Below are 142,670 nucleotides of genomic sequence, written 5' to 3' on the forward strand. Positions count from 1 at the left end.
AACATATTTGTATTGCCTTTTTATTTTCTCAAATAAATAAAGGGCCTTCATGTTGCCTATGCCATTCCATTTTCAAATACCAAAAGACTCCTCTATGATGGACGGGGAGAAGAGCCATTTTGCCATCCATAGTTGTTCCTAAATAGATCACATTTTAAGAGCCTGTGAGATTGGCTGAGGACAAACGCAGACACACTTTGCTGTGGTCCTCCATTCATACCATCCTATCCACTTGCAGCAGTTCTCAGAGGACACTCATGAGAATGATCATTGCTGAAGACTCCGGCTCGCAGGTCTCTCTGTGTGACCTTGAGCACCCCACAAAAGCCCACTGCTGATGGAGGCCTACAATGTCAAGATTTCAGCCTCTGTCACAAAAACTCCTGGACCATTTGTTTTCACCGGGAACACGAGTCTTCTGATCAAAGTTTGACACACAAGAAGTCAAACTTTGATTAGAAGGCGATTCTGTCTCGTCCCCTCAGGAAACCAGTCACTGATCTAAAACTCGCATCAGAAAGATTACCAACAACAGGAAGCAAAAGAAAGAGTATGCTTAGGACAAGAAGAGACCTTGTTCTCACAGCCTCTTGTTCCTCCATCCAGCTGACATTCATTTCTTAAGTCTCTTTTCAGAATCAAAAGGAGCTTTATTTCCAAGTAGTGTTTTACATATACAAGGAATTTGCTGTGGTGATAAGGTGCTACATGCAGACATACATACAGTCGACTAAATAAATGTAGAAATATATAAATATGGAATAGAAGAACAACGTTGCAGATATATACATGAGCGTTATTCTGGGTCTGTGCCGTGCAGAAGTAACGCAACAGAAGAGAATATTGTGTACATATAAATATATAAACTGACAACATAAAAATATACAACAACAAAGATGTGCGACATGCCAGGTCACGAGATGAAACAGTATTTACATGTGCAGAGACATTTGTATCATTTGCAAGGGGGGAGTGTCAGTAGGGGACCTGGGCCTTGTTAATGAGGCTAGTTGCAGAAGGAAGAAACTGTTTTTGTGGCAAGAGGTTTTGGTCCTGATGGACCGCAGCCTCCTGCCAGAGAGGAGAGTCTGAAACAGTTTGTGTCTGGGTTGGGAGGAGTCAGCTGCAATCTGTCCTGCTCGCCTCAGAGTCGTCGAAGTGTACAGGTCCAGAAGAGAAGGAAGATTGCAGCCAATCACCTTCTCTGTAGAGCGAATGATACGCTGCAGCCTGCCCTTGTCCCTGGCAGTGGCAGCAGCGTACCAGATGGTGATGGAGGAGGTGAGGATGGACTCGATGGCGGTGTAGAAGTGCACCATCATTGTCTTTGGCAGGCTGAACTTCAGCTGCCACAGGAAGTAAATCCTCTGCCGGGCCTTCATGGTGAGGGAGGTGATGTTCAGCTCCCACTTGAGGCCCTGGGAGATGATGGTGCCCAGGAAACGGAAGGAGTCCACAGTGGTGACGGGGGAGTCACTCAGGATGATGGGGGAGGGTGGGGCTGTGCTCTTTCTGAAGTCCACGACCATCTCCACTGTCTTCAGAGCGTTGAGCTCCAGACTGTTCTGGCTGCACCAGGTCACCAGATGGTCGATCTCCCACCTGTAGGCGGACTCATCCCCACCTGATATGAGCCCAATGAGGGTGGTGTCATCCGCAAACTTCAGGAGCTTGACAGACTGGTGACTGGAGGTGCAGCTGTTGGTGTACAGGGAGAAGAGAAGGGGGGAAAGAACGCATCCTTGAGGGGAACCGGACCTGATGGTCCTGGAGTCAGAGACATGTTTTCCCAGCTTCACCTGCTGCTTCCGGTCCGTCAGGAAGTCTGTGATCCACCTGCAGGTGGAGTCAGGCACGTTCAGCTGAGAGAGCTTGTCCTGCAGCAGGGCCGGGATGATGGTGTTAAAAGCAGAGATGAAATCCACAAACAGGATCCTGGCGTAGGTTCCTGGGGAGTCCAGGTGCTGGAGGATGTAGTGAAGGGCCATGTTTACTGCATCATCTATAGACCTGTTGGCTCTGTAGGCGAACTGCAGGGGGTCCAGGAGTGGGTCTGTAATGGATTTTAGGTGGGACAACACAAGGCGTTTAAAGGACTTTCAGGTCAGGGCGACGGGTCTGTAGTGGTTTAGTCCTGTGGTCCTTGGTTTCTTGGGACAGGGATGACAGTGGAGGTTTTGAAGCAGGCTGGCAGTGAGGTGTAAAAAATGTCTGTGAACACTGTTAGGAAAGTAGACAAGCTTACATTTTCTGCTACTGTCTGTGCAGTGTTTTTCAATTTGACTCATGCATTAGATTTAACACCATATAACTGTGAATGATGACTTTATATATTTTGATGTGTAGAGACTCCTAGAGATGTCCCTTTTTTGTTGCATTTGAAACTGGTCATTTTGTTCTTAAAAATGTCATTTGTTTGCTATTTTACTTTCTTGGAAAAGACCGATAAAAAGACATTGATAGGGGCAGCTGTGCTCTGCCTGTCAGCATGATATGTTGATTGGTTGAAGTATGTACAAAAAGAAAAAAATGTGTTCACCAAAATGGTGGGAAAATGGTATAGGTGCAAATGAAGGTGGCCTATACACTATAGCACTTTTTAACAGAGAGTTATGAAAAGCACAGAAAGTTGTGAACATTTGTGATACATCGGGGGAAATAAGGTAACCCCAGGAGGAAACCAGGAGAGGGCAACGAAAAACGCGGAGGAGGACTGGCAAGTATGCTGCGGACTCACCTTATAACCCAGGGCTGGACTGGGACAAAAAAATCAGCCCTGGCATTTTTGGCCCAGGCGGCCCACCAAAATCGGTTGGTCACCCCTCACCAATACACCATCCTTCCATTTAAGGGCTCAGATTAAGGGTGTGACGAAACACTTGAGATGTAACATTACACAAGATTGGTGCCATGACAACAAGACAAGAATATATTTTAATAGGCCTGCTATTTAGAAGGAAAATAATTTTTGATGAAATAGTTGATAGGGGGGGGGGGGGTCTGGGTGTCCTCCCCCAGAAGATTTTGAGCATTAAACACTTAATTTCCTGCATTCTGGGGAAATTTTCTGAAGAAGAACAAAATTCAGGTGGCAGGTGAAAAATATAATACAATATAATGCAATAATGGGTAGCTTACTATTGCTTTTTTTGGTCAATGCAGAGGTTTCTTCTACATTTACATTACATTGTAGGCTCATTGTGCAAATAAACCTTTCTCATAGCATTTTTATTTGTTAATTAACATTTCTTGGAGCAAGCTATTTTTAAGAATGGTTTTAATAAATGCTTTCAAAAAGTGGTTGCTACATGTCCCCAATGTCAGTGACCCTCCCTTCATGTGTAATGCATGAAACAGAGAGCTGAGGGGGTGGGGGCTGGTAAGAGATGTGATTGGGCCGGCCCAGTGTGGGCCCAATGGGCCCGCTTTATGGGCCGATCATTGGCCCATGTTTTTAAAACAGTTATATAAATAAATAACTAAAAGGTGTTTGCGATTCTGAAATTATTTCAGAAAAAGCTTGGCTTCAAGTCCAAATTCTTTCATCACTTTAATCTCTTAAGTCATCTGCATCTGGTCTTCTCCTCTGAAAATGTCAAATGTCGCTTTTTTCATGACATGCTTGGATCCTGATCATTGCTGCTTGCAGCTATATTCTTTTTTATTCCCACACATGCTGCTGGGAGTCAGTCAGCGTCTCTCCCTCTCCTCACCCACTGTGCGCGTACAGGCAGGAGTTGGCAACTTGGCAACAATACAGAAGGAGAACAGCAAGGTAGACAACACAAGAGGAGAACCAGGTAGGGTGGTAGAGAACATCGTCATAGTTGCTGCTACTTTGTAGTTTGTACACCCACCATTAATGTACCGATTAATTAACGACCAACTCCATCCACGAGCTGGGAGATGTTTATTTTGTATGATGGTATTTCAAAAACCATGTCTGCTGACTAACCAGGCTGAGCCCTTTGGCAGGTTCACCACTGTCAGTATCCCTTCCAAAGTCATCTCGGTCCTGCTGTTGCTTGTCCCTTTTCTCTTGGAACTCAAGTCGAAACTGCTGTTGCATACTTTACTACCACCTGTTTCGCCATCATCTGCAACTTCATTAAAATACCCCCAAAATACATTTAGTTCTGCTGCAGATTTCAGAACATGACTGGTGTTTAAGGGAGCGAGGGGCACAGTTTGTCACAAGTGATGTCACTGCATTATTCTGTACAGTTTTACAATATAGGCTATATTTATCAGTAGCCGAGAATGGTGCGAGATTAGATTTGCTGTCATTTAGGATCACGTATTGACCTTGAGTGTGAGTGCAGGTACCGGCAGATGCAGATTATCAAAATGGCAGGTGGACAAAACCACTTAGATTGGACCACAGCGATATGACATAATAAATATTTACATAATGCCAACACTGTCAGAAAGGGCCGAGTGCAGCAGCAGAGGAACAGAGGTGTGGGCCCAAGTTGCAGACACCGACGAGGAGGTTGCAGTTCAAATAAAGATTTATTTAGTCCAAATAAAACAGGCTTACTACTTCTCTCAAGGCAAGAGTCCAAACAAAAGGGTAATTCCAACAAGGTTAGTACAAGATCCAGACACAAGTTAAATCCTACAAAAGGCAAGGTAATCCAAAAATCCAAGGAAACAGAGTACACAGCAGAACACTCCATATATGACAATGACACCACGAGGACTAAACAGAACTGAGGGCAATATATACACACAGGCAGACAGGGCATTTAACACAGGTGAGACACATAAGCAATCAAGCAGACAGGAAACAAAGCTAGACAAAAAAAAACACATGAAACTGATCACTACAAAATAAAACAGGAAGTAAAGCTAGCGATAATACACAAGGACCTGTGAAACCAAATGCAACAGAGAACAAGGAGGCAATGATCAACTAACCAAACCTAAACAAAAAAACAGAGGCAAAGAGTAAAAACAGGAATGGACATTATCAAAATAACAGAAAAATACCACACAAAAACCCAAGAGCATGACAAACATTAAAAAATAGAACATAGAAAATGTAATATTTACATAATAACATAGCATATGTAACACTCAGCACTGTTTATGCTTCTCCTCCCCCCTCATCCTAATGGTTTGCTGCTGGAGCTCCTAAGCAGCTGCTTGGGCCTGCCCATAGGCTGTGTATAAAAAGGGCCTTCCCCAATCTTTTGCATCTGCCTCCTGCTGAAGAGACAACCAGGAAGAGGCGATTACTGCCACTGTTTGAATTACTGTAATAACAGGAAACAAAGCTAGAAACGGACACCAGACAAAAATGTTAACAAAATAAAACAGGAAACAGGCAGACTACAACCAAACCGTGACACCATCCTATCTTTTTTTCTCCCAGTCTCCTTTCTGGTCTCTTTCTGTCTCCTTTTCTCTCTTTTCTCTGGATCCCCTTTGTCTCTCTTTTCAACCAGGAACAAGATAATAACCTAACATAACATATTATATTGAAGGCTAATATATAACCAGTATTTTTCATCATCAGAGCCTCAACTGGCCTTCAACACACTGACACACACTCTCTCTCACACACACAAAAAAAGCATTTGAATAGCAAAATAAAAAATTTGAATGTGTAGTGTCAAAACTTTCCAGACATCTCATATTTCTACCTCCGATTTGACAATAGCTTATGACTCACATAATCCTATATTGTCATTGGCTAGACAAAGAAGTGGAAAGCTAGCTATGATATGCATTCATATTAGTGCAGTCTCTCATTAAAGTCACTTTCATTGAGTAATTAAACATGTAAATTTTAATGTATACATGTGAAAATTGATGCGTATAGGCTACTCTTAAAAATGTATAAATTGCGTCCACTTATTCTTGGATTGCGATTGTCAAGTGGAAACTCTGCGAATAGTCCGGAAAGTGCAACGACTCGGTTCTGCTATTTGGCTTCAACGCCTATTTAAATACTGACAGGCTTTTGTCACACTTGCTACAGTGCTACAAAAAACCATACCTGTATTTTCATAGCGATAAAAATTACTTGCCCTTTTTGAGGCTGACTGATGTTCTGGATTCTGCCTTAGCACATCAATTAATTTGGGGTGCGGTGCTTCTGAAGGAGAACTGAAAGGAGGAGCGTATTTGTTTGGCTGATAATTCAAATATCAACAATCTTTCCCCAGAATCACTGACCTTCCCTGCCTGTGGGTAACTGTAACATCACCACTTGAATGAAATATCATACTGGATGGTGGAAAAGAAACAGTATTTTAATATGTCCAACCCAAGTTCCTATACCTTTCCCAACTAATACGTTATTCTCCCTATTGGGAGATCAGTTTGCTAATATAAATCACTGGTGGAAAAACTGACTGGTTCTTGGTTGGCTAGCTGGTGGACTAAAACAATGACTAATTGACTTGTTTGTCTGCCAGCTGACTGAATGGCTAAATGACTGTTTTGCTGGGTAATATTTTGACTTGTTTGCTGGCTGGTTGGTTGATTGCCTGAATGACCAAATCATTGACTAAATGGCTCTCTGGGTGAAAGACTTGACTGTTTCATGGGCTGACTGGTTTGCTAAATTGCCGCTAGACTGACCGACTGACTGAATGTAATGATAGCTAATATAATTAGCTACTGTAACTACAGTATCTGACTGACTGGTTCTTGGTTCACTGGATGATCTTTTGCTTGACTAGTTTGTTGGCTGGTTGACTGATGTGGTTTGTTGATTGACTCCATGACTGGCTTTTTTGTTAGCTGCCGGCTGGCTGAATGTTGCTGGATAAATGGCCAAATGACTGGTTTGCTGGCTGGCTTGTTCGCTGGTGGATGAACTAAAAGAGTGATTGACTGACTTAATGTATTGTTTGTTACTTGCTTGATTAGCTGGCTGAATGACTAGTTAGCTGGTGGCTAAATGGTTCAATGACTAGTTTACTGGCTGCCTTGTTGGCTAACTGACTGGTCTGTCGGCGATGGGATTACTGTCACTGTGTAATCCTATATGACTGAGTTACACACACACACACACACAAACACACACACACAGTGTTTATTAGCCACAGAAAGCGCCACAGGCAGATGAGCTGATGATGTCATGCTTTGCTCTGATTGGTTGGTCCTAACTTCCTCCTCCCCCTCTCTCTCCATCTCTGCATCTCTGTCTCTCCGCCCTGCCTTCTTCTCTCTGTCAATCCTCGTTCACCCCATCTCTATTCGAAACCGCCCATCTCTTGCTCTCTCTGTCTTCCTCCTTCCGTCTCTCTACCTCTCCTCTGCGCTCCACTCTGCTCCTGCCAGGCAGATGATGATGGTGGTGATGATGATGATGTGACACTGTGGCCAGCCAATGATCACACAAGGAGAGAGAGGAAGGGGCGTGTCCTGAGGCTGAGCTGGGAGCTGATCGATGCTGAGAAGACTGAGGAGGAAGAAGGGGAAGAGAGGGATGTAGAGGAGGGTGGGGGGGAGCTTGTCCAAGCTAAAGAACGCACACAGTTGGCTAAATAAAGGAGGGGAAGAGGAGGAGGAAGAGGAGGAGGGAGGGAGGAAGCTGTCGCCTGTTGGAGGGAGATCAACCTGTGCTGTCATGGACAAATATCGACCAAAGAGACCAACCACCCTGGCTCTGTTTCCCCAGCTGCCACAAGCCGGCACCCAGGTAGGGAAGCTGGGAGGATCCCCTGTTTTTAAAATGAGCTGGGAAAATTGGTTACAGTGTGTGTGAGTGTGTGTATAATCATGGGTGGATCCTGTGTTTAGAATGAGGCAGCAGTGGCATCAAGATGAATAAATGGTCTACTGTGTGTGTGTGTGTGTGTGTGTGTGTGTGTGTGTGTGTGTATTTCCTGGGAGGATCCTGTCTTCAGGATGAGACAGCATTAGGTAGCTTTGTATCTGTGTTTGTGTATGCTGTGTGTGTGTGTGTGCGTGTGCTGGCGGTGGGTCAGTTCTGAAAATGGTTCAGCTGTAGCTGTAAGTTGTTGTGCTTCAGTAAAGAGGCTCCTGTTTCGTCTACCTACTGTTTGCAGTATTCTTGGAAAATTACCTATATTTTGAATAGCAATAATTAAGCAAATAAGTCAATCTATATCATGTAGCTGTTTTCTTTTGCTCAAGGACACTGACAGAACACTGGCTGTTGTGAGGACTGACCCTGATTGCGCTGTTAAAAACGAGAGCCTCCAAGCTGTTCTGCCTTCTTGTGAAATATATCCATGTATATTTAAAATGGGTCAGCTGTAGCAGCATCTTCTAGTAAGAGAATAGAGGAAGAGGCTAATATAATACCAAGTCAAAAGAGAAATATTTCCATAAAATAAGTCTAGATGATAGTAATGAGTTCTCTCTGCAGGGAGCCAGCAGTAGTAGTATTGTGGTGTATCCCTTTAAAGTAATGGCATCCTGTTTATTGTGTCTGTGCCGATCAGAGCGGAGTCATTTCTCCCTAACCTGGGTTTCCCTTCAGCATCAACATCCGAATGACGTTCCTTACAGTTCCATTGAAATTGATTTCACTGTTGTTATGACTGCTTTTGTCTATTATGGCCCAAATAATAATATAATAGAAATAATACAATAGAAATACAGTGTAGATGGTCAGATGTGGTCAGATATTATTTAACAAACAATTTTATAGGCTCGTGTTGGGGTTCAAATCCAGTATCAAATCGCTTAACAAATCTAGCTATGTTTAGCTTTCAACAGTTGCATTTGTTAATTAGCTACAGTTGATAGAACATGCCATTGATGATGTTTGTCAGTTTCACTAGTGAAAGCAATAGTCGGAGAAAAAAGGTTTGATAAGAGATTCGCTGGATTCACAACCTAGTAAATGCAGAACTATCCAAAACTAACCCTAGAAGGCAAAAATTACCCTTCTCTCTTCCTGTCTTTCCTGTATTTCATCTATCTGTGAGGATGACATTTTTTCAAGATTGTGGCCTAATTCATTTCAAAAACTTGACTTGGATTTGTTCTGGGGATTAACACATGCTTGTCCTGCTGGATTTCAGAAAAGTTAGCACAGCTAACTCAATTCTGTTAGCACTCAGGCGAACATTTAGTTAGCTTGTTTTATTTATTATTGGTAGTTTCAGATTAATTGCAAACGCATGAGTCAGCAGATATGTACTAAAACACCAGCTGGGGCCAATACCTTTTATCAAAGTTCTGACCTCACGTCTGGCCTGCTCCTCTAGCTTGTGACTCCATTGAGGTTTCTTTCATCTGCGTTTCTGAAAAATGTATATGTCTGCATTCTTGCCCTCCCTCTTACAGCATGCACTCTTGAAACCCTTGGTAATTTCAACAAAGTTAAACAACAATTAATTTGTTAGCGTTCAAAAACCTACAGATTCCATTAGGTTCTACCAGCAGAGTGCGTAATATGTCACTGTTACACATGCTCTCTTGCAACATTTTAGCTATATAACATCTGCACCGTTTGGACCTAACCTGATAATTTTACATTTTAATTTTGTTTGAACTAGACACGTAAATAAATGTTCATGTGGAAAAGTATAGGGGCGACCCCGAATAGTCGAAGATTCGATAGGAGGAGCCTGATTCGACTCCTAATCTCACCGTCAAATCTTCACAGAGACATTATGAAACAAGGATCATACCATTTTGGCTATATGGGGGTGCTCAATGTCTGTTTTTACACAGAACTGCTGTTTTTCTCCCAATAAGTTAATATGCAGCATATTGTGACATAAATATCAACATAGAGTGCTGTAAATAAACGTGAGAAAAAAGAAGCTTTTAATAAATCTTTATAAAGTGTGTGAATAAAGTTAAAACTGTAACCCTAACCCTTAAGGTAGGAGGCGTCAGTGCGCATGTGTGGCGTAGCGTGTGTGTGTGTGTGTGTGTGTGTGTGTGTATGGTAGAAGAGGGGGAGAGAGACAGAGCACCAGCAGCACCGGTGACGTGCAGAGTTTTCGATTCATTTATCACCATTGATGAACCACACAATGAGTATTAAATGGTTTTTACAGTACTTGGAATAGACCTGCGAGTAAACTGCGACGTGCATGCAATGCACACAACTCTGCACGAGACCCTCGGCAGCCGAGCAGAGCCGAGATAAAAAGGTCAACAATAAGCCTCAGTTTAGCTGTAAATGTACAGTGTGAGTTACACTGACTAATGAATAGAGATTGCAGCTCTGCAGCTTCCCCCCGACACACACACACACAGATTCAACTATCAGTCGACTATAGGTAATCCTTGACAATTCTGATTCAACTATGTAAATTGTTAGTCAGGGACACCCTTAGAAAAAAGTGAAATGCACAACATACTGTTGAGCATGGTTATATTCCACTGCTGGAATGAAGGCTAATCACCTTTGACACCTAACACATTTGCACACAAACATTCTTGTCAGATACTGGATAAAATGGCCATTGGACAAACTCAACTACTTTTATAGAATCATTCTTTTAAAGAGATGTATAGTATAACGTAACCAGCTAAATCACGGGTACATCAAGTTCCAGGTGTGGAATGCAATTCATTCTCTGTGAAGAGGACATCTTTAGTGGTTTGGCTGCTCCTCACAGGTTAACTGTAATGTGACGTTATCAGTAATGATCTTACTGTAACAGATCATTCCACAGTAAATGATCCACTGTAACCTGACATAGAGTAGGAAGATGATCTGCTGACAGGCAGATATACAGTAGAAAGGTTATTGTGTCATCAGTTCAGTCTCTTCCTTAAGCTGCTTGCTAAGAATGTCTGCTGCCTTTAATGCAGCAGTAAGTAAAGACCTGGTCTCAGGGGATAAAACATGAATGAAAATGAGGAACAAATGAGGAACTAATTGCTAGAAATTACTGCAGAACGAATCAGGAACTTCCCTAATAATACCAAATGGAGGACTATATTGATGACTGACTGGAGAACAGACTGGCCTATAACTAGTAGCCTATGTCCTATAACATAAGGGTGGTGATGGTGCAGTGGATAAGACACATGCCTTTGGTGTGAGAGACCTGGGTTCGAATCCACTGTGAGACACCAATGTGTCCCTGAGCAAGACATGTAACCCATAGCAGAGTGTGACCTCTGACATATACAGTATAGCAATTGTAAGTCACTTTGGATAAAAGAATCAGCTAAATGAATAAATGTAAGTAGTTATGTTACTCATTATGTTATTACATTACTTACTTATTACCCCCCAAAAAACAAAGCAGTCTTGAATATCATATTCATAACAGCAGCAAGGAGTATGGTTTTATGTATAAGAGCAGTATTAAGTATTTTTACAAATCATAAAACTCTCTCCCAACGAGTACATGCATCACTGACAGTCGCCGCCAGAGTTTCTTTCTGTAAGTTTCATGTTGCTGTGCTTCTTTAGCAGATGCTTCAATAAATTAAATGTAGAATTGTTTGCGGTTGAAAGCATTTTGCTGGTCACACAGAGTTTCCAACAAACCACAATGTTCTTCGCATCTTAGACTCTGACCCAATAATGTCAGTAGCAACTTCCAGCTGTGGAAAGAACACCTCTCTCTCTCGTTCTCCATTCTTCCTTTGGCTTTTTGGCTAAAAGCTGACGCCACACATTCATGCAGTCACATCAAGCATGGGGTGCTCAGTAATGCAGCGTTATTTTGTTTAGTAACTGTAATAATATTACTGTCCCTTACACTACTAAATAAATACAAATATAACAGACTATCATGCAGTGCAGCTCTCAGTCATTCTGTGCTGCTTTCAGATCTGTTTCTCCTGTAGATCAACTTTTCTCATGTAATATCATCCCTGCTGAGGCACCATGATTTAGTTTTCCCTCCTCTTTTGTGTCTTTGTTTGGGGAAGTAACCTCTTTAAATGTGCATGTGGCACCTTTTCACCTCAATGATAAATGAATACATTTTAATTCAGTTAGAAACTCCTGGACTTTAATAGCTCCTGTGTTTCAGCAGGTTTTCTGCTCATGTTCACAACTTTCTGCACATTCAGAATCTGCAAAGAAGTTGTAATATTAAGAGAAGAATAATAATAAATAATAATAATAATAAATTTAGGCGTCAAGGGGTTAAGTCTACCTGCCTTATACTCTGCTGTGCATTATGTTATTGCTCCACTGGTAGTAGGGTAGCCACTGGTGTACCAGTGGTGGTATATCATAACTTAAAACCTGTTTTCAGGAAAGTATTAAGATTGATACTAATGGATATTTTAATAAGCAATTGAAATCAGTGTGAACAGATGAACCCACTCTCTCTTTATCACAACTCAACAGACTAGTGGTCATATTGTCGTAGCTATGACAATAATAAACATAGGCCTACAATGACAGTGAGACCACAAAAAAATAGGTTTTTAGAGGAACTTGTGAAATGTGAACTGTATACAAATCAACATGCCCATATCTTATTAACTATAAATAGGCTAAAACAAATGCTTTGATTTGATTCAATTTGAAAGACTTTTTTTTTCCATGAACATCATGAACATCAGTGGACCAGAAGTAGTAGGTCTTGTGTGCCGTAGTGGAGCATGTTAGGCCTGCTTCCTTTTATAAATATTTTCTTGTCAGAAGTACACTACTCGTGCAGCACTGACTAGCTGTTTGTCTTTCAAAAGCTACAGTAAAACTATGAACAGGACTGCTCAAAGTTCAGAGTGATGAAGAGCTCCCTCCTAATGAGCTCCACAGAGCACCTGTTCTTGCTGTCACTTTGTTGGTCATTCTGGAAAATATCCTTTCCACATAACCAGTGGATGCTGCCATGCTTATAATGTGGCTGTTGATGGACAGGATGAGAAATTGCAAATGAACTTAAGTAAAGGGTGGTGTGAACACAGACATCTACAAACATTTAATATATCACCGTTTTTATGATTGGTCAGTAAATATATTTATGTATTTATTTTTTCAGTTTTTGTTTAGCCTATTGTTAATTCTATAGTATTGAAGGATGCAGTTCTATAGATTGGTTAAGCTTAGCACATGGTTGCTTATTTTCTTCACATAGGCACTATGTTTTGATAATTAAATGTGTATTAAATAGCCTCACTCTCGTTGTCGTCTGCTTTCGTTTCAGAGGGGACGTGGGGTGTTTCTCGAGCTGCCGCCGTTATTTCAACTCGACTCCTCGACAAGAAACCCACCCTTATCTGACTCTGATTGGCTCTGAACTGGTATTAATCAAACCAACAATAGCAGCGAGTATTACACAATCTGGGTTAGAAAAGGACAAGTATTCACAGAATGCGGGTGGGATGATTTGCAAGGGATGCTGCATTAAAAACAACTCGGAAAAACGAGACAAACCGCATCCCGTATTGATTCAAAATGGGACGCGCTATTCAGTTTTCAAATACGGGACAATTCTGTATTTTAAGGGACGGGTGGCAACCCTAACTGATAGTATCCCCTTCAGACCGTTTGGAAACCAAAACCAACTAACAACACTTGAAATCTCACCACAAATCCACACGCAAACTTCAGCACCTTCGCAAACAGAGCAAGTTTGTGCTTCAGTTTTTCGATGTTGATATTGCAAAACTCGGCCACAACTGTCTTGATTCACAGTGCATGTGTGTTGCATCAGCTAGGTGGAGTTGATGGCTTTGCGAGGCGACGTCATCAGTTATGTTGTGTATATTATTTTTTGTGTGAAATCATTGCGTGAGTCTCATCACTTTTTATTCTCACAAGTTCTTGTGGCATGAGATCTTGTCACACCACTTCTAGGTCATTTGGATAGATCTTCTGGGGACCATCAATGTGTGTACAACATTTCATGAAAATCCATCCAGTATATGTTGAGATAGTTCAGGCATGGCTTAAAAAAGAATGTCCATTTTCTCACAAGTCAAGCTAAACGTAAATCTTTAACATTATGGAAAACAAAGTCTCTTTTTCTCCACTTTTTCTAATCCCTGGAACTTAATAAATCTTTTTCTTCCTTTAAAGAGCTTTCAATCATTATGTGTCATTAGGCACTCTCTCCCTCTTGCCCTGTTTACACCTGCCATTGACTTTCCCACTGATATTCAATTTACTTTCTAGTTCAACAAGACGTGCTCCTAGGTGTTGCTGTCTGGAGCCTGCTCTGCATGTTAGCTTCACAGCAGCAGCTGTAGCGACTGTATGCCAACCCACAGCTTAGGCAACGTTGGTTACATTACTTGGTGTGTCGTTGTTCGCTCTATATCATGGTATTTCTCATTGTGTTGCATTCTCCAGAATCGCTTAATCCACCTTTACGTTGAGCCTTTCTCAACTTTTAGTAGTGTTGCTGGGCACCTTTGGAGTCTCTGTAGCTCAGCAGGTGGTATTGTCATGAATAGCAGCATGTTCATCATTTGAAAGAAACTAATGCACACACTCACACACCACAAACTACAAAGACATCAGTAGCCTTCAAGATACTGAACTTGCCCAAGGCAAATTCCTTGAAGCAAGATATTTGCCACTTCGACACGCAGAGTGGGTCGCCGATCTTGCTGTTAGTGGGCTCTACCTCATGAGCCAAGCGTTTGCCCTGCTCACATAACAAGAGAACTTAACAACTCTGCTGATGTCATGAGAAGTTTGGGAGGAAGACATGTTTTTCTGCACAAGTTTGGAAAGTTTGCGTCAATAGTTTTAACAAGCAAATGAACCAACAGGCCAATATTTTCCTTTTATACTCCCGCAACTGCATTCTTACATTATCACAGCTATTATTGGGTATCAGACAGAAAATTATAGCTGGCCTTGACTAGACTGTTGTTAAGAATAAAACTGGCTCCATTAGATTTTGTCTGCACATTAAAAATCACCACAGACTGTTGTAACGTCAGGCTGTCATCATAGAGATGTGCTTTACACAGAGAGAGATACTCTGATTCTCCCTGGGTGCGTTCAAATCACCTAGTAGTTCCATTCTGAGTGGACTGCACAGGCTATTCTGCCATTTTAAAGATTCAAACTATAGGGAGCAAGACATGCTCAGTTCTGTTCAGAACTGTACAGCTGTTCATCAGTTTGCCAGAGGTAAGCCCTGTATGACATTCACAATTTGATTTACATGAAATTTTTACGCTGTGGTCCACGCTTGATGTACTGAGAGATAACGCATAATTAGCGGGCGTTCTCTAGCGCCACATAGGGGACACAGGAGGTAATGTTTCACTCCTTTATGCAGCATCCCAAGCGTGTAAAAATTCAGAGCTGCGTCGACCTACCACTGGCGACTGAGCCGCGGCACCAATTCATAACAGAGGTCATATATTGCATTCTTCATATAGAGCAAGTTTACACTGTACTTTGTAATATGAACAATTATTATTTTATTATTACTTTGTTGATGCATTCCAACAATTTCTTCTTTTTTAAAGATATTCTTTGGGCATTTTGTGCATTTATTTGAAAGAACAGTGGATAGAATGAGGAAAGAGGGAGAAAGATAAGGAGCCTTTTTCATGGAGTGCGCACTCTACCAGCTGAGCTAAACGCGCCCCACATCCACACAATTTCTGAAGTGGGCAACTAAAAACATAAAATACATTTAAAAAATTTTTTTAAATGTTCATTAAATGTGCCAGTTTAGTATTTTTATTTCATTAGTCTGGCTTTAAATCAATTTGGAATATTAGTGTCTGTGAGTGACCTGACTTGAGTTTTTAGATTTGGAATATTGGCATTTGGTTTTTAAATTTCTACATTGAGTATTCTGGAATGATTATATTTCTTTATGTGTGTGTGTGTGTTGGTTTTTTCTCTCACACTGCTGCTCTGTCTCATTTACTATCTCCAGGACTCCATTAACAACAACTCTTTAGGCAAGAAGGACAGCTGGAAGGACTCCCGCTCTTCCTCCCCACACATAACAGGTATGGACAGTAAAATAAGTCTGAAAAAAACAAACTAACATAAAATAGAAATTAATAAAGAAATAGATAATTAGTTTGAAATAACAAAATGGATACAAATGTCATCTCTGTGCTTCAAAAGACTTCAGCAACAAAGCTGTGTTAAGACACAAGAAAACCCTGACACTCACGTTCATAGAGATGAGTTCCCCCACTTCCACGTATTTCTTGTCAAAAAATGTTTGTTAGTTTTTCTAGCTTAAGTACAGTAGTTGCAGGAGGGGTGCGAGTCCCTGTGCAAACTTTGCATGGGGGGCCCTGATCACTGACATGGATCCACACAAACCACAGTGCAACGCACATAAACACTGTAGTTCGAGTTCATATGTGCAGCACAATTTGAAAGAAATGCATTGGTTTACATGGAGATAACCATTGCAACGAAACAGGTAAACATTTATGGACAGCTATAGGAATATGTGTGTGTGTTTTCTTTACTTGTTAAGTTGCGTCCCAACAGTATTGTTTTCACCTTAAACAGCAAGCACATTCAACCAGCAAAATTATCCATGGCTTTTAAATAATCTTGGAAGATTATGTATTATTTGGCGTGATTTGGCGCCCCTACTGTTTCAGAGTGTACTTCACCGCTGTCATAAACAAAGACAGCTGTACACGTGCATTTGTAATCATTACATTACTTCGTACGATCAAAAGTCGACAACTTTGCTAACACAGCCAAACATCAAGCAAGTGCAACAACACAAGACATAGCAATATTACTGACTAGTCCAACAAAAAGAAGGCCAGCTCAGCATCTGTCTCACAGCCTTTTATTTAACAAAGCTCTTGGCAACATCATCAGCCTCTTGCTTGGTCACTCTCTCTTTATCTCTTCTTAGCTTCCTCTGCCAACGTCCTCTTCGTGCTCTTTACCTCTGCCATTAGCTAAAGTTATGTCCGTAGAGCTCGCTGAGCCCGGTTATTTTGCCCGTCCGACTCCAGCATGACACCACTCTCGACCAGCAGTGGCATAATGTTCCTTGAACCTTGGGTGGCATGCTAGCCAACAAAGCTAGACAGCAATTGACGCCGGAGTATTTAAAGTAACGTTACCAGTGTTCGAGTATGTTATCTAGTAAGTTTGCTAACATAATCTCGAGATTTATAGCTAGCTAAACCTCTGTCCGTGAAACATCTGGCTGATTTTGCTCAAGCAAGTGCAACAACGCAAGACACAGCAAGCCAGCAAACAAGTTATTAGTGACTAGTCCAACAGCAAGAAGGCCAGCTCGGCATCTGTCCTGCATCCTTTCAGCTCTATTTAGCTCACGCCAATGAGTAAAACCCAGTCGCATTTACTCTTGTCTGGTTTCTTGCTCAGTCACTCTGTCTTTTTCTCTTCCTCCAACGTCTTCTTTGGTCTCTTAACAGCCTCTGCCATGAAATCCGTACTGGGAATAACGAGCTAGCATCTTCCAAAGAACTTACATTGTACATTTTATACTTTTTGATTGCTGTAGAGTTGCATTGGTGCCGTAAAGCATCATGCAGTTCTCACGCTAGATTTCCTGCACGGATTCCAGTATTACACAGTGCAATAACAGACGCCATTCACCCTATTACAAGACAGTGTATCATCAAAAGGATTTTAAGCTGTTTTTTAAAGATAAAATTACTACATAATGTTACTTTAAAGCTGCAGTTGGAACATACACAACCTTCCACGTCTCTCTCTGCTGCTCAAATCACTCCGCTAAGCCCCTCCCACCAAACCCACCAAGGAGCCAATTGACTCTTTGCCAAGCCACCCCCTGAATACACAGCTGGCCAATAACAGCGCAGTATAGGACTTGCTCCAACTGAGGTCCCACACTTTCATGGATGCGCATTGACTCTAATGCAAAAAGAGTCATTTTCTAGCTTTTCCTGGAGCATCTTGTAATAGTTACAGTCATTACCAGAGAGGTTGAAAGGAAAAGTACGACTTATTCTCCTTCCAAAACCTAAAATAAATCCGGCTGTGGATCGTTCCTAATGTAATGTTAGTTAGCTAACGCTAGCTAGCTTACTACTGAATGTAACGTTATAAAATCCAACTGTTCTGCTTTTTAATGATTGTAATAATGAATAGAGGCCTACCCTGCTTTACAGGAACAGTGTTGATCATTCATATCGTTGTCTTTTGTCTCAATCGTCGTGGCCGTTCCGCGGGGCTTAGCGAACGGTCAATTGCCCTTCAAAACATTAATGATAGCTCTGTTCCAGCAATTACTGCAGTCAAAATGTCTGAGCTGCGTCCAAAAATCCCACCCTATTTTCCATATTGTGCACTATATTTAACCCCTGCCATTTAATTAAGTGTGGAATTTAAGCACTTTACTAGTGCCCTGAAAAAAAGTGTCCATTCATTATATTTGTACAACTTTTTGCAAACAATCCCACAATGCAATGTTTCACATTTTATAGAAAATTGCAGTTGTGTGTGTCTACACCTAATCTAATCTAATGGCGGTTCGTATGTTTTAATGGGTTTTAATTGGGATATTTTTGTCCATATTTGATCTACACAGTGTGTGTTATACCTATTCTGCAACATGGGATCAAAATTTTTAACCTTGAAAAACCTATCTGCCTTTTCATGTGTGTATGATAACAAACAAAAGGAACTTTCAAATAATTGTGTGGTAGGACACTTTCAGAAATGTCCAGTGCATTCAGGCCATTGTAAATGGTTGACCATTACAGGCAAACATAGTTAAATACATGTTTTGGAATTAAAAAGTATAGGAGGCAAATGCGTAACAGTGACAACAACACTCAAGGAAGAATGTTCTTGAAATATTTGAAATGTGTGGATTTTTCCTCTGTTCCTGTAACTCATATCCTGGATCAACTGCTTACTGTAGGCTAATCTGATAATCCCTCTGCATACATCTGGTTGCCTAATACATAGTCTGATACTTTTGTTTGTTTTCGTGTGTGTGTTAAGGGGATCTTACACCACCGGGTGTCAAACCAAAGGCGGAGGACAAGGTCCAACACAGCACGCGCCGCCCCGCCCTAAAATCTCCCAAAACCAATGGAGCCAACAGCAGAGCCAACATTCAGGCTGCTGCCACCACCGCAGACATACGTGCTCGACCGCGGGAAAGGCCGGTGTCCAGGGCCACATACACACAGTCCTCCAGCACACCGAGGAGTCAAAGGAGAGGACGAGTAGCAGGAGGAAGAGGGGTAGGAAGAGGAGTGACAGCAATGAGAGAAAGAAACCTGGGGGACATCAGAGGAAAAGATGGAGTGTCAGCAGGGAAGGAAGATAGAAGAGGAGGAAGACTGTGTGAGGAGTCCAAGGGGAAGGAGAAAGAGAGGAATGGACATCAGAGGCCAAGAGAAGCAAATGGACTGAAAAGCCAGGGGGCTGATGGGAAAGGAAAAGTAGTTGCTAAAGGGGGTAACAGAGGAGGGGGACTGAAGCCAAATAACATACTGTCTGACCAGGAAGTTGTACTGACAGCGATGGTGGTCCCACGCACACCTGTAGCGCCAAGAAACCAGGACAAGACCCAAGATCAAGGTAATGAACCCGTTTTTAGAGCGCAGGGTGGTGGGTATTGGGTGGGTGCCAAAGGGCGGGTAGTCTCTAGCAACAAGGACATTTTCACTGGCTTATACACTTGCACCTTTATTCTGCGTAATAAGAGTGAATCATTTCATTTCAATACAGAACAGGGAAATGGTGCAGTTGTTGAGTAAATTAATTTGATTGAAAGAATTTCTAAAAACCAAAAGCCACAAAAAACCCCTAATATTGATCAATGTAGTCCCAAGGAATTATGCATTTAATTGGAAATACATCTACTCTGTAGATTACACTAGCAATTCAATAGAAGAAACCAACTGAATGCTGCCTTCAATTCCCCTGTTATTATAACCATATTAACTGTACTTTCCAGGAGCCTTCCTCTGAAATTACACTTACAAATGAGTTTGGTTCTAGGAAATTCCAAAGAAACTATGCAACCCGGAAAAATAACTTAAAAAACGTAGTGTATTTAGTACAGTGTCTTATGGTATAAGTCATGTAAGTTTTCCCAAACTGTTTACTAATGAAAGGGTCAGGACAACTGTGGATGACTTGAGGGTCGGGAGATTCATCTGAAAATGTAAAGCTGTGCACGATGAGGGCCACAAGAGGGCCTCTTGGGAATGAGCATTTCTAAAGATTTAACACTATGTACTGATCTGTAATTTCATTTAAAACTGAAAACTGTTTTTCATTTTCATTTTTTGGCACCTTGAGGGCAGAAGATAAAGCTGCCTGCTGCTGGTATCGTGGTTGATGAAAGAGTCAAGTTGCGGGCCAGAAAACTTAGAGTTGTAGGGAACTGCAAAGTTGGTGATAATTCTCTATGGTTTTGCCACTACTAGAAACCCCTTTACACACACAAAGTTATCTGATCCATTGTCCTATGAAGAAAAACATTTATTGGTGCAGATTTATAGTATACAAAAAAGTCTGTACCACTCCAATCTACGATTACTGGCCATTAAGCATGTGTAATGGAACCTGAGCCTTGCTTAAGGGAAAAATATAAACCTGTGTGTAGTAGCTGTGTAGTGCTTTTTTCCTGCTAAATACTACAAATACTACATATATGTAGTATTTGAGGTGTTCACAAATCCATCCAACCACAGTCCATATTTTATTCCCAAACACATTTTTTTCTATTGCTCCTTAAGTCTACCCACTGTCCATATTTTGTGTTCTTAGGCCAAAACCATGACAGGACTCAGGACAACCCCTCTGTCCTCTCTCGGTCCAGCAGTGAGGGGGGGTCAAACAGAATGTCCCTCAGCTCAGACACAGAGGGCCCCCCACCAGGGCCCCTGCATCCTTCTCTATCCCACCGAATTAACCCTGACATCAGTGAAGAAGAGGGGGAGGGAGATCCAACTGCCTGTGTTAACACCCAGAATGGTCCAACCCTCTGCCTTGCAGGTAATGGAAACACAGAGATGGACTGTACCAAATCAGAGGTGGAAGCAGGGGGAAGAAAAGATGACAATAATACTAAGGTGGATGGCACCAACTCTGTCACTGAAGGAAACTGTGTGGCTGCTCATACTCTACCAAAGAGTGAAGGTAAAGCAGGGTTAAATTTTCACACTGCTAAATACACTCTGGTGGTCGATGAACACGCTCAATTGGAGCTGGTCAGCATCAAGGACTGCTTGCATGGTTTCGAGCACAATGATGACAGCGATACAGAGACGGTCTATCAGTCAGCCAATGAGGAGGAAGACCCAGAGTATGAGGAGGAGAGGAAGAGGACAGAGGAAGCAAGGAAGCAAGGTAATGATACATATTCATTTTTAGCATGGCTGAGCACATTTCTGTCACAAATCAGTGAAGTTACATGAGTTGGTACAACAGTGGCTAAAAGTAGATTGCTTTTTTGCTAGTTTGTTGTAGGGCTTATATATGTACAATGCCAGAAATAGGTTGTGGCAATGAGCCGCTTGACCGAAGGTGAAATCAAACCTATGCCATCTGGTTGCATGGTTGCCAGTTTAACCTTCTCTTGTTTTGTGCTCTAAGACAGGAGGAAAGAGGAGGAAAAGATAAGAAAGGAGGAGGAGACGAAGAAGAGGAGGGAAGAGGATGTGAAGAGGAAGAGGGAGGAGGAGGTGAAGAGGAGGAGGGAAGTTGTGGCAAGGATCTCTAAGCAGTCCAAGGTAACGTCAACCACAACTTCAGAGGAAGACGAGTCCAGCCGAGGAAGGGTCGGAGCTTCCAGAAGCAGGAAGTTCCTCAACCTATTTGCCAACAACAGCAGCCATTACAGTGCCACTGGTTTGTATATTCTCCAAATATTTAAATGGTAAATGAACTTGTTCTGGTCTATCAAGCACTTTACAACACATTCACTCATTTACACACATTCATACACAAGGTGTCAACTGCTAAGCGATTTAATTAAAATAAAATAATGATTTGTTTCTAAACATTACTATTTAGGTGATACATGTCTAATTAATGTTCGGGCTCCTATGACATATGTTCATGACATCAGGTTCAAACTGTACAATATCAGCTCTGTCTCTGGTTGGGTCAGGAAAGACAATGGCCATCGGGTGCGACAATCAATTGTTTTATCCCGCGTAGTGTGTCATAGTGGACTCAACCGACGCCGCATCTGGGACGACTCACGACGTCACAACGTCATGAGGAAATGACTGTTAGAATGTTTTTTGCCTTCAACAAAGTGTTCGGTCACGTCCATGACGTTGACCAACAGGAGTGCAACACACCTAGCATGTTGTTCATGCCACTAGGCGGAACTGTGAAACACACCGCCTCAGACACCATTGTTTGTTTACATTTTTGATAAAAATGCTCCGTATCTGTATAGCGCCTTTCTAGTCTTCTCGACCACTCAAAGTGCTTTTACACTACATCCACATTACCTAACATTCACGCATACACAAGCAATGATTGGTTGGGGACCAACGAATGGTCAATCATGTCTCTACGCAAAGTCCACACAAGAACTTATGTCTCTATAAAAAGCAAATCTTACACAATGAGCATCTTAACACATGAAAATATTGTGTAGCCTGAACACAACACTAGTAGAGCTAACCAATTAAAGTTGCTTTTGTCCATCAAATAAGACTGTATGCATCATAGTTCAGTTCTGCAAATTTATATTGTACAGACAGTGAAGACAGAGAGGGAATATGATCTGAGGTTATCAGTATATGCATTAATACCAAAATACCAAAAATGATTTAGTCTTGACAGGACTGAAATACAGTATACATGTTGAAAGTTGGCTATATTCATCACCTCTATATGTGTCTTTGCATACAACCTTTTTATTTTAGTTGGTAATTGAGTATGTTGAGGCTTCAGTTGTCAACTTCGACATGTTCGAGGGCTGAAATGTAAAGAAATGTACCATGCTGTGGGATAAATATACAAAAAAAATTCAAAACTACCTACAAAAAAGACATTGGAAGTAGTGAAATTAGTTACTGAGACCAGATTGTAAAGTGAAAAAAAACTAGACATTAGAGACGATATAGGTCTTCATGGAGCCGGTGATGAGCCACCATCTGGTGTAGCCTGATAATCCGACTGAATTTCTATTTGTCATTTGTTTGTCACTATTTTCCATGAATTCAGCTCACTAGAGATGACATCCCCTGTAGCACAGTGACTAGAGAATAGGCATAGTGTGGATACATCTCTTGCTATTGTCTGTTGTCAGTAATTCGCGTTTGAATGCGGCATAAATCTCTAGAGAGCTGGAATAATCTATCTGTAAGGCAGTAACATGCGACTAACAGCCACTATGAGCCATCATACTGTAGTTTTAAGTAGCTACTGAGAAGATGTCAAGCACATCATGTCATTGCCACAAGCTCCAAAAACTCTCACAAGTCGTTTTTGTAGTTACAATGCTACATCCCTATTTTAATCCTGCCTACAATAATCTGACCAGTGAAATGTTTCTCCAACTGCTGAGAGCAACACCAGGCATTTTTGAATTGAACTAATCTGAGATCAGAGGTCTGGGACTAAGCTACATCTAGTGGCCAATAGTGATACTAATGTGTTCACTTTAAATAATTAGGTGTTGAATTTGCATGATATTATAACATATTTCAAATCATTCTGATGGCATTTATTTTTGTTTGGAGAACATTTAAACAAAACATTGGCATAGTAGGCTATGTGTTTCTTTCAGCCCATTTATTCTCAGGGTCCCCAAGTTAAAGGGGTGGAACTTCAGTAACGGTGTGCATTAATGTCACCCCCAGTATCCTTTTTCATACTAACACCAGGAGTCGGAAAAGTAAAAATGTTCCAAATCTCACACACGGGGGCTCCAACAGATAACTTGTATATGTCCGTCAAAATTGGATCACTTGAGTTTGTGTTTTTTCACTACAGGATGAATAAGAAAGCAAAACCAAACTGTAAGCTGCTGATTGTGTGTATAACATCATTGCTGTTATTATTCAGGTGCTGGGTCATTTGGTGTGTTCTCCTGTGTTTTGGATGGAGTGGAGAGACAGCAGAGCCACAGAGCTGTCTACAGGTTAACACATATGAATATACACAAACTAATTGTGACACATCCAAATAAACATTACACTGAAATCTGTATATTTTTATGCCTGTTTTTAGGTTTGTCCCTCGGCATGCAGATGAACTGAAGCTAGAGACAGATGACCCAGTATTAATGCTGAACCAGTCTGAGGACCTGTGGTGTCAGGGTTACAACATGAGGACTGGAGCTACCGGTATATTCCCTGCCTTCTACGCTGTCAGCGTGGCCAAAGATATTAACCAAGGTACAAGATCTGGACTGTAAAAACACCACCATCATCAACAACATTTGATCATTAAAGATTCTTTGTTCTCCTTTCTTCTCGCAGTCCAGAAAGATGGTTGGATAGAGCAGTTCCTAGTGCGATTCCTGGGTTCAGTTCAGGTCCCCATCCACAAAGGCAACGACGTGCTGTGTGCTGCTATGCAGAAGGTACAGAAACTCAGGCATTGTACAACAGAACCACACAATGAAATCTCATTATCGGTGATATGGTGGCAAGTAAAGACAACAACCAAAGCTAATAGCTGCAAAGTACAACTGCTTTTTAAAAAGAGCCTGTCCTTTTTGTCCAATTTACCTAAGTATAGCATGATCAGATTAGACTTGCTCTTTTGTCTTTACATTATATATATATACAATACAACTTTTATGTTATGGAAGTAAGTAACTAAGCATTGACCTACCAAAAGCACAGGCTACTTTTTCTGATTTATATTTTATTTGTTACATTCATCCCTTTTCTCCTTTCTAAATGAGTAATAACAACAGGGGAAAAGGAGCCAGGGTTTACACCCACTTTCTAGCTCTCTTTTTCATGCTTGTCACAACAATTTCTGTCCCCCTTTAACTTGGGGACCCTGAGAATAAATGGGCTGAAAGAAACACATAGCCTATGCCAATGTTTTTGTCTAAATTTTCTCCAAACAAAATTAAATGCCATCAGAATGATTTGTAATATGTTATAATCTCATACAAATCCAACACATGATTACTTTAAGTTAACACTTTAGTGTCACTAATGGCCACATGATGTAGCTTAGTCCCAGACCTCTAATCTCAGATGTGTTCAATTCAAAAATGCCTGGTGATGCTCTCAGCAGTTGGAGAAACATTCCACTGTTCAGATTATTGTAGGCAGGATTAAAATAGGGAAGCAGCATTGTAACTAGAACCTGGTGCAACACTAGGCATGTCTTCTAGCAGAAGCTGTCTGGAAATGTGCACTATTCCCGTATTTAAACAATATTGAGTCTCAACTTCTCTATACTTTGGATTAAGCACAGGCCAGGCCAGTTTAAAATATATTTTTCAAAACCAGCCCTGGTGCTGATAGTCAGAGCTCCACAGGAATGTTTATTGACTGATTTACTGATTATTTGTGCTAAAAGGTGGCGTGTAACAGGCGGCTGGCTGGTCAGCCTCCCTCAGCCTGTGTGCTGGAGGTCAGTGTGAAGGGTGTGAAGATCAGCGTCCAGGACCAGTGTCACTCTGCTCACAGGGTACGTATACCTACCTACCCACCTACCTGTCACACTTTTAAATCCAGCTAATGGTTAACATGCAGCAGGTACTTGTGAACCCAGAACCTAAACTTGTAACACAGTCAAAGCCAGCCAAATAAAAACATGGTGCTGGAGGAATAGAGAGAGCCCTTGGACTGGGTTGGGACATAACATTAGTTTATTTGAGGATTTTTATTCAGGATTTAAAGTGCATCATAGCACAGAGAATGACAAATTACCTCCTAATTGCATCAGACAAAAGACTTGTTTCTATTAGAAGGTAGAAGGTCAATTTATCCATCACATTACAACAGTTTTTACAAATGAGATCCAGTTTGTCTTGTTAGATATTAGCACTGCATTTGGCACCTCTGACCATCACATCCACTTACAGAGAGTATCTATCAGATCGATCTCAGTTTGTACATGTAGTGACGAATCCTCCATCTACTCCAATGTTAGTCATGGAGCTCCACATGGTTATGTGTTTGGACCAAACCTATTCACCTTATGCTTCCATTGGACAATTTTATGAACTTTGATGATGACCCAACTATATCTATTGATCAAGCCAGATGAAAACAGGGAAAATCAGTTAGCTGTAAAAACCTGGATGAGCTGCAATTTTCTGATGTTGAACTCAGACAAAACTGAAGTTATTGAACTGGGGCCCAAACACCTCTGAGACTTATTATCAACATATAATTACTCTGGATGGCATCACCCTGGCCTCCAGCAACACTGTGAGTTATCTTTGATCAGGACATGTCATTTAACTCTAACATATAACAAATTTCAAGGACTGCCTTTTTTCACCAGCGCAGCATTGCAAAAATCAGGAACATCCTGTCTCAGAATGATGCAGAAAAACAAGGCCATTTGTTACTTCTAGGCTGGATTATTCTAATTCCTTAATATCAGGCTGCCCGAATAAGTCCCTTAAGAATCTCCAGTTGGTCCAGAATGCTACAGCACGTGTTCTGACAAGAAACAGGAAATAAGACCTTGTTTGTCCCATACTAGCTTCTCTGCACTGGCTCCCTGTAAAATCCAGAATAGAATTTAAAATCATTCTTCTTACCTACAAAGCTCTTAATGGTCAGGCACCATCTTATCTTAAAGAGCTCATAGTACCTTACTACCCCACCAGAGCACTGCGCTCCCAGAATGCAGGGTTACTTGTGGTTCCTAGAGTCTCCAAAAGTAGACTAGGAGCCAGAGCGTTCAGCTATCAAGCTCCTCTCCTGTGGAACCAGGTTCCAGTTTGGGTTCAGGAGGCAGACACCATCTCCACATTTAAGAGTAGGCTTAAGACTTTCCTCTTTGATAAAGCTTATAGTTAGGGCTGGCTCAGGTAGTCCTGAACCATCCCTTAGTTATGCTGCTATAGGCCTAGACTGCCGGGGGATTTCCCATGATGCACTGAGCTCTTCTCTTCTCCTCTCCCTCTCATCTGTATACATCCTTATTCCACTAATGCACGTTACTAACTTGACTTCTTCTGTCAAGCTGTTTTTCCCATCAGCAAATCACTAAGTGGCACTACTACAAAAGCTTCTGTAGTGTCCCAGCAGACAGATCTTTTCTTTCACCAGACAAACTGTACCCTGCCTGACACCCGACCCAAGTATGTGACCATCGCCAATGTGAACTCACACTTGGCGAGGCTGACGTGAGATGCCCCTCAGCCAAACGGCTGAACAGAGCCCAGATGCGCTCCAAATGAGAGTACACCCCTGTACATACTTCCACATCCCCCAAAACTTTGGTTATAGGCCTCTGAAATGTTGGCGGGGCATTATGCAACTTGAAATGGACTCCTCATGAGTCCATCTTATTTGGCGTTATAACATCTACCTCACTTACAAATATTTATGGTTTTCAGGGTTAACTATAGAATCTCCGCCAGACTGGCGGAGCATCTCCAGCATCTACAGTATTGATGTATGTATAAGTACTGTGTATACATATGCAGAGCAGCTTTTCCCCCCAAGCTATCAGAGTTTTAAACTCAAATTCATCCTCAGCACTGCTCCACTGAATACATTTTTATAATTCTTTTTATATTCATGTATACTGTCTGCTATGTAGCAGAAGATGAGTTTAGATAAATCTGCCTGCTTTGACTCCAGTAAACGATTACCCGTCTTCCATCGCAGCTGCCACAGACACTCCCCCTACTGAACGTGCCAGGTGCGTGTTCTACGGAGGAGACTGGGACAGATCTAGCAGAAAGTAATATGGTTTTAACACATTCCCGTGCAGGGAACATTGGTGGGGGCATCTTTATTCAGACAGGGCCAAAAGAAAAGCCATAGTGCCTGATCATATGTTTTCCTGACACCCCAGTTTTCAGAGTTCATCGTGAGCCAATTTCAACACAGACTCCCTGAATTTTACTACTTGGATAATCTGTTACCATGAGGCACCCATTTTCTTACCAACAGTGCATAATAATAACCCAGAGAGAGTTATTTTGTACCTCCTCCTCAACTGGCAGTCACTGAAAGAGATCGGATTGCAGCATAAAATTGTGCAGTGGGGTCTGCAAAATGTTCATGCCCATTCCCAAAACAAGAACAGAGCACCCCCTGTCACCTTCCTCTGAAAATGGTAACTGAAGCCTGGATGAAGGAATCAAGAGCAGCAGTGTCATCCAGGATAATAAATGGCCGCTTTCACCTCACTTCCCAAACCAAACCATCTGAAACAAAAGGCAAAAAACAATCAAGTTCACCAGGCAAAGCTTTTTCCTGCATCCAGTCATTTATTACGTGAACCGCAAACACATAGACACAGCCAGGCCCGCACCTGTACCACAGCCCTATTCTGTCAAGACTCAGCCTTAAGAGCATAATGATCACCTTTCCAATACCCTTTTTAAGACAACAGTTAGAGAATACACACCACCTGCATTGGTACTCCCCTCAAAACAGTGAATGTGTAATTCCCCAAAGTTGCGCTTGTGCATTAAAACATAGTCATCTGCCATTCTGATCACTGATATGGTATGGGATTTTCTGTCTGCTGGAAAGACAGTTTTGCCTGTTCAGTCTGATAATGCATTTTTTCCAACGCCAAGTGCTTTTAATCTCTGCTTTTTTCTTCATTTTGTCATACTCCTTCTGTTACATAATCAACTTGTTAATTTATTTGCTGCTCAAATGTTAAACTCCCGGTTGCCAAAAAAAACGACTGAGACAATCCCTGCAAAAACAGCCAAAACAAGTCAAATCCCCTCTACCTAATCTGCCTCACAAAACACAACCAATCATTCAACTTATCTTTAACCCACTACTGTCCCCTGTAGCGCACAGCCTTCTAAAAGAACCCATTCAAGATGACGTCAGCTCATTCACAAGCCAGTTTAATGCCTTACCGATTGCGTAACGGACTGGCCCCCCCCCCCCCCCCCCGATTTGTCATAACCTGGCTTGTGACAGAAACGAAATTGGCCATGACAGAAAACTAACTTTAAACTGGAAGGTGTACAAGTTTATTACTTAACACAATACAATAACACAAAAACATTACATACTGCAGTTATCGGGTGTGCTAATCAGTGTTCTCAGATGATGGATGAAGGTGTTGTATGATGTAGAACCCGGCCAAAGCCAACCAAACAAAAAAGTAATAATATTCCAGGTTCTATTCAGGTTTAGCTCTACTTAGCAGCCTTGCACACACACACCAAGACATACGTATTTAACTCATTCACATTATTTCTCTCTCTCTGTGTCAGGGGGACCAGTGTTTCCATTTCTTCCAGTTAAAGAACATCTCATTCTGTGGCTGTCATCCAAAACACAGCAAGTGAGTCAAACTGCTTTACAGGATTATTTGATCTAATCCCAGTCCCACAAGGCCCACACTTGCATGATAAATGTATTAAACTATATTAAATTGTACCTTTTCTCACAGTCTGTTAAGTGACATTTCATTTTGATGCCAATGATGTAACGCTCACACATTTAAGCTTAGTGCTTGGTCTACTACAGCAGGTTGGCATCAATACATATTTGTAAATAAACCTCTAAACTGTAGATTTCCTGACTAATGCTGATTATTGCACTGCAGGTATTTTGGTTTCATCACCAAACACCCCGACCAACAGCGCTTTGCCTGTCACGTGATGATGTCAGAGACAACACTACATCCTCTGGCTGAGTCTGTAGGGTAAGAGCTATTATATCATATTCTATTCTGATTAATTTTCTGTTCTATGTTCTATACACATTTTTTGAATTGCCCCTAGTGGTATCTGTCCAAAATAGGGACTATTTTCTCAGTAGAAAGTAGTTCCAGTGAAAACAGTTGACAGTGTGTTCTGTGCATTATCCAGAGAAACTGGAAACTGCTGTTTTTAGAAGACACATTTTTCAGTGCTCTCAGCACTTCAAACTAACTTCCTTTCACCTCTAGCATATTGAGATGGAGGCACAAATCTCACAGATATCTCAAAACCTTCTCTCTAAAAAAGAAAGGGTTCATGAATCAACTTAAAAATATGTATTTTCATGGTAATATACCCATATTCAGACCAGAAACAGCAGAGCATTCTGGAAAATTATCACGGCTGCAACTATTTTATCTTTAGTTGTGACAATCGCAAAGTAAACTGTGATACACCATTCACAATACAGAGTAATCCACCAGTATCGAGAGCTTGCATGCATTTGATTGGCCAGCAAGCTGCCTTAGATTTTGATAGTTCTTGTCTAAACTGTGTGGGGAAAGTTTGAGCTGACGGTTGTGCTGGTAGAAAGGTCAGTCACCAGAGTCACTGGATATATCTGCTCAGGACCAGTGGTGGAAAGTAACTAATTAAAAAGTAAAATTAAAAAGTAAAATTTTGAGGTACTTGACCTTTATTTGAGTATCTCAGTTTTTTGCTACTTTATACTTGTACTCCATTACAGTTACAAGGGGAATACTGTATTTTTTTACTCCGTTTTCCTGTGATAACAGGATCATTTTCTCATGATGTCAAGATAACAAGCCATAGCTCAATACATGGGTGAGCAGGTGTGTTTCTTTAGGATAATTTCATTAATGGTTAGCTTAGTTGGTAGAGCACAGGCTCATAACCCAAGGATTGTGTGTTCAGCTCCTGTTCTCAGTGTGTGTGTTTTTAATTCTCCTCTTTAGCAAAGTTGTTATGAAGAGATTCAGGGGAATCCAATCACACATTTACCAACAGCTATTTCAAAGGTTCTGAAATAGCTGTCAGGAAGTGTGTAAACGAATTTCCTCTGCTTGGGAATGATGGGGAAATGAAAAGTCCATAGGTTGATGGATGTGGACCAATCGTTGGGATGCACACAGTCCATCATGTGCTTTATTGTGAGCATGTGAGAACTTTGTTGAAGAGGATTATGAAAAAAATAAATAGAAAAAAAGTTGGTGTTCAGTAAGGATCAAAAACGCAACCATAAGACTGTGAGTCTTGCCAACTAAGCAAACCAGTGACACTATTAGCCTCACCGAATTACCATTAAGAAACGTTCCTGCCGACCCCTGTGTTAAATTACTGTTTTGTTATCTCGAGATCATGAGAAAATGATCCTGTTATCACGGAAATACAACATTCGTTATCTCGAGATCTCCAGATAATTATCCCTTATCACAGGAAAACGGAGTAAAGATTATTTTGAATCGATAGCTGCTTAGGGCTTCCGTACTCCACAATGCTTTCCTCCACTATATTTATCATATATAATACTACAAAACAGATGTGTGCTGTCGTCTCTTGTGTTTTGTTATTACCTGTTTTCTAATCAAATGTATTAATACTCTTCTCTGGTGTCCCACAGGAGGGCATTCCAGCAGTATTACAAGGAACACATTGGCTACTCCTGTCCCACTGAAGACATCTTCATTGAATAACACCTCTCCTCCATCCACACTATGTACTGAATACTCACTATGTGCATGTAAGCCTGGTCTTACACCACAAACTGGACCACAGATATACATTCGTCAGAATACTTGCATGGTGGATTTCTTTTCATAGCTGCATCTAGTGATACAGCGAGCTTTTCCTTCCATTGGCCATGTCACGATATAAATACCTCTAAGGATGGATAGGATCACATGAGATGTCCCATACAGTGAGAACAAATGTAACATAGACCTCCCAAAACTCAAACACAAATATCTGATATTGATATATTTTATGGGCTAAAATTACTCATATGTAACTACATGTAAATATTGGATTATCGTATAGACAGCCTACAGGACTATGGAGTTAATTTACTGACAGAATGTTTATATAATCAATGTGAACCATTTGAGTCATGTATTAAAAAAACAAGTCATCAACATTGTTAGCAGCTATGTGAGGCTGTATTTAAGCACACCGGTGCTACTGCAAATGCTAATGTCAGCATGCTAACATGTGCATGAATACAATGTTCAGCAGGTAATGCTTGCCATGTCAGCAGCTAGCATTTGCTAATTAGCACTAAACACAGTACAGCTGAGGCCCATGGGAATGTCATTAGTTATGCAGGTCATGAACCAAACTGGATTAAAAGTCTGGGGCGGTTGAGACATCTCGTCTCAACATGGGGGTTCACTAAAGTTATTAAGATTCCTTCTTTGGTGGCCATAAATGTCAACAATATTTCATCACAGTTTATCCAATTTGTCAAGATATTTTAGTCTGTAAAAAATGTTGGACCAACTGACACACCGCTAATGGGGCAAATTAAAAGACCAAACATTTGATGGTCACAGCTTCTAAAATTAGAGGATTTGCTGCTTTGCTCTTTCATGTCATTGTGAATTGAATGTGTTTTTAGATTTTCGGTCAGACAAGATAAGCAATTTGAAGATCACCTTGGGCTCTGGCAACTGTTTTTGGCATCCCTTAAGCCCACGATCAGGTAGTAAAATATAAAACTGCTTCCAACAATACTTAAATCTTTAATTTGTAGTCACATTTTATGTCACGGTATGATGAACGCACTTCAGAGAAAAGGAGCATAGCCCATAGCCCATTTTTTATTGCTAGTGACTGATGGTTGACATGTGGTTAAACGTAAAGGACACTAAGTGCATTCTAAAAAGTTCTGAACCTTTAATTCCAGTTTGCAAACTTTTCTATTTAAAGGTGTGACAAGTATGTTGACTAAAATAAAAAAAAAAGATTGCACATTTAAAATCAAAGTATGCATGAATTTAACTAGTAGGAAAATTAGCGAAATGTAGTTGCTTATGTAAGATTTGTATGCGATAGATCTATTCCTGTCTAAATTATGTGTGGGAGTGCAATGGAGTTACTTCCGTTGACCAAAATGACATTCTAATGGAGAGTAGATGCATAGATCAGCCATATTGGTGGTCATGAACAGTGTGTTCACTTGGGTAAACAAGTGTAGCTACTGGGTCCAGTTCCAGATATTTCTCTGAGAATTAAGTGTTGTACGTCAAACCAGTTTCAGTTGAGACAAGCGTTTCATTTTTACATACGTATGTTGCAGAATACATTGGCCTGGAATCAAACCCATTTCACCTGCTTGGTAGGCAGATCTGCTAACCATAAACACGCACTTAAGCTATGAGAATCTAAAAACAAAGCTACACTGCATGTTTTTGAAAAGGAGGTAAATCTTCTGTCTTTAAATTAGCTTCATCCTTGACTTTACAATAAAGAAGGGCTTCTTATTTACAACAGTTTTCCCCTGCAGTTTAAAAGGCCGTGCTTTGAAGGAATATACAACAAAAAAATGGACTTGCTTGTTTCTTTGCACAGAAGACAGATAGATGTTTCCAAAAAATATACAAGTATAATTCTGAATCCTGTATCCCCCAGACTTGACAATCTACTGTTGAAGACCTTTGGAGTTGCTTTTAAGGTGCCTCATTTCTCTTTTTGCTGCTTGATGTTCCTTTTCTTCCAAATGTTGTTCCAAGTACAAATTCTTCATACAGAGTTTCTCTGGTTGAGCAATGACATACTTCCTTTAACTCTGTCAAGGCCCAGATGACACCGTGCAATTTACTGTGTGTGCAACACAACCGACTGGTGGGATGGTGGATCACTGTGCAGTCATGTCAGTCACTTTCAGCTCACACTTTTTTCACATTGCCTGCTCAAATCTGGGACCAAGATTAGGGTCATATTTACTCCTCTTGAGATTCAGTTTTTTAGCTGAGATATTTTTAAAACTAAATTCTAACATTTGAATACTTATCTTCACAAACTGATCCACGCACTGCTCTCGTTGTGTACAGACAGAGAATAAATTTTCTGATGTAGTTCCTCCCTGTTTTTACAGCCATTAGAAGCTGAGCTCCAGACTTAAAGCTGCAGCAATCTCCATTTTGAACAACAATGGATCAAATTTCTGTGTGCAATGTGAAATGAGTCACTCACAGGGACGAAACCACTCCTGGTGATAACTATTACCTCCAGATTTCTAGCCTCTTTTAGCTCATTGTTTTGGTTTTCCAGCACACAAACAACGCTCTTGTCAACCTTATTGTTTCTTGCAACAGCTTGGCAGCTATTTTCAGCTAAACGAGCTCAGATAAACCCACAGTCCGCTTCCTGCCCAGCACCAAACAGCAGACAGACAAAGCGAGCGACTATCAGATGAACATAGCGGAGCATTTAGCAGCTAAAAAGCAATTTTTCTTAGGAATTGGTGGAGACCAGAGCTAAAACAAAAGTGAGTAATGGATTTGTTTTTATCAACGTCATCCTGTGTCTGCTGAATGTGTAAAGAGACAAATATTTGCTAACCCATAAGATATGCTTTTATAATGTAATGTGTTTTCAGTTTGTCCTATTGCACCAAAATGTCCAAAATATCAGTTAAAGCTGCTTTAAGAATCAGAATTCCAGCCAATCAGATTCTGCTTGTGAAGATGTAGCACAAGCAGTTTAACTATGATATAGATTTGAGCAGGTAAAGTGAACGGAAATGAAGCCTGAAATGTTGAAATGTTTTGTGTTCAAAAAACAGTGCCTATTTTTTTCTGGTGTAGTGATGACCGTCCTCGGTATTAACTGCTGTCACACCATTCAGTCTTTTAGTTTAGCACCGGGGACCAGGAGAAACACAATTTCATTCCTCTATGTACTGTACTGCGCTGTATACAGATGAATGACAATAAAGTCTCTCTTATGACAATAAAGTCTCTACTGTCTACTACTCTTATGAGTAGTCAATCATCGCTGGATATGACTTGGTACACCCAAGATGGCTGCTATGGAATGTTAAGGTGTGTCACTGGGTATATGCAGCTGGTATTGTTCTTCAGTCAGTGGTCCAATGCCGTTTGATTGATTACATATTTACTATAGAACTGGCCAACATTACACCAGTTTTCTGTGGATTGTAATGCAACATCTTGGTGAGATTTTCACTGTGAGTAGAAGTCATTATTAGGATTATGGCAGCATTAGTCCTTGCAGTATTCATATTCTTAAAAGATTTTTCTGTCCCATGATCTCGCTGCTTTCGTAGCCACGGAGCATAAAATGCTTAATATGTTCACATTTTCACATGAAAATGGTTAAAGGTACTGAATATCTATCTATAAAAAGCACGTAGCTTCTGTCTGAAAATAGTGGTATTAGTCTCCAAAACCTGTATCACCCTTTACACAGGGCAAACCTTTTACTGACTAAAAATACCATTTCTTGCCTTCCAGACAGCCATCATCCTCCATTAATTTCAGAGCAGTTTCAAAACAATTCCCTCAACAATTTACACTGGCAAAATATAGAGACGATTAGTTCACTATGATGGATTGCAAAACAAGTTCAAGTCTCTGTTTGATATTCATACAGGGGTACATTAAAGTGAATGTCAGTGGCAACGTGGAAGAGAGGAGAACTCCTCATGGAGCGTAATGTCCACATGTTCTTTTCCATTCTTGTCATCTGAGGTCTGCCACAGGAAGTGGCTCTGATCCACCAGAAAGTGTCCTTTCTATGTATTTCTTTTGTGATTTTGACACCATGGGGATCTACTGTACATGACTCAAATCAATATAGGTGTATCCTGTATAGAGACTGTATGTATGTTTGTATAGGACTTATTATTGTATGCTGTTGGTTTGACCAAAACCTGGGTGTAACACCGCATGATATCAATGTTGTAAAACGGAGACGCACAGAAGATGCACAGACTGATGGTGATGATGTTGGTTCTTGTCAATAAATCATGTTTACAACTGCACTTAGAATACATGTTCTTAGTTTGGACCAAATGACCTTTCTTTATAGAAGGTAGTCAGTTTCCTACATTTTTATGATTTAAAGTTTGCTACTTTCAGGCCTACTGCTTTGTATGGATATGTTGGAAGACTAAACTTTGGCAGTTGTAAGAACCCTAGTTTTTTGTTTTTCAAAGATTCAAATGTTTATTTGTCACATACTCATATTTTAAATGTGTGCAGTGAAATGCAGAAGTGGCATACTCTAGAAGATGTGAGCAGTACAAAAATAAGGATTAGAAAACAAATATAAAGGCTAAAATCTCAAAGATATACAATTGTAAATAAATGTAATATGAGTATTAAAATGTGCAGATTACACAGTCTGGAGAAAAGTCATCATCCTCATGATCTGAGGAAAGAAACATGTTCTAATATGAAAGAATTTCATTACCAAAGACTCATGCTTCACTGTATATGCTGTGCATTTGACAAATACTAAACTTAAATAAATAAATTAGCACTATAAATACAGTTGATGCTTGAGCTGTTCACTGTGCAAATTGTGACCAGGCAGGAATTATTCCTTTAAAACTTCCTGTCATTGTGTTCAGAGTGCCTGTTCTTCAACTTGCTCAACACAACAGACTGAGAAACTGAGAACATTTGCCTGCCGCTGCGATCAATGCTGGACGTTTTATCATACTTTTTACTTTCTTCAGGAAACTTGGTAAGCTATAAGTAAGGTTGGTTTGCTACTCATCAAGCATTTACAATCATTCCACATCAAACCCGGCAGGTTCCTATCTTTTATTCCTGTCTCTGTTAAACCACCAATGAAATCTGTAGCCACAATTTTACAGTTCCTACAACAACTTTATTAGTTAAGTTTTGGGGAGTTTTGGCATTTCATGTTGTTCAGTTGCCTCTCCAACATGACAACAGAATTACAGGGAAGATTGTATTGAGTATTAACTCTACTATATAATACTAATTGAGTGTTATTGCTGATACTAAACTCAGTTATATATTTATTACCAGCTACAGAAAAAAGATTACTGCCAACCAATACTGATGGGAACACAAACATTGTTTGGAGAGATCACAGTAAAGTTCAAAACACACTGCAGTGTAGCCGCATGTCACATGACCATGTGCAGACACGGGACTTGCACACCATCATGACCACACAGCAGAGGTCAGTTTTCAGAGGAGTCAGTCTCTTCCGTGGAGCCGTCGCTTTCCACCTCCATCTTCCTCCTGTGGTGGATGTTCCTCCTCGGGGAGGCCTTCCTCTGCACCTCCTTCAGCCCCCCCACTGCACTGCCACTGCTGTTGCTGCTAGGACTCACTGAGATCTGAGCGATTCTGGACAGCACAGGACATGAAAATACATTTAGGGAGAAGAAGAGATGTTAGAAAAGAAGCCATTGAAAACAGAGAAGACAAAAAGTAAATAATAGAGAGGAGGGCAGTGAAATGAGAACAGCACAACAAAAGGAAAGAAAAATAAAAGCATGTTAAAATCTATTGGGCTGTTGTGATCCCAGTCACCCTGTACAGTACAGTACAGTTTGTATGTATGTGCCTGTTGATACAGGTGTGTGCGTGTGCTCTTACAGTTTGTCCAGTTCCTGGTCCATCTCTGGGTCAATGAGCAAGTCTGCCTTGCTGGGTAATGCTCCTGCAGACAGAGGGAAGAAAGAGAAGATTCAGGTTGGTTCAAGAGGTTCCATAATGCACACAAGCTGCTCATAGAGGTGGTGTGGCGCGGGAATTATGGAGACATTTGCGTACATCCTTATGTATTTTACCCCCACTCGATTTTTTCTTTCAAATCTCTTCATTGGTTTTGCAAAGAAAAACAATTACTGTTAAAATGGTATGAATGGTCTAGATGTTCTGTGATTATTAGGGCTGTGCAATATGGCGATATATATATCCAACGAGGGTTAAAATGAAGGGCAACTGGACTTGGTTGAAGATACTGGAAGACGTTTCGTCCCTCATCCAAAGGACTTCTTCAGTTCTGACTGACTGGCAGGGAAACTCAGCTATTTAACCTCAGTGGGGTCGTTGGCCCGGGTCATCGATACCGCTGGTTCGTTAGTGTTCCTTGTTGCTGTGGCGACAGTCGTTACAGTCGTTAGGACTACCTGTGGCCAAGACTGAACGACCATCGTTGGTATCTTCACCTGAGGCCAATAGGTTACGTTTGTTGAGTTTCCTGGGAAGTGATGAAAGGACAGCATTGTAAGTGGGGGATAAGTGGTGGCGTAGACCCCCTCCCCTGTTCAATGACGGCTTCTCGACCCTGGTGTAGATGCTTCCTTGACACCTCTTTCAAACCATCCATCTTCTCTGTCTAAAATGTGCACCTGGTGGTCCTCAAACGAGTGTCCTCTGTCCTTCAGATGTAAGTAGACTGCAGAGTCTTGACCTGAGGAGTTGGCCCTTCTGTGTTGAGCCATGCGTTTGTGTAGTGGTTGTTTAGTCTCCCCAATATACAGGTCTGTGCATTCCTCACTGCATTGGACCGCATACACTAGATTGCTTTTCTTGTGTTTGGGTGTGCGGTCTTTGGGGTGGACCAGCATCTGTCTTAGTGTGTTCTTGGGTTTAAACCCAAGAACACACTAAGACAGATGCTGGTCTGGTTTAAACCCAAGAACATTTTAGACAGAGAAGATGGATGGTTTGAAAGAGGCGTCAAGGAAGCATCTACACCAGGGTGGAGAAGCCGTCATTGAACAGGGGAGGGGGTCTACGCCACCACTTATCCCCCACTTACAATGCTGTCCTTTCATCACTTCCCAGGAAACTCAACAAACGTAACCTATTGGCCTCAGGTGAAGATACCAACGATGGTCGTTCAGTCTTGGCCACCGGTAGTCTTAACGACTGTAACGACTGTCGTCACAGCAACCAGGAACACTAACGAACCAGCGGTATCGATGACCCGGGCCAACGACCCCACTGAGGTTAAATAGCTGAGTTTCCCTGCCAGTCAGTCAGAACTGAAGAAGTCCTTTGGATGAGGGACGAAACGTCTTCCAGTAGCTTCAACCAAGTCCAGTTGCCCTTCATTTTAACCCTCGTTGGATAACTATGACCTGGATGACTGAGAATCTTCATAGACATCGGCAATATATATAGTTTGACGATAGCAAAACGTCTATTGTTTAAAATGATGCTCTATCCTTTATTTCACTGTGTCGCAAATTCAACACTTTATGAGGGGACAACGCTTTGCACCGCTGTGAAGTTAGTTTTATGTTGGATATTTGCAGTGTTTTCCATTAATTAACTTAATTAGTCTAACTTAACAGTCTAATTTGTTCCGTCATAGTTTCAAAATGAAGCGAAAATATTTTTACACTTTTTATAACAACAATAACATTGCTAACGGATACACATGTGACAACGTCCAGTTTTCAAAATAAGGTGTTAACACAACGTATATACAGTATGGAAATAACATTAATTGGATTATATTCACAGGAAGTATAAAACACGTTAAATTTGTCCATTAAAAGTTAAAAAGACAATAAATTTTAGGGAAATTACTTACTTATTATTCCTTTATTTAGGGATGCTGTAAAACCATTAAATAAATACGTTGGCTTTTTTGCTGTGTCATCAAATTGTTTACTAGAGCACAAAATTGTTAAAAAAAATAGTGCAAAGTTCCTCATAGATCTTGCCTATTTATTTTGCTTTCAAAGTGCACCAGATTAATGCATTAAACCCAAATGGCAAGTTAAGCACGAGAGGCTTTGTTGACGATGTGAAGCCATTGCAGTTTGGTTGGGTTTAGATACCGAAAGGTAACCCTGTCAGGTAACGTTAAATGACCTGCCCACGGACATTCAGCTTACTTTCTAGTTCACCAAGACGTGCTGTTGTTTTAGCAGCAGGAGAGCTGTATCGCTGTCTGGAGCTGCTGTGCTGCTCTGGGACTGTCTCGTCCTCTCACATTTACTTTGCAGCAGCTAGTAGCAACAGTTTGCAAACCCACAGCCTAGCTAACATTAGTTACAGTACTTGCTGTGTCGTTGTTCACTCTGTATCATGGTATTTGTCCTGGTGTTGGATTTCTCCGGAATAGCTTATCCCACTTTTATGATGCAAAGAAAAATCACGAGTTCATAATAGTTAATTCAATTTACAAAAAATGTTCTATATCAGGATATGCATCATTATTGGGATATGAAATGACCTATATGAGATTAGTCTTATCGCACAGCCCAGTGATTACCAAAATGTACGTAATTGGGGACATGACCAGAAAATGTGCACATAGTCAGGTGATAGTTTACATCATTAAATCACTTCTGTCTGGAAAAATCTTAGCTAATTTTGTATTAGTGAAGTGGGCTCTGTTCAAAATCTTACATTGCAGCAGGTTGTGCCAGGCACATATCGACGAGTTATGTACAAGGTCTAGTATGCGTCTTCATTGCTCGTCTGACATGGTAATCCTGAGGTCCTGGTCCCAGACAGCCATTAGAGAATCCAAACATGCTGGGTTTATTTTAAAAATGAGATTATACATAACTGAGAAGAGCCCCTTTTTGTTGGTGTCAAGTGTCAAGATGGATTCTATTACAGAATCTGGGGGGCGGTTAGGAAAGTGGGGGAATCGATTTTGTACAAAAAGCCAAATTTGAAAGAAGTGGAATAGAGGAGTATTTGGCAAGTTTAATTTCACTGATAAGTCCGCAAACGAGGTAAAGACACCTTTAGAGTACATGCCATTAATGGACTGGAGGCCCTTGTGTGACCAAGACCGAAAAATTCTTTTGTCACAGTTGCACACTTATCAAGGCATAAGGATTAAAAATAATAATAGAAAGTAGGTAGAATAAAGAATACATAAATATCCATCCATCCATCGTCAACCGCTTATCCTGTGTACAGGGTCGCGGGGGGCTGGAGCCAAGCCCAGCTGCCATCGGGCGAAAGGCGGGGTACACCCTGGACAGGTCGCCAAACCATCGCAGGGCCACACATAGACGACAACAACAACCGCTCACAATCACAGTCACCAATCAACCTAGGCTGCATGTCTTTGGATGGTGGGAGCAAGCCGGACCCCCCGGAGAGAACCCACGCAGATGCGGGGAGAACATGCAAACTCCACACAGAAAGGCCTGGGACGACCGGGGTTCGAGCCCACGACCTTCTTGCTGTGAGGCGACAGTGCTAACCACTGCATCAAATACATAAATATATATTTTATAATTATGCTCTTAAAGAAAAATATAAAAGGAGTGTAGGTATGTATAATATTTACATTATTAAAGAATAGTTACGGTTTAAAAGAATTGTTATGGTAGAACAGTACTAGTGAATAAATAGCAGCAGAATAGCAGCAGAGATTATCGCACATTAATCATTAAAACAGATAATATCGCACATAAACAGATAATAAGGTCCAGTTTAATAACTAACTAAGGGCCCCCCGTGTGTCAACCACTTAAAGGGAGGATTATAGAGTTTGGGGGGATGAGTCTTGCACTGAAAGTGCCCCTGTGCGTAAGCAGCACATCATGGAGTGGGTGGAAGACCTTGTCCAAGATAACATGTAGCTTAGACAGAATCCTCTTCTCTGACACCACCGACAAGAGTGTCCAGCTTCACCCCCCCAGTGTCACTGGCCTTGCGAATCAGTTTGCGAGTCAATTAGGAAATTGATTCTCTGCATTTAACTCATCTCTCAAGGGAGTGCCACTATGCAGTGCCCGGGGACAAAGTCCAGATCTTTCCCATTGTCACTGGTCAATGGCATTAACTGGGGAAGAAAGGAGATGTAAGTGACTTTGAATGTGGCATGGTTGTTGGTGCCAGACGGGCTGGTCTGAGTATTTCAGAAACTGCTGATCTACTGGGATTTTCACGCACAACCATCTCTAGGGTTTACAGAGAATGGTCTGAAAAAAAGAAAATATCCTGTGAGTGGCAGTTGTGTGGACGAAAATGTTTCGTTGATGACCGAGGTCAGAGGATAATGGGCAGACTGGTTTGAGATGACAGAAACGCAACAGTAACTCAAATAACCACTCGTTACAACCAAAGTATGCAGAACACCATCTCTGAACGGACAACACATCGAACCTTGAAGCAGATGGGCTACAGCAGCAGAAGACCACGCCGGGGGCCACTCCTGTCAGCTAATTAACTTTTCAACGATATTATATTTTTCTGAGATGCACCTGTAGTCTACTTACGTTTTTAGGAAGGCCATATTATTCTCCTAGTATCTCCTACATACGAGTTTCTGCGCACTTTGGCTTTACTCAGTCTTTGTTGCATCTCAACATCTGTGCTGTCATAGCAGTGTCAATTTTCTTTTCTATTCTTTGGAGATTGGAGGAGACTTCTTTTTTGCTGTCCTCAATTGCTATGAATCTCTTTTCCATTGTGAATTCACCTGCCATTGTTTAGCACACAGTAAGACTGTTCAAGCGAGCATTTCAAAAAACATACTCTTAAAGCTCTGTAGGATTAATGCTCAGTTCAGTTTCAAATCTTTTGTTTTGTATATTACATGTTCTTTTCAACACATTCTAATGTCATTAAATGACCACTGAGTGTCATAGAATGTAGTACTTGTAAATATTTTAAAGGTAGTGTGAAAATACTGGTTAAGGACAATCAGGCATTGAGCTGTGAGGCATTGAATGTGGCCAGTAATGGCAGTGCTTGCTTGGTTAATATCTTGTACTGATGGGTGGTATATTTTTGCACAGGGATTCCTGATGTTATGTTTTATATGGGGGGTTATTATTGTTTTGGGAGAGTTTGTTAATTTGAGTCTTAGTTTGGTACATGTGGTTTGATTTATTAAAGCCAAGGTTTGGATTTATTATTTATCTTTTATCGTAATAACCTGCGCACTACTGGCCCCTGCCCAGGGACTGCAGTTGAGAATGACTATTTAGCTATGTTTGGTACAATACATATATTGTGCATTATCCCTGTCAAATAAACAAAAATAAATCAAATAAAAAGTTCAGTATGACTTTAGACAGACAGGCTCTAGTGCAGTGCTCACACATGCACATCCTTTCAATCTGCCATCTTATCTACAGAGAATTATTGCAAATATGAGAACATATCTAATTTTAACAACATTTTGTATGTGGTAGCAGTAGTAGTTGCATTAGTAGTATTAGCAGCAGTAGGGTAATTTTTAATGTTAAACTTACCAATAGTTTGGTTGACTGTCTCATGTTTAGCCAGGCTCATTAGGAAGCTGTAGTAAGAGACTTTGTCCGTCTGTTCCAGTGCTTCCCTCATACAGGACCTGGGGGGATGACTGCACACAGACACAAAAAGCTCAAGTCAGCTAAAATACACACACAACACTACTCCTGTTTGTGTTCAGCTGCTGCATACTCAGATCAGGGCCACTGCTTGACATTTTAGTGTCCTAATCCAGATAGCCACTAGCACCCCAGAGGAAATTTCTTTTCATATTAAAATAATTCTCATTATCATCATAACATTTAATTAAATTTTATTCATCCTCACTAAACTTCTAGTCATCTCATCACCACTGTACACAGCAGACACACAGGTGGATTTATGGAACCTTTGGTAGCATACTGTACAGTACATTTGTACACTTGTAGTCAAGACCGCCCAAACCAAGACCAAGTCAACACCAGAGTTTATCGAGACCGAGACAAGTCCAAGACTTTTAGGGGCTGAAACCGAGTCAAGACCAAGACCAGTTCCCCACATTACATGACACACAATAAAATGTGGAACGAGATCATAGGTGCTTCTCAAATAGATCTGAAAAATCCACATTCCCATTAAAAACACCCACATACAAACACTAAGAGCTGAAATCAATTTAAACATCGTTATTTAACACTCCTTTCCCATGTTTACCATCCCCTTAACAACAGAGCTGGGCGATATGGCCAAACATGTTATCACGATAAATAACGCCATATCATTCGAAGTAGATAATTAACACGATAAATGTCAAATTGTTATTTCTTTCAAATTTAAAGGCACGTTGTCACCACATGCCCAGTCCTCAGTCTCTAATAAACTATCTGCATTTGCTACTTTACGCAATATGTTAACTACATTAGGTAGCTGGTGCACCTGGCTGGTGGCAAATAACCGACAAGGAACCAGGAACAGCAACTGAAACTAGTGCCTTGAGAGTGTATACATAAATAAGCTTGATAACTCTGCTAACGTCACGTACACATAGCTTACCTTTCTTTAAGCAGTTTTTCTAAGTAGCAATAAAACTTAGTAACCTGTTGCCAGCCGTCTCCGTAAGGTTCCACTGCAGAATTTACAGATTGCAGTGTGGTTTTTTCTGAATGCCGTTTTACAGCTTGATTATTTATAGTTTAGATAGCTAAATGTTATTATGAAGACATTGCTGACATATCCTCCTGCTCCCAGGCAGCCTGACCTTCTCCTGTCTCCCCCATTCTCTCTCGGAGTGCGAGTCAAGTGAAGGGGGGGGGGGCAGCCATTAACAATATGCCAGTTGCTCTGTGCCAACCAATCCACGTTTTTACCAGTTGAAATATGGAGTTTGTAGTATTGCACTTGCCAAAAAGACAGGGTATTGCTCAATCAGTCCTTATTACAAGTTGCAATACATTTAAATGGCCAACACAGCGCCAATTCAGTTTTACACTTGCCAAAAGAACGATTCTACCTCACTACTTGTGACTATGAGTTTCTCAAAATAAATTGATTTTAGTCATGAGCGTTACATTTGAGTTACGGCTGATTATAGCTCACCCAGTCCTTTCAACCTGTTGAAATACATTTAAAGGGCCAATACACCCAGTAACAAGTAGTCGCTCTGCGCTTCTCATGTCAACAGACACGGAGACAAGCGCTCCGCGAGTAATCAGAAGGTGCTCTATAGTAACCATGGCAACGGGTTCTGTGCGCTACTGTATTCCTACTTAGCCTAACTTAAAGTAAAACTATAAGTAACGTTAGTTGATAGGCTATATTATTATATATATATTATTCATATAGCTGATCAATCTAGTCATACAAACACCCTCCTGTTAATGTCCTGGTAACTGTTCAGAGAACAACTACATTTCAGGGAAATCACGGCGAGGATCAGTCTCTCATCCATCTTCTTTTTGTGCTGTGCGTCGCGTAGGCTACAGAAAATTCAAGTCAATTCAACGTGTGCGTGAGACGAGCACGACCGTGACAGTAGCAAATAAAGCTAAACTGTACATACAGATAAGATTTTTTGTATTTAGGGCCGAATACATGACTTTAGTAAACATGTAGAAAATAATTTATTTCATTTGTAAAACTTTTTTATAAAAATATACTTGTTCTAAGAATTGTAGATCAGAGAATGAGTTTTAACACCTTCTGATATATTAGAATTAATAGTAATTTACTATACAAGTCTACATTATGTTTACTGAAATTCTGATAATTATTAATTTATTATTTAGAGAGTGTGTTGTTGCCATATATTGTACATTGTCTCTCTCGACTTCCATTTTCTGGCAGTTATGTGGTTTCTTGTAAAGAGCAGGTTTCTAGACTGGGTGTCTGATCCCAGTGAGTGAGGGCCGTATGGTTTATGTGTTTCACCTGTGTTTGAACCTGTCACAGAGGGCGTCTATACACTGAGCCAGGGTGGACGGCTCCACCCCGTCCTGCTGCTGCTCCTCCTTGTCGTTCTCCTCTGCAGTCACAGAGGGGAGCTGCTCAATGGAGGTGGACGTGGGGACGATCACAGTGTTAGGACTCTTCCCTGATAACAGATCGTGGTAGATCACCAGCACGCTGTCCAGGAACTCTACAGAAACAGGGGACAAAGAGTAGCTGGAAATGGGTTTTGACTGCTAACCTTATCGTTCATCCAAAATTAAATTTAACTCCATGGGGTCCACTTCGGATATAATGATTCCCCCCTCACTACTGCTAGTTAGTAATTATTTTCATATCAGATATCTGACCACAGAGATCATTCCAGTATGGTTTACAAGACGTTTCCTAAACAGAGTCACATTTTCTCTCTGTCCTAAGGTGAGCAAAGCTTCTCATCCTAAAACAATTTGAATCAACAATCAGATAGTTTTACCCCATAATGACTAAATATTCAATCAGTCCATATTGAAAGTTCGGTCTTATTAAACATAAGCAGAACATATCAGTTTCTAACAGCCTCCACTCAAAATATTGGTATAGGAATCCAACTAGAGAGCATCAAATTGTCCCTTTAAAGTTACTCTTTAAAACTTGGTTCAATCGGGGCGGCAGTAGGATTAGGCTGGGAACTGGAGGGTCGGCGGTTTGAATCCAGCTCAGACCAGTTGCAGAGTTGCGAAGTGTGGACTGGTAGCTGGGGAGGTGCCAGTTCACCTTCTGGGCACTACCGAAGGTGGCCTTGAGCAAGCCCCTGAACCCCTAACTGAACTGTGAGTGGCAGCCCCCTCACTCTGACATCTCCCCGAGTGTTACTGATATGGGTCCTGTCTGTGTGTGTTTCAAACTTGTGTGTATATTACCAACAATATTTCCCCTTGTGGGATTAATAAAGTATATCTTCTTCGTTTTGAGAAATAATAGGAAACTAATGCTTATCGCTGACACAGAAACAGTAGTTTCTATTGTACCTTGGTAGTAGAACTGCAGCTGGAAGGCATAAAGAAAATCGGAAAAAGACATCAGACAATCTATGGCGTCGTCCATCAGAGCAATTCTATAGGAGAGTAAGAGAAACACATGATCAGTCTACTGTCAACCAGATCAGCCCAGTGGTGATGTATGCAACATGAAAACAAATGTAAAAATATTGCCTGATAAATGTGAAGGTCAGAGGGAGAAGATTCTGCACACCATGACCAAGAAATAATATTACATTTTTACAACACTGCAACAGACACGCACTGTTTCTGTATTCCAAGTAGTGAGTTATGAATGTAAATAAAAATGTTACACTTAACGTAATCTTTGAGCCCAACTAACTTTCAACCTATTCAATGCTCGCTTCTCTGCTAAAGTTCCTTTTTACAGCATGAGAGCCAGCGCAAAGCCTCTCTACCATTCTTCATCAGCAGAGCGGCCGGACCACTGGTTATCAGCTATGTGTCTCTGTCCAGCACTGGACTGCTAAAACTACGTGTGGGGATTAGCAGCTACGAGCCAGGCTAAATTAGTTTAAGAAACCAAATACGTTTCAGAACAAAAATCAGGAAACGGTAACACAGGTAAAGCCAGCATATCACAAGCATCATATTAGATAAAAGTACAGGCATGAACTGTGCGATGTCCCAGACAGCAAGTATTGCTCTAAATATTCCAACTGCTCCCTTTTCCGATACTAAAATCAATATTCTTTATGTTGAAACGCTTGATATCTTGGACACTGTGACATCAAATTGGACAAATACCATTCTCAATTACACCCTTAAGATCACGCAAGGCAAATATATGGACAAAAACACTGTGCACATCTACAGAGAAATACAGAAAGCAACAACAATTAAATCCACACCTGAATGGGCAAAATATCTATACACAGCACCTAGAAGGAGGAGGAGGAGTTTGGCCACTGATTTCTTTAGGTATCTACAAATTAGACCATTACTGAACAAACATGGGGAAACCAATAAAAGTTTCTCAATTCAATGGAATCACATGACTACTTTTACAAGAAACAAAAGTGGGAGGCACAATTTGGAAACAAAATCTCTGTGCCGACATCTGTTATGAATCACATCAAGAAACTTGCTTTAAAAGCTGGAGAGAATTTAAATGGAAGCTATAGGGAAGATATTTTAGAACACCTCACACAGCAGGGAAGACTGGGTCATCATCTTTCCACAGCAGCTGGAGGAATTGGTTCCAATATTATCTTTTTTTTTTTTTTATGTAATACAGGTCAATAATGAGAACTGGGACATGATAATAAAGTGGTTGTTGTAGCCAATTTCGGTGTGTGCTATATGTTGTGTGTTAGTGGTAAGTTGTATAGGGGTTGACGCTCTTCCACCTGCACACCAGGGGGCATGGGCAGGGAATCAGAGTGTTAACAGTGGCTATATGAGGAAGTCACAGGTGAAAAGCGAGAGGGAATTACGATCTGGGGAAGCCACACAATTTTTCAACCATGCATGTGTGTATCTTGGTGATGGATTTTGTCATGTCCTTCCGTTAGCATCATGTTTACTGTTTTTTGCATATGTACGAGCTCCGTTTACGTCATTATGCAAGCAGCAGTGTTTTGTAAGTAATTTTATTCTGCACAACATAAAGTGTTAACTGCATGCCGTGGCAGACCTGATTTTTTGCATCATTACTCTGCTTCAATGGACGGATCACGCCGATGTTGGGAAGGCAGAAGCACAGCGCTCCAGCTGATTCCACTCAGTGAATGCCGACAAGAGAAACTGGACACGAAATGAAAGTAGGCTAAAGCAACACCAAAGAATAACCGTTGGATTGTTTTGGAATTGTTTTAAGCTGCGTGAAATAGATTGGACTTCTCACAATTAGGATACAGGTAAATCATGCTTCAATTCTAAAATAAAGCTTTCGGTAGCTTGCCTAAATCATTATCAAAATGAGTAACGTGGATTTAAATGCACCTGTCAATCAAAGCGAAATGGAGAATGAACTTGGTAAAAGACCAGTTAAACTCACGGTTAAAGCTTTGGAAGAGAGGAGGGAGGGCGTTTCCCAAACTTTGTCTGAGGGGAGGTCCGCAGTCTCAGACTATGAAAACCCCTGATGTAGACTGTTTATATTGGGAAATGTGAATAATAAAAAAGGGGAAGGGTGTAGTGTGTTGTCTGTGGTATGGCAGTATACTGACCTGGCTGCATTCTGCACCAACTCCACGGGGAAGTCTGGACACAATAACTGCAGTAGAGACCGGAACTCCAGCACGGACAGTAAGTCTGGAGTACAACAAGCCATAAAACTAACTTTAGTTACAGAATACACATCAATGAACCACTGATTTCAAAGCAATGGTGGGGTTTGCAAGTCAATTAATACATATTTGGCAACTGATGACAGTACACTACTGTGTATTCCTATTATTAATTCACTTAAAAAGTCAGTTCAGGACTTCCGATACGAGTCTTATGTTATAATACATACCTAGCCTTATACAAAGGTGAAAGTGCATTTATTCAATTACTTTCACCATGTAACCATCATCAAAAGAGAAAATGTACTATTCTGATTATTTCTGGCTCGCACTCACCTCCACTCTTGCCGATCTGTCTGAAGCATCTCCAGAAGACTCTGATGAAGGAGACTCTATTATGAGGAGTGGCCCTGATATAGCTATACTCTCTAAAGAGGATGTGGTTACTGTTCTTCACACTGCTGAAACTACACACACACACACACACACACACACATTAAAAAAGAAGGAAACTCCACTCTATCTCAAAATCCATGTAATCAGTTAGATAAAAATGATACACAAGATGCACTAAATTGCATTTACTTCCATCAATGATCTTAGTTAGCATGGACAGTCCTGAAATAGAAATTTGATCTAGTTTTGTAGAGATGTTCCACTGTTTAGATTACATCAGCTACATGCTGTACATTCAGAACAAAAGTGGTAAAGATGAATGTGTATCACTGGCTTTTTGCATCACATTTACACATATACAGTAAGCATGAACTGTATATTTGATCATCTATTTCATTATTTGAACATTTCAGAAGACCACAGAAGTGTGATCAGATGTGCAAACATATATTGTTACACATTAGCATATATTAGCACTGGTTTGGGATACGTTTGGAAACTAGCCACGACAATGGTAATAGAATAAATATGGCTATACACTGTAGACCTACCATTGGACAACCTGTTTATGGGGGGTTTGCGCTTTGCAACATGCAAATACATGTTAATTTGTAGTGAATCTCCAGTTTTATTATGTTCTGTCCATTTCACCTTTGTGGACGTATGACGTATGTAATTTAAAAATGTTTTCCCATGTCAGCTGTTCAGGCCTACAGGAGATCCCTCCCTGTAACTGTACATGTGTGTGTGTCGAGTGTAACATACTATTCAGCGAAGTAGCGTATCACCCCAAACTGGATGTATTCCTCTTTATGTTCCAGCAGCTGGGTCACGGCATCATTCAGGTAAAACAACACATTGCTGTCCGCTGGAACAAAAATTAACACAAGCACGGATATAAAGACACAACTGTATCAGTTAGCTGACAGTTTCAAGAACGTGATTGGCAATGCGCTGATTTTGAATGAGACAGATCGCTGAATAGATATCTCACGATTGTATAATTAAAATGAGCACAAATATGAGTTAGCTAAAGAGCTAAACTGCACAGCTAACACAACCTACCGAGATATTCGTCAACGGGAGCGGTGGAATTAAAACGGTTCATTGTGTGCGTCCTTCGTTGAAACGAACATTAATACATTTAAAACGTAAGGTTATGTAGCTATACTCGGAGAACTGTCTAGCTGCGTATGTTACACTTAATCATTTCATTTCATTTCTGTAGCCGTGGGCTGTTGCTAGCTACCATAGCACTGTTGGCTTCTGGGAAACAGCCGGATGTTGTGAGTTACATTAATTAAATCCCCCGAACAACACAACATAGAATAGTTCCTCTGTTGTTTTCCATAATAATAATCATCATTATAATTAGGAAATAATAACCTTAAGTTGTAGGTTCATTAGCTTGTGTTATTTTTCATTTAAATGCTGTGTTTGTGTTTTAGGCTTATTATTACTATTTCAGTAACATGTCTGTTACATTTAAGCTTAGTTGTGTTGTTTCTGGACTTCAGAGAGAATTAAATAAAACTGTGACATCTCATGTCTCTGTCTGTGAGTCTGTGCTTGCAAGATAAGAACTACAGTACTCTCAAAGCCACACTTTATTCTGTTTTGTAGGCGATGCCTGCTCGGCATAGAGAGCAATCACCATTTAGAGTTGTTGGTAGAGAACGTGGAATGTAAGCCTGTTTACAATGGCATTCAAAAAACTAAAATGGTTTTCTGTACTTGAGTGTGCTGCTACATTTAAGTTAAGAATTGTCCAACAGATTTTACAGAATATGGTGGTCTTTTCAACACTGTGTTTACAGTGGCTCCAGATGTGTCAGTAGTTCAGAACCCAATTTTAGTTTTTTACTGTCTGGACTACATGACAGACCTTACAAATACGTTGCATGTATGGAATTAGAAGAATAATCTAAAGCCAGTCATATCACTTAGGTGTGAAGTCAATACATGCTATGGACCAATAATGAAAATATTTTCATAGTTACGGGGAGGAATTAATTTCAGAGCAGCCAATCAAACATTTTCCTGGGATATGTGATATACGTGATCGTCCAATCAGCAAAGGAATGTCATACCTTGGGGCGGGCCATAGTTCAAATGCAACCAATCAGTGCCAAAGAAAACCATTAAACTTTCGCTAATGAGTAAAATGTTTAAACCTCGTCCTCGTAACAGGACGCGATGTGAAGGAGCGAGAATCAGATTGTTCCAGGCTTTCAGGGTGTCCTATATGTGTGGCATCGCGCTCTATCTATCTCGCGCTTACTGTAACCAGAGCCCTTGAGAGAGCCCTCTCTGTAGGCCCTGGCTATATCGAGGAAGAGACGTGAACCTAACGTTCTGTGACGTGTGCTGATCTTTCCTTGTCCGTATTTTGATTCTTCATGCACTATCAATGTGTATATGTAGTCTGAATAACATAACTTTATTCAATGAGCACTCAATCTTGCACCATGTGTCTCCGCCCCTCCTCTGTCTCCCCGCCCTTGGAGGCATTTCAAAAAGCTGCAACAAGTTGGACATAAGCAGCAGCGAAAGGACCGGAAACTGGTGTTCATTTGTTTTTTAAAATAAGACATGTCTGTCTATGATGGAACATGGCTCAATTGCACAGAAAGATATACAAATAAATAAAACTGTATTTTGCTATTTTAGCTTACTAAAGATGTTTATCAATACTCTAAATATGTTCGTTTACGCGATCATTTGTACTAAGAGACAACTTCAACTCCAGTTTTATTTTCGAACCGGATGTTGTGTTTCGTCTCCTGGATGGTACTGGCAACGCTTGTATAAAGCTCAGCTTGGCTTCTCCGTAGTGATCCCATTATCCTCCCCATCTAACTGGACAGCCAGCATCGCATTGTCTCCTAAAGACGCAAACAGGTATTCTAACGACATACAATTATTTTCTTATTTTAGTTAAAACTCGTGACGTTATTTGGGCCTGGGCTAGCAGGCTAGGTTGTTGTGTTTCTGCAGCTGTCGCTGAGAACTGCGTTGTTAGGCCTGTCTGTGTTGGCGCGGATGAAAGGTTAGCTCGTAGCCTTGTTTCTAAGGCGGCTAACGCTACGGACCGCTAGTAATGAAACAATAAGGTTTAAATATGAACAGGACCTAATACGTTTATAGCACAAATGCTAACAAGCTACATATTGGTCGTCAGTGCGAGCTGCTTGTATTTTTGCTGAAGCGGCTTTAACCAGAATGAGCGGGTTGACGTGCTAACATAGCAACTGTTACTGTAGTTGCTAAGTTAGCTGGTTAATGCCGATCAGTCTGCCCAGCTAACAACTAACCACTGCTAAGTTAGTTAAGATGCTGACCACATCGCCTAAGCAAACAGAAAACAACACTGGGGACAGTCGATGAAATGGATAACGTTAGGTGATACTACAGCTTGGAAACGGTTGCCGACCTAACGTTAATTGATTATGAGTGGCTGTGTTTCAGGGTGCAGTCTGACGTTAAGTTAGTTTGAGAATGCACGCAGAGTAACATAACCATACTGTTAACGTTACTGAGAGGAACGTATGGTGTGCAGGGACTGTGCACAGCTGTCCTAGTGTGGTTTCTCAAAATTTCAAGTTTTTAGTTTGTCTTAATTCAGTGATATTTAAAGTCCTCGTGTGTTCATTCTTGTATGCAGGTAACACTGTGTCAGATTCTGGCGGTTTGCTGCTTCCTCTCTCATGTCATGCATGTGAAACACAACTTCTAAATGGCCTTAACGTTACAGCTGAGTGATATATTGACGTATGACTCTTGTGATAGCTGTGTGGCAGGTTTTCATATGTGGTTTTGGGTAAACTATTGCAATCTAATGTAAATGTGTCCTATTTTATTGATTTATGTGTACACTATAAAGCTGATTCAGATTATTACAGTTCAGTAAACCTCTCTGAACTAGGGGTCCGTGAGTAGGGGTTGGCTAGATGAGCAATTCAAAAACTTGCTTTAAAAGCATGCTTCAGGATTGTTAAAATGTACGTTTTGTATTTATGATGGTTTCATGTCTTTAAAATGACACTTGCACTTTTAAAATTTTATTTTTTACTAAAGTTAAACCTCAATGTGCATGAAAATGCAAAGTGTGAGAAATATTAGCATTACTCAGAATAGTTTACACTTTTCATTAAGAGAATCTCTAAATAAAATTTTTATGCATTTTGCAATATTATGAATAACTTACCCGCGACCCTGTACACAGGATAAGCGGTTGACGATGAATGGATGGATGAATAGCTTATGGCTAATTATGTAAATTGTTTAAAAACATGTAATTACACTGAAATATAACATTTTATTCCATATTACTGCTTCACCAATTGACACAAGCAGTTAAGCTACACGAGGCCACTGTTTGAAGAAATTGGCAGTGGAATAACAAGCATGCCGGTCAACGGAACTTGGTGTTTTATTTTATTTCAGTGTAGAAACATCATCTGACATGAAGAGCCCTTCACGTCTTTTGGCAAGGTGATTGGCTCTTGCAGCAGGATCAGCGTTTACTCGTGCTCTGTGAGGAGCCACCTTTTCCTTGTTTCAAAGTGTCATCTGTTGGGGGAAATAAAGCTCTGTTATGTATTAAAAGAATAGAATATTTTCAGCGACTTTCCCTTGCTGCCAAAAAGCCATTTCCTCTGGAGCTACATTTTCTCAACTTTAGAACTTCGCATTCCTACACAAGTGCAACTTGGCTGTACAGTGTAGTACACCGCTGGAGATCAACTGTTTGGGTCAGACTTTCAGCGGTTTATAGAAGAGAATGAATGAAAGAAATTTTAAATGAGTGACCTTGACAGCAACAACGAAATTCCGCTCACTGTACACTTTATTGTGTGTTGTACCGATGTATGATTTGATTAGAGAGACTGCTGTCACTCAGTTAAACGTTTCCATATGCGCAGTAAAGTCACAGCAAATGTTGTGGGACACTTAAGCAGCAAAACTAAAAACTACAGGGACCTGGCGGTTTTGTAACGGTAGAAATGCGGCAGAGGATGCTGTAATGTTATATGGATCAGATATGCCCAACACTTGCAGTTTGTGTTCATATCTTTCTTTTTCTTAAGTTGAAAGGTGATCCAAATAAAATTTTATTGCTTTTGCGGCGTCTCTACAGGGGGAGTCGCGGTGTGAGCCGCTATGTTTGTCCATTGTTTTGCCCTCCAGGTCACCGCACATGTCACGTGACTGAAAACTATGAATTGGGAGACTTTTCACCCACCTGCTGTTAATCAGTCAATAAATTTTTATGACCCGGTCAACCCAAGCTGTGGACTACTGCGATCAGTCCATCACTAGCCTGTATTCAACAATAAAAACATCAGTAATGTCAAGGTGAAATGTCATTAGCGATGAAGTTGGAACAGAGCCTCGGGCGCTACACAAAAGGTGAATAGCGGAACATTTGATCATCTTTAAAAAACGAATACAACTTCTGAATACAAAAGGAACCCTGCAGAGTCCTGCTCTTGCCGTGGTTTGTATATTCCAGCTGTGTGTCGCCTCTTTAATACGTCATGGCTGTGGAAACACCGGTGTATCCTCGCTCACAGCAAGCCTCCTCGCTCCTCGAGGTGCATTTTAGGAAGTGAAGTGTCCTTTTAAGGTGGCGTGCTGAGACCGTTTTTTGTGTAACAGGAAGGAGAACAGAGGAGAGATGAGACGTCCCACCTGATGAGAACCCTTTATCATCAGGGCCCAGTTGTTCAAAAGTAATCTGATCGGAGTTCGGCTATCAGATTGGATCAAATCTTGAAAATGGGTTGTTCAGAAGAAATAAAGGATTCTGAAAACTGATCAGATCGCCTAATCCAATCCTTCAGTTTGTGGAGTTCAAAACGTTTTAGTAGGATTGGGATCCCTTTGATCCAAAAAATCAGGTTTATCCTGATCCTAACAGAAGGGTGGATTCAGGGTGGATTCAGGGTGGATTTCAGAAACAAAATGTCATAAAACTTGAAATTTTATACAACATTTTATCATGTAGTAGCCAATATAAAAATGTATCTATATTTTGCACTTGATTTGTTTCGACTTTACAGTGATAAAGTCGACATTACCTGTAAGCCATTCAGTAAAGTAAAAAATAAATAATCCCCCCCCAAACGGATGTCAGTAACAAACAAAATTAATGCATTTATTTTCAATAGTCACTTATCACTGGCATTCAAAAGTAGTCTGTAACAATTGCATCGCTTATTGCAGGTCCAGTCAGTCCCTCATTCTGAGATCGCCGCCTAAAAGCTCAAAGCTGCTCTCTGAATGATCTTTATTTGAACTATTGGACAACACATGCTCAAAATATCCAGTGTTTCTGTGAATAAGTATTTGTTTTATCTTTGGGATTTTTGTGTTTCAGATGGGGGGGGGGTCTGACTGTTTTAAAGAAATAGAAAATAAAAGGAAATGTTTGTTCTTTTACTGTACATTTTCTGTCTCTTCAAATAAAAGTGACCCCACGCTGGCTGTTCTACCTATTGGGCTTTATATAATTAGCAGAGTTAGGATATGTAGTCCCATTTAGAGAAATCCAGACTTGGTAATCCTGAAAAGTATCTGGAGCAGGGCGATCCAATCTAATGTTGCTTTTGAAAAACTGGCACAAAAGTAAAGAGGGGTACGTGATCGGGGATAGCAAAACATGGGATTTCATTCTGATCCAGATTAACTTTTTGAACAACTGGGCCCAGGACTAAACCCAAAGTACTCTATTAAACAGGAGCAGAGGCCTTTTTCTGTTTACTTGTCCTGTAGAATTATCCCAAGATGACGTCAGGCAGTTTCTCGCGGCACTGCCCGCCTACGTTGAGGGCGTACACAGACCAGCTCAATACAGCATCTCCATTTCAGTTTAATAGAAAGAGGAGTGTCTGTATTTTGACAATTTGAGTCATACCGACGGGATTTCTAAATTCCCTGGTATACTGAGACCGCCCAAGCCTAGTTAGTAGCCCATTGATAACTCCTAAGATGTGTGACGAGTGGACACGTCGTTGAAGAGTTATTAGTTTTGACCATGCTTGCTCATAATAGAAATGTGTCTCGGCTGTTTCCCGGGTTAGTTTGCATTGCTTATGTGTAAGACTGCCTGCAAGACATTATTTTGCAGAGATGTGGATGTCTTTAGCCTGTTTACTAGACTGGTATGGATCAATATGAAATATGAACCCCTTCCTGTATGTGCATTAGACAATCGCATGCTTTCGCTTTCAAATGGAAGTAAGTGCGTGCCTGGGAGTGGGTGACTGATGCTGCAACTTAAGAAATTACTTTAGACGATTTGGACTCCGACAATAAAGAATCTTTGACTAACTCTTACAGGACTTGAGATTGCAGAGACTGTAGCAGGAACTGAGCCATTTGTTATTAAGCAGTTGTGTCTGCTTCAAAAATCCATTATTGATTGGGCTCTGGTAAAAATCCCCCATGTTTGTTTTCTGAAAAAAGGAATCTGCCCATGTTCTAATATTCTTTTGTATCCATTTGGGGGAAAAGTTTGAAAACCGCTGATCTAGATTACATACTGCCGATGGGTGAATGGATCTTATTTGTTTACAGCAGCACGATATTTGTGTGGATGATGTATTATGTTGCACCCTCTCTAAATTTGGAAATGGCACTAAATGCAGGGCCTTTGTGTGTATTTGTTTATCTCAATTATTGGGAGTATAGTTTGCTACGGTTCAGTCCAAGTGTTGATGAATGTCCCCAGCAGAGCTGTGAATGATGCTGAAAAGCCAATTAATCTGATGAAATTTGGAGTTTTGTTTTGAAGCAGTGCTCTGCTGACAGTAAAAGTTCTGTGATGATTTTCAGGGTGCATCAGTAAACCACAGATGAATGTCATGAAGGAAAGTCGCTAATGCTGTTGTTTTTTTTGTTTGGTTTTTTTTCCAGTTGAGTACCTTTTTGGGGAAGCCCACCCGCCCCCGAGTGGCAGCCATGGGGGACGATAGCGAATGGATGAAGCTTCCCATCGACCAGAAATGTGAACACAAGGTGACTGATATTTGTCCTCTATGTTCTCTGCAGTTTAAAAAGACTTCCCTTTAGTCAAAGAATGACAAGAGCTGTTTGTCATATCTCACCCACAATACAGTAGGGACCTCGCTGCTGCTGTTCAGTCTCAGTATTAATGAATGCATGCAGAAGGTCACGTGACCGTATTTAGGCAAGAGGGCAGAGCTGGGGTGCATATGCATTGCTACACCTGACGGGTCGCCATGGTAGTGACTTGTCAATCACAAGGTAGCCACGCCCTAATGCATCCCCTGCTTTATCATCTATTTTCCTCTAAATGGGACCATCATTTTAGAATAAACATCATGCTGTAGACCATAAACTCATGATTTACTGAGGTAATAAATGAGAAGGAGGGTCATTCTCTCTTACGCTTACATAAAATCTGACTTCTTTTTGCAGCCTGTAGAGTCGCCCCCTGGTGACCACTATAAAGAATGTAGGTTTAAGACTTGTTCACCTGTCTAAGTGTCCCTTATGGTGTGTTCACATACAATGCAAATTTAATCCTCTCAACACTTTCCTCGGAAAGTGCAAACACTGGACAAATGCCAAAGAGTTCACACACAACCCAATAAAGTGAATAATCACAACCTGATCTACAGCTGTATGAACCCAAAGTAAACATTTATTTTACATTTGATTTAATATCAATAAATGGATCAAAGTGATGCCGAAATAATAATATGATGCATGATTTGTTAAACATATGAACTCATGCTTTGTCAGGTCTGTCAGCAGGACAACAACTTTTTAAATGTTTGTTTTTCTGAATGGAGTTCAGATCAGCAGCAGCGCTGCTCCAGGCTCTTTCTTCTACACTTCCCCGTACTTTAGCAGCAGCATTTCACTCCCCCGCTCTGCCTGGTCCTGATAGGCTGATAGGCTTCTTCGCATCTTCCGCACCACCTGGAGCAAATTCGCATCTTTGCATTGACTTTGTATGTAATCAAGTGGCGTGAAACGCTGGATTCGTCTTCAGTGTGAACACACCTTGATACAGACATCCTTTTTCTAACTAGGAACTATTAAGGAATGTGTTCACTTGCATCTAGTTTTGTTCTCTCTCTTACAGGGGGGATAAAAGAAGCTGGACTGGAAGGGTTTAACAAACCCCAGTTGATTTTAACTTTGTATACCTCTTTCAGTTTCTGTTCTTTACCAGTTTCTCTCTGACTCTTTCTCTTCTTCAGGTGTGGAAAGCCCGTCTGAATGGTTATGAAGAAGCTCTCAAGTTGTTCCAGAGGATAGGAGATGAGAAGAGTCCAGAGTGGGGGAAGTACCTGGGACTGATAAAGAAGTTTGTCACTGACTCTAATGCTGTGGCTCAGCTTAAAGGCCTGGAGGCTGCCCTGGCCTTCATTGAGAATGCCCATGTAGCTGGCAAGTAAGTAATTTTCCTGCCAAGTTTATTCAAAAGTCTGGCATTAGCGAGCATTCAGACAACAAAAATAGCCCTGATGGACAAATCACTGTAGTCCATCAGAGATAATGGGGTGACTTTTTCGTAGTAAATAAAGGAGGAGACACAGAGGATGTAGTGATTAGGCTTGGGTATCATTAGACTGTTTTCAATTAAATTCTGTTTCTCATTGATTCCCTGATGTGATGTGTTTTGTTTTGTTTGTGTGTGTGTGGAGGACTGTTAGGGCCTTCTGAAATCTGTTTAAATTTGTGCCAGGTATCATTTTACTTTTGCTGATTGAAGGATTGTTGCTGGTGTTCTGACAATTGCCTATGGAGATGTGCTACTTTGCAGTTCTTTGTATGCATGTTGACGCTGTCAAACTCTGAGACACCCTTCAAACATGTAAGTAGCCTAGCTTGTAAGGATAGCTACATTATAGTAACATATGCACGTTAGCGCGATGTACAGAGCTGCTCGTCAATATTGACTGCGAGATAATAACAACCTAATATCTTGTGTTCATAAGATAAAAAAATATGATCTTACAGGACTTGGGGGGGGGGGGCTCGGCTCTGTAGGTTGCACGTGTGAGTAGCTGTAAAAAAAAAAATCATCGCAAAATGCAAGCATTTGGTCACAGTCTGGAGCCCTGCCTTGAAGAAATATAGCCTGTATTTGCAACAATACAGGGTTAACACGGTTAGGTATCATCATTTTTTACTGGTACCCGAATCTTTTCTATCTTGGTTCCCAACCCCAGTGGTGATCAGCGTTGGGCAAATTACTTATTAATGGGTGGAAAAAGTAACTATTTACAGTACTCGTTATGTGACTATATTACTGTCACTACCTCCCCAAAACAAAGCCGTCTCTCCGGACTTTTCAACCAAGCATATTTGTAACGGCTGCAAGGAGTATGTGTGTGTTTTATTTTTTTTAAACTTAACGTTTCTTAACACTGTTGGCTGGAGGAGAAAAGAGCAGTAATCAGTGCTTTTACAAAACCTAAAATGTTGCTTTACGCCATACTTTCTTTCTATAAGTTTTCACGTCGCAGATGCTTCAATACATTTGATGTAGAATTGTTTGCAGTTGAAAGCTTTTTGCTGGTCACACAAAGTTTACAACAAACCACAATGTTCTTTGCATCTTAGATTGTGACACTGCCGTGCAGTTAAGGATTGTATGTGCAGTAATGCAGCCTGACTTGGGTTAGTAACTGTAATAATATAACTGTTTTGGAAATGGTAATCTGTTACACTACCGTTACCGAGTAACGTGTTACTGTCCAACACTGGTGATCAGTGATGTCAGTGGTGTAGGTGAGTGGATGAAGAGGAATGTGAGTATGGACAGTCTCTCTGAGGAAAGAGAAGCTGTAGTGCAGGGAGCATTAAGCGCTCCCAGCTATACTGACAGCACAGCCCCACCCACCATTTACTTGCAAGACAATAGGTCTTATTTATTTTTCATAGCAACTTATGACAATATTGATACAAGGACACCGGAACTGAGAGATTATTACATTAGTCACAGCTGTTTGTCAAGTCAAAAGGTCCACCGTGAGAAAGGTCTATAAGAGCAATGAGCCTGTCAGACCTTTGAACCCACAATGTCAGGGATACACAGTAGTAATCCTGCTGAGCCTCCAACCTAGAAAGAAGTCAGACCAGTTTTTAACATATTGAAGTTTCGATTGTATTGTGTTTTTTATTTTTATTTTTTAATGATCCCCCCTCAACTATGAAGAGTCCAATGAGCAATCATAATCATTTTTTTTTAACTATTCCTAATGTTTTCCTGTTGTTGTGCCACATCATTGATGATGAGAAGATTTTGTGAAGCGTGAAAGAGTAACTGACTGACCATAACCTCCCAGTGAAACATGCATAGCTGTGTGCGTGGCCTGGGTGCTGGTAGTCAGAGCTGAGCAGCCATGAGCAGTTACTGTCAGTCTGTCTATCTGCTGGAAAGAGGAGGCAGACACAGCTTTGATAGTCTCAGGAGCCTATTTATTAGGGCTGGGTATTGTTTAAAATTTTACGATGCCAGTACCAAATCACAGGAATACTGGAAACCACTACCAAAACCAGTACCCTTAAAGTGATACCGAATAGAGTATTCGATACCTTGCATAAAAAGCCATAGTAGTTGATTGGTAGCCTATTATTGTTTTTATGGACAAGCAAGGCTATCTATTTTACTTTTTTCTTGTTTCAAGTAACTGTTACATAAAAGTATTGGGAAATTGGATCAGATCGCTCCTCATCCTAATTACTTCATCCTCATGGGTAGTATTATACGAAGGAGTTTCTTTATATATTTGAATGAGGGAGGAGAAATTAAATAGTTTAGTGACCAAATAAGTTGTGGGAAATGAATTTATGGTCATTTTTGATACGTGTGTTGAAAGTAAACAACGGGAAAAATTATTTTGATAACTTTCGATCAGTGTACTGAATTGAAAGATCTCCGAGTGCCTTTTCCTTTATTGGGGAGTCCTCCAAAACGAAAGTCACAAGTATAAAACGAGTAAGGAGTCCATTTAAACAAGTCATTAAACTACACTTAAGACTCTCAAACGGAAGAAAAGAGGCTGCACGTCCAGCCGAACCAAACCAACGACACCTGAAGCAATCGCAGCTGCAGTCGGAGGCTCAGTCAGTAAAATCAGCTGATCGCTGCTACGCCACAAAAGCATTTTAATTGATGTGATGGAACGCAGCGATCGATCAGTGATGGGTGATGTGAACAGCAAATAAAAATGTACAGAGGAGTGTTAAATGATACCAGAAGATGAGACCAACGGAAAGCCAAACTTGCGGTGATAAACTTGCAACTGTGATGAACATGCCGCGATCTAGTTACAAAAGGATCCATTATGCTGGTTTGACTGGAGACATTTTGATTCTACTCAATACTGGGCTCTTTCGGTCGATACCAGAAAGGAATCGAGGAGAAATACCCATCCATCCCTACTATTTATGCCCCTTTTTTGAGAGTTTCTGTGAGGGTACCTGTGTTGTAGCTGATCTAGTGTCTCTCCTGTATGAGAGGCTCTCCCAGTATATGTGGGGGAGTGCCACTGCGTACTCATAGCCTGCTGTTTATAGTGCTGCTGTAGTGCTTATTTACTGTCCAGAGATCTTAATATCTGGTGAACCCAATCCCCCCCCCCCCCCCCCCCCCAAAGGAAGTTTCAACTCTGCAAGTTGATTTTCACTCTGTATGAACATGAATGAATGCTACCTGGATTGGTTGTCAGTGATGTGGTGAAGATATTAATGAAAAACAATCTTTTCATCAGATTAAATCAGACATTTCTATGGATACTGTTCTTTAAACATTTGTGTAAGTCAACCTTGTTCATAAAGATGTCTGGTGTGTTCTGACAAGCTGTTTTGTACTCTGCCCTCTGCTACAGGACGACAGGTGAGGTGGTGTCCGGCGTGGTGACCAAAGTGTTCAACCAGCCAAAGGCCCGGGCTAAGGAGCTGGGCATGGATATCTGTCTGATGTACATCGAGATAGAGAAGGCTGAGGTGGTTCAAGATGAGCTACTCAAAGGACTGGACAACAAGAACCCAAAGATAGTGGTGGTCTGCATCGAGACACTGAGGAAGGCTCTCAGGTCAGTGCTACCTTACTGGCTCAGAATGACCACACTCAAGAAACCCTTAATGTAAACCCATTGGAGACTAGCTGAAAAGAAGGCACACGTTTTGTAGATTATGCTATGTGGAGCGCACATTTTTCTTTAACAGTCCTGTTAGTTTTCATTATCATTTTTTAATGCACCGGTGATTTGCACATACAAAATTTAATGTAGACAAATTCTGAAATTTGTGTGATTTAATGCAAATGGTAAACAAGCAATCCCAAATGTTATTACATTTGTTAATTTTGCTTTTTGACATCCAACCAGCTAATAATGGCCAACTAGTTAGACAATAACTAGGCTAAAACAAACAAACACTACTGTAGCTACATCAACGGCAAAAGTATCTTTCATCCATGAAGTTTTAACTGAGCTCTGTCTCTACATCACGGTAACAACTTTATGTCCACTGACTGCCTGGAAGGTAGTTTGAGGTGTGTGCTGCAGCTCAGTGTGCTGTTAGTTTTTTATTTCCACCGGTGTTTTTGAGGGCGTGTCTGAACAGCCGCTTGGCGAGAGTTATATAAGGCGCATTTTGCTTTTTTTAAAGGGAAGCGGCTGGACTACAAACGAGCTGTATTCAAGCTGTTCAGAGCAGTGTTTTCTGTGGGAGATGGGAACTCCCTTTGGGCTGGACTTTGGGCTTTTTCACTGTGCAAACCTATTACATGCACAAAAAAGGTATATAAAACTCAACAAAGGAGAGGGGGAAAGACAAAAAGCAGAATATGACCTCTTTAAATCATAAAACCTTCCTTAGCCGTGAGCTCCCTGTACCAAATTATCCCTACAAGATTGTCAGAAGATGGCTTATTGGATTAAGAAACATTCCTCTTGTATTCCAAAGGCTAGCGAATGACAGACTGAACAAGGATGGTCATTATCTTTTGTCATGCTATTGATTTTTATTTATTTTTTACAACATTTTGTAACATTCAAAAGAAAAAGTACCTATACCTACAGTATCAGGCATTGAAAAAGTCACATCTCCCCCCCCCCCCCCCCCAGGCTCCGAGCAGCTTCCATTTGGGCCCCCTTGAATTTTCTAATTGATTGCAGTAGCCGGGTCATCTCGTTGTCGAAAGCTGGTTGAAATTATGGTTTTAGTTTGGTTTTTTTTTTTCTTCTTTTCATATTGGACTTTCATATTGTAGCTCTGGCCACAACTTCGCTCACCACTTTACGAACAGAGGTGAGTGTAGCGGTTGTGGACTCTTTAGAGTCGCAGTTTTCTTGCTTCCTGCTTGTTGCTCTGCTTCTCTGTTTGCAGCTCTACTCTCATTGTAAATGATTAACTGGATGCATCAGTCGCTTCCTGTCTGAAAAGGACTTTGGTGCTAGCTAGCTTTGAAAACTGCTCAGACCGCGTAGTGAAACCATTTTAGCTGCCATTGAAAATTTGTCTGGCGAGTATTGTGTCCTCTGATCGGCTTTTCGGATCGGCCTTTTTAGAGACCACCAATCAAACTATTTAAAGCCATTATCGGCCGATTTATGATCGGTGACTGATCGATCAGAGCGCCCTCATTATTAGTATGGCAATCTCCCATCTCCTGCCAGTGATCCTAACCATTTGTCACCTCTCGGTCTGTTATCGTCTTCCCATAGTGAGTTTGGATCTAAGATAGTGCCGTTGAAGCCCGTGGTGAAGGTTTTACCCAAGCAGTTTGAGTCCAGAGAGAAGGCGGTGAGAGACGAAGCCAAGCTTCTTGCTGTAGAGATCTACAAATGGATCAGAGATGCTCTGAGACCTCCGCTGCAACACATTAACTCTGTACAGGTGGGACACTCATATTTGCACAGACAACTTTTAATGTTCAGCTTTCACAATCAGGATAAACTAAACGGTGCCAGTTTGTCTCTGCAGTTGAAGGAGCTGGAGGAGGAGTGGGTGAAGCTGCCTTCAGCCCCTCCCAAGCAAACCAGGTTTTTGCGCTCACAGCAGGACCTGAAGGCGAAGTTTGAACAGCAGCATGCCCTAGGAGGAGAACAGTGTGATGGTAGGTTTAACTAGGTAGCAAACTACAAACAGGTTTATATGCCATTTAGCTTTTGTTGTTGTCCTTTTGATGTTGAGTTGTAGGGTCATAGTTGGTTCCATCTCTTTTTCTGTTCCTCTTTCAGAAGAGGATGAGGAAGAAACGGCAGCAGCAGTGGATCCCTATGAGCTGCTGGAAGCTGTGGATATTTTGAGCAAGATGCCCAAAGACTTCTATGACAAAATAGTAAGTTTTTACATTACAGTTATTCATTTAGCTGATGCTTTTATCCAAAAAACATGTCAGAGGTCGCACGCCTCTGGAGAGACTAGGGGTTAAGTGTCTTGCTAGTAATTAGATTATTAAATGTTGCGATATGTGACCTTGCTCTGTATATTTCTGCAGGAAGCTAAAAAGTGGCAGGAGAGGAAAGAAGCTCTGGAGGCCATAGAGACTCTGACTAAGAACCCCAAACTAGAGAATGGAGACTATGGAGACCTTGTCAGAGCACTGAAGAAGGTAAAGACTGAAATACTTTGCACGTTTTCAGTTAGGCAGTCTTATCTGGAAGTAGGTTAGGAACTAACTAAGGACATGTAAGACAAATAATCAAAAAGACTTAGACTGAGGGGGGGTCTGGTGACACTACATTGTACGCTTACAAGTTCTATGTTCCAGGTTGTGGGGAAAGATGCCAATGTGATGCTGGTGTCACTGGCAGCTAAATGTCTGGCTGGACTAGCCTCTGGTCTCAGGAAGAAGTTTGGTACATATGCAGGACAAGTAAGTTAAGCAATATTAGTCAGTGAGTAGTCAGCAGAGTTTGCCGTGATCATTTAAAAGCTAACACTGTAATATGACATAGAGGCTTTGCTCAAATGAAACAGCAGTTGAGTGATGGTACAAGTCACTGCTTAGTGCTAAATGCTGTGTGTGTATTCAGGTGGTCCCAACTATTCTGGAGAAGTTCAAAGAGAAGAAACCTCAGGTTGTCCAGGCCCTGCAGGAGGCTATTGATGCCATCTTCCTCACAGTAAGTACAGTCTTCATCTAGCAATCTAGAACAAAGAAAACTACAGCAAAAATACATTGTCAAACCCTTTATTGGACAGCCCACTGTGTTTTTCATGAATTCAGTGGAAGGAACCTTTTTTATGCTTTGAACATTTATTGTTGAGAGAGAAAGTTAAGGCACAATGTCAAAGGCCTTTCTTATACATGCAAATTATTTCTAAAACGGGGTGATTTCACTTCAAGTGTTGGTGCGCATGGTGTGCATGTTTATACTGAAGAGAGAATATTTTTTACAGACCACCCTCCAGAACCTGTCTGAGGACATCCTGGCTGTGATGGACAATAAGAACCCCTCCATTAAGCAGCAGGCCTCTTTGTTTCTGGCCCGCTCCTTCAGACACTGCATACAGGCCACACTGCCAAAGAGCGTCCTCAAACCCTTCTGTGCTGCTCTCATCAAGGTACTCATACCCTGAGTGGAATATCTTCACAGTTCTACTGCCTCTCTTTTACTAGTACTGTACATGATAACAAAAAGAGACATTTAGCTCCCACTTTTCAAAACGTCTTTTAAAAGTGTACTTTTCTCTTTACCCATTTCAGCAAGTGAATGACTCTGCTCCAGAGGTACGAGACGCTGCCTTTGAAGCTTTGGGGACAGCCATGAAAGTGGTGGGAGAGAAAGCTGTGAACCCTTTCCTGACTGACTTGGATAAACTTAAACTAGACAAGGTAAGGATCAGAAGGATGAAGGGAGATGAAGTTCAGCAGTTCATCATCAGTCCATTATTATTCATTTACTGCTAACCTTTGTTTTTTCATGTTAACAGATAAAGGAGTCTGCTGATAAAGTGGAGCTCCCTGGAGGGAAGAAGGGTGCAGGTGGAGGGGGAGACAAGAAGCCAGCAGCTAAAACTCCTCTCCCTGCTGAAGCTCCATCCAAATCCTCTGCCCCACCCAAGAAGACTCAGTCTGCTGCTGCCAGCAAGGTATACTCAGAGCAAACTAAAATTTATAAATTAAAAATACTTTGTCACCCGGTTGTTCCCCAACTTTGCTGTGTGATCCAAAAGAATTAGGTGGTATAAACTGTCTACAGGTGGACTTGACCGTTTTTTGTCTCTTTTCTGCAGCCGTCAGCAGGTCCATCTAAGAAAGGCAAACCAACCTCTGCAGCTGGTGGAAAAAACAAGAAGACCTCTGACAGTAAAGAGTTCACAGAAAGTGAACTGTCGGTAAGTCTGTGTGCAAGCATTTACCATTCACTTGAAGCTTTTGTCAAAAGCTGTGGCGCAGTACCATGGGTGCACGCAGTATAGGCCCAGATATAGGATGACCCCTGCCCCCTTACCAACACCTATTTCAAGGCTTTTTGAAGTTGAGAAACATCTTCTCAGACTAGTCTGGTTTGGAAGAGTTCCCCTGAGCTAGAGTTAGTCCAAAGAGAAGATGGTTTTCTCTTTCATCACATAGTCACACTCTCCTGTCAGGCTCTTGGAGCAGTCAGAATGATTTTCTCTATAATTTTTTTTTTTTTTTAGCTGTCTTTTGGAGATCCTTGAGCCACCCTGGTATATTAACTGTCGGCCAGCAAATATGTGTAATATAAAATACATAAAGTAAAGAAGAATTAAACGATAATCTGTCACTCAGTCCAGGAAAGGGTTATTCACACAAAAAGAAACTGATTTTGGAATGGTGAATACCAACAGTCTAGTTTTAAGGTGTATGTGTGTGTGTGTGTTGTCAGGTTGAGGTGTCTGAGGAGCTGGCAGCAGGCGTACTTCCTGCTATTTGTCTACAGCAGCTGGATTCAGCCAACTGGAAGGAGAGACTAGCTAGTATGGAAGAGTTCCAGAGGGTAATGTCTTTGTTTTTTTTTCTTCCTTGGTGATGATGGCCAATTATTACAAAAACTACGGTGCCACTCATATTCCAGCAGTCGTCTTCATAAGACACAAATTGTTATACCTGGTTCTAGTTCTTCAATGATTTGTCGATTTTGAGTTGGAGATCGACACAAAATGAACAATTTAGATAATCAATAAATGGTGGTGGTTTTTGTTAGTGAAAATGTGACTCTTTTCTTTGTCGTAAGAAAAGTAAACAGAATATCTTAGTTTTGGACCTTTGCTCTAATAAAACACCTTAATGTAATTGATATTGGCAGTAATCATTAGTTGTAGGCCTACTCTGTACTACAGTAGATAGTAGTATTGATGTTAAAGGAACCCCTTTTGATTGAATCCTATTACTATGAACTTTTCAGTATGAACTATTGAAATCTCTACATAACACGTTGACTCTGGTTGAAGCCGTGGAAAATGCTGACGTGTTACCTGTTAGACAATAATATGCAGGAATGTTAATCTGTGGATCCATGTATGCTTCCAGGCTGTAGAGACCATGGATAAGGCGGACATGCCCTGCCAAGCCTTAGTCAGGATGTTGGCCAAGAAACCAGGCTGGAAGGAGACCAACTTCCAGGTAAGTGTGTCTGTGCTGATTGACCGAGTCCAGAAGCGATGCGGCAGCAGCTGCTATTTCCCCTTTTCCACCGCTGGTACCAGCTCAACTTGTCTCGACTTGCTATTTCATTGCAGATGCTTTTTCATTGCTGCACATAACCGTCAGGACGTAATGTTCAACGCAACACACACAAACCAGCTGTTTCACGAGCTTCTCAACTCCAAAAACATTTAAGCACATTTTTGATTCGCCATCAATTTTCGTAACACTGCCAATATTGGAAATCTACAGCGTTGATTTCTCGCCTCAAAACTTCTCAGAAGTGGATTTAGTGATGAAGTAGCTAACGAAAATTGTACATCGCCCATCTTGCTCATAGCCTGAAATGTTGACTTGGGCAAAGTTGTTCTGGTGTTCCGGCACTTATGTCCTCTCTTTGTTGGTGTTTCTGCAAGGACAAAGCTTTGCGGCTCCTCCACACACAAACACACACACACAGATACACCGTCATACAGTGAGGAAAATAAGTATTTGAACACCCTGCTATTTTGCAAGTTCTCCCACTCAGAAATCATGGAGGGGTCTGAAATTGTCATCGTAGGTGCATGTCCACTGTGAGAGACATAATCTAAAAAAGAAAAAATCCAGAAATCACAATGTATGATTTATTAACTATTTATTTGTATGATACAGCTGCAAATAAGTATTTGAACACCTGTCTATCAGCTAGAATTCTGGCTCTCAAAGACCTGTTAGTCTGCCTTCAAAATGTCCACCTCCACTCCATTTATTATCCTAAATTAGATGCACCTGTTTGAGGTCGTTAACTGCATAAAGACACCTGTCCACCCCATACAATCAGTAAGAATCCAACTACTAACATGGCCAAGACCAAAGAGCTGTCCAAAGACACTGTTGGAGCAATCATTAGAAAATGGAAGAAGCTAAACATGACTGTCAGTCTCCCTCGGACTGGGGCTCCATGCAAGATCTCACCTCGTGGGGTCTCAATGATCCTAAGAAAGGTGAGAAATCAGCCAGAACTACACGGGAGGAGCTGGTCAATGACCTGAAAAGAGCTGGGACCACCGTTTCCAAGGTTACTGTTGGTTATACACTAAGACGTCATGGTTTGAAATCACGCATGGCACGGAAGGTTCCCCTGCTTAAACCAGCACATGTCATGTCTTCAGTTTGCCAGTGACCATTTGGATGATCCAGAGGAGTCATGGGAGAAAGTCATGTGGTCAGATGAGACCAAAATAGAACTTTTTGGTCATAATTCCACTAACCGAGTTTGGAGGAAGAAGAATGATGAGCACCATCCCAATAACAGCATCCCTACTGTGAAGCATGGGGGTGGTAGCATCATGCTTTGGGGGTGTTTTTCTGCACATGGGACAGGGCGACTGCGCTGTATTAAGGAGAGGATGACCGGGGCCATGTTGCCAGATTTTGGGGAACAACCTTTCCCTCAGTTAGAGCATTGAAGATGGGTCGAGGCCGGGTCTTCCAACATGACAATGACCCGAAGCACACAGCCAGGATAACCAAGGAGCGGCTCTGTAAGAAGCATATCAAGGTTCTGGCGTGGCCTAGCCAGTCTCCAGACCTAAACCCAATAGAGAATCTTTGGAGGGAGCTCAAACTCCGTGTTTCTCAGCGACAGCCCAGAAACCTGACTGATCTAGAGAAGATCTGTGTGGAGGAGTGGGCCAAAATCCCTCCTGCAGTGCAAACCTGGTGAAAACTACAGGAAACATTTGACCTCTAATTGCAAACAAAGGCTACTGTACCAAATGTTCAAATACTTATTTGCAGCTGTATCATACAAATAAATAGTTAATAAATCATACATTGTGATTTCTGGATTTTTTTCTTTTTTAGATTATGTCTCTCACAGTGGACATGCACCTACGATGACAATTTCAGACCCCTCCATGATTTCTAAGTGGGAGAACTTGCAAAATAGTAGGGTGTTCAAATACTTATTTTCCTCACTGTATATGGAAGAGTCAAAGCACTAGCAAGAGTTCAACAAACTCTCAGAAATGCAACTACCTCGGCAGATGCAACACGCGAGCTCGTTGAAGATTTCAGGTCTGTGTGGGCGGAGTCAGATATTCCGCTTTGTAAACAAGGAGCTCGTGCCCACGTGTGTAGCCACGTCAGACCCACTAACCTGTTTTGATAGGGGAGAATTCACAATACATGTACTGCAACAATTCATTCATTCTGAATTGCCCCTTATTAAGTACTATTATAAAATTTTCTTACTTCACTTAACAAATAAAATCTGAGTTTGTTATCCTTGCTCATGTCTCCTCAGCGACCCCCCCCCCCCCCCGGATCCTTGCTCCAAACAGCCTTCCTGATGGCGGGCCAGAACTAAGATTGGGCTGTACCAGTTCTAATGTTATGGTCTCCTCTCTTCCTGTATAGGTGATGCAGATGAAGCTGCACATCGTGGCTCTCATAGCTCAGAGAGGACAGTTCTCAAAGACGTCTGCCTCTGTGGTTTTGGATGCCTTGGTGGATAAGGTCGGAGACATCAAATGTGGTGGAAACGCCAAAGAGGGACTCACTGCTATTGGAGAGGCCTGCTCACTGCCCTGGACTGCAGAACAGGTTTTTAGCCCCTTACTCTGGACATTCCAAAACGTCATCTTTGGATTTCATCTTTGACGAAGATAACCTGTATTTAATCTGTCTTATTTGTCAGGTTGTGTCTATGGCATTTGCACAGAAGAACCCAAAAAACCAGGCAGAGACTCTCAACTGGCTGGCTAATGCCATGAAGGAGTTTGGCTTTGCTGGGTAATTTACAGTGCTTATTGTATTATTATTATTATTATTATTATTATTATAGTAAGGATTACAGAAATAAGTATAATAACTTACTTTCATTTTAAACCATTCAATAAATGTTTTTACCTCCCCTCTCTGCAGTATCAATGTGAAGGGTTTCATCAACAACGTGAAGACAGCTCTAGGAGCTACTAACCCTGCTGTTCGGACGGCTGCCATCACCCTGCTAGGAGTCATGCACCTCTATATGGGAGCTCCTCTGCGCATGTTCTTTGAAGACGAGAAACCTGCTCTCCTCGCACAGATAGATGCTGAGTTTGAGAAAGTAGGGACTTCTGGGTGGATCCGATTCTTTTTAAAAAAACTCCTAAAATAAGGACTTCTCACCACATGGTCATCCTGACAAAAATGGTTGTGTACAGGGAATGATGGACATGACTGGGTAAATAAGATCTCTTTTTGTTTGCGGTCACCTTACAGATGCAGGGCCAGTCTCCACCAGCTCCAATCAGATTCACCAAGAAGGCGGCAGCAGCTGCAGAGGAGGATGGTGATGAAGGAGAGGAGCAGGAAGAAGATGGAGGCGGCGGAGGAGGAGGAGGACACGACATCATGGACCTACTGCCCAGGACTGATATCAGGTAACTGAACACTGACTGTGTAGGACACCTGCACTAATACACCAACACTAATTGACTAATGATGTGAACTAATGGTGGACCCATTATTGGCTTTAATATTAAGCATTGTTAAAAATCAGAATGTTTAAATAAAACAAATTTTCTAATTATCCAAAACAGTGATTTACAGTGTATAACACAAGTTCATTTAGGATGTTCTATGTATCAATTCTGTAACTTTTCAAAGAGATTTTGGGGCATTTTTTGCATTTATTTGAGAGAGAACAGTGGATAGCATCTGGAAACGGGGAAAGATCTGGACTGCTGCAATAAGGGCTCAGCCTTGTGTAGGGGGCGCGCACTATACCAGATGAGATAACCGCGCCCCATCTTTGAGTAACATTAGTGCCAGTGCAAACGGAACTAATGTTAGCTACCATACTGCGACGTAAGATCACTCTCCTGTATGAGATGGTGTCCTTACATGTTATAGGAAGCAGATGGTAGCATTGAAGGTGGCAAGCGCTCGAACGTTTAGCAAATCTAATGTCGACTTTGTATTTGCCTCTGTAGTTGCCCTTTACTAACGGGTTAGCAAGCAAGCTACATGAACGTGGGTACGATGGCTAAGTTAGTTAACCATAATTCAGCCAGCTGACTTTCAAGAAAGGGTATTGCGTTATTTCTTTCACATCACTTTCCAAGGCTGGTCACACTCAGACTGTGAGGTAAAACAGTGAAGATTTTCTAAAGAGAGTGAAAACTCAAACAGGTGTGTTTTGAGGTGTGTGGTGTTTTTGTTTTTAAGTATTAAGTTTTTAAATACATTTTGCTGCTGGCCTGGTCCATAGCCATACGTAACTTAGCTTCTATGCCGGCACTCCTGTCTGTTTGTCCAAACTGGGAATGTGGGATGTTGACCACTTTAAAAAATCCAAACTATTCCTTCTACCACGAAACCACATGATGTGTGCTATGTTTTAGACTTGGAATAGGACTCGGTCTCATTTTTGACTTAGACTTGTCTGTGTTGAATCTTGCATCATATGTGATTTTTGATGGAATATTGGAATAATATAAATTAATTTTGTTGTAACTTGGCAAGTTTTGCTATGCAATTTATAGACACTGAGTATATGCACACATATCCCATTGCTGTTTGTTTTACTCTAGGTGGAAGAAACTAGGTTAATCTATCTGCTCCCACCTTGATTCTGTGAGGTATTGTGCCCGTTTTCACTCTGTTCTCTCTGGTCTTTAAGTGACAAGATCACATCCGATCTGGTGTCTAAAATTGAGGATAAGAACTGGAAGATCAGGAAGGAGGGGCTGGATGAGGTCGCAGCCATCATCTCAGAGGCCAAGTTCATCACAGCCAACATCGGAGAGCTGCCTCTGGCCCTGAAAGGACGACTCGGCGATTCCAACAAGATCCTGGTCAGTAAGGGACAGTGTAGACAGATGAAACGATGGGCCTTTATTCAACATTTTGTCACTTGTTTCATTCAGTCTCATTTGAGATAAGTAGGGGTGTCACGGTTTTGGATGTACCTCAGTTTTGGGGTCATGGTTCAGTAGGTTTTCGGTACAGCAGGAAAATGATTCATAAATGGCAGTGCTCTGAATTGGCCCGTCAAATTTGGTGTCTGAATGTTTTAAGTTTTTGTTCTAGAGAAGTATTATTAACTACTTTTCTCTACAATAGGATTTTAAAATGTGGTGTGTGAAATGTCAGCTAAACTAACCACCATGTCTGTGGTCACCAGGTCCAGCAGACCCTTACTATCCTGCAGCAGCTGGCTGTAGCCATGGGACCTGGACTCAAGCAGCATGTAAAAGCACTGGGAATCCCTATTATCACTGTACTGGGAGACAGCAAGGTACTGGGAACATACACTCACATTAGAAACACCATTTTAATGCATACATCTGTCTTAATTTTTACTTTGTAGAATTACCTTTTTAAATACTGCTTAATTCATTTATTAGTTTTTGTGATATTACAGGAGAGATCAAAACAAAATGTGATGGAAATATAAAACAGAACTATATAGAGGGAGGGCAGTAAATGTTAGAATAGAAGAATAGAATAGTACAGCTAGGCTTGTTGGAATTCCAATCCCAGGGGAGCATTATGTCTCAACAAACAGAATGCGAATCATGCGAGTTTCTATCAGCGGGGCTGAGGCAAAGAAACTCCACAGGACAAAAACATGGGGGGGGGGGGGAGCTATATTCAGTTTGAAAATGTTTTAACAAATACTGTTAACCTAAATAGTAGGTTATGACTTTAATTACTGTACCACGGCTTCCCGCTCAAACATGTGATGCCTCCGGTTTTAAGCTATTTTAGTTGACTTTAGTCTGACTCGTTGTTGCTAACTAGCTAGCTTTTCACAGTCTGGACCAACTGTGCTGTGAAGAATAGCAGACGGGACTTCTTATTTCTTTTCTGTGGCAGCAAACACAACACACAACCTTTCAGTAACTATTACATTGCAACCTGAGCTTATGTACACAGTACGGCTGACTAAAGTGAGGTATGGTAATGATTTATATATCTCTGTTCCTCTGCAGCTTAATGTAAGGACGGCTGCCATGACCACTCTGCAGGCCTGGGTGGAGCAGACTGGGATGAAGGAGTGGCTGGAGGGAGAAGACCTGTCAGAGGAGCTGAAGAGAGAGAATCCCTTCCTACGACAGGAGGTACACTCCGATAAACAAACTCTACTGCTTATTCAGCTTGTACCTTCTAGAGACAACTGAAACTTCAGATGTACATTTTCCTGAGCAAAATCATAGAACACAGGATGCTGATCGGAGAAACTCTCTTTACCACCCAGGTGCTAGGCTGGTTAGCAGAGAAGCTGCCCACCCTGAGGGCCGTGCCTGGGGATCTGATGCTGTGTATCCCTCAGCTCTACACCTGCCTGGAGGACAGAAATGGAGACGTTAGGAAGAAGGCTCAGGACGCTCTGCCCACCTTCATGATGCACCTGGGTTACGAAAAGATGACAAAGGCTACTGGGAAACTCAAAGTACTGATCCCATATATTGGGCCATGACTGAATACATTTTCAGTGCCGTACCTCAGACGGTGATTTGTTAGCAATAATTAATGGCTCTCTGTCGTCTTCCTCCTCCCTGCAGCCTGCCTCTAAGGATCAGGTGGTAGCCATGTTGGAAAAGGCCAGAGCCGTGATGCCGGCTAAACCCGCAGCTCCTGCCAAAGCTGGAGGGGGGAAAGGCTCTGGAGAGCCAAGCAGAGCTGCTTCAGGTCTGTATGATCGTACAACCACAGTCTCAGGGTCAAACCATTTCTGTGCTACTTTGTACTAGTTGTACACTTTTTTTTTAATTTAAAGTAGGATTGGGTTCAGATAGCTGATGAACGTTTGGATCCTGTTCACATTTGGCAAAATAATTGTGTTCACTAAACTTCAACACAAACCCATCCTTTTATCTCACCTCGCTCAATTTTTCGCACACGTCTTAATTTTAGCCGCCATTGGCCGTGACCTTTACCAGCTGACAGATTGTATCAGCTGTAGCTATTTAATGTTAACTCCTTAATGGCTGAAACGAAATGTTCACCTTCACCAGGCTGGTGTCTGTACGGAGTCAACGATCATTTGTGAGGGCCCAAAACAACATCTTAACTCCTGCTCTATTTCAGTAACAGTGAAAACCTGATCTATGTCCTGTCCTCTGCAGCCTCCAGGTCCCAGCCAGCTAGTGAGGACTTTACTGACAGTAAACCTGAAGTTAAGAAGGTCCGAGGAGGAGTGGCTGCTAAGAAGGTATGTCTGTCTGGATCAGCACATTTAGATATCTTTATGCTGCCTAATATACGTTTTAATGCAGTCTGGCTGAAGGGGGGTTGGATTTGGGTTTACTTCATTTCAGTAATGAATAATGAGAAGGACATATCCAGCTTGACCCATCAGTTGTGTGATTTAAAATGTTTAGACACTTTGTGTGTGAAAATGCCGACCATTCGTACTTCAGTTGTTGTCAGCCCTGTTAGGCATGTACATTTGACACATTTTTTGCACACCATTTGGTTTTTGTCATTTCATGATCGTGACGTGTAAACATGATGTGGTTCTTCTACTCACCCAGCCTCCCTCCCCTCCCGAGGAACCTGTTCCTCCCCCTCCCTCCAAGGACAAGGACAGTAATGCTAGTAAAAAGCCCCCCAGCAAAGGGAAGTCTGCTGCTGGCAGTCAACAGGTAGATGTGCAGCAGGTGTCCTTGTGAGGAAACTCAGTCCAGAATGTCTTTACACTTCATCTACATGCTGCTACTTCTTCAAGCCAGCCGTGAGCTCTGGAGTACACGAGCAGCAGATGTGGGCAGAGTTTCTCAGTGGAGACTTGTTGGCCTGACAGATGTTAACAGCTTCTCTCCGCTTTGACCTGGTTGGGTCTTTGCTCGGCCCAATCCTGTTTCTTTCTAATCACTAATTCTGCCACTATAACCAGATGCACGTGGACACACAGTTGTTGGGTGAAACAGCAGACAGCTGTTTTAAGCTTTTAATATGTAACAGCATACTAACATGAGAGTAATCAAAAGGTGCACTATATGCATGCTAAATGACCACCAACTGAGGAGGGCCCATGTCACTTTGTGTTTCATGTTTTGGAATAATTTCACTTCCTTGTTTCCACACTCTGTTTGTGTTAACCTGCACTGAGATCTTTTCAGCATAACAGCCAAATCACTCAACAAACAAAATCCCATGAGAAAACACGATTACACCCAATTAGAAGTACACATCCACAGGCGGAGCATATTGGTTCACTCACCCTCCCTCACGCTGTGGTGTTTCCTCACCTCTCAGGGCGCAGCCGGAAAGAAGCCTGCAGCCAAAAGCGTAAAGGATGATGAAGATAAGTCTGGGCCAATTTTCATCCTCATCCCCGGTGCAAAGGAGCAGAGGATCAAAGAGGAGAAGCAACTTAAGGTACCCGACTGGCTGAAACACATGGCATGGAGGAGACTTTTTGTTCCTTTGGGAGTCCGCTGACTGGTGGTGCTGAAATTAGATTTACTAAAACAGGAAAACAATCCATTTCTGGTAAAGAGCAACACAAACCATATGAAACCAAACAAGTCTTTGACCACAGCTTGTTTTACCATACTTGTATATGGTAAACATGTTAAGCAAGTATAATCCTTGCTTATCTCTGCTCCTCTCAGGCCCCTCTCAGACTTTCCTCCTCCAATATAAATCATTGACTATCTGAATATAATAAAGCGATACATGCACAATCATCAACTAGCTATAAGTAGCTATGGCATGACTGTGGCTGTTTCTCAATACCAAGTTCGAACTTCTGTACTTTAAAGCTCGAATTTGGCAAGTTTGGCTCGGGAGTACAAACTCCAGGAACGGGAGCACGCAGTCCGTCATTCAGCAATTGGAACAACAGCGGACTTGATGACAGCCGGACCAGTTAGCGGACGGGACGTCACATCTCCGAAAACGTCGTAGCAATTTTTTTAAATCAGCTCTGTGAGAAATCAACCACAAATTTGGAGTTTAAACAACTATATTCCCGCATAAAAAAAACTCTTAAAACTACTATATGGCACACAAGAATGGCAGGATTATAAATTTCAGTTGTGCGTTTTCTCGTCCGACATTTCTGCTTTTTGGCGGCTAAATGCATTCTGGGATATCACCCAGTCACCACCACCAATGCAGGCCCGGTAAAACGGAGTGAGAACACATCTGGGTTTTTGACTGTACTTGCAGACTTTTGAATTGGAACAGTACTTTGGCTGCGACTGACGTTTCTCAAGAACGCAGATTGAGAAACAGCCTATGTGGCCACTGACATGCTAACTTATTGGAAAGCTAGACACTGGTGGTTCATGAGCACCGGAGGCTGCATGCAGTAAACTGCAAGCTAATGTAAGCTAACCTCTATGGGAAATTTCTTAATAGGAAGCACAGTAGGGCTCTTGCCTCAGAAAGTCGGAATATGTAGATTCAGCGACTGGAGTGCTTATTTCTCAACTCAAACTTGTTCAGAACCAGACTGGTGGACTGCTAAGTGAAAGTTTCTGTAGCCTAGTTCAAACAACAGTCTGTCCGTCCAGTGCGATCAACTCTTCATTTGACAGAGCGGTCAGTAGCCGGGCAGGAGAGCCACTCCGTGGTGCCCTAGGATTTTCATAACTGAACCATGACTTGGCACAATTGGAAATCAACATGTCAGTTTTCCTCTGTCTATCCCACAAACTGTCAAGAGTGTAAAAGAGGGATCACTTTTAACACAGTGTTTCTTTTGTAGATTTTGAAGTGGAACTTCATTACTCCTCGAGATGAATATGTGGAGCAGCTGAAAACTCAGATGTCCACCTGCTTCGCTAAGTGGCTGCAGGATGAGCTCTTTCACTTTGACTTCCAGAGACACGTCAAGGCTATAGGATTCATGATTGAGGTAGTGGTTGGTTTAATTAAATATATTGTGTATTAAATATTTGCAGGAGGCTAGTTCTGGTAATAAAGCCTGTTTGTGCGGTTGTATTTGACAGAGGTTGGAGTGTGAGAGGGAAGCCACCATCGGCTGTCTGGACCTGATTCTGAAGTGGTTCACTCTGCGGTTCTTTGACACCAACACCACAGTCCTGATGAAGGTGCTGGAGTATCTAAAGCTGCTGTTTGCCATGCTGAACTCAGAAAACTATCACCTGACTGAGTACGAGGCCACCTCCTTCGTCCCCTACCTCATACTCAAGGTGAGCATGCATCACACAGTGATGGAACAAGCCACTGAAGAGCTTTTCTTGCTCATAGTTTCTACTGTTTTCTTCAGGTTGGAGAGTCAAAGGATGTGGTTCGCAAAGATGTTCGGGCCATACTGACCATGCTGTGTAAGGTTTACCCAGCATCCAAGGTCTTCCCTTTCCTCATGGAAGGAACCAAGTCCAAGAACTCCAAACAGAGATCAGGTAGGGTCTCTACAGACAGCGAGCTGACTGGCTAAAGCTGCACCAAGCTCTGTCCAAACACTTTGTCCTCTGTCAGAAACAATTCTACTAACTGTTTGCTTCTGTGGTTTCCTCCCTGTCCTCAGAATGTCTGGACGAGCTGGGTTGTTTGATAGAGGGCTATGGGATGAATGTATGCCAACCTACTGCAGCCAAGTGTCTGAAGGAGATAGCCGTTCACATTGGTGACAGAGACACATCTGTCCGCAACGCTGCCCTCAACACTGTGGTTGCAGTCTACAACGTCTGTGGGGACCAAGTCTACAAACTAATAGGAAATGTAAGAATTATCTTTATCGTGTGTGTGTGTGTGTGTGTGTGTGTGTGTGTCGTAAGAGTCGGCCCTAAAACCTACTCTGGATATCTGTGTAATTTGACTTTAATCTTAACCCTATCCTTTCCAGTTGTCAGAGAAAGACATGAGCATGTTGGAAGAGAGAATCAAGCGTTCCGCCAAGAAGACTCCTGCGGCTCCTGCCAAGCCAAGCGCGACGGAGAGGTCTCAGAGAGAACATCCGGCTAACCCCAATGCCACCTTCCTCCGCAAGCCCGCACAGGAAGACCCCAACAAACTCAAGTAGGTCACCTCTGACTCAGGGCTGTGGGAGAAGTTAACCTTAGCTTGAATAAAAACCAGTAAAGCTGGCAAATAATACTTGCTCACCAAGAAATGCATATTACTGAAGAACAAAACTTCATTGTATAAGCAACACATTCATGTCCAAAGAACTTGAATGCCAGTTACTATAAATAGATGCAAGATATGAACACAATTCATTCTATCTAGTGTAAATTAACAAAACATTATTCAAACAAAGTTAAAATGACTGTTGTTCTGGTTACACATTTAGCCACTTTTAAGGTGACAAAATTTATTAAAACATTCTCCAGATAATTAGAGTAACATGACACGTGTGCGGGGGAAAAATGTATTTCTTCGATGCATCGCGATTCTCTAAGATTATGTCTCGGTGCCAAAAGTCTATAATCAGACCTCACCCATATCTGCCAGTCAGCGGAACAAGGCAAGTCCCCCTCCCTACAGCGTTCAGGCAGCCTATCACTGCAGCCAAAGGAATATGCTATAGAGTGTTTATCTCTGCATAAATGCGACCACACTCTTATATACTGTATGTCATAGAGAATACCAAATTTTTTTTACTGCTTTTACTTTATTTGAGTGCCTCTTACAGTAAGAATGATGGCCAATGAGCACTGTTTAAAAATAAATAAAAGAGAGAATTTGCATCGCACCTCTAAAACAAGTCGTCTTACTAAACTAAAAGATAACGGAAGTAAATTCATCTGTTTATTTGAAGCATGTATTGTAACAGGTTACACAGTTTTTAATAGTAGCAAGTAACTGTGATGCATTGATAATCTGTTTTATGATGGCATGGTAACCCTCTGAATCAGAATTGTGAGGTCTACAGATTCACACTTCCTTTTAAACATCTGACTAGTTAGAACTTATTTACCTATTTAATAAATATTCATTCCTCCATGCTGTTTATTTTACAGCATTCACTCACAGTGAGCATGATTAGGCTTTTAGACACTGAATAAAAAAAATATATCTTTGGAAGCATCATATACAGACGGAGGACGAAATAAAGGAGAAACCTGAACAAAGGATGCAGAAACGTCTCCAAATGCAGATGCTTCGTGCACCAGGGCTCACTGAATGGGTTGAGTAGGAAAATAATGTGAATAAAATGCTGCGGCCTTTACAGCCACCATCTATAACACCAAATGATGGAATCTAAACTCTGATCTTCAGATCAGAGTTTTATCTTTGTCTGTCTCCACTCTTGCTCTGTCTGGCTGTGTTTCCGTCTGCTGTACTCTCAGATGTCAATGAGATGAACTTAATTTTAATGTGGTGGATTTAAAGGAGGGAATATCTGGTGTTCATGCCTCCAGCTGAGTTCCACAGACTGAAGCTGTTCTGGAGGCTCGTGGTGGCCTGACTCCATACTGAGAGGCTCCATGCTGCTCATTTCTTTCCTTTGTCACTCATCTGTATCTTGATGTGTTAATGCTAAACATTTCCTTCTCTCCAACGCAAAAGTAGACCTAGATCAGTAATGGAAATTTCGTGCCCATTCTCATCCCAGGGTGTCAAATAGCTTTGGTTTGGGTCTGGGCTTTCACCTAACTCCAGTGTAACCCATCCATGTCATGTGACGTAGTATACAGAACCAAAAGTCAAAGTTGAGTTATTGAAAATTTTAGGTTGCATAAAGTTACATATGTGACTTAAGTAATGTAGTTATTTCAATTTTTTCCAAAACCTAGCCAAACTTAAGCCATTTGACAACTTTAACCGCATCTTTCAAAAAGGCGTTTCACAGGAGATTTAGAATTCAACTTACAACACACACATACTGCACAACAAAACCTCCAGCCAATGCTGGTTGGGTGAAGAAAATAACTTTGTCCACAGTCTGTTTTCCTGTGTCTGTAAATCACTGTGGATAACGAGGCGTTTCACTGGCACTCGGGGAGCATATGTTTTTACAGACAGAAGATTAGTATGCCTCCAAACTGATGTAGTTAACTTTTTATTATTAAGGTTGTCGCCTGATGTGAAACTTTTCCAACACTTTTTCATAATCATGTTATTCATTGATTCTGTCAACCAATCACTTCTTTAATCTGTCTGATCCATAACACATTTCTACATGCTGCTTGACTGTAGTTAGATTAATGCCATAAATCTTTTGGATGTTTGTGTTCTGCTCGCAGCTGTTCTGTCCTCCTCTTCTTGTCCTGTTTTATGGAGTCGTTGCATGTTGGGTTGCTCTCACAGATGCTTTTGTTTGAAAAGAAAATTGGAAAAAGAAAATTTAATCTGTGAAGCCAACCTCAGTATATGTGTCTCTTGCTGGCTGGTGTGCCAGCTGCCTGCCTGCCTTCAGTCTGTCTCTTAACCCTTCATTTTTCTTCCTGTGTGATTTCCTCTGTTCTGCCTGCCTTCCGTTCTGGAGCAGAATAATGTATCGCACGTATAGGATGTGAGTACCTCTTCCTCCTCGCCCCTCTTTTCCACATAATGTCATTTTAAGAACTCTATTCTGCAATGTAATACTCATTATTCATAAAACTAATGAACATTTGAGTTTGAGTCATGCTTCTTCACACAGTAGGTAATAAGGGTCTGTCCTTTTCCACTGTCAATGGTAGGTAAAGCACCAGACTAATGTTCAAAATGCCCTTTCCATGTTATCGAAAGACATCTGCGCTGCTTTACCTAGTCTGTGCTTGGGAAAATAGCCACGTGTCTGCTTTTAACATAATACTGGATAACCTCTCTCTCTGTTTCTCCTCAAACTGCTGAAATGGTCTGCCAAATATAGGTTGGCACGGCTACTGCAGGATGTGAAGGGTGGCTACTTTATTTACTTTATATTCGCATCATTCAGTGAGAGCAAGCACGCAGAACTCCCTGCATTCAGATTGTACACATTACATTAACCCTCAAGTCTGGTATTTGTAAGTAGTGCTCTGGATTTGTATAGCACCTTTCTAGTCTTTGCAACCACTCAAAACACTTAACACCACCTCATTCAAACACTGATGGCCAGCTGCACATCAGAACGGAAATAACATCCATACACACCCTCACAACTTGGGGGTTCGACACTTTGACATGCACTGACGACCGCTCTACCCCCTGAGCCACATTCTCCCTGCAGAGGATGGTGTGCAGAGTGGCAGGTGATACTAGAGCCCAGATGACTGTGGCACGCTCCATCGCTGCGCTGTTCTAACATTCTACCTTTGAACTGTTAACATCCAGCAAGAAGGGTTGGTTCTTTCACAGCTGTTTAACACCCAGAAGAAATCAGAGCATGTATGAAAACATGAATAAATGGGTGCATGGAATCAACAACCAACTTGCTTTTGTTTGATCATAGAGTATTTGGTGTTAATGCACCAGCTAAGCTGCAATAATCACTTCATTTCCCAGATATTTTTGGCTACAACCATCAAAACAAGAAAATTTCTACTTGGCAAAAGCATTTGTGGCCAACAGCTTTTATTTTTTTTCAGTGATAAAAATGTGTTGATTTAGTCATGTGTAATAAGTCTCAAAAGCTTGTAATGTGTAAAACATGTTACACATGTGTAAAAGCTTGTGTCTCTCAGAACTGGAAATAAATGGCACTGATCGATAATATCCACCCCCGCACCCCATTTCCACCATCTATCCCTTCCTCCCTTCGTCCATTCAGCCAAGCCCGTCAGAACGCCCAGCACAGCGAGTCCTCCCACCCATCCATCCCCAAGGAGTTCCAATTAGACCTGGACATGATCGAGATGGACCAGAGCGGAGTGTGTGAGCTGCCGGACCTCGTCCAACACAAGCTGGATGAGCTGCTGGAGCCCATCATGATTCCCGAACCAAAGTAAACGCACTCAGAAACACAACGTCCAACATGCACAGTTCAGATAGAGGGTAGAGCTGTAAAAACACAGATTCTGTGATTTAACATTGCTTGTGTGTTTTTGTGTTCAAAGGATGCGTTCCGTCTCTCCACATTTTGATGACCTCCACAACAGCACAGCCTCCACCATCAACTTTGTCATCTCTCAGGTGGCTAGTGGTGACATAAACACCAGCATACAGGCACTGGCACAGGTAAAACACACATGCATAGAAATGTCTGAAATTAGGATTGCAGTTAGGTGTGATCGCGGTTCTTAGGGTTAGTGAAGCAAAATAACAAAGTTATCCTGCTGACCAAAGCTCAGTGATCTCTGCACACTGCTAAGGAAATATCTAGCTCTTTAGCTGCTAAATGCTCCACTGTGTCTGTGGGCTGCTGGGTGCTGAGGAAGTAGTGTACATTCGGATCTTATAGCTGTCTGCTGAAAATGATGAGAGTGAAGCAAAACAGTATAGTTGTGGACCGGACGGCTAAAGAATGAGCTATCTGAGATATCTCTGTGACGAGGTTGCTCATAGTGGCGAATCTACATTGTCATGATGCATTACTATAAAAATATCTATTCTAGCTGCTATGAGATGAAACGTGTGTGTGGCTTTTCTCCCCGCAGATTGACGAGGTGTTGCGGCAGGAGGACAAAGCAGAAGTCATGTCGGGACACATTGATCAGTTCCTCATCGCCACCTTCATGCAGCTGAGGCTCATCTACAGCACACACATGGCTGACGATCGGCTGGACAAGAAGGACATCATCAAACTCTACAGCTGCATCATAGGAAACATGCTGTCTGTGAGTCACTGCTACTCTGCCTCATGCACTGCCATGATACGTCAGTAACACAGTGAGGGTCATTAAGAATCTGACGAGGAGCAGGCGACACCGATGTCTTCTTGAACCCCATCTTGTCTGTCTCTGTCAGTTGTTCTCTATGGAGTCCCTGGCCAGAGAGGCGTCTATGGGTGTGTTGAAGGACCTGATGCACGGTGTGATAACACTGATGCTGGACGGCAGAGTGGAGGACATCGAAGATGGACAGCAGCTAATCAGATCTGTCAACCTGCTGGTCATCAGAGTTCTGGAGAAGTCTGACCAGACCAACATGATCAGGTTAGTCTAAAGAAACGGTTCACTCAGAATTAAATTATACTCGAATTTGCTCAAGACACTAACATTGTTGGGCTTTTGGGATAAGTTGCATAACTTGTTCAGAACGATGATATTTAGTGTTTATTTCACACTAATATGTACATGTATTAAAGATTCAGTGTGTAATACTTAGGAGGCTTTATTGACAGAAATGCAATGAGATCATAACTGTTTTCCGTGGTGTTTAAAGACCTTGCATAATGAAGCATTAGGTTATTACCTTAGAATGAGCCGACATGTTTCCCTGCCATGTGTCTGCAGTAGTAGCGTTAGTTGTAGTTGTCGACTGGTTTATTAGAAGTAAGAAAAGAGAAATTTGGACAAATGGAGGACCACGCGTATTATTTAGCACAACAGTGTGTTGGCCACCGTAGCTTCTCCTGCACGCTTGGAAATGGCGGGGGAGAGTGGTGACAGGTGGTGCATTCATGTGGCGTTGGAATAATAAGATTTTTTTATTTTTTTTCCCCTCCAGTCTTTGTTTTAAAAAGAGGAATAAAGTGAACATGGGACATACAGAAATATACAGAAAAGTACAAAAAGATATTTATAGAGGACCATTTGTTGACAGTTTTCACAGCCTTTTTGTTGTTGGATTTGGAAATTAAAGATTTCATCGTTGTCTGCGTGTTGTTTATAGGCTCTGATAATGCTAATCCAACACAACTTTGTAGTAGTTGATTCCACTTTCCCGACTTTATAGCACATGAACACACTAAAGTAGAACGACTTCATAAATTGGGAAATGGGACCATCCGAGGAGCACGTGAATGCACCATGATCCTCTGCTTGCAATTCACAACCACCACCACTAGATGCCACTAAAACTTACACTCTGAACTGTTAAAGGTGACATGTGGGGGCACAGGAAGTTTAGTTGGTGGTGTCGGCATCCCGCTTTCAATACCAGACTGCGGCCCTTTTGCTGTGTGTCTTCCAACGTCTCACTCCTCATTTCTTTCTTCTCTATCCTATCCCAATACAGGCTCAAAATATCTTTAAAAAATAAAACAAAAGCAACAGTGACCTGTGGAATTTCCTTGTAAACAAACAAAAGTTGTTCACAATCAGCATTAATTACCGAATTGCTGTTGTAGTAATATCAAATGCCAACAAGAAATGTAGTGTCCAGTTCTCTTTAAAGTAAGATATGCTTCCTAAATGCAAACTGCCACTGTTTGATGCTTTTATACTATTACCGATACCATCATGCAGACTCGTGCAGAATAACTAAAATTCCAGAAGAAACTGAATAAACATTTTTTACCTGCTCCACTCACTCTTTCCCTTCCTGCCTCTCTGCAGTGCGCTGCTGGTTTTGCTTCAGGACAGTTTAGTCACAACAGCTGGTCCGCCCATGTTCTCTGAACTGGTCATGAAGGTAAGGAGTGTCACAGCAGAGGGCCTGCCACATTCTACTTCCTACTTGTCCTAACTCCATTAAAATGGCACGTCACGCACTTCAGACAGATTCTCCTGTGTTTGTGTGTGTGTTCAGTGTCTGTGGAGGATGATCCGCTTTCTCCCAGAGACCATCAACAGCATCAACCTGGATCGGATCTTACTGGACGTCCACAACTTCATGAAGGTTTTCCCCAAAGAGAAGCTGAAGCAGCTCAAGAGTGACGTCCCCCACAGAACCCTCAAGACTCTGTTACATACACTTTGCAAGCTCACCGGGGCCAAGGTAACACACACACACACACACACACACACACACACACACAGTTGAGTTTTTGATTTAACAGTTACACAGAAACATTTTTACAAAGCATAAGGCAGTGGAACTGTAAGTATTTCTTTTTTACTCACTGGGTTTTGATCGATGTATTAATGCACTGAAACAGATCCTGGACCACCTATCAATGATAGAGAATCGTAATGAGTCAGAGTTGGAGGCCCATCTGAGGCGGTCGGTCAAAAACTCTGGAAACCTGTCAGGACTTAAGAGCGACCGTGGCAACGAGAAGACTGGTCTGCGCACGGTGAGCAGCACATGCCAAATCCACAGCACACACTTCAGTAGCATTTTATTGGGATGTTGTCAAGAATTTCCACAAATTGTATCTAATTCACTCTGTTGCATAATTCTAATGATAGATGTAACGTGAATATGTCTTTTATGTTTTGTTACCAGGAAGATCGCATGTCAAAGGCAAAGGTCAGTGACATTCTGTCAGAGATCTTTAAGAAGATTGGCTCCAAGGAGAATACTAAAGAGGTCAGCTCCGTTCTTCAGATCATTCTTTGTGTGCCGTTTGTTTGAAACGTTTTCATTGACTTTTTTTTAACTTTGCAGACAGAAAACAAAAGCTTTATTGGGACGAAAAGCCTGGAAACCAGAAGTATTGCTTCAATAACGTATCCAATCTTCTTCGCAGGGTTTGACGGAGTTGTACGAGTATAAACAGAAGTACTCGGATGCAGACCTGGAGCCCTTCCTCAAAAACACGTCCCAGTTCTTCCAGAGCTACGTGGAGAGAGGCCTGCGTATGATCGAGTCTGAGAGAGAGGGCAAGACTCGCATCCAGACCTCAGCAGGTACAACTGGAGGCTGTCACTGTGGGCTCTGGTCAGAATGTGGTCAGAGGTGTGTAGTAACGCTGTCATGTGTGTGTGTCTCTCTGCAGTGATCCCTCAGCACGGCGTGGACTCCGGTCTGAGCAGTAACAATGAAGAGCTGAAACCAGCTGTTTACTATGAGAGACTCAAGATCCTCAGACAGAGACAAGGCCTGGAAAACACCTCCAGGGTTAGTTTACTCATACACACACACACACACACTTATGACTTCATACATTTGTCACTTCAATCTGTTGCGTCCAAGTGTTTTAGATCACCGAAGATCCGATTTAAATCACTCCACATGTATATCTGTGGACTCGGTCTTTTGTGGGTTTGGTCGAAACATGGCTCATATTATGGCTGATTTTAGCTTTTCCCAGATATATCTGCGCTTTGAGTATTCGCAAGACTAGCGAAACAGCATACAGAGCAATCTCATACCATCTTTTTTGTTGTTTCCTTTAAAATAATTAATATTAAATAATAATAAGGCTGGGCATGTTAACGCATTTATTAATTAAAGCTGACAATTATTTTATTGCACGTTAACACTTTATTTTTATTATTTGAAAGTCCGTTGCTCACTGGCTCTGAATACACATACAGTCAAACCATGGGTCACAGGAAGGGCAGGATGTTGATCAGCCTGCGGAGGGAGGCTTCAGCAGACTACGCTGGATGCAGCGTGTGGGAGAAGTAGATGAACAAAAGACAAGCGATCAAACGCCACGGTGAAGTGGAGAGCTACACCCTGCATGCTGGATAGTATTGGGGAGGTGTCGGTCTTAGGAACGTTCTTAAAAGCACAACGTAGTCTCTTGGCCCCGCGGGTTCTCTCTGGTGATCAGAAAGGGAGACGGCGCTCCGCGAGACGGCAGGTGCTCTATTGAGAGTAACCACGGCAACTGCTTCTGTGCGCTACACAGCTGTAGCCTATTTAACTATTTAAGTTAAAATTATAGGCTACATAACTTCACCTGGTTTTGCAGGGATGCTCTGCCATGCGAATTCCCTCCTGTTTGTGTCCTATTTAGTAAACAGTAATGGATTCTGGAACCACAAACGGCGAGGATCAGTCTCTCTTCCAATGATTTGGCAGTAGGCAGGCGTGTGCGTGAAACCACTTCACCTCACTCTAACAGGGACACCTGCTGCTGAACATAGACTGTTTCTGCTGCTCCCTGATAAAAGAGAAAATGTTTCTGCTGATACCTGTTCAGGGAAAAAAAAACAAGAAAACAGATTTATATGTTGCTGATAAAAGGTAATGCCCTGGCAGTGGCAAATATCTTTGTTTTATGTTTGATTACATTAATGTTTAAGTTCAGATTTACAAGAAGTGCTACTGTGTAAAGGGAATCCTGCTGGTAAAAAGCAGCTTATTTGTTTAAAGTGTTTGCAAACCACATATTAGTGCTTTTTTGTGTATATAGCAGTACTTATTTAAATTACAATTATGCGATGCACTACTTTAGAATTCAGTATTCAATTTTACGCGTAACAATGCGATTAATGCCCAGGATTAAATAATACACTATATTACACTATACTCCACTACAAATATTTTAAATGCCATGTACTTTGTTACAAATAACTGAACAATAGAGTATACAGGCCACAGCTAAATTGCTTCACACTGTGTCAAACAAATAACAAAATAAGTCCCGTGAAGAAGGAAACGAGGCTTCTTCTCCTGAGGTTTTTCTGCCCTGCGTCACTCTCCTGCTGCTCTCCCACCGCAGCATGTTGGCTGCTGTCGTCATCGTCCTCTCCTAAATCTCTCTTTTTCATCAGCTACAGCTATCCCTTCCAGGCCCTCTCTTGCTGCTTCAGCTGCCACAGCAGCAGCGCCTGAAGCCTGGAAATATTCCAGACAAATGAATTGAATAGTTAATCACACTGGTCAGACTGTTCAGCTCTCCCACGCGTATTTTCGGAAGTTTATAGGTACGCTGTTTTTGCTAATTCTTCTGTCCAGACTGTCTTTGCGCCTCCTCAGACGAGCTTGGCTGCTCTCCTTTATGTCACATCATGTTCAGTTTTCTTTGAGGCAGATGTAAAACTCCCTCAGAAAGACTCCAGATGTTACTGTAGTGTATTTATATCTTTGAACATGTAGTTTGTTTGGTTTTTTTAAACATTTAATCCAACCTGCCAGCTGCTCTTAAAGCATTTTAGGTTTGCACAGTTTGAACAGCAACATCTCTGAGTAATACTTTATGTGTGTACATAATACAAACTAACGTATCTCTTCACCTTCTGCCCCTCTCCACCCGCGGCAGGGTGTCGGAGGAAGTGAGGACGAGCCTCAGCAGCGACCTCCCATCTCCTCCCTGCTGTCCTCTAAGCCGTCGGTGGCCTCCTCCACCGACATGCTCCACAGCAAGCTGTCCCAGCTCAAAGAGTCCCGAGAGCTGTACCAGCAGGAACACAACACACACTCCCCGACACACCCCCGCTCAGCTTCACCCGCAGCCAACCTGGACGACCTGAAGAAACGTCTGGAGAGAATAAAGAGCAATCGGCAGTAAGGAGCGCCACATCCCCTCCTCCATCCTCCTTCCGCAAAGCCTGTGGAGTTCAGCTGGTAGAAAATACAACTTCCTCTTTGACTCCCTCTGTGTTTATGTTCATGTTCTGAAAGACGGAAATAGAAAGCACTTTGACACTAAAGCCCACCCCTCTGTATTCTCTAACCAGGTAGCAACAAACACACCCTACAGTTTGAACCTGACTCCACCCACTGTGCCTGTAACTCATTAAGAATGAAACGCACCCTAATCTGATTGTAGCCGAGTACATTCAGATTGAACTAAGGCTGTCTGGGATATTTAGCCTCCACACACACACACACACACACACACACACACACACACACACACACACACACACACACACACACACACACTGCAGAAACCATCCACACATTTTTAAACTATTACTAAAACGCAAATAAATAATCTACAGACATCAAGTCATTTTTGTTTTTAATATCAACCATAAGGGCAAAAAAAAAAAAAAGCTGAGTCCAGGAGTGTCAGCTGTAGTTCTGTACAGTTTCATCTTTATGAGCAAACCATCACACCACCCTCCACAGCCGTCTCGTTCAGGGTGCTCTCCTCTCTCCTGCATACACTTTTCACTGGATGATGATGATAATAATAATAATAATAATGGAATAGTGAAGCCCCCCCTCTCCCTCTGTTTTAGTATCGCAGCACAATGTGTTTGTACATATTTAAAGGTTTTTAACCACTTAACTGTTATGAAGCGCTTTTTCACGTGGTTGCAGGAAAAAACAGAAGTCAGTAAATGTTGTTTCTTCCTGTTTTACCACGACGCGCCGTGTTGCTAGTGCTCTGTTTGGATGGAGAAACACGGCTGTAAAGAGCCCATCTGTAGCTGTGTAAATGCAGCGTGGGACTGCCCCCTCATGGCTGAACACTGTCAGTAATCAGAGTATCAGTTTGGGATTCCCAGTGACTTCAGCTGAAGTCCTGTTTATACTGGGGGCGTCTGGTGGAACTGCAGAGACGTTTGCTATGTCTGCATCGTAAAATAAACATACAATAGTTGACAGGGCTTTCTCCTGCTCTTACTTTAATCAACAAAGTGTCTGATATCTATCCATTTCAGACATTTTGCTGTCTGTAGGGCCACAAAATAAGTTGAACTGCATTTACACATGACATCAAGCCCTCAGTCTTTTTGTCTGCCCCTGATGGGGTTCAAACAGACGAGGCTGTAAAAGCCACAGCTGTGTGCTGATGTTGAAGGAAGTTCTTTGTCTGTTTTTAACCAGGGTCACAAAGGGAATCCAATTCCTAAAAGCATTTCGTGGCCTTCTGGTAAGCGTTTAAAATGAGTGGTTTTCCAGTTGGAGAGGGCCAAAGGTTTTCAGATGTGTCCAAACTCAGAATGATCAACTGTAGTGTCTGGCTGTGATTTTAAAACCTGCAGACTGAAGGTGAGACAGGGTTAAAGAATATTACTGCTTCTTATTTTGGAGAAGTGGCACAATTTAGCGCCAACCTGCTGTCACTTCAGCGTCAATCAGGATTGAGAATGTGTTCCTTCCTATAGCGAACTTAGCTGCTTCATTCAGGTCCAGACCGAGCAGAGCTGTGTGCTGGACTGACCTCTGTGTTAACATGTGGCTGTAAATACTGTATGTAATGTCCTCCATTAACACCTCCCTTATTTAACAGCAGCCATTCTGTTGTGTTTGTAGGCTTAAAGAGCATGGCATGAAGTCAGTGATGTTTTTATTTTTCTTGTAAATAAAGTTTGCATTAATAAAACGCTGTTTAATTAAGACATTGTTTTTCTGATGAATATGGCGGCCCATCTCTTCTGTAGCCTAGTCTTACAGTGTTGCTCTCCAGCTGTCCTTGTATAATCCATAGTGAACAATGGCAATAAAGTCTTGTTTTTTTTTTTTTAACAATCCATCTTTGAGTTTGCTGTTTTTATTTATTTTGCTGTGAATGAGTCTGAAACAACTGCATCTTTATGTATTTTTTTTCACAAGCATTTTACTGTGGTCAGGGGGGCTGTTTGTCACCCAGCGTCGGACCAGCTGAGCTACAGTTTAGAACTGATTCAGCAAACAGGAAGTTGCCCCTTAAAATTTGCAGCTATGTGCTAAAATGAAGATCGTAAGAAAAGTTTCAATGAGTGCTTTAAAAGCTTTGACTTTGCAGTTCAGAGGAACAAAGAAATTTATGTCACATTTGATTCTTGTCTCAATTTTCTGTTCATATTTATAAAGTTGCAACATGCAATATTGTAGTAATTATCCAAGGAGCTGCACTTCAAGTTGGTTCAAAATGTTGCAGCAGTCTGAAGTTAAACCTCGGGCACAGCGCCCTCTGGTGACATTTAAGGGATTTCCACAGGACGCAGTAGCTGGGATTAGACCTCTATGGAGTACAGTGGTTTTCAAACAGGGGGCGTAGAGCCACTTCAGGGGGGTCGTGGATGTTGACCGGACCTGAAGTTGCATGACTATAATTCAAGTGATGCTAGCAAGGCTAAATTGCTAACCTGAATCATCTTTATTTTAGTCACCCTTATTGTTGATGATGAATTAAAAAATATGAAATCCACTTTTGCTGATGTGTGTGGGGAGGGGGGGGGGATGATGATTTTTTTTTTTTTTTTTTTTTTTTAAAGGAGTGCATGAAAGAAATGGTTTGAGAGCCACTGGTTTAGACCAGGTCTGGACTGCTAATCTGGCGTACTGGGCCGACGCACCTTTGGGGCTGTGGAACGTAATTATGTATTTATATAACTTTTTTTTTTTAAAATGGGCCAATATCCAGCCCATAAAGCATGGACAGCGGTCCATTGGTTCATTTTCTCCCCCTCTGCTCTGTGTTCCGGACATTTGTTAAAAATGTTTTGAAACTGTTAATTAAATAAAAATGCTATGAGAAAGCTTGACACATGCTTTCTTAGCATCTAAACTGAGAAGCAGTGATTTATTTGCACAATAAGCCTGCAATGCAATGGAACTATAGAAGAAAACTGTGTTGCCCAAAAAAAGTAACTAAAACTAAAAACAATAAGCTGCTGATTACCGCTTTGTATTCTATTATATTTTTATACTCTGAATTGTCACCTGCCACCTGAATTTTGTGTTTCCCTGGTGCAGACAATGTCCCCAGAGTGCAGGAAATTAAGTGTTTAATGCTTTTATTATTTCTAAATAATTAAAATATGTTCTTTTCTTGTTGTCATGGGCCTAGTGTTTCGTCACACCCCTAATCTAAGCCCTTAAATGGAAGGATGGTGTAGTGATGAGGGTTGTTGGTGGGCCGCCTGGGCTAAAAATGCCAGGGCCAATTTTCTGTCCGTCTGTGCTGTGTAAGGAGCAAATTGAGTGCTCATAAGTAGTGTTGGTCTTAAAATGAGGTGTGGTCAGGCGCATTGCTATATTGATCAGAAAAGCCTTAAGGGACCCTATTGCACCCGGCGCAAAGCGTAGCGCAAGCGTCATTGCCAGTTTCCAACGCATGCAGTTATAATTTTCACGCCCAGCTGAGCGCTAATAGGAGTGTTGGTCAGGCGCATTGTTGGCACGTTGCTGTCTTAAGGCAGCAGAAGGCAATTGCGCCTTTGACCAAAAAATAAAATAATATAGCAGGTCGTAATTCAACGGCGCAGCATTTCACTGTTATATTATCCAGACAGGAAGTTGCTCTGAAGAGTGACGCTGTGCGCATTTACGCACGAGGCACAGCAGCAGAACCTCATTGATGATTTAAATCTCCTCACACGCCAACATGATCTGTCAGGATCAAATGTTAATTAATGTCCAGTGTTCTTCTACACATCCAAAAGATCTCACACACACTGAAGATGTATGAAGGAAAGCGGCCGTCATCCTGATTAATCCAGAGGTCTAAATGATTTCAGAAGCTAAAAGTTGAATTCTGCGTCCTCAGGAGAGTTTCCTCTGTGCTGTCCTGTCATGTTTATAATACACTGTTTAGTTTTGCTGCTTAAATGCCCCATAATTTTTGTTGGGACTTTATTGTATACATGGAAACATTTCAAATGACTGACAGCAGCCTATCATGAAAGAAAACACTCAACAATACAACAATAAAACACAGGAAAGACACCATTGTAAGGAAGAGGTGTTACCCACGACCGGTTCATCCTAGTTTCTAATAATGCAGCGCAGTGAGGGTCCAGACATTTCATAGAGGAGAGTCAGAGTCTGTCTGTCTGGAACTTCACTGAGGAATCACAGAGCTGCAGAGGAACGACAGGTTTCACGATCAGAGACGGTTTGTATGTAATTCTCTCCATACTTGCACCATTTTATGGTTTATGTGCCATCCATCCGCCGTTTAAACAGCAACGCGGCAGGTGCACCTGACTTTTAAAGGGAATGGGCGGTGATTGGTTTAATATGATATATTAATTAAGAGACTAATTACAACCCCTTGTGCCTTACTTTGCACTTACATGGTTATGCACCATTTAAGTAGCAAAAGTGGAGTTAGACAGGCCCCAAATAGGCTACATCGTTGGAGTAGCTCCCCATAATTTAGTTCTAGGCAACACAAGATCAGACCTGTATGCGTGACAGGACGTGAGATGCCGGCAGAGTTACTACTGAAGCTTCAAGCTAATGTTCCAGCAGTTTCTTGCTAGGACAGGTAGCATTAATACTAAAAGAGTCTTTTCAAGATTTATTTGAGAAAATATAAAGAATACAAATATGTATGGAAAGAACAATTTGTATATTTAAGAGTTTTAAACATTTCAATCTACAAATATCTAAAATAGCTCAGCATACCTTAGTTACTGTATATAGATATACTGAACTACATATAAAAGTAATATAAACAACACTGTACAGAAAAATGGCACTGAAAGGCTGAGAAAACACAGCTATGTACAGAGCAGATTCAAACTCTCGTGGTATTTCCTTCCATTCGCCAGTTTCTTTAAATCTTTTTCTGTCCTGCCATCCTTCACAGCTGACCGTGTCTCAGAGCAGGTTGTTCTGTGGACTGGTCTTATGAAACTGTGATTTCTTCAGTGTCTGACTCTGAGGACTGTTTGCTGGACTCTGACGGAGAGGAAGGATTGTGATGATGGTGGTGGTGGTGGTGAAGATGTGAGTCCTGGCTGTCCAGCTGTGCCTGGCTGGGGGGTGCAGTCCTGTCCAGCCTGTGGCAGTAGGTGCTGCCTACATCGGTGAGGTCTGGGTGGGGGTTGGTTTTGGTGGGAAGGGTCTGCTGGCGACAGCCGCCCGTCGACAGCAGCTCCCTCTCCTTGGAGTTCCTCCATTTCATCCTGCGGTTCTGAAACCAGATCTTCACCTTCACAGGACGCAGAAAAAAGAACAATAAGTCAACGTCACAGACCTCCTCACCACTTTGTTCACAGCCGGACTGAGGTACAAAATGAACAGGAAATCACTTCAAGCCCAGATTAAAATGCACAGATATGCAATATAAGAGCAATGGAGCATAAACATATGTTTGTACTTGCTCAGTACATGGAGGATTGTCTAAAATAAATTTTACCAAATCTAACAGTCCTTGGTGTGTACCTGGGAGTCTTTAAGTCCAAGTTTACTGGCAAGTTTCTTCCTGTCCGGTTTGCTTATGTATTTCTGCCTCTGGAAAGTTCTCTCAAGGGCCTTCCTCTGGAGGTCTGAGAACACAGCCCGCCGCAGCATGCCCCTCCTGGGCTTCCCTCTGGGAGCCGGGGGCCATGAAAACGTCCCCGGGACAGGAATCGCAGTGGAGGAGGCTGGCAGGACAAAACAGAGCAGAGTAGAGATTTAATAGCCAGCCCCGTTTGACCTGATGTTGAAATCAAATAAAATGTGGCCCTCGCTGGGTCCCTGTCCCCAACTTTGATGATACAGATTCTTCTACAAAACATATCCCAGGCTGTAGCTCTAGCCTTTTGTTGGATTTTTCAATTCAGTTGATTTGTTTTCACAACTGGCTTTAAAAGTAGTCCAATTTTAATATACAGTATTCTGACTGTAGAAGGATTAGATTTCTTTGTCATTTCTAACTACAGCTAGCTCGCCGCTAAACTCCCAAATCCCAAGAAAACAGAATTACAGTAGACATATATATATAAATATATATATATGAAAAATATACATTTTAGTAGGTTTAATACAAGATGTGTGCAGGTCCTGGGAAAGAGTCATTATCTAAAAGCAAGCCATTAAAAGGCTTCTAATTCATATTTACACGTTAAATAGGTGAAACATTTACTACGAACAAAAATGACAGTTTCAGGTGTCTGTAGGAGAGATGAACTCTCTAATCCATGACTGCTGACTCTACTACCAGAATAATGGCTTTACCAACTCCCTTTATGAACGCTACTCTGATATTTAACACAAATTATAATACATATTACATGTAACATTACATTTCTAACAATTCATCGTAAATTTTAATAAATTCTTAACATTTAGAATTTTCAGTTGCTCAGACAATTTTAATTTTGTTCCATCTCAAAGACGCAGATTGCAGGTTTATTCTCATCCGTCTTAGACTGGTAACCGATATACAGCAGAGAGCTTTTGTTGTATCAATTCATGTCCAATGACGTAAAAATGTGATTGTGCCGAGTGACTGGCAGTTGCTACAATTTATTTTATATTCAGTGGTGATGAATGAGGTGAATGCTTCTTTTTCATTTCCTGTAAGCCTTCAATGTGTCTAAAACATTAACATTCTGAGGAACAGATCAATCAGTAAATCCCTCCATCATATTTTCTTGATGCTCTTGTTTTGTTAGCATCCTGCTTCTGAGTGGACACAAGCTGGAATTTCACTTACAACTAGACACTTTTATGCTGACTTCTGCTAAACTTGAATTCTTTGTGAGTTTATTCTACATTTGTCAGTCGTCTCAGAATGTGTCATTCGTTCTTGTTTCCATCATCAGCACACATGCTCCCCATGTTCTGCCTGCAATCTGGTGTTAAGCCCAATTTGTCCAGTAGTGGAAACAGAGCCTATGCTAATGAGACGGGCTCTCCAAAGCTCGCTTCACACTGCCTCTAATGAAGCATGAAGGAGGATTGTATAGGCTGCAAATGCATAGAGAAAGGTGATTGTGTTGTAATGAATTGAGTGGAAAAGGCCGTCGACAGGCTAGTATATTACAGACCCATTAAAGACAGGTCAGTATAATGTAGAGCTGTTAGAGAGTCTTCAATCAAGCTTTAGACGAAACAGAGAGCTTAGGGCGGTCCACAGTGTTGTACAACTGCTTATAAGTGTTACTACAGATCTAAATATACAAAAATATATAGAATATATTTTTGAATTGATGAATATGCTAATATGAAAAGAAATAAAATTAAATCCAGCTTCAAACTGTGAAGTTGCCAATTTGAACTGTGTGAGAGCAACAAGTCTTCAAAGTGTGTGTGTGTTTCATGTTTTTATATCCCAGTGGAGACTTTCACGTCAATGCACACTAACCGATGAGGACTCGTGTCACCGTTGGGACAAAACTTGAGGACCCCGTGGGTAGAGACGGTTAAGACTTGGTTTTAAGGTTCAGGTTACAATTGGTTGAAGTTAAGATAAGGGGCTAGAGAATGCATTATGTCAATGACATGTCCCCACAGGGACAGAGGAACAAACATTTGTGTGTGTGCATGCATGTGTCTGTGTGTGTGTGTGTGTGTGTGTGTGTGTTTTGGCTCCTATTGGTCACGGTGCTGGGAGCTTTGTGGGCAAGCAGAGGGGCTTGGTGGGAAAACGACGGCGCGTGAAGAGGCGCTGAGTTCCTGAGCTGGGAAGATACCCGCCTCACATTTAGACCATGACAAACGGCACTAATATATTTAGAGCGTGACAAACTGGACTAATTTGTAGATTAGGACAACTGGTGCTAATGTCAGCAGTCAGTGCGTCGCCTAAATAGGCCTTCAAATTGGCAGAGCTGATTCCAAGCTGTTCGGGATATTCCCAAGCTAAAAGGCTGATGACGTCTCCAAACAGGCTGAGACCTCGCCATCTACATCAGCTGCTGAAATGTGTTTTCACATCTGATTTCAGGAGCTGTAAAAACTTTTTGGACTGAGCTTGCCTATTAGAGCCAGACTGAAGCCTTGAAGGCCTATTTAGTTTCATTTATTTTTCCCGCCCCCACAGAAGTGAGGCCTGTAAAAAAAAAATAATAATAATAAGTCTCTCAAACACAGAGAAGGCTATCTCTTCCACCAAGAAAACACTTAGCTATTTTTACTCAATGTCCAGTATTAACCAGATGTGTCAGTGAATTCCTTTATTAATATGTTAATCAATATCAGTTTGAAATGTTCCTTGAAACATAGACATTTAGACTGTACTGTAAGGCACATCTGGGGCGCCATGAGTTAATTATCATCATTACAAGCTTGTGATTTCTTAATTATACTCATTATTATTATTAATTCTGTAATTATTAATTACAGAAATATTTTGTGGAAATGTAATATATGGAAACTTTGGATTTGTCTTTCTCTATGGATGAAAAATGTTGTAATGCTGTTTGTTTACTCATCACTGAGACATTGGCGGTACGGGTGAGAATAAGGAAAATTAAATTCCACTGACTGAGGAGCGTTTGTTCCACACCAAAGTACAGAAAGTGGTGCTGAGTTCACCTGTTTCTGCGTGATATTGTAACAGATGTGGATAACAGCTAAATGTCCACATGAAAATGAGGAATTTATCCTCAGGTTGGGGCCCAACATTAAGTAATAAGTGGTGAAAGTGATGGCTTTTCTCTCTTATAAAGAAGGAAATGAAAATCACACATTAATTGGAGCCCTGAATCTACTAACACCGATATATAGCACTGGTAAGTCCACAAACCTGTGAAGTAGGAGGCTCTGATGAAAGGATGGAGGCTTCCATCAAAGAAAGACCAAGGGAAGGACTTAGCCTGAAAACTCTGGACTGAAGAGTAAACAGAAAAAGAAAATTAACTTAACATATGTGCTGTTTCAAAGCAGGAGAAATAATCTGAATAGGAACATATATTAATACCACAGACACCAGAATATAAACATGATAAATATAGAGGAATGATAATATCTCCAAATACAATTTTACAAATAGAAGTAAATTGTAAATTTAACATTCTAAAAATAGTAATAACAGTATGGGGAAATAATTTATTAAAAATAAAACCTAACATTTAAACCTGGTGCACCTCAGCATGCTGATAAATATAATTTTAAACCAAATGCATGTTCATTTATTGACAATTCACTAATTTACTGAGCCTTCAGTTTTGAGGCTCAACAGAGCCAATATATGTTTCCAATATTAGCTATATAGAGTATTCTGATCTGTATGTGAATTTAGTGAGAGAGTTAGTGAGAGTAGCATCACTTTGTAGTGCTGAAGGCCTTAGTGGGAAAAAGTGCATAGGAGATGATGTTGTATATTGTAAGAATGTTGCCTAAATAAATTTATAGCTAGCCTGCAGAAATAAATATTTTTCTTATGATGTTTAATTTATTTCTAACAGTAGCTGTAGGGCTGTAATAAAAATCATAAGCTATCCATCATCATCCAGTTTCCCCTCCTACTCACCGCTCCGGGTTGACGGTGCCAGTATCGCACTGACGCCGAACTTGAGGTAGCCGGAGTCCGGGCAGACGGTCTGCGGAGAGCCGGGGCTGCTGCGGCTCGGCTGGCCGGAGCTCTGAAGCACAGACCGCTCTGTGCTGGGTCCCAACGCCCGGGGAGAGGCGCCCGGGCCGGGGCTGAGCGGGAGAATGTCCCCGGGACTTCTGGCAGAGAAAGTCCGATGTACGTAGCTGACAGGCTGGCTTAATCGGAGGAGATCTTCTACTAGGAAGCCCGAGGGGAGTGACCGGGTCAGGGGCGAGGAGAGAGCCGCAGGGGGACGCAGTAAGCCCGGGTAGAGAGGAGGCGGAAGAGCGCTGCAGGGAAACATCGTGGGTGTCCGACCTGCGAAAGTTTTCTACTGTTTTAGAGTTGTCTTCAGGGAAAAAATAAAGAGGACCCTAAACAACACAAACTCACTCTGTGGTCTCTGTGCACTCTTGGAGAAGTTTTATACAACTGAGTCACTCCTGCACACGAGCATGTGCACGCGCACACCCTCAGCCCATCTCTCCGCGTGAAGCTCTGTGAGGACAAAGTCCAGGGCAAGGGGATTGGTCAGCCGTCCACTGCTTCATTTATGATTGGACCTCAACCAAAAACAATTAGATCGTCCTACTGGTCTTATCTCTGTTACTTCTGTGGTTGGAAGCAGCTAATTCAAAAATGTCATTATTTCACTAACGAAAAATGACACGCATGTAGGCCCACTACAGCAACAGGAAGACTGGCCCACTACACCACCTGCAGAGCTGTTGTAGCGGTCCAAGGTGCTGACACGGAGGAATATTAAAATCATTTGATCAGACGATTGGCAGATCTGCGCTGCTGGCTCTGTGCAGGTCGACAACATAATGTTCCTCATGTCTATGCTCTAAATAACTGACACCACCAACTAATCTTACATGAATGCAGAATTTAGCCACAAATGCATTTGTTTTTGTCTAGACAGAGGAATAGGCTAAATATTTTCGTGTCATTATATTTTATAGCCTAACATAATATATTCATTGTCTGAACATGCAAATAAAATGTTTGTAAAAAAAAAAATAGGCCGATATTTCAGCTGTGCCGCTTTTTTATTCAACATGCAGAACTTGCTATGGTGTTAGATGTTAGATGTGTGAAATTAATACTAGCCAACTACTGATTACTGATACTACTACTACTAATATTAATAATAATAACCCCTGCTTCACATTAACACTCATTCACTCTGACCTTGGCCTGCTTCTTCTGATCCGGTTCAGCATGAAGCCGCGGTGGCCCGCTGTCCCTGCATCGTGTCTTGCTGTCTGGCAGAGCAGACCCTGAAGGGATCTTTGAGACCATCCTTTGCGAAGGTCTCTTGTTGGGTGTGACACAATTTCTGCTATTAAATAATCTTACAACAGGTTAAAGAGGCCATGTCTCTTGTGGGAATGATAAATACATTTAAGCCACTTCATAACACAAATACAGAGAAACAAATGGGAACTAAATCATTTTCTTATCAGTTGGTTAGGGATCCAGCTTTTCCTCACATGAACCAGCTCCGTTATCTCCGCGTTGCATCATCATCATTGTCTGCGTCATCCTGCAACGTCACCACTTTTCTGTCAGTCAGTCAGTCGGGCAGACAGACAGACAGACAGACAGGTGGCCTTTCCGCCTAAAACGACTTCAAGTGGCAGAGACTTAAAGTCAGCTTTGTTCTGGTCGCCTTTGATCACGGGGTTCTGTTGACTTGAATGAGTGGGAAATGAGTCAAAGTTCAGACACTCAGAACACCCACTGTCCCTGATATGCGCGCTCACTCAAATGGTGAAACTCGTCATTCAAAGCCAGTGAAAAGCAGTCAGTTTTTCTTTAGTTTAGCCTAAATGATCAACCTGAGGTACACAGTGTTAGCAAGCAGCCAGTGAACACTGGAAAAATGAGCTTAGCATAAGCTAGTTAGCACAACATGTCTCTCAACCAATAGGCTAACGTTACCTTAATGGCAAATTCAAAATATGTAAAGCTATCTAACTGGCAACTTATGTTATTATAATTCTCTAAACTTGAACTTACCGTGCTTTCAGACCAAAAGCGAAGGGCATTCGCGGAGGTGAGTTTACATACAAAGTAAATGCAAAGACGGTAGAGCTGCGATTTCCTGTCGGGCGACGCAAAGCGACGAGAAGGCAACGCGAAGGTCTTCGTGTGAGTGGAAAATTTCCAACTGGAGCGAATTTCCGCGGGTTCTTATCGCCTTTTCGCGTTGTGTGTGAATGATGTGATACCACTTCATCCCTATCCGATCCAATACCAAGTAATACCCAGGCTGGTATTGCCGATACCAATACCTTTTACATATTTTATTTCTAGTTTAATGTGACCTCCCCCCTCCCGTTTCTGTATTTATGAGAGAAATAAGCAGTAGGCTGTAGCCTTCCAATTCAAAATAATAGCTGCATAATGACAAAACATCAGACTACTGTCATAGTCTTTAATTATAATGAAAATATCCTGCTCAGAACTGCAGCTTCATAATTGTGACAGATTTAATCTCAGGTGTTTAGTGAAGTTTGCCTGTTGCCAAAGTATTTCACTGTCTTTGCACACACATCACACAGAGTAACATTATTACCTTCACAGCTAAAACACAGCCAGAAGTGATTTTACAGTCGGCCACAGTCAGTATTCAATCGTGGGAAATGTAAAGGGCTGCAGCGGCTCACTTCAAAGAAGCTCCGTCACAGAGCCGTAGCGCAAGCGTGACTTTGACAGGCGGAAGGAAAAGTAGTTCCTATTAACCGAGTATAATTAGACCATCCTGGTGACAGTAAGATACTTATTATAAAACACACACTCACTCCACATGACTGAGTTTAGATATCGATCCTTTTATATGAGTATCGATCCTAGAGCAGGAAACGTTGGTATCAGAAATATCCATACTTTAGGATCGATCCGCACATCACTAGGTGAACACTTGTAGCCAATGTAGGAAAGCGTCGTGAGGATTAAATTCGCGTTTGGTCTGACAGCACCATTAGAGATAGGCTAGTGTTGCAGGTTTGTTATCACACTAACCTTTAATAATTTCCAAAAAAACAAAGTAGCCTAGCATGAATTCACATGGTTTTTATGGTTGTTGCAGCTAATTTGGGACCACATTGTAATTAAATAAACAGGTTGTCAGTGTAGTGCTGTTCTGACAACGGGGCCATCAACTTCAGTGGAAAGACAAGTGAGATGAACAAAGAAGCCTTTAAAGAAGATTTGGTCAGGGACCTGAGGGGTGGCGAAGTAAGTCCCAGAGGGCGCGTGATAAGACCTGTGACTAATGGCATTTCAGCATGTGCTGCTCTTCCCCTCCATGTTCATCTTCTATGTATCTCTGAAACATGGATCTCACTCTTTCTCCAGTGCTACCAACGTTATGTTCAGTGAGCAGTGAAGATTTAGGAGCCAGTAATGTCTGAATAACCTGGCATGTCTTAGACGAACCAGAGAACCAAATGTAGTAGGTCCAAGTTCTCTGCCAGCAGCACTCTGATCTACATTCACGGACAGTGGAAGCTGACCACCCCAAATCTGACATTTTCTGACTTTTCTTGTCCCAGTCCATTCTATATTTTCAGTGCTGTGGGAGTTACAACCACAATAGGACAGTCGGTGTAATGTACCATTTATCATTTGCTAACAATCAAAAAACAAAACAAAACAACAACCCATAGTCGTTGTATAGCACAAAGGTGCTGTTATTTCCCATGGCTTCTGCAGCACCGGCAAACTGTTTACCTTCCCATACACGGCAAACAGGTTTACACTGTAGCTGCCATACAGTAACCATATCAATAACATGAACTACAGTTAAATAAACCATGGCTGTATAGCATATTAATTACTTCTGAAAGGCCAAGCTCCTTGGAGGCCAAATCATTGGATTTGTCCCCCCACCCCTACTGCCACTCCTAACAGATTTATGTTATAGTAATTTCACTAATATTACAAAAAAACCCAACATATTTTCTCACTTACTCCTGTTATACAGTAACCAGTTTGGGTTTTATTTGTCCAGATTTATGGATATCTGCCTTTGAGATTTCTGCTTCCAAACTTCATTAACAACAAAAGAACAAAATTAATTTGACTGCAACTTTTCTTTTAAACAATTTTTATCGGAACTTCCATTGAAGATATGGTCCCCATTAAAACTGCTGGTTGTTTCAGAGATGCTGTAAAAAGGTGTTTGTTTTTTTCCTTAAACAATAGCAAACAAAACCTTTAAATGTGCCCTCAACAATTGGGGGAAAACATTTTAAACTAAAATTGGCAATGTGGAAATGTGATGAAATGATCTGCTCTTCAACAAAAGGAACCAATCATTAAATGTGCGACAGATTTGCTGAGTGGCAGACCTGCCGGGAAATACGACACCTTGACCAAAGCCCTCTCAGAGACAGAGAGAGAGAGAGAGAGAAATTGTTGCGTTCAAAGCATTTTATTCCTTCAGAAAATCCCTCTATTGTAAGTGGAGCAGATGGTTCCCTGGGAGGAATATGGGCATCAGCAGAACTAATTTCTCCTCGTGGTCCAACAGGCAGACTGGCCCGCTGCTCGATTCTTAACCACCACAACAGCTGTTGGTTGGTTGGAATTAAACACCAGTTAAGACTCATTTTAAAGCTATTAGCCTCTTACAACATGAACCCTCCCCACCTACCTCCCTGAATTGATTACACATGCAAAGAGGGGAAAAACAACTAAGGCTGTGTCCATGGTGAAGTAATAACTAGTTAAGACTCATGTCACAGCTTCTCAAGTCTTAATGAACATGTCCCAAACAAACAAATGGACAGAATATTCATGTAGGCTATATGAACTGAACACTTTCAAATGTAAGCATAAGAGAGATGAATATAAGTAGGACCCATTAAAGTCATTTCAAAATGATGCTGATAAATGTTTCATAAGAAGCTGTGTCCTTTATTTGTGTTAAAGTTATTTCCCTTCACCTGTCAGGAACACGGCAGTATTCACCAATAAGATTAAAAAACACACTAAACCAAAGTTTATTACTGTGAAATTAAATAATTATAGTGGAAATGTTGCAAAAGAAGCTTAAACAGACTAAACATTGATACCAACACTGGGACTAAGCAAAGTTTAATTTAAGTATTTCTGTGATTATGCTTTTCAAGAAATAGCATATTTAAAGACTACTTATTTGAACTAGCATATTGTTTCAGCTGCATTGGGTAATTATTTGTTTTATATGAACTTGTCTTTATTTTTTTTTAAAAATCATGGAATATAAGTTTGTGTACTGTATTTCTAGCACATGTGCATTGATTCCATCAAGAGTTAGCTATCTTTTATGTTAGCTTTTTTGTGAGTCTAAATAAAACTTCTTTTACAATCCCTGTCTAAAACCTTTAAAATATGACTGTTAACTGTTATCAGTTAACATTAAACTTGCAACCAAAGAAAGATGTTACACAATTTTACCATCGTACCAGGAAATTTAGTTATCTAAAATGCTTACAGTGAACTTGTAATATACAGATCCCTGCATGCATCAGCTAATGTTGTTTTACTCACCAGAGGCAAAAGAGTTTTTTGGGGGCATAACTGTTAATTACAAAGTGAGGCAGGTCTCACCGGGGGGAAAAAACACTTATGTGTGTACAAATTGTTATTGTGCTTCAAATGAAACAGTGGTGTATGTGTAGCTAACTGATTGCGACCAAAGCTGACTTATTGCTAAAAACATCTAATGTAGCATTAAATCTAAAATATTTATAAGATTTTTAAGATTTAAAGAGATCACACACGCTGCCTTTGATGTTACTTTTGAAAAGTTCCATGTTTGCTACGGACAGGAGGGAGTTAGAATATTAGAGTGATCCATGCTAACAGTAAAAACTGTGAAAATAATGTATTTTTCAGTACTTAGCTCAAAAGAATCAATACTATAGCCAACAGTATCTTCTCTATCCTCTGTCTTACTCTTCTTTGCACCCACTCCCTCACTCTCTGTCTCTCTCAGTCTCTCCTGGCCGGAGCATCTGTTTCTAGGCAGTGTGGAACAGAGTGGATTAGCAGGGCCTTCAGTGTTGAAGTGCGGCGACAAGCATTAAAGCCATATTAACTTTCCATTAAACATCACATCGCTCTGTCGAGGGAGAGAGAGACACAGGCCTCCAGATAAAGCTCCTTAGAGACACATAGAGGGAGCGAGTGTGTGTGCGTGATGTATGTGTGTGTGTCACCTTACATGCACCTGTTCCCTAAATGTACTTTTTAAAAATGCTAAACACTACTTAACTGAACGACTGAAACATTGTACATTTAGATATGTCAGTGAAATCATCCATTATGAATATAACTCATGCAGTTTCTGAAACATTATATAGAATATTCATTATATTGTTCAGCAATCTCTACATTTTATTTAGTTATTTAGTTATGGCCGTCAAACATATTTAACAACATGGAAGTTAAGAGAAGAAAGTATTGAGTCTCCCAGAACTAAATGTCATAATATTTAGACATACCCTAATGATTGTTATTTGTAGTTTGCTTACCTGTGAAGGTTAATAACTCGTATAATATTACTGTGATGGAATGGTAAAGGTTTTATTGGTTTCAACAATTATGTTGACATTTATATATTTACATATAAGCTAAACTGACTGAAAGTGATGTTTTAATAATATAATTAAGAATGAATGAAATGACTACATGTAATGTGAAATGTGTTGCTCTAGTGATGAACCTGGTGAGAATTATCACCAACTCTGCTGTTCCCCTCAGCATTTTAGTATTTTTCAACTCGAGTTTTTGAGATGTCTGCTTCACTGCACTCAATAAAAGTACATTTAAACAATTCACAATTGCATACTATTTTCAGTGGAACTTCTAATGAAGAAATAGTTATGAAACAGTTGTGAAAACAGTTGACAGGGCGTTCCATAGATTGGATCTTCAGAGATCATCAACCTGGTTTCCAGCAGCAGCAGGCAGCTGTTTTCAGCTACCTGAAGGCTACAAACTACCTGCCAAGAACCAGATATTTTTCTCAGCAGTTATTGGAGCCCAAAACAGATCTATAGTGAGACGAAAAACGAAAACGAGAGATGAGGCAACATAAGGTTTCTTTAGGTAATGTGCTTTTTAGCCACATTGGATCTAGGGATGACAATGTCAGGCTGTCGGACAGTCCGCTACTTTGGTCTGGACTGAAATATCTGAATATCTGAACAGCTACTGGATAGACTGCCATGACATTTTTCACAGCCATCCATAGTCCCCAGAGGATGAATCCTAATGACTGTGGTGATCTTTTTCTCTAGCATTACCAGCAAGTCAGAGTTTTCACTTATCCTGTGAAATATAACATTTACTTGGTGGATTGGCACAAAATTGTGTGAAGTTGTTCATGGGGTCCCGATGATAACGCCGACTGACTGTGGTGATACTTTGACTTTTACTGTTAGTGAGAGCATGTTAGCTGACATTAGCATTTAGCTCAAAGCACAGCCTCACAGACCTGCTAGCACTGCTGTAGACTCTTAGTTTCAGGGACGTGCACAGGGGGGTTGCTCTGGTTGCCCGGGCAACTGCCCGTTTGCCTTTCCTGACTCAAGTTGCCCTTCCGACTCGCCCTTCCGAGAAAAAAAAATAAAATAAAAAAATAATCGCGATCGCAAAGCCTCATTCACTTCCATTCGGGCACCGAAAGTGAAAGTCAGTAGGGGAAGAGCAAACTCTGTTTAAGTGGCTGCACTGCTGCAGCGCTGCCTGCACGTCAGTCGATTCTGTTCCCTACTGGAATTCCTGTTTCCTTCCTTTATGCAATCATACTACAACAAATCATGCGTAGTTTTGCCCAGTTACCATACGTGATACGTACCAACAGAAGTGAATACGAGCTAGAAGCGCAACTGAATGTACGGGAAGCCAAAAGGTTAAAAAAGGATTGTATTTTTTTCCGAAATCTAAGCGTTTTTTTATTTAATATTTTATTAGAAGCGAGTTTTCCCCATCTGTCAATTCAATCTAGATTATTTATTTTCAAAAAAAAAAAAAAGGAAAAAAAAAAAATAATGATTAAAAAAAAACAATAAACAATAATATAAGGAACTCTTTTTTCATGACTCGAGTCATGTTTTTCTGTTTTGTTATTAATAGTAGTTTAGGTTATTGAGTGCTGTATTTAAGTGTTTTTACTTTTTGTATATTTTTTAATAAAAAAATGTTTTTTTCTCAGTCCTTCATATAGCCCATGCTTTTTTCAGGTCAGAGCAACTGCCCTTCAAAATTCCTGTGCACGTCCCTGCTTAGTTTTGTCTCTATTCATCACGGTGCTATTGTTCATTCTAAATACCCAGATCTCTTAATTGCCAACAACCAAGAAATATTTGATGCATCACTTGGACGCCTGAGAATTTCTGCCAAAAAAGACCAGCGCTGGCTGAATGTGGATTTACAAATGCATTAACAAAATTTCATTATGCGAGTATTATGAGAGTAAGCTGAGTTACTATGCAAACGTTTACGTACATTACAATTTTACATATCAAACCATATTACAACAGCAAGGGCTTGAATTTATTTTTAGCATGTAAAGCACGCACTAGAATTTCAAAACTGAATCTCAAATTAACATCTCACTGCAAAATCTCACTGCACTACACTTGCCAGTGACCAACCCCATGAATTTTCATCAAGCAGTGGAAGAGCGTGAGAATGTCCTTAGTATATAGAATTCATACAATATATGTAAGACTTGACCAAAGCGATTAGCCCATGTTGCTGACAAATATGAGAATTTGATCGCTTCAGTGTCCCCATCATAGCCTCGGGACACTTGTGACATAGAGCATGCTCGCTGAATGCTCATTAGTTGTAGATTGGTCATGGGAGCTCAGAGCAACACATCACTGTGCTAACAATCTTTCCCATTATAAGAGCTTCCATTCTTCCATTCACAGCCCATTCTGCTCTAATCTTATTGGAGTCTCATAACGTTTTGCGGCCTTTTAGCGGGAGGCTTAAAGCACCTGGCAGGTTGTTAAGAGGGGAGCTTGTAAATGCCTGTGGTTAAAATGGGCTCTGGGGCCCAAATACAAGCCAAGCAGAGGGGAGGGGGACCGATTTGGTTGTCAAGTCCAATTTACATTTTTGTCAGTTTTATCAGTGGAGTGGGGAGAGAGAAAGAGACCTAGAGCTCTCACCAACCTGTTGCTTCAATTTACTTAATTCTGTTGTTTCGTTGTGCTATTCAGATGGTGCTTTGGACTAAGCGCAGTCTCGGAACCATGGTGTGGACCATGGGTAATCACTGCACAAATATACTGAAAATAGCACATTATTAAATTACTCAATATGTTTCAACAGCAGTCATACAAAGTATGCTGTCTATGCAACATTTATGACCGTTCCCCAAAACGACATGTATGGCAAGTACCAGTCCAGCGATGTGCTCATCGAACCTTCATTCACATGATGTTTGACATGTGGAAAATGTTGTGAAACGGCCGCAGTTTGGTTAGGTTTAGGGAAAGATAGTTGTTTTGGTCCAAATAAGTACATTGCATGTGTCACCTGAAAATTGTTTATCTAAAAACTTAAATAGGGATTGTAATAAGCTATATAATAATATACCTACACAACTGTTGTTTTGTTTTGTTGTTTCTGGTAAGGATGGCCTGCAAATGATAATATGTAATCAATGTGACAATTTGGGCAGGGTCGCTTGTAGCGATGAACCGAGAATTATCACCATTAATCTGCAGCTCCTCTCAGCTTTATGGAACTTGAGTGAGTTTGAGCTAATTGTTAAGCTGTCTGGACCACAACTTTGTTTAATTTATTCTCATCCTCAATGTGAAATTGCGCTTTCCACAACAGCAAAGGAGGTCAAACTCACAGATCACAACCCTCTTCACTAAGGTTCAGTATTTCCTTGAACCCTTTAATAGCAACCAAACTAATGGCAAAATGAATGGCATTAAATGTGCGGTTGTTGATGCTCTCATCTGGAGAGTGAGTGACAACAGTAAGTTAGTTTTTTGTTGAACTCACATGTCTGAATAGAATAGAAGTCCTCCACAATCTGCTCGTTCATTCTCAATACAAAGTCTATTTCAATTTGCTGTTCCCACCATGCTACTCAAACTTTTCATTTTGAGGTGATAGAGAAAAAAACAACATGAAGACCCTCCTGAATTGTGAGTTTGTTTTGATATGAACCCTATAAATAAATTGTTGATCACCTTTCTGATGATAAGTAATGAATGACTGAAATATCACCACTGATGATAGTTTAGAAATACAAGTGATGAATTAGCGTTACAGGTGCTATAAATAACCGTGCATAATGGTCATGTGTAATGACAGCAGTTCTGGCAGCAAAAATGGTGAAATTGCAGTTCTGCTTTGCCGTTCTATCCATTGACAGGTCTCATGAGTGGTCATGCAGACATAAATATCAGTATAAGTGGTACGTGGTGTTTCTATGTGCATTTATGTCTAACTGTGGGAGCACAAATGAGGCTATGAGAAAAACAACCTCACATTCTTTATTGATTCCATCCAAGACATTCTGTGCCACAATTATGCACGTGCAACCAGCGTGGGCATCAGCTCAGGAGGCAGATTAAAAATCTGTAAAGATGAACACCTTGACAAGGATGACCCTCTGCTTACCATCACATACTATACAAAGTAAAGGTCATGGTCCAAGGGAGTCTCCAACATGGAGTCCTTTGAAGAGGCATTCCCCATGTTGAAAGCTGAGGTGGACATCAAGAGGATCAGTGTCCCCTCTGACAGTGAAGATGATGAGAGCTGAGTAGGGAACCACCTTGTTTATCTCTGCTCCTCCCACACCTGCCAGCTCCACCAATCAGCTGAAGGAGAGTATGGCCCTGCTGGAGCTGGACTTTGCTGAAATCAAAGAGCTAACCCAGGCCAGGCCGTCTGACCCCCCAGATGACAGAGGCTTAAAGAGGAGCTCCAGCGGCTCAAGAGAGAAACAGAAAGAGAGCTGCAAGGTGCCAACTGCACATCAGAATGGAACTAACATTCATACACATAGGTGGGGGGCCAATGGGAGATTCTGCGCATTTAGATGATCGAAGGAGGACCCAATTTTTTGTTAACATTAACAAAAACTTCTTCTTGCACATTTTTTGTTTATTGAACCTTTGTCCAATGTACATTTTCCTCCAGTGAGAGCAGACAGCTCAATTTTGGGTCAGACATGCATGACATATTTGTAGTTATCATTCAATAATGTGAAAAGTGCCCGAAATAAATTGTTAAATGCCTCAATCAGTTATCATTATATCAATGAGTGTAGCTTGTATTATTTAACATTTTAGCTAAAGCTAAAATAAAAACAGATTTACAATGTAACCTCACTATGAAATGCAAAATTTCATACTCAACATTTGTTGTCTTGCACTTTAGCTTCATTGGACTTGGTTGTCGTTATGTGTTGGATCTGGGGATTTTAAAATCCCATATTCCCTGAAACTTTGGGCTTCTGCAAAAACAGCTAGATAATAAATTTAACACAAGTTAACAGTCTCCCTACTTTGTTATTCAGCTTAATAAAACACAAACATGTCAGTATTTTAAGGGTAGTCCTCACTGTCATCCTTACTTTTTTATGTGAGAACTTAGATCTCCTATCATAACATTACTGGTCTTTTGTATTTCTTGGGAATTTCACCTCTCTTAATCTTTTGTTAAAATGATGACCAACGGCATAATGACGAGCCACCCACTACAGTGCGCCTGTACCCTCCATGTTTGCAAGCGTCACATCTATAAAAGAAATGGAGTGCTATAATGCATGTAGAGAAAAAGTAATCCATCATTCCTTTTAGAGACACAGGATGGGAAAATGTATTGATTTATTGTTTCTATGGATCTTGAAACTAGAGAGTCTTGTAGCTGAAGAGGCAGTGTGAAGATTCAACGTGGAAACTCAGGAACGTGCTTTATCACAGGGACTGCCACTGCCATTTCACTAACATGACACAGATTAAAGAGAAGAGAAAAGGCAGTTTTAATTGAAATATGAGTGTGATGGTGGATCTTGGACTGCCAACACATTCTCATTCCCAACTCGTCACATATTGACACTTGGTCAAGATCTCCTGGTGTCACTTTTTAATGCCGTTATTGCATGCACAGGCAAGGTTTGACTTTCAAAATAAAATTAGTGATTGTGAAACATCGCATTTTGGTTAGGTTTAGGCAACAAAACCACTTGGTTAAGTTAAGGAAAAGATCCTGGTTAGGGTTAAATTAACTATGTTACTTACATAAGTTAAGTTGCGTAAGGACAGCTACGTTAACATATAACTTACATAGCATAACTAAAAATGAGTCCGGTTTCTGACCCACCTGTCCAGTCCAATTTTTATGTTTTTTTAGATACTATGCTTACTTTTAGGGCCCTATCTTGTGCAGAGTGGTGCCAAGTGCGAAACAAGTGTCATTGCTAGCTTCCAGTTGACGCAGTTGTCATTTTCACGCCCAGCGCCCATGTTGTGTAAGTAGAAAATATACTTGTGCCCATCTGTACGCTCATAGGACTGTCTAAAAATGAGGCGGGTCAGGCGCATTGCTATCTTGAGGCCACTGACCAACAAATACTTGGTCTAAAGTCAATGGCGCAGTATTTTCCTGCTATTTAAAGAGCACATTTTTCAGATAGTAAGATGGCACCTTAAAGAGACGCCGACCATTTTTTCTGTTGAATGTAAATTAGGAGCAAGTCACAATTTTTTACGCGTTCATTTTTGTGGTGGTATTTGGAAAATAGGTGTGCTGTTAAAATTGGAGACAAACAAACTAAATTCTTCACCCAAAGAAGAGGTGTTAGGGCAGCAATTTAAGTCCGACTTTATTTAAGGCTTCCTATACGACCCTGTACGCAGGATAAGCGGTTGACGATGGATGGATGGATGGATAAATGATCTTGCTGTTCTGCTGTCTCCCACTGAACAAGGACTACAGCCCACCAAACCCAAGTGCTAATCCCAGAAAAGAGCCCCCTCTGTCAGTTGATGCTGAGACTACCTGTCCCCTCTCAGGCACTCTGAGCAGTCTCTGCTTTCCAAACACCAATCAGAGTAAACCAAATTATAATGCAATGTAAAGAAACCTATTACGATCACTGGAAAGAACAAACTAAATCCAAAGTAGATTATAATGCTATCTGGCCCTAAAAGAGATTATTGTCAGGATATCGTTCTACTACTAAAGCAGAGACAGAGCCAAACCAGAGCAAGTCCAGGCTTAGTGACCACAAACTGGCCATTGAAAAGGGAAGACACAAAAAATCATCACAACCACAAGAAGACAGAATATGTGGTCAACGTTCAACAGGTGAGGCTGAGACAGAAATGCACTTCCTCCTAGGATGTAAAATATTCTGTGAAATAAGGAACATTTACTTCAACAAGTTGGTAATCTCAGATTTGAAAGAGCTCATTGACTCTCAACATTAAAAATACTCAGAGGAGGACAGTGCATATCTTGCTGCAAATACATATCAACTTGCCACAGTAATGACACAATATTTCTGTTTCTGTTTTTATTTCAAACTTGCTTTGTTCCCCATGCCTATAAGAAACCGCCTAATTTCTGGGGCTGAATGTAGTAGTAGTTATTCCAGTTCAAAATAAAGGGATTACTATAATAATTAATAATTGTGCTCCACTTTTCAACATCATTTTTCTATAATGCATTACTAGATCATCAACTACTTATATCATCCCGTATGGTAGGGTGACCATAGTTTGATTTTCAAAAAAAAGGACAGTGGGGGCAGGAGGCAGACAGACACCCGCAGGGGGTGGAAAGTTGGGGCTGGTGGCAATGTGTGTGTGGGGGGGTCAACTATGTTACGGAACTTTAACAGGCCAAGGACTACATGTGGTCTTCTAGACTGGAGGCACCTTTAATTTGACACTGACACGTACCAGCACATTTATATGAGCAACTTTATGCACACGCTTGGATAAAAAAAACACCTGATCTTCTCCCTACTCCGTCTGCGCCGGTGGAGAGGGAGCTTAGTGAGAAGTGTCGGTGTGTCACACCTGGTAATGGTCAAAGCAATGCAAATACGCACAATGAATGCCGACTGTGGAAACCAAAAGCCGAATTCTGAACATTTTGGCCAATTTAGAAATCGCAGCCTGACCTGCATTTTTTGGCTCCCAAAAAGAGGACATGTCCGGGAATAAAAGGAGGTATGTTCACTCCACCTCATGGGCCTGATTTAATGAGGTCGTTGTTGACATGTACAAATGTGTGTCTGGTCTCAGCAGAAACTTCCGTCACTCACAGAAACATCTATATCTATCTATAGATAAATATGGATATATATTTATCAATAGCTATTTATTCCACTGCTAGCTTGGGTTCTTTCGGTGGAGGGGATTTTGTTTTAGCCCAGGGTTTTTAGACAACCTGGGGAAGCATGTTGTCCAAAGGCCTGCATTAAGCCGGGCTGATGAGCGTAGGGTTGAGGCTCAGAGCTAGCTGAGGTGAAGAGACCAAGGTTAGCGCTAGGCTTGATGATGAATACGGCCAGTCTTATTTTTGAGGCGGGTTGAATACAAGGACGCCAGCGCAGCACTGCATGGCTAGCAGGTATTGAAGCAGGCCACGCCGCATAATTGGATTGAACGCCGGCCATGGTATTTATGTCACTTCTCTTTTTGTCAATCCCATAACAGGCATGGCAACGGCGTGGGGATCTCCCATGGTGACGGGACTTTGCCTTATTCAGATAGAATGGAGAGAAAAGAGCCAAGCCTCATTTAATTCATGTTTAATTCTCACTCAAACCGTTTTTGCATATCAGGGAAAAGGGACTCTGCCTTTTCAGTGTCCCTGTGTGTGTGTGTGTGTGTGTGTGTGTGTGTGAGAGAGAGAGAGAGAGAGAGAGAGAGAGAGAGAAACAGTGTTGTAATTGAACGTGTATAGTAGGCTTATATATGCATATGCTGAAGGACAAGCGTTCTCACACGGATCAGCAGACAGAGGGATTCTGTTGTGTACTCATGCGTACCGATGTTTATCCACAGATTCAAATAATTTATGTGATGGCATTTCTACACAGCGTGACACAGTTACATCTCCCCATTGTTACATCTACGCATTGAACAAACACACAACTATTTTGCCACAGAAACTTAGAATTAATATATCATTTTATTTAAATAATCCCTTTCACATTCAGCAATAGATTTGCCAGTTCAAATCTGAGTTAATCAGCTTTCATTAGAAATTCATTAATTTAAAACAGTTTCAGAATAGAGACCAGAATATCCTTAATGACTAATTAAGACTCCAGAAAACCCAGACATTGGCTCCTCTATTACATTTTTAAGGTGGAATATCAAAGTCACGGGTAATCCTGTTAAAATATTATAAATATTTACTCACCTGAAATGTCTTAATACTGACATTTTTTTTTTTTTTACAAGAAACCAATTTTCTGTCATAAAGACTGCTAGTCATATTCCCATGGTCAATACTAAAGCCAGAGGGGTAGCCATACTAATTTACAAAAGGGTCCAATTTTCTTCTACTAAGGTTATTGCCGATAACTGATTATTGTAAGCATGTTATTTCTATTATGCTTCTATACACCCAGAAATTTTGACAACCCTACTCTTTTATGGCTAGGCCCTCACCGAATGACCATTTGTTGATTTTTGGTGGGGATTTAAACTGTGTTATTGACCCAACACTTGATCAATCACACCAGTGTTTCCCACAGGATCTTAAGAAACTATGGTGGGTGGGCCTCGGACCCTGTTGGGGGGTCCGGGGCATGCTCCCTCTGAAGGAAAATGTTGCGGCTCAGGAGGTAGAGCAGGTTTTCCCGTTAATCGGAAGGTCGGCAGTTCAATCCCCGGCTACTCCAGGCTGCATGTCGAAGTGTTCTTGGGCAAGATAACGAATTGCCCCTGGTGACTGTTCCACAGTGTGTGAATGTTAGTTTATGTTTGAGCACTTAGGCTCAGTGAGTGAATGGTGAATGCAGATGTAGTGTAAAAGCGCTTTGAGTGGTCGAAAAGACTAGAAAGGCGCTATACAAATACGGAGCATAAATAGTGATGAAACAGCAACAAAAGTCAACAAATTTATTTTTATTTTATTATGTTTTTCCAAAAGCCCTAAATCAAAGAATAGAAAATATAATAAGTAACTTCCCTAACATTTTGTTGTTATTGTTGTTTTAAAACCAAATGTTGTCACATGCGTATCCTCGCGCATCAAGTCCGACCCTGTTTGATAAATAATGTTGTATGTGGTTCTCATACGGCGTAACATGAAGACTTCACAGCCTCTCTTCTACCTGCCTGTCAGCTCGCTCTGGGCCGTTTCAGTGGATTTAGTATAAAGGCTTGAATACGTGTGCACACCAAATGTAGGCGCGGCTAGCTTAATCGCCGTCTCACAAACGAGTGACAGAAAACAGGCCGTTAATGTTACTTCAAAAGAAAAGTGGTTGTCTTGAGTCGGATGCCAGAGCGTGCGAGCTTACGGCAGCGCCCACAAAACACAATGTTAGGGTTTTGAAACGTTATTATGAGATTTGTAAAACTATTTACGGTTCATTTTGAGACTATGGCGGAGCAAATTAGACTATGGCGGGCCGCCACAATGTTAATTAACGGGAAACACTGCACACATTCACTCAATCCTCCATGTCCAAAGTAGTCTCAGAGTTCATGGTTAAAAACAGATGTGTTGATACCTGGAGACTTTCTAACCAACATACAGAAGATTTTTCCTTCTTTGTCTGGGTGCAACAGTCATACGCACATATACTACTTTTTTATTGATAGCACTCTTATATCTAAAGTAACCTCCACTGAATATCATTGTCATTGTCACAATGTCATGTCCCATCTTGCACCTCTTTGTATAGATATCCAACTCCAGGTCCACCCACATTACTCATCACCCTGGAGGTTCAACCCTCCTCTCTTAACTGGCAATACATCTGACACTGAATTCATGTTATGTTCCATAGGCAATTTCATAGCTAATAATCAACCCAGTTTCACATTATACTCACTGCTATAGGAAACACTGAAAACATACTTGCAGGGAAAAATTATTTCCTATTCTGCTTATTCATGAAAATGCATAAAATTAAGATTATGATTAAGATTAAGATTCATTTCTCACTCCCAGTCACATATGGACGCATATAGTCAATTTGTAACACACTGGGAGGCCCTTTAGAGTAATAGTTGAACACAGTGGGGGAAGCCCTTTAGCGTCATGGATGGGTCAGAAATGTTTCCCGTGTTAAACAAAAAGTCAACATTGATTGTTTTTAGTAATGTTATGTAAGTTATGTAATTACTTAAAACTTAAAACTTAAGTAACGTAGTTATTTTAACCCAAATTATAATCTGTTCCTAAACCTAACCAAGAAGTTTTGGTGCTTAAACCTAAATAAACTGCTAAGTTTCACAACGTTAAGCTAGTTTTATTTTGAAAGTCTAACCAGACGTTGCATATTTATTAATGCTAACTTGACAGGACATTGCATTTTTGCTATTGCCAACTTGAGCATGGAGCCCTACATATGCAAAAACGGCAAACCGACTTGACCAAGCATCCATATGTAACGAGCTGGGAGTGAGAATGTTTTGGCTAGTCAATGACATCAGACGTCAATGAAACCTTTAAAACCTTTTACTCACCCCTTTATTATTCTAAACCTCTATCTGGCGCCACCAATATGACTCACTTCGGACAGTAAAAGAAGTAAAAGCTCTGCAAAAAGACACACATAGCTCCGGGGCCAGATTGATTTTTGGTAGGATTTCAAAAATATAAGCTCTTTCTGTGCCCAATTTGGACTGATACCATTCAATGTAAAAAAAAACAGGGAAATGTGAACTGACCTTGAACATGTATGGTAAACCAGTACTCCTTACTAAAGAAATTAATACAAAAACTTAAAAAGCTCTGCTAGAAGTCAGAAGTATTATTTTAAATGGTTTAATAAAATGTAAGTATACAAGTAACAGATGATACCAATTATACCACTTATTTGCGCATCTTTATCAAGGGAACCCATCTTCAAGTTCAGGTTGGTGATTAGGACTCGCTAACGTTAGCCTGAACTCACCGTGATTTTAATGTGGAACATGGTCTAAGCATAAAAAGTGGGGACCTTACTACTTTACCTTTGTCTAATCCAAAGCCAAAATTTGTTTCCCCTGAAGAATATGTACAAAGCACATGCAGATGCATTTTTTTTTGTGATTGAAACATGCAACAATATTCCACTCAGACGGGTAGCTAGCTGGACTACCATAGTTTACTTTCAATAGCGAGCAGAAATGTCAAGCTTGCAACAAGTCATTACATGCTTCTATTGCCAGCAACTGGGTAGGCTGCTTAAAATCACTTGTTAAAATATAAAACCAACTCATTATCCGAGTTAGTCATTTAAAACACACAAACTTATTCCATTCCATTGTGTCAATAACATTTTCATTAGCTCAAATCTAAATCTAAATGGCCAGACACCACTAGGGAGATTAACACTTTCATTTAATCAATTTATTTATTTTTTTGGTTATTTGGTAGAGGAGACCCTTTAAATAAATTTGAGGGTAAAGATGCTCACCTCTGTGTGGCAAAATATATTGTATATATTGTATCTAATACATATTTTTCCAGAGGAAACAACACAGTAGGACTTTTGCTAAAATTGTACAGACGACTTTGATGGGGCTGGACTCATCCTGAGCATGGCCTCTTTGTTTACAATTTTTTCACTGTATAAACGTGGAATCTATGTGCAGCTGTGTGTGTATATATTTTAAGAAACTAATTTCCCCACCTGTCCTCTGTGATGAGCCAAAACACAATTAACTACTAATTAATAGGTGCAAAATTACTGACATACTGGGTTAACAAGTAACAATACTAAGGGTAATGGTTATTTGTTACTTCTGTCTTTGGGTGATTGGCACACAGACTAGGAAACAGACGATGTAACCTAAGTATTGAAAATCATCCTCACTCTGCATCTACGGCTCTCTTTAAAAATGAACCCTCCCCTACCTACCCCACACCCCTCTCTGCTCAGGACTAATCCCTGGTCCAACCTTTGATTTTAACTTCAACTTTCTCCCTTGATCCCATCTGCCCATTTGGGCGTGGGGGGTGATAGAGGGAAGAGGGATAAAGTGTCTAGCCAGCTTCCTGCTGCTTCTCTCTTCTTGTTCTTTGTTGGCTTTCGGCCCTTTACCCTGGCTCTTTGCTCCCTGCATGCACACACACAAATACACACGCACATGTTATGATATGCACAGTCTACACATGTATGTTTGTGTGTGTGGTTTGATCTGGTTTCCTGGTGGACTCTATTGTGTCGGGGCAGGAAACAACTAATCCAGTCAGGTCCAACCCAGTCAGGGATCTGCTGCTCATATAATCTCTGCAATGGAAGATATAAATAAATAAAAATCTATCACAATTCTATCTCTAACATTAGATAATGAAGTCTACAGAGGTTTTTATCACTTTGGAATGAAGACTTGTAAAGACACAGATGTTAACTGATTTTTTCTGTCACATATTAGTGGATGGGCTGAAAAAATCAGCAATTTATTTTGATCTTTAAAAGTTTGACAATATGCAAAAAAAATGTCTTCAAAAACAATAGGTTCCTGGAACTTTCAGGCTTAGGCCCTAATAATAATTAAAGCTGCAAGCAGCGCTGAATGGGTCCTTGCCTCCACATGCACCTAGGGGGGAGCAACAGTCGTCCCCGGAAGCCTGCTGACGTGCCTCTGAATCTTCATGACCATTAGGCACTGTGCAAAGACATTAAATATCACTTCCTGTGTCCACAATGTGGCGCTAGAGAGCATGGACTAATTGTACGTCATGTTCCTGTAAGCTGTAAATAAATTTAAATGAATTTTACTTAATTAATAAGTAATTATACGTTACATTCCAGTGTATCAAGTGGATCAAACAATGATTGTCACACAAGGCTTACTTCCTGTTGCCAGTGGGTGGCGCAATGATTATAACTCCTAAGTGGCGTGTAGATGTCCTCAAGCTGGGACTCTTGTCAAATGTGAAATTTTAAACCTCAAGAGCTTCACAATACAGTATTGCAAAGGTCTTAAGATGGCACTACCCAAATTTGAAGGATTTACAGAAGTACAGAGCCTTTAAATAAAGGAAATTGCAAATTCAATTCAGTGACTATAGCGTTTAGAGTATGACTCCAAGAGGCTTTTTTTAAGTCTAAAAGATTATAAATCTGCCACCCAAATTTCCTACATCTAGGTGAGTTATTGAGCCATTTTCCCACACCCAGGCCCCTGACCTGAGTAGACAAAACTATAAAAGCTAACCATCACATGAAGTGCCAATATCCGATATTACATGTGACATCTGTTTCTTGTGAAATTTTTCAGAGCTGATGTTTAAGGACAAAGAGTAAATGTCAGAAATCTGACACAGACAACAACACTATTTTTATATGTCTTAAAACATCAATCTGGAGAGGGCCAAAAAATATATTAAAAATTGGTAGATTCACAGCTATTCATAACGTTCTACATATTACTGCTAAGAAACTATTCTATCAAGATAATAAGTACCTCCATCATTCCATGACAGGCCAACAGACAGACATAATAATTTTAATCCAGTTTTTTATTGTTAAACTGAAAATCTTTAATTTTAAATTTATTACTTGGTAAATAATACAGGATATTATAAAGTTGACAGAGCCAATTGTCAAAATTGAAATGACTCATTTAAATATCCATTCTAAGAAAAACAAACAGACGGTCTCACAGAAAATCACCTTTGATAGTTCAAAAAAGCACTGTGCCAATTAACATTGAAGAAAAATTCAGAAGGCAGAATTCAAAACTGCACATCAAAAAAAGGATAAAAACATTTTCATTTCCTGTCTGAAAACTGTCAAGCCATCCTTTCTCATACAGCAACTGTGCACACACCAGATTATGGCCATAGTGCCCAGCATGCGTTCTATTCATTCTACTTCCTATTTCAGCTTTGTTTGATAATTTCACATGGACGAAAGTCAGCAGCCTGCTCAAAACACCCTGCATGTGCACACACACACACACACACACACACACACACACACACACACACACACACACACACACACACACTGACTCAAACACTAGAATAAAGGAACAGCCAGGAGGATATCCCCATTTCTTCCATATCAGGGCTCCTTTGAAAGCTTTGACTCTGAGCTGAATGAGAGGTTTCACTGAAGCCATTCACCTCAATGATCTGCTCTGATCAACTCACAATCAACCATATCTGTCATACATGGCTAGGTCTGAGACCCAGGAGAGGGTCTTAGGGGGGAGGGGGGCAGACAGTAAGTCAGAAAAAAAAGAATGAACAGATGATGTATCAACTCGTGCAAATCAATTTGGTGTCTAGATACGTTCACGTGCCACTCATACACTCTCTCTCACACACACTTTCTAGCACACGCTCGCACACACACACACATCTTCACGGCACTTGGGAGCAGTGGCAGGTCCCTCATTTGTTACTGAGGACGTGACACAAGCTGAGCTCCTGAAGTGGCCACTTAAAGTTATTACAAGCAATCATTTGACACCGAGGTGTTTCGGACCTCGTGGAACTTTTCTTAGCAATTCTTAGCCCCTTTAGCAATTATCTCAAGATTTATATTTATCCCAGCATTGTTACTTATTTGACAATTGGCAACCCATTAAAAACAGGTGTGTCCCGACCCACAGTTTGGGAAAGATTTTGTTACAGGATAATGCACACTTATTGTGGTGGAAAAGTGGAACTCTTTTATGTGCTACTACTGTACTCTCCTTTAGAAGAGCGTATTCCCTCAAAATATGTTTTACAGTAACAGTAGCCAGCTGTTATTTCATTAACTGGAAACTTAGTGGGATTAAGCAATTAAGCACTCTGACCCGTACATTACAGAAAATGCATATATTTATCAGTATGTCTGAGGTAGAAACGATTGACTACAGTTTTGGTGTGTGTGTGTGTGTGTGTGTATGGTGGTGTGTTTTTGTGTGTGTATGTGTGGGAGAAAGTGAGAGAAAGTGGTGTGTGGGCCTGCCCTCCTTACATCTCTAATCCCTGTAATAGAGTGAAGATCATGAAAGCACCAGCCTGGCCCGCCTGCTCCACTTTGCCATATGTCAGATAGCTACATTCTCCTCAAATTATCATTCCCATCGTTTACTTAACAACGTCTTTTTGTGTTGAGGTAATTGTTGCTTTTCTGATCGAAAAGAGAGAAAGGAATGAAGGGCAATCCTTCGTGACCAATTGCATTTTGAGATAATTCCCTCATCTCCGATTCTCACCCCAGAGAGAGAAGCACGTAAACATCTAAAGTATAATCCATTGAGTGGCCTCGTTTGCTTCATAACTAGCAACCATGAATCAATCTTTATCATCCGCATTTTACTGTATTACTTACAGCTGATATTGGTTTATAGACAGTTTATTATAATATAAGTATATATATTATAAGTATATAATATATTATAATAATAATATAGTTCAGTTCCAGACACTTTTTTAGAAAGGTTAGCATGGCTGTTCATTTTCTTAAATTTCAGTATCCACCAAAGTTGTTGTCACAGTAATGAGAAACTATCTTGGCCAACTTCAATACAGTTTTTGTCTTTTTGCTTACAGTTTTTCTCAATTGCTAAAACACCAGGCCATAACCAGGCTATTGAACTAAAATTTAAAAACCTTAACTCCATTTTTCAAAAAGCACACCCGTTTCTCTAAATGCTAAATCCCTTCATTTCTCACTGCCTACACCATGCGGTCATTGAGAAAACACTGACATTCAATATTGTTCGCTCAATCAGCACAGGTTGAGCTCAATTTGCACACAGCTACCCATGTGGAAACACAAACATTTCAAGAAATGTGCTTAAGCAATCGAGAAAAACTGTAAACACATTTCTTGAAATGATGCCTCCTTTTCTCAAAACTTTAAACACAAATCCGTAACTTCCCACCCAATTTCCCAAACGTCCTATTTTCAGTTCAAAATGAAGCTCTCCACTCAAAACCATTCAATGTCCCCCAAGCCCTCAAACACACACACACTACAACACAGTCTGACACACTGGTGAGATAAATTCAAAACAATCCTACAAAAACTGGTTATTGGTGCTTGTGGTTCTCCCCCTCAAAACCTTTTCACATGATGAACACAACAAAAGACACAACAAATGTAAACATGTGGACATCCTCTTCTTCCTCTCCCTATTCCTTCTCCACCTCCTCCTCTTCCTCCTCCCTCCCTACTGCTCCTCCTCCTCTCCGGTGTCCTCCACCTCTTCCTTCACGTCTCTCTGGATCCATTGTTTCAAACTGAATGAACTGACTCAGGCCCTGTTATCTATCTATTGAAGCTTCTGACTGGTGTGTGATCAGTTATGACTGTTTGTGTTTGCACCTGTGTAGCTGTGTGCTAATTGAGCTCAACTTATGCTGACTTGAGTGAACAATGTTTAATGCTAGCGCTTTCTAAATGACCACATGGTGAAGGCAGTGACAAATGAAGGGAATTGTGTGTAGAGTTTTTTTTGCACTGACAGTCCAACAAAAAAAAAGTGTGTGACAGGGATCCCGAAGTAATGACCCCCGAATCATTTCTGTACAAGATGCATCCTATTTGTCCTGTCTCTACATCATTATTTATAACATCCGATCGATTTGCATTTAATAATGCTTATAATCAATTATTTCTTTGGGACTTTTAATGCAGGATCATAATCTCCAAAACTGTAACGACCTGTCAGTCTGTTTAACTTCACATTTACTCCTCATGGTTCTTTGGTAAAAAGTGGGAACATGAACCAGAACTAAAATTCAACAATGTATAAATCTTTTTCCTGTGTTTGGACCAGATCAACTGAACTCCAGGTGTGGAAACTACAGTGTGAAAGCACCTGGCAGCTTGTCCCCTGAATTTTGTTTTCCCTAGCTGTTCTTTTTGTAACAATTAGTGTGAAAAAAGTGCTCACTTAGATTTAGAAGTTAGAAGCAATCAACTCTAACAGGGAAAATGCATGACGGAGTATTAGGGCTTCACCTCACCTCTATGTCTGTGGCGTGCGCTTGGCTCCACCAACACTGTAACAAACAGCTCGTGAAATTTTAAAGTTGAGGTCTTTGAATGCATTATGTATATAAGCAATGAAAAGTGATCCAGAGTTTAGTCCACTGACTTCTGCTGACTGTGTGAAGAGTTATGAAAAATTGAACTTTTATAGAGAAATGTGACTTAGCAACTGTAAAAAAAGAATATAAAAAGATGGGAATTTAAAGTGTTAAACAAATCTAAATCTAAAATACCTCCCATTACACAACTATTATTTCTTTGTTATGTAAAAGCAGAAAAATTATTCCATTGTAATATGGAGGATTTTAGTCAACACTGTAGAACCTGCTATGAGACCCACTTCACCTTATTTTCATTTTCCCTCTCTGCTTGCCTGTCCGCTGTAGTTTGATGAAGATTTTTAGCCCTGCTAAGCCACACAGAGCTCCATACATACAAGCCTCTGCTACTAAAGTGCCTAGCTGATTATTCCCCTCAAGTGCTGCCGCTGCAGAAGGACTTTGAAGTCCAACATTCATCCATCTCTTTCTGTTCTCTCCCTTCTCTATCAGTGTCCCTGTCTTGCTCACAACTAATACCATAATGATGTTAAGAGGCAGGGGAGGAGGGGATTTAAATTAGAGCGCCGTCTTTCTCTCTCATTGTATTTAATGGCTCTTATTGTGAGAGCTGTCAGGCCACAAGGGATCCCTGAAGGAGGGATAAGACCATTCCTTCTGCCACTCTGAAGAAAGGATGAAGAGAGAAGTGGCTCTGGAGAAGGAGTATGGCCAGTGTAAATGGGGTAAGACCAAAGTACAGAGATGTGAGAGGCAGAAAGAGAGTGCTAGTAATAAGTATCCAGGATCCTTTCTTGGGTTTTAATTAAAATATCCTGAGGAATTCTAAACAAGCCTCTTCTTTCTTTCTCTGAGTTCAGAGCTTAATGTGTTGGAAAACTTGTCTGGGTTATAATGGTAGACGGACGAGAGAGGAGTCAAAGAGGAGGATACTGAAAGCAAATGAGAGGCTGTTTACAGATAAAGCCATTACAATTTCTCGTTAATCAATTAACTCATTCATGTTTAATGAAAAGACTAATTAACTCCATGTTTAAAAGGCCATGGGCGGCTTGTGAAGATAATGTGGTTGCAGAATAGAGAAGTACTAAGAGGTCTGGAAAAACAACAACAGTACTGTATGGGCAAATCAGCCTTTTAAAATTTGAGTCTGCTCATTTAATTATGCTAATGCAATTTTCAAAACTCCATAAATACTCTTCAGATACTCCACTTTTTCTACACTAGGACTATTTAACTGGCAGCCCTTGGGCCAAGTCCGGCCCGCCAATCAAGTCAGATCAGTTCAATCTGAACAAAAAAGAATCATGCGAGTAAAAGACATTGTTGCCACAATAAATCCTTCAAACCAGCAGAGTGCTCCTGTGCTGTCAGCAACAGCCTATCACAAACATGTATTATTGATAATGAAAACCCTCCTTTGCATACTGTTGTTGTTGTTGTTGTTAGCCCAGAGATGGGGACTCGAGTTAGAGACTCGGACTCGACTTAAGTCGCACACACAGTGACTTCAGACTCGACTCGGACTCGAGGTGCGGGACTCGTGAACAATGTTTATTTTTAGGAAACATCTGATGAGCTTGCCGTTATTCCCTTCCCTCCGTTACCTATAACCTGCCTAAGTAACACGTAGCATCAGGACAACAAACACCGGCAGCTGCTGAGCCATTCATCATAAACTTTGGCTTTAAAACTTCATAAACAAACAAAGACGCGCTGAACGCAAATAGGTCAGTAACCTGTGGTGAGTAAACATGTTTAGCTCAGCATTGGCCATCTAACGTTAGCTTGCTTTTTGCTTCAGCTACGAGCTACGGGAGGTTTACTCCGACTGTCGTTCCTTATGAAAAGATGAATGAGCTTTTGTTTACTTGCCAAACTTGTGGTGGTCGATTAACGTAATCATTATGTCCCTCTGGCTGCCATCACGTTAGTAGAAAAACAGGTTACAGTTACAGAATTCCTTACAGCTGTGCAGATTTATTAGCAACCTGTATTGAACGCAGCAGGTGATACAACATTTATAATAACAACGAGATACTTGAGACTTGACTTGGACTCTCGCTCAAAGACTTGTGAGCATCTCTGCCTGGGAATCCAGCTTATCTCACATGACCAGTATAAAAATGAGTGCCTGTGTCTCCTCGACAAATGAGCTTTTGCATCGGTTTGTGGATTGCTCTCACTTCACATGAACCAGCCTTCTCAGCCATTGCCCAGTCAAAGAAGTACAATTTCTCTCATTAGTAGCCTAAATGTTCACCAAAAACCCCAGTCACCACAATATGCTCCTGAAGGCAGATCGCTGCTCCTGAGGTGATGAAAACATAACCGCAGGAAGAGTCAAAGAGGGTGACAGAAATGGCAGACTGCCTGAAGAAACCAGCCCTAAAACTGAGGGGTGAAACAGTGCCCTCCTCCACCAGTAGCACGCCACATTGACAACACTGATGATTTTATCCAAACATCTTAAGTACAAATATACTTCTGTGTTCTTCTTCTGTGTACAAATAAATGTCTGTGTTCTGCACAAACAGATGAGGCTATTTTCTATTTGTCAGTTGACGTGTTTGCTGAAACAGTCAGATGAGAGCATTTACTGATGTAATGACACATTTTGTATATGTGACCATATAATGGTCAAAGGGGGAATTGGAATTATATGTACTTGTTCTATCTTATGCGCTGTTACTTATAGATTCATATGACCTGGAGAGCACCACTGTCCTTGGTACAACTCATTCCTGTGAGATTGTTTGTTTCATGGGGCAGAGGGAGGTTTCCATTCTCACGGATGGGTTTTTTTCTCTCCCACCTAGGCCCAAGGCTGAGAAACCTTTTTGCTAAAGGCTACTGGCGCTCCTCCCTAATACTCCCAGACTCTCTGAATACACCACAGTGTTTAGAGCTCTGTCCTCCAGCTGAAATAACTTGTTAATAAATAATAGCAAAAAGACAACTGCTTGTTGTAACATTCTTTATTTGTTCAGGCCAGATGCTAGCAGATAAGGAGGCTAGAGCAGTAGTCACTTCCCTTGTTGGAACGAAGATCAAAAGACAACAAACTTGCAAAGAGTGAAAGGACCTAGCAAACTAAATACACTAGTGAGGAGTTGATAATGCGGATAAAAAGATAGATAAAAACCTAAAACCATGCCATATCAGCTGTAATATTCACCTTATTTCCCAAAGGGTCTTTAAAGGTTTGTTTAATTATATTCTTTTATTCCACACCTACTCTGTTCTTCTCTTTCTCTTCTAGTATCTCCCCGTCTCCCTCTCCTCCCCTGACTGTGCTGCTCACTTCCCTGGAAAATGTGGTGAGAAGGGAAGTTAGTGGGAGTGGGTAGCAGTTGGATTTAAGTATCCTGGCTTCTTTCAGTAGGAGAGAGAGACTCTTTAAAAGAGGCAGTGAGGCATGCTGGAGGACAGGGAGTGATCTGCTGGCTTTTTCTACCTGAGAGGAAACACAGGACACACACACAAACACCATACCAATGGGCCGTCAAGTGCAGCTGAGAGAGGCTGTGAGTGGGGCAATCACAATGGGCCCCTGGGGATACAGGGTGACCCCTAGGAGTCTATAATTCAGAAAAGGGTAAGTCTATCATTCACACACTCACACACGCTCTCTGAACAGATTCACAGGGGCAAGACAAGCAGTTCATTATCACTAAGGAAGGGAGGATGGAGGAGGAGGAGAGGGGGAAGATAGGAGGAGGGCTAAAAGGAGGGTCAAGGAGGGGAAGAAAAGGAAAATGGAAGTTGTAAATAGAGTTGAACAGTGAATTAAAGCAGCAAAATAAGCTTCAATTTCATCATTAGAAGCAACAATCCATAGGAAGAGCAAAATTAGGTCGATGGGGGCTACAGAGCCTTGAGTAATAGATCATTCCATAACAGACCATCAATAATACATCATTATTCATGGTACATGCAAAAATAAACATTTCAAACATCGCCTGCTGCCCCCATGTTTCTGCTCGAAACATTGTAACAATGTTTCCCGCGGTCGCAGCCGGCCGACCCGGGCATCCGCACGTCCGGCTGGGCGCCCGCCACCGCACCGCGCCGGCCCCGGGCCGCGGGACCTCGTCTGGCGGAAAAGGCCTCGGACAAGGTGTCCCAAAGGCCCCCATTGACTTAACATTGCCTAACCTCCCAACTTTGGCCTCGGCTCCGGGGCGGTCCCGGCGCTCCCGGGGGCTTCGCTAGATGACCTTGGCCCACTCCTTGCGAAGCTGGCTTGGCTAGATGTCCTTGCCAAGCCAGCTTTACAAGGGGAGTCACGGCCCTGTCCTTGCGAAGCCAGCTTTACTAGAGCGGTCACGGAACACTCCTTGCGAAGCTGGCTTCGCTAGATCAGCACAAGGATCATCACCTGATGATCGTGGCTATAACCCCCTTACCCTACTTCCTTAACCAGCCTCTGGCGATGTACATTTTCAAAGTGTCAAAAACCCACTCCTTGCGAAGCCAGCTTCGCTAGATGACCTTGCCAAGCTGGCTTCGCTAGACCGGTCACGGCCCACTCCTTGCGAAGCCAGCTTCGCTAGATGTCCTTGCCACAATTATTAGTCCTGTTATTAGGGCCCGAGCACGAAACATGTGAGGTCCCTATTCAAAATGAAGGAATTATTTTCTTTCATCCCCTGAATTATTTTCTTTCATCGATACCGCTGGTTCGTTAGTGTTCCTTGTTGCTGTGACGACAGTCGTTACAGTCGTTAAGACTACCTGTGGCCAAGACTGAACGACCATCATTGGTATCTTCACCTGAGGCCAATAGGTTACATTTGTTGAGTTTCCTGGGAAGTGATGAAACCGAACCAGCGGTATCGATGACCCGGGATAACGACCCCACTGAGGTTAAATAGCTGAGTTTCCCTGCCAGTCAGTCAGAACTGAAGAAGTCCTTTGGATAAGGGACGAAACGTCTTCCAGTATCTTCAACCAAGTCCAGTTGCCCTTCATTTTAACCTTCGTTGGATAACTATGACCTGGATGACTGAGAATCTTCATAGACATTTTCTTTCTTTCTTTCTTTTTTCTGAAAGTGACCTCAATTTTAGGTGCCTAAATGTGCTCGAAAACTCACCAAACTTAACATAATTCAGACGGATGTGAAAAATGTTGTATTTTATGGGTTTTCCACATGGTCGTGGCAAAATGGCTCGCTAGCGCCTCCTACAGAGCAGCCCCGGACAAAGTTTCACCTACGTGTTCGAAAATTCTGTGGTATGTGTATCATGTCCAGATGTACAAAAAAGCCTCTTGGAGCAATGCCTGACACCGCACAGAAAGTCGGGCATTTTGGATTTAATGCTCAATTTTGGTGATTTAAACACTTTGTACTTTAGCTAATTCCTCCAAGGGAATTAGTTCGATCGTCTTAAGTTCGATTACACTTTTGCTGTGCAGTCTAAACCCATTGATGATTAAAAGTTGAACAAACGGTGCTCATTTACTGCAAACTGAATAAAGCCTTGTTGCAAATAGGCTTTAAAATGTCACGGTTAATTAATCGTAAAGGCTCCGCTACGTTGAGTGTTTCTGTTGCACGGAACAAAACTGTGGCAACTTGCATAAAACGAAAACAAAGTTACAGGATCGATGCACCAGCTTAAGTGTCGTGCTTAGAGACTACTGGTTGGCTACTGGTATCAGGTCAGCTGAGTCAGTGAGCTCTTTTAAGTCCCTTCTTAAAACATACTTTTATAGGAGAGCCTTTCCCGATCTTATTTGACTTTATTTTATTCTATTTGACTTATTTTATATTTATCTTAAACGTGTATTTTAGTCTTTTCAAGTCTTTTTTCTTGCTTTTATCTTGTATTGTTATTGTCTTTTGGGTATTATTGTCTTTAAACTTGTTAAAGTTGGTTGCTGCGTCGAGCAACGTGCACCGCATGGCGAGCTCGGTACACGCCGCGGTCAAAGTGGTTGAACTTTAAGGCTGAGCAGCTTCCACACAGTGCAAATCGCTTCTTTTCTGAAAGGGCCTTCATGGAAGACAGAACGTAGTCCTCTCAAGACCTTCAGTCACTGAACATTTATGTTACATCCTTCTGTCTGTGTTGAGAAAATGTTGCCAGGGGTAAAACGCTAATATAACATCAGGAGCTTACAGACTTTCAGGACTATAGGCTACCAATTAACTGCATTTCAGTTAACACTGCACTCAATTTCTTTCTCTCATTTTCACTAAAACATATGTATGAATGAGAGTTGATGACAGTAACGGTACAGTTTATTCCCCTCCTTTATAACAATTTCCCCTGGTGGATAGTTAAAGTTAATATTCCTCTTATGTTAATAATACTTACATATTATAGAAATATAATTGTTAATGTAATTAAATATTAAAAATCAACTTAAGTCATTACTAGTGTTGTGAAATTAATTAATGCATAATAATCATAATAATCGTGAAACCGTGATAATTTCTCTGACAATAATTGTACCAACAAAATCTGTAATTGTTGCATCACTAGTTGCAAAATGTAACTATACCCTTTTTGAATATTCATGGAAACATAACTTACATAAACATTAAACATTACAGTAATTAAACATTACTACATTTAAGGACAAATATCAGGCACTGAGGACACACCTCAATGCCACTCTAATTATATAAAGAACAAATGTAATTTTCTATGATCAAATAACTTTTTTAAAGATCAAGTTAATATGAATAAACTATTTAAAGCCTTAGCTTTAGCTTGCTGCATTAAAGCCTTAGCTTTAAAGGGTTTAGGCCTCAACCGCAACAAATGAATACATTATTCAAATCTGTCACCATTTTAACATTTTTAAAAGTAAGGGAAGTGGGGAACATCCAAGCTGTGTACACTAAGGGTGGGACACTGTTGACCTCTTCTGAGGAGGTAATTGGGCGATGGAAGGAACACTTTGAGGAACTCCTGAATCCAACTAACACGCCTCCTATGCTAGAGGCAGGGCTGGAGGCTGATGGGGGATCATCGGTAATTTCACTGGTGGAAGTCACTGAGTTAGTCAAACAACTTCACAGTGGCAATTGATGAGATCCATCCAGAAATGCTATAAACTTTGGATGTGGAGGGGTTGTCTTGGATGACACGACTCTTCAACATTGCATGGAAGTCGGGGACATTTCCTAAGCAAACTGGGGTGGTGATTCCCCTGTTCAAAAAGGACGACCAGAGATTGTGTGCCAGCAGTATCACACTTCTCAGCCTCCCTGGTAAAGTCTACTTGAAAGTGCAGGAGAGAAGGGTTCGGATGATAGTCGAACCTCGGATTGAAGAGGAACAATGTGGATTCCATCCTGGTCGTGGAACAATGGACCAGCTGTTGACTATTGGAGAGTATGCCCATCCAGTCTACATGTGCTTCGTAGATCTGGAGAAGGCATATGACCATATCCCCTGGGGGATATTGTAGAAGGTGCTGCGGGGGTTTGGGTTGAGGGGGTCCCTTGTAAGGGCTATCCAATTCCTGTACATCCAAAGCGAGAGCTTTGTACGGATTCTCTGTAGTAAGTCGGACTCGTTTCAAGTGGGGGTTGGCCTCCGCCAGGGCTTCGCTTTGTCACCAATCCTGTTTGTGATATTTATGGACAGGATATCGAGGCGTAGTCAAGGTGGGGAGGGGTTGTGGTTAGGTGGGATGGGGATCTCATTGCTCCTTTTTGCAGATGATGTGGTCCTGATGCCACCATCGGTCCTTGACCTTCTGCACTTCAGTGCTCACTTTCGGTGTGGGGGTGGGGTGAGGATTAGCACCTTTAAATCTGAGGCCATGGTTCTCAGCAGAAAAGTAATGCAGTGCTCATTCCAGGTACGAAATTAGTTCCTTTGGGACCTTGTTCACAAGTTGTAGGGCAGGTAAAACTCGATGTAATGGAGACCAGGGGTTCCATTACCTGAAATAGTCAACTGAGTATTAAGGTGGGGATTACTGATAAAGCAGGAGCCATACACATTCTTATTTTGATTGTTTATTTAATTTGTGAAACATTTGATAACTGTCTTTGCTGTGAGTAGCTCCAGAGGGGGTTGAGGAAACACAGGGGGGGTCTGGCCATCCTGCCTGTGTGGAAAGAAACCTCAATCATTGATAGTCAAGGTTCACGACATAGTATTGTGCTTCTACGCTATTCCAGTTAGTTATCGGATTAGTTTGAACAGATAAAGCAAGCAATGTAAGTACTCACCTCTTCCTGGTTGTCTCTTCAGCAGGGGGCGGAGGCAAAGGAGTGTTGTAGGCCCAAGCACCTGCTTAATACATGCAGGAGCAAACCATGAAGCTGAGGGTGGGGGATCATCAACAATGCTGTGATGTGATTATTTTAAGGGGTATGTGTTATTGATTTATTGATAGAAAATTGTATTTCTGTAAATATTCATTCTTTGTGCTCTATTTTTCTATGGTGTTGGTTTTTAGGTAAATATTTATTATTCTAAATGATGGTGGTCCCACCCAAGTAGTTTTACCCACTTAATTACCTGCGGGAGGGAGTGTATATAAGGCAGCTAGTTGCTTTCAGTGTAAGTTTTGTTGCTTGTTGGTGTCAGTGGCTCCTCTTGTCTGTATGGAAGACCATAAATTTTACCTCTGTCTCATGTCTCTCTCTGGCCCACCGCCGGGCCATCGGAAACTCGACTATGTGTGAATCTTCATGAGCCAAACAAGGCCATATTTGCTGACAGTCACCCACTGCCCCACATGGAGTAGCACAAAATGAGCTGGAGGATGCAACTATCTTTCAAGCTTTCGTGCTGTCTTGCAGTGCCTTACTGATGCAGGCCTGACGCACAAAAAATGTTCATTCAGACAAGGAAGAATTCTTGGGCCATGTCATTTCCAAAGACGGAATTTTGGCTGACACAGATCATATCACAGACATCCGTGATGCCCCAGCCTCACATGACTCAGTCCAACCCAGGACTAATCTCATGGTACAGTAAGTTCCTGCCAAACTTTGCTACAGTGGTTGTGCCAATAGGGGTGCTAATGAGGGATGTTATAGACTATTGCTTTGAATGGACTGTGGATGCAATCCAGTGCTTGGACAAAGGTTACGTTCAGACTGCAGGCCAATGTGACCCAAATCCGACCCATATGTGACTCAGATCTGATCTTTTTATCACAGTGTGAACAGGCCAAGTCACATGGAATCTGATCTAATCTCTGTTGCTCCTTGTTAACTTCTGTACGTGCAGAACAACATATAGTTACACATTGAATACACAGTATAAATTACAAAAATACATAAAACAGTAATGAGTCTGTAAGGAGAATATTTGAAAGTATAGTAGCATCTATGTACATTTAGTGCAGGTGCCGACCATTCAAGGAGGTAGGCCAGATTGTATGCGTAAATGCTATGGCAACAATAAAAGTCACGATATACAAATTGATAATCTATATAAATAAAAAGTACAGTGTACAGAGATCTATAAACATTTTGTGCATGTTGAGTTCTAATTACCTAGATACGTCAGGTGGTGTGCAAAACAGTGTGGCGGTGGGAAGAATGACATTTTAGCACACTTGTGCAGATGGAATGGATAAAAAGCATAAAACAGATGAGGCAGCAGTACTGGTGAAACTGTGCAACTAAGAAAGGGACGTGACAGAGCAATTTTAGTATTGGTGTGCAAAACAGTGCGTGAATGTTGGTGGAGACCTAGCCTGTACAGAGATCGGATAAGAGTTCAGACAGACATGCTTTAAAGGCAGTGAGGGGGATGAGGGTCTCTAGCTTGAGGGTTTTTTGTAACTCATTCCAGTCGTTGGCAGCGGAGAACTGGAAGGAGTGGCAACCGAAGGCGGTATGGGCTTTTGGGGTGACCAGAGAGATGTACCTGCTTGAGCACAGGCTGCGGGTGGGTAATGATATAGACACCAGTGAGCGATTTAGGGGGGCTCTGCCTAGCAAGCACTTGTAAATAAATTGGTAGGCGTCGAGTGTGTAACGATGGCCAGCCGACTAATGCATAGAAGTCGCAGTGGTGGTTATTAAATGGGGCGCCGATAACAAAACGGATACACTGTGGTAGACCACATCCAGTTTTTTCAGGAGAGCGTTTGAGGCAGCTCTGTAGATGATATCACTGAAATCTAGCATGGGTAGGACAGTCAGTACCAAGGCAAGTTTGGCAGCACGGGTGAAGGAGGCCCTGTTGCGAAATAGGGAACTGATTCTGGACTTAATTTTAGATTGAAGGTGGTTTATGTGGGGCTGGAAAGAGAGGGAACTGTCTATCCAAACACCTAAGTATTTGTAAGTGTCCACATATTCTAATACTGACCCATCTACCGTTGTGATGCTAGTCAGACAAGCCGGTGTGGGAAGCGATTGTTTGAAAAGTATACACTTAGTTTTACCAGAGTTTAGTAGTAGATGGAAGTTTCGGAAAGGAGTACTGAATGGAATTAAAGCTCTCCTGGAGGTTTGATTACACAGTGTCCAGTGAAGGGCCGGATGTATACAGGATGGTGTCGTCCGCATAAAGGTGGATCTGAGAGTTACCAACAGCAAGCACAACATCATTTATTGAACCCTGAGGCACCCCCATAGAGACAGCCATAGGTCCAGACAGCAGTACATCTGATTTAACACACTGGACTCTATCGGAGAAGAAGTTAGTGAACCAGGCGAGGTAGTCATCTGAGAAACCAAGGCTATTGAGTCTGCTGATCAGAATCTGATGGTTGACAGAGTCAAAGGCTTTAGACAGATCAAATGAATGGTATAATTTAGGACCTTAAGGATGGCTGTAGTGCACCCATGACCAGCACAGAAACTGGATTGCATGGGGGAAAGGTTGGTAATCTGTTTGTTGACTAGGCTTTCAAAGACTTTGGAAAGACAGGGTAGGATAGATATAGGATGGTAGCAGTTTGGGTCAAGGGTGTCTCCCCCTTTAAAGAGGGGAATAACCGCGGCAGCTTTCCAGTCTCTGGGATTTCTGAAGATGAGAGAGACAGGTTGAACAGGGTGGTAATGGGGGTCGCAATAATATCAGCAGATAATTTTAGGAAAGAGGGTCCAAATTATCTAGCCCAGCTGATTTGTAGGGGTCAAGATTTTGTAACTCTCTCAACACATCAGCTGTCTGGATAAGGAGAAGGGGGGGGAGGGCTTGGGCGTAAAACTGCAGGGGGGGCAGAGCCGTTGGCTGGGGAGTACCCAGGTGAAAAGCATGGCCAGTTTCAGCAAAATGCTTATTGAAATTCTCTATAATCATAGACTTATTGGTTGTGACAGTGTTCCCTGATTTGAGAGCAGTGGGCTGTGGGAGGAGGTGCTCTTGTTTTCCATTGACTTTACAGTGTCCCAGAACTTTTTAGAATTGGTGCTACAGGATATAAATTTCTGTTTGAAATAGCTGGCTTTTGTATTCCTGACTGCTTGAGTATAACGGTTTCTGGCTTCTCCAAAGAGTTGCATTTCGCGGGGGTTGTTTGAGGCTAGTGCGATACGCCATAGGATGTTTGTGTGCTGGTTCAGGGCAGTCAAGTCTGAAGTGAACCAAGGACTATATCTGTTCTTAGTTCTAAACTTTTTAAAAGGGGCATGTTTATTTAAGACAGAGAGGAAATCACCTTTAAAGAACAACCAGGCATCCTCTACTGACGGGATAAGGTTAATGTTCTCCCAAGATACTAAGGACAGATCTATTAGAAAGGCCTTTCAGTGAACTGTTTTAGGCAGCATTTAACAGTGATGAGGGGTGGTTGTTTGCCGTGGATCCGTTACGGACGCAGGCAATTAGGCAGTGATCGCTGAGGTCCTGGTTGAAAAAAGCAGAGGTGTATTTTGTGGGCAAGTTGGTCAAGATGATATCTATGAGAGTGCCTTTGTTCACAGGTTTGAGGGTGTATCTGGTGGGTTCAGTGATAATCTGTGTGAGGTTGAGGGCATCAATCTTTGAAAGAAGGGAGGCTGAGGTGTTAAGCATATCCCAGTTTAAGTCTCTTAACAATAGAAACTCCTAGGATAGATGGGGGGCAATCAGTTCGCAAATGGTGTCCAGGGCTTAGGGGGTTTGTAGCAGACAGCCACAGTGAGAGACTTATTTCTAGAAAGATGGATTTTTAAAAGTAGAAGTTCAAACTGTTTGGGTATACACCTGGACAGGATGACTGAGCTCTGTAAGCTATCTCTGCAATAGATTGCAACCCCTCCCCCTTTAGCAATTCTATCTTGACGGAAGATGTTATAGTTGGATATAGATACTTTGGTGGGCTTCCTAAGCCAAGATTCAGACACAGCCAGGATATCAGGGTTAGCTGAATGTGCAAGGGCGGTGAGTGAATCCAATTTAGGGAGTAGACTATTAATATTAATGTGCAGGAAACCAAGACTTTTACGGTTGTCCAAAAATCAACAAATGATAGCTCCTGGGGTGTAGGTATAGCACTGGGGGTTACAGGGCCTTGGTTTAGCTCCACATCCCCTGAGGAGTACAGGAGGAGTAAGATAATGATACGGCTAAAGGCTAAGAACAGGTCGCTTAGAGTGTTGGGTAGAGTGCATTAAAGGAGTGGACTTTAGGGCATGATAAAAAAGGTCTGCATGGGCAGCCAGGGATATGGTAGGATGGGTATTAAATGGGGTAAACCTAGGTAATGAGTAAGGGTGAAAGAGTTTGGCTCTCTGTAGATGTTTGTTGGGCTAGAGCAGGTTTCTGACATTGGGTGAATGAGCTGCCTGTATTATAGCGATGGGGACTAAGGAAACTACAGATGAATGAGACAGTGCAGGTTAACACAAACAGCACTACACCATGCATGATAAAACGAGGCATGATTAAAAGTGATGGAGACACAAGAAAGTCACAGGTATAGGCTGATGCAGGGCAAAAAGTCAATTTAAGAGGAAGCTTTGTGCACACAGGTGAGTGTGGCCTATAAATGATGATTGAGAAAAAAAAAAAATAAAGAAATACAAGTAGTGCACTCCACAAAGCTATTATGGAAATAAATGCATAGGGCCAACGAGAAAGTTGCAGGTTGAAAAAAGTTTGAGAAACCAGAAACAAACAAAACGATAAAGCAAAACGTAGACTATTTACACGAGACAGGACAAAAAAACACATCTGCATTGTTATGCCATCTTGGATCTGTGGGGAGTCAAAACAGTGCATTGATAAACATTGTGGTGCAAGGACCCCTGTGATCAAACCTGGGGATGGAGTTAGATTGAAAGATGCCTAACCATGTCACCCTTGTCTATTAAGAGATAGATTGGACCAAGTAGTAGTTTCGTGCTAAGTGATAATAAGAAGTAGAATGCTTCCCGACTGGGATTACCCGCTCATACAGCTTCAATGACTGTTTCTCTACACACACACACACACACACACAAAAATTATTTTTTTGATGCGTTGATTGTTTTAGCACATGAACGCATATACAAATGTATTGATACAATGATACACAAAGTATGGTACATGCAACAACATATGGTTTCTGGTATGTGTTTACATGGTTACTGCATGTGATTAAGGATACCACACAGGCTGTGACTAAAGGAGCAAAATTCAGACATTTCACACACACAGAAACACACACACAGCAGTTTTTCAGCTCATTAGGCAGAGGGTTGCGCGTCTAATCAGGTTTTGTATGGATGGTGCAGGGTCATTACGATCTACTTTACCGTTAGTGTTTATTCAGCTGGGCAGAAAGGGAGGGAAGAGGAAGGATGGTCCAGATCTGAGTGGAACTTGTGTTTGCTATTATAAAATAAGTGCTTTCTCACTGAACAGCAGCACAATCTGCTACTAACTGAGCTAACTAGGTTATGGCAGCTTTAGTTAGTGGCTACTTTAGCAAAAAGTAGAGCTAACTCTATCTGTCCATCAAGAAAGCCCTTAATGGACCACTTAAATAGTGGAATCCATTTCTCCAACCACCTAAAGTGCTTTACAGTACATATCACATTCACACACATTTACACACTAATGCCATGCAAGGTGGCAACTGCTTATCAGAAAGGAAACAGGAACAATTTAGGGTGCACTATCTTGCCCAAGAACACCTCGAGGTGCAGACTGGAGAAGCATCTCATTTTTAGAGAACCCACCCTACACAGCCACCAAAACACAGCCACTATCAGAGGGAAAAACAGAAAATATTTTCTCCATAAATCTATGATCAAAGTCGGTAATCACCTCGGTTCGACAGTGGTGAGCGAGTCCATGCACTTTGATGACAATGATCAAAAGCAGACCCAGAGCTGCCCTTCCTTTTAGCCAGCTAGGTGGCTGCTTAGGGCCCTTGGATGCCAGGAGGCCCCCAAACTCACTAGCTATGTACAGTGAATGTAATGCTAGGCTACTGACAGGTTTCTATAATAGGACTTTTTTTCATTCAAAACTGGCAACCAGTCATGTAAAAAACGTGTCACAGCATGTACCTAGGATGGGGAAGGCATGACCCACCCTACTCAGCCTCTGATGGCCTTACTGTGCCTCTGATTTGCTTATCCCAACTAATCTCAATTATCTTGGCTAAACCTAACCAACCCAATCAACAAAGACAATGAGTACTAGCCAATTAGAGGCAGAGTATGGCTGCTCATGCCTTCCCCAACCTAGGAAAAAAAAAATTGACAAACGGCTTGTGAGTCAGCAGGTGAAAATGTAAAGTAAAGTAATGTTTAACAGCTAATTAACTTTTAGCGACAAAACACTTCAAAAATTGTAAACAACTGAGGGGGTTGGTAATTGCAGGTGTAGACTGCAGCATGCTCTGTCAACACGGCTGTCTGTAAGGCCCTTTCATAATAATGTAGTAAGTAATCTTGTTGTCCTATGAACAAGGCAAAAAAATTAGATCTAGCAAAATCAACAAATACATACTAAGCTAAAGCTGTATAGATAAAAAAACATCATTTTTGTTTTGCACTTTAAATGGTAGTTTTTCATACTGGGCCAAATTATTATCTTGATAATAATGTAAAAATAAATAAATAAAAGCAAACTAACTTCTGTTGTAGAATTTTTCTGCTACATCAAGAGTAGATGTTTTAATACTGCAGGTTTGGAGCCGCCTCTTTAAACAGTCTATGAGACAAACACATTTTAAAATATCCAACACTAACCATTCAGTAAAAAACAAAGTAGAAGTGAAAATGGTGAGTGCAGTCAGTCAGTTTTACTTACTGAGTGTTTCAGTGAGTGCATTTAATTAGAAGTAAAAGAACTGCAGCCCATCATGTTGCTTTGGGACAAATACACTCCAGAAGGGTTATAATTGTAAACAGTAGCTGGTTATACGAATACTTTGAGGCAGGGTCTCCAAAATTTAAAAGGCTGTGCCAACCTTTAATGGCAACCCCCTTATTTGCATAATGAAACAGAAATGGACGAAGCACTGTAAAAAACAAAAACAGAAACAAATGAGTTTGGGGAAGTAAATAAATAGAAGGAAAAGGGCAAAAGGAAAATTATAGATGTATGAATAAAATACATTTAAAATAAATAAATTAAGACATTGAAATGTGATACGAAAGTCAATAAGTAGGGGGATTATTACAAAAGCTGATTAAAACAGAAATATCAATTTAAGTCACATTTGTGTTTTATATTATTTTGGTGCATTTAATGGCATATTTATTTATTATTAGTAATTTATGTATGCTATTTATTATTGATTTTAGCAGTTTTGGTCCACTGTACACTACTTGCCCAGCAACACGACAAGAAATAAATTTAAATTTCAATGTTGCTCTGTATCAGCTGGTAAACAGACAATAGTTTGCTAACATGATATTAACTTAAGAGGCCATAAAATGTCATGGAGGTTCAAAGATGGAAGGCAATAAAACAACTACGCATCTAACTAAAAAAAAGGAAAATCTACATAAGTTATAAAAGGAGGATCAATTTCTTTATTTAATTTGATCATATTTCTCCTTCTTAGGGCCAACTGGCCCCTAACTTTGGAAACCAGGAGCTGGTTAAATTCTGCTGCAAAAGCTGTTCTATGGTGCAGTAACGTGTATACATGGGGGTCCACTTCCTTTGTTCAAGTGTGTTAAATGGGTTAAAGAGTGGTGTCCAGAAGCAGCAGTGTGTGTCCTGCTCAGCGTGTAGGGATAAAGGCCTCCATATGGTACTGGTCAGTCAGATCCAACACCCAGCCAGGAGGGCCGACCACCTGCCAATCAAACAGAGCTTACACAACAATAGGAGGGAGCCTGCCACACACACACACACACACACACACACACACACACACACACACACACACACACACACACACACACATTTTGACAGAAGCACAGAGTTGCTGTGTAACACTGGAGTCAATATGATGACTAATGTGTAAGTGTTATAGGGAACTAATAGTATTATCTTACTATGACACAGAAAAGACTACATATCCCAGATTTGATACATGATAGGATATATTTAACATAGACATCAAACATCATGACGTTGCGTGATGACCTCACGCACACCCAGGCAAGGGAGCAAAACTCCCCAAACAATTTTGTATTCAAAATTCTACTTAAGAATTAAACAACTGGAGCAATTTAAATAAACACACCTGATCAAACTGGATTCACTGTCAGACGGCAAGTATCTGCAGCCAAAAATCCACAGCAACAGGTCCCTTTTTTCAATTTTCTGGACACTGAACCACAACATGAATTCACTTCCAATGGAAAATCAGCACACCTCAGCTGAAACCTCTTCCACCTGATACAGAAGCGATGGTCGAACGCTAAAAATGGGCCTTAAATGATCATTTCTATATTTTTAAACCATATTTTGGGCAAAAAATTTTGGAAAAAGTTTTGGAATCTGTAGATGGCTTCAGCTGTGAACCAGCTGCAGTGACTGCATAGTCTTCCTCTGGGGCAATTCGTGCTGTCAAAATGACATCCACAAAAAGTGCTTCTTTTTGCCACCGACAGGCTCAGACTGTTATACCAGGTGTCTGACAACATCGTGGAAAGGATCCCTATCAGTGACTCACTGTGACACACTTTGTTTTTAACAAGAAACTGAAGTCTTGCTCTGAAATCTCATGGAAGGCGAGTTCATGCTGGAAACGAGGGAGATGAGTTTGTTGTAAACGTAGAGGAAAAGCTAGCAAGACTTCATTTCATCAAAATATGTGAAAATAGGGTCCAACTTTAAAAACACCATTTACAGTTTTTTTCAATTGCTACAGACGCATTCCTAAACTTAAGATACTTTATTGAAACTCTAAACTGTCACACTGCCTGTCTGATCGGACTGGTTTAGTTTAGGTCGTTTTCTTTTCCAAGAGGACCAGATCAATCAATCATAGCACGACTTTCTAAATACACACATTTGATGGCATTACAAAAACTGCATTACTTTTCATGTTTCAGCTCTACCTGCATACAGCAGACAATGAAATCCATTGTTTTTTGTAATTCAGTTTCCTTTTACTGTAAACCACCCTACATTTTTGGCTTGAGGGGTCGAATGTGTGCATTTTTGGCAACAAACTATGTGAAAGTGAATGAGTCATCTTTACTTTATAGAATGTAGTGTAGGAAAAAATGTAAGTGACAGAATTACAGAAGTAAAAGCTTTAATAGCAACATGAAATAGCTGCCAGGGATTACAGTAACGTGTAAAAATACTGTCAAATACGTTTACGTTCCTTCTCAGCCCCTATGCTCCTCCAATGAACAACGTCTGGCTCTGCCATTCCTACACAGTCCCAGCTGTTCTTATCTGTAACATCACGATGGTGAAACAAATTACCACATGCTACCAGAGCAGGGCCGTCTCTATCTAACTTGAAGAAGCTCATGAAAAGTCATCACTTCCGAGAACACTTTCTCTTAAAACATCACTAACCCCTAACCTCTGCATGTCATGTACTCTTTCCCCTTACAATTCTCTTGTATTGATTGCACTATTCGTTAACTCTTACTTCTTTCCCTAGGTATTTACCCTATTGATGCTGAGCGTGCTAATAGCTCTTACTAGTGTTTATTGTCACTTGTAGATCTTGTGCTGTATTGATGCTTGTATGTTGTTTTTTTAAAATGTAAGTTTGGATAAAAGGGTCTGCCAAATGAGTAAATGTAAATACACAATTGCATTGAAACAAACAAAATCACAGAAGGGATAGAAACAAATTGGCTGTCCTGTTCTAATCCCTATTATCTTCTCATCCACATCACATCTAATGTCATCTCTCACTATGCACCTTGGATAGAAACACTTACTGGTTCAGCAGTTTAATTCATTTCTGACATGTGTGCAAGCATTTGTAAATAACACAAAAACATCCATAGTTTTGGTATTTGTATGTAAAGAAAAACTTTAGATTTAGCATTTTAGAAATGGGTTAAACTACTGCATATTTTGTGGATATAAATTTTGTGGAGACGAATTGTGCTAATGGTGTGGTATGAACGGACTGATGTGGGGCTAACTGTGTTGATAGTTTTGAAAATGTGACTACAGATTGGAAAAAATGTTATGTTTAAATGTTAGCGGTTGTAAAAAAAAAAAAAAAAAAACCTGTAATGGCAGATGTGCTATCAACTGAGCTATTGAATCAAACTGCTGATGGAGTTCACAACTTCAAATTTTGTTACATTTACTCAACAGAGCATCAAATACAGCACAAGATCTACAACTGACAATACAAGTAAAAGCAGGAATAAATACTAGTAAGAGCTAATAGCACATATCACATCAATGGGGTAAATACCTAGAGAAAGAAGTAAGAGTTAACAAAAAAGTGCAATCAATACATTGTAAGGGGATAAAAGAAGAAGAGCACCGGAAGTGTTGATGAAAAGGTGCATTTGCCTTAAAAATACATTTGTTTGGCTGTGGTAGTTTTTGTCAGAGTTTGAGTAGAGCATACAAATATATGCCATGTTTCCACAATTCAAACATGAAGGAAGATTAGTTTAAGAATTGGGGAGCTGAAGAGAAGTCAGTCTGCCGTCATGGTTTGGGGATTTGGGGATTTTTTTGGTTCCATGTCTTGTGTTTCTACTGTTCTACCTTGTTTATTCCTGTGATGATTTTATGTTTGGTCTAGTCCTGTTTTCACCGTCCTTGTTCATCCCCTGTTCATGACTTAGAGTGTGGTCCTGGTTCTGTGTCTTAGTTCTTAGATCTGTTTACTAGTTTGCTGTATTCGGTGTTCTGTTTCCTTCATCTTGGTCTGTTGTCATGTGTTCTGGTTTCAGAACACTTGTCAGTCTGTCTGTGTCCTGTTCTATTTCTGCATTTTAGTCTTGTTATGTTCAGGTGTTCATCTCGTGGCAAGTTACAGTCTTGCCTTGCTTCCTGTTTTATTCTGTAGTGGTCTGTGTTTGCTGTCTGTGTCTAGTTTCAGTAGTTCTGTTGCTTGTGGTGTTTGTTCCTGCCCTGTGTAGCTGCCTGTAACCCTGCCTGCCTGTGCTTTGCATCTGTGTTTCACCGTGCTCACTTGAATTTAGTTTTGGACTCGCTTTGCTTGAATTAAACCATTTAACTAAACCTGCTTTGCTCTGGTTTCCTGCGTTTGGGTCCACAACCTGCTCCACATCACAACACCCCATGACAGAATGAGTCCTTGACAGTATGTTACCTGTCAATTAATGTTTAAATCTGAAATAGGAATCCCCAACAGAGCAAGATGTTGGAGATAAATATGTGCAACTGAGCATTTTTTTTTTTTCTGGTTTCCCAAAACCTCTACTCCACACTGTTGGTGGTCATGTGACACACTGTTGAAATCTCAAAAGCTTTAAAACCTTTGACTTTGGAGGTGAAAATAACAGTTTTTTAGAAAATGGCAAGTACATCTATCTATCTATCTATCTATCATTAGGAACACCTGTTCAATTTCTCATTAATGCAATTATCTAATCAACCAATCACATGGCAGTTCAGTGCATTTAGGGGTGTGGTCCTGGTCAAGACAATCTCCTGAACTCCAAACTGAATGTCAGAATGGGAAAGAAAGGTGATTTAAGCAATTTTGAGCGTGGCATGGTTGTTGGTGCCAGACGGGCCGGTCTGAGTATTTCACAATCTGCTCAGTTACTGGGATTTTCATGCACAACCATTTCTGGGGTTTACAAAGAATGGTGTGAAAAGGGAAAAACATCCAGTATGCGGCAGTCCTGTGGGCGAAAATGCCTTGTTGATGCTAGAGGTCAGAGGAGAATGGGCCGACTGATTCAAGCTGATAG

At 41.2% G+C, this 142,670-nt stretch overlaps 4 protein-coding genes across 10 annotated transcripts; 2 read left to right on the forward strand and 2 right to left on the reverse strand.

Annotated features, from left to right (window-relative positions):
* Positions 1-7,287: 7,287 nt before the first annotated feature.
* On the forward strand, positions 7,288-34,596 carry LOC119893932 (C-Jun-amino-terminal kinase-interacting protein 1-like). Of its 2 annotated transcripts, none has more exons than XM_038706346.1 (12): positions 7,288-7,657; positions 15,771-15,846; positions 18,818-19,402; positions 20,828-21,181; positions 21,428-21,682; positions 23,861-23,936; positions 24,026-24,192; positions 24,277-24,380; positions 25,340-25,450; positions 29,196-29,266; positions 29,531-29,629; positions 31,267-34,596. In XM_038706346.1, exons 1-12 carry the CDS (start codon positions 7,586-7,588, stop codon positions 31,337-31,339), a joined length of 2,043 nt encoding a protein of 680 aa, XP_038562274.1. In that variant the 5' UTR covers positions 7,288-7,585; the 3' UTR covers positions 31,340-34,596. The 2 variants fall into 2 exon arrangements, with proteins under 2 accessions (XP_038562274.1, XP_038562273.1); XM_038706345.1 differs by having other exon boundaries at positions 7,289-7,657; positions 20,600-21,181.
* A 1,826-nt stretch (positions 34,597-36,422) lies between these two features.
* Positions 36,423-50,213, reverse strand: cunh11orf49 (chromosome unknown C11orf49 homolog). The gene is made up of 9 exons (XM_038706347.1): positions 49,992-50,213; positions 49,692-49,794; positions 48,867-48,997; positions 48,471-48,555; positions 46,270-46,355; positions 45,242-45,449; positions 42,838-42,947; positions 37,247-37,310; positions 36,423-36,994 (listed from the first exon to the last, which is right to left on the reverse strand). The coding sequence occupies exons 1-9, from the start codon at positions 50,032-50,034 to the stop codon at positions 36,826-36,828; spliced, it is 999 nt and encodes a 332-aa protein (XP_038562275.1). The 5' UTR covers positions 50,035-50,213; the 3' UTR covers positions 36,423-36,825.
* Positions 50,214-51,706: 1,493 nt separating this feature from the next.
* ckap5 (cytoskeleton associated protein 5) lies at positions 51,707-90,547 on the forward strand. 4 transcript variants are annotated; one of them, XM_038705310.1, is made up of 45 exons: positions 51,707-51,827; positions 56,847-56,948; positions 58,163-58,356; positions 61,802-62,008; positions 63,644-63,815; positions 63,903-64,035; positions 64,160-64,260; positions 64,420-64,533; positions 64,693-64,797; positions 64,958-65,047; positions 65,325-65,489; positions 65,632-65,760; positions 65,859-66,017; positions 66,162-66,263; positions 66,779-66,889; positions 67,423-67,515; positions 69,940-70,125; positions 70,220-70,314; positions 70,447-70,630; positions 70,786-70,946; positions 72,188-72,362; positions 72,692-72,805; positions 73,503-73,631; positions 73,769-73,963; positions 74,076-74,202; positions 74,640-74,725; positions 75,048-75,158; positions 75,772-75,894; positions 77,231-77,380; positions 77,475-77,678; positions 77,756-77,891; positions 78,017-78,210; positions 78,335-78,507; positions 80,924-80,947; positions 82,169-82,342; positions 82,455-82,575; positions 82,995-83,174; positions 83,305-83,492; positions 84,837-84,912; positions 85,030-85,218; positions 85,379-85,516; positions 85,669-85,752; positions 85,913-86,072; positions 86,162-86,283; positions 88,379-90,547. In XM_038705310.1, exons 2-45 carry the CDS (start codon positions 56,892-56,894, stop codon positions 88,625-88,627), a joined length of 6,180 nt encoding a protein of 2,059 aa, XP_038561238.1. In that variant the 5' UTR covers positions 51,707-51,827; positions 56,847-56,891; the 3' UTR covers positions 88,628-90,547. The 4 variants fall into 4 exon arrangements, with proteins under 4 accessions (XP_038561238.1, XP_038561239.1, XP_038561240.1 ...); XM_038705311.1 differs by lacking the exon at positions 80,924-80,947; XM_038705312.1 differs by lacking the exon at positions 75,048-75,158.
* A 2,741-nt stretch (positions 90,548-93,288) lies between these two features.
* On the reverse strand, positions 93,289-100,374 carry LOC119894429 (homeobox protein DBX1-B-like). 3 transcript variants are annotated; one of them, XM_038707175.1, is made up of 6 exons: positions 99,748-100,374; positions 99,446-99,571; positions 98,189-98,749; positions 97,463-97,546; positions 94,171-94,373; positions 93,289-93,937 (listed from the first exon to the last, which is right to left on the reverse strand). In XM_038707175.1, the coding sequence occupies exons 3-6, from the start codon at positions 98,553-98,555 to the stop codon at positions 93,632-93,634; spliced, it is 960 nt and encodes a 319-aa protein (XP_038563103.1). In that variant the 5' UTR covers positions 98,556-98,749; positions 99,446-99,571; positions 99,748-100,374; the 3' UTR covers positions 93,289-93,631. The 3 variants fall into 3 exon arrangements, with proteins under 3 accessions (XP_038563103.1, XP_038563104.1, XP_038563105.1); XM_038707176.1 differs by having other exon boundaries at positions 98,189-98,569; positions 98,645-98,749; positions 99,446-100,374; XM_038707177.1 differs by having other exon boundaries at positions 98,189-98,569; positions 99,446-100,374.
* Between the last annotated feature and the right edge of the window lie 42,296 nt (positions 100,375-142,670).

This window comes from Micropterus salmoides, unplaced genomic scaffold (genome assembly GCF_014851395.1).
Source record: "Micropterus salmoides isolate LMB-PRFRI ecotype aquatic unplaced genomic scaffold, ASM1485139v1 Ms_hic_scaffold_8, whole genome shotgun sequence".
NCBI classification, from domain to species: Eukaryota; Metazoa; Chordata; class Actinopteri; order Centrarchiformes; family Centrarchidae; genus Micropterus; species Micropterus salmoides.

Bases quoted from the DNA above. Each gene is read 5' to 3' on its own strand.
- LOC119893932 (XM_038706345.1), top strand. From the start codon at position 7,586: ATGGACAAATATCGACCAAAGAGACCAACCACCCTGGCTCTGTTTCCC. The intron at 7,658-15,770 runs GTAGGGAAGCTG...TACTATCTCCAG, and splicing joins TGCCACAAGCCGGCACCCAG to GACTCCATTAACAACAACTC. The intron at 21,683-23,860 runs GTTTGTATATTC...GTTATTATTCAG, and splicing joins CAGCCATTACAGTGCCACTG to GTGCTGGGTCATTTGGTGTG.
- cunh11orf49 (XM_038706347.1), bottom strand. From the start codon at position 50,034: ATGAACCGTTTTAATTCCACCGCTCCCGTTGACGAATATCTCG. The intron at 49,795-49,991 runs GTAGGTTGTGTT...TTTTTGTTCCAG, and splicing joins TCCCGTTGACGAATATCTCG to CGGACAGCAATGTGTTGTTT. The intron at 48,556-48,866 runs GTGAGTGCGAGC...GTTGTACTCCAG, and splicing joins ACAGATCGGCAAGAGTGGAG to ACTTACTGTCCGTGCTGGAG.
- ckap5 (XM_038705310.1), top strand. From the start codon at position 56,892: ATGGGGGACGATAGCGAATGGATGAAGCTTCCCATCGACCAGAAATGT. The intron at 77,381-77,474 runs GTAGTGGTTGGT...TGTATTTGACAG, and splicing joins CTATAGGATTCATGATTGAG to AGGTTGGAGTGTGAGAGGGA. The intron at 83,175-83,304 runs GTGAGTCACTGC...TGTCTCTGTCAG, and splicing joins TCATAGGAAACATGCTGTCT to TTGTTCTCTATGGAGTCCCT.
- LOC119894429 (XM_038707175.1), bottom strand. From the start codon at position 98,555: ATGTTTCCCTGCAGCGCTCTTCCGCCTCCTCTCTACCCGGGCTTACTG. The intron at 94,374-97,462 runs GTTTGTGGACTT...TTGTCCTGCCAG, and splicing joins CAGAGCCTCCTACTTCACAG to CCTCCTCCACTGCGATTCCT. The intron at 93,938-94,170 runs GTACACACCAAG...CGTCCTGTGAAG, and splicing joins TTGGACTTAAAGACTCCCAG to GTGAAGATCTGGTTTCAGAA.